The 144,179-nt window shown below is 41.8% G+C and overlaps 1 protein-coding gene across 1 annotated transcript; it reads right to left on the bottom strand.

Moving 5' to 3' along the window:
* Positions 1-59,370: 59,370 nt before the first annotated feature.
* LOC114310169 (uncharacterized) lies at positions 59,371-93,383 on the bottom strand. Its single transcript, XM_082887490.1, has 3 exons — positions 92,617-93,383; positions 60,672-60,737; positions 59,371-60,515 (listed from the first exon to the last, which is right to left on the bottom strand). Exons 1-3 carry the CDS (start codon positions 93,055-93,057, stop codon positions 59,691-59,693), a joined length of 1,332 nt encoding a protein of 443 aa, XP_082743616.1. The 5' UTR covers positions 93,058-93,383; the 3' UTR covers positions 59,371-59,690.
* Positions 93,384-144,179: the final 50,796 nt, after the last annotated feature.

Here is a 144,179-nt window from a genome sequence, read left to right as displayed (position 1 = left end):
AATTAAGACAAGAAGTATAGTTATTTTGATGTTTTTTATGAATTAAGACAAGAGAGCAATGACAACAAAGAACCTTGACGCAGAAAAGATAAGAGTCTCCACATAGGAAGTAAAAAAAAACTCCACGTAGAGAAGAAATCTTAGCTGTTGTTTTATATGAATAAAAATAAGTGAGAAAAAATGAGAAAATAAACAGTAATAAACAAATTGAGACACAAATAAAAATGTGACAAAATATAAATTGAAGTAATGTTTCACCTCTACAGTTCCTTCTACCCTGGAAAATATAAATTGACAAAAACAAGAGGGCTGATTTTTATAGGAAAATGTCACTTATAGGAAAATATAAATTGTCTTTTGACTCCCACAACTTCCTTCACTAAGTGTCCGCCTGAACAAATTCAAATAACTAACACAAAAATAAAAGCAGGTTAATTTACAAAAATCAAATCAACACTGAAATATTATCAAAACAAAGAAGAACAAACATGGAAAAAGAAAATTTTACATTTACCGTGCACAAGAGCATGATGTTAATCATAATAAATAATGGAAAAAGCAGAACACAGGAGCTCCATAGACAGTTATGTCCAAACAAACCAACATTCTTTGTGTGTTGTAAGCTTTTTTCTTAAAAAGCTAAAAAATCCAAAACATAAGGTTTATTTTAACTCATATTTTAATTAAAAAATGAATAATGATTGTTGAATTACAATTGCTGATTACTTAAATAAAGTTATTGCCTCACAAGTAATTGTAATTGAATGTTTTAAAATTCATATAATTATTTTAGAAGTAAAATTCGATATATGTATATTGTTGATATTTTAATATTTATTGTTTTATTGAAGCAAGTATATGGCAACTGTTGCAATTATCTTTTACTGGAGGGGGGAACATAATTCGGGATCCCGATGAAGGTGTGTCATATGATGCTGAGCCGAAAGAGATATATGGGGTGCAACTTGGCACCATGCTTAGCAATTTGGAGGAGATGTTTATGTCCAAGGTGGCAAGTTACGGGGAAACTGTCCGATTGATCTTCAAATGTAGATATCCTTATCGCCAGTGGCAAGCAACTAGCAAATACAAGATATTACCGATCAATGGCGATGAGGCGTTGAACATCGTATTAAGTATCGATGGAAGTTTCCAACCACCAAATTGTTTGGAAGTGTACATTGATAAAGAGGTTGTACATAATGTCCCGTATATGACACAGATGGATTCTCATCCGTTCACTACATTGCTGACACATGGGATTGACACAACAGCGTTTCAGTCTCCTATGTATGAATCAGATGAATGTTATGCAGTGAGCTACACACAACAGACATTTGAGGGCCGTGGTGTAGAATCAAGTTCACGTGGTGGATATGAGACTGAATTTCACAATAACACAGAAGATGTGCCCACCTACAGCCATCATACCACTCCAGTTGAAGTTGCTGGCAATATGGCTGAAACGGTGAATTATGTGCAGTTTGCTGACAGTGACATGTACGGTCCTGATGTCGCCGTAGAGAATGATGAGAATGAAATGTGCGATGAAGAAAATTTATTAGGCGGATCAGATGATGATGATGAAGAAGATGATGCCGACGCTCCCGTTGACCTTGACAATGCCCCCACTCCACCTAGACCTGAAATCCCTTTCTATGAAAACATTCATATGGGTGGTGATTTTGACATTAATAACCACGATGTTGTTCCCCGTAACCGAATCTGAAACGCTAAAAATCCAGAGTTGGACAAAGGGATGGTTTTCGTTGATAAGAAGCAACTCGTACATGCTGTGAAATTGTACCATGCAACAAATAATCGAGAGTATAAAGTCGTAAACTCCAAGCGAGACGTTTGGGTGTGTGCTTGCAAGCACGATTGCAGATGGTGGTTGCGTGCATCTCTCAGTAGGAAACATGGTCTTTTTGAAATAAAGCAGTATAGGGGTCCTCACCAATGTTTATACCCACGAATGAACAGGGACCACACTAATATTAGCTCCAGTTACATTGCTTTTCATCTTTTGGGACAAGTTGCGGTGAGTATACAAAATAAATGTTTACATATATATACATATTTTTTTGTTTATAGTGTTCACACCAAAATAATCTGACTCATATGTATTGTTGTATGCAGAATGAACCTGATATGCCAATTAAGAATGTCATCGAAGATATCAAAAAGACCATGAACTATAGTATATCATACAAGAAGGCGTGGCATGCAAGGGCAAAGGCAATTAGAATGGTATTCAGGGGTTGGGATGAATCATATAGGCTGTTGCCTAAATTCATGCATGCATTACAAACATCTAATCCTAGCACCATCGTGCAATGGAAGCATAGATATACCGGAGGTACAACCATTATGCCCGTCTTCCACTTTGTTTTCTGGTCTTTCAAACCCGTCATTGATGGATTCAGATATTGTAGGCCTGTTATAACCATAGATGGTACATTCTTATACAGGAAATGCACTGGTGTGTTGCTTGTAACAATGATTGTCACTGCCAATGGCAAAGTATTACCGCTTGCATTTGCTGTTATCGATAGGGAGAGTTTGAAGTCTTGGTCGTTCTTCATTTCAAATATCAAGGAACATATTGTCATAGACCGACAGGGAGTGACTTTGATATCTGATCGAGCTGAGAGCATTTTAGCTGTTGTGAGGCGGCATTGGCTGAATCCCTCGCTCCAATTTGTTGGATATCATTGGCACTGCCTTCGACATGTTTGTAGTAACTTTAACACTAGGTTCAAAAATACGGAACTGAAACAACTTCTATGGAAAGCAGGGAGTGCTCATCAACGACAAAAGTGTAATAGTTACTTAGAACAGATACAGGCTATTAACCAAGATGCCATTGATTAGGTTCACAAGATGAATCCTGTAGAGTGGGCCCTTGCGTATGATGGTGGATATCGGTGGGGGGTATTGACTAGAAATGATGCAGAGTGCTTCAATAGCGTCTTGAAAGGTGCAAGGAACTTACCTATCTCAGCTATAGTTGAATTTACATTTCGGCGGCTCGTAAAATATTTTGACGAGATAGGAGCCCAAGCTGAAATAGATGTACGAAATGAGTTCCAATACCCTAGAGAGATGCAAAAAACTATTGAGGATGGCATCGCAAGAGGAAATACTTTCAAGTTGATATCACATGGTAGGTTAGTTTGTAATGTAAACTAAATTGTTCTTATTATGTTGTGAAGTTAAGTACACCTAAAGACATGAACTTGATTAGTTTGTATCAATATTGTCTGATAGGCCCCGCCGCATATTTGAGGTGCAAACATTTTTTTGCCATGGATGAGGTTGCAATACACAAATTGTGCGGATGAATCAACCCACGTGCAGTTGTGGGAAATATGAGATAAGACACTATCCATGTTCCCATATGCTCGCTGTGATGTCTGAATGCGGTGACAATCCATTCGAGTACATTGATCTAGTATATAGGCTTCCTGTATACATGAGGGTTTGGGAAACTAAATTCTATCCAATACCGCATCAAGATTATTGGGATGATCCGCAGTGGACCTTAATGCCTAATGTACTTCGTTTGCGACAAGTAAAACGGGGTTGTACATCTATGTCTCGTATTCCGAATGAGATGGATATATCAGATAGGCATTTGACCGCTCGTTGCAGTGAGTGCCAACAGACAGGTCATGATAGACGAACATGTCTGGTGCGACTTGGTCGATGAAGACTATGTAATAGTTACATGTTGTAATAGATCATTTTTTAATTCTTTATTTGTAATAAATCATTTAATTCTTTATTTTTTAATTCTTTATTTGTAAACGGGGTTGTACATTTAAATAGATCATTTTTTATTTGTAATAGATCATTTCTAATTTTTAATTCTTTATATATTGTAATTGTTTGATTTCCTTGAAAAAATTTACAACTAACATACTAAACAAATAAATTAAACTAAATATGTATGCAAAAACATTTAGCTATACCATATAGGCCTAAGTTTTTTATTGTCTACTTGATTGAAAATGTCTATTACAAAATTTTAGTGAAAATCACATAGTCCTTCTACCATTTAAAAATTTATTATTTATGAATAAATTTAATATTTTCGAATGCTGCAAGCATTTTTTACATTTACAATTTACGAATCAGATCTAGGTAATTTACAAATTTTATACTTTATTGGAACTTTTACCATTACAAAATCAATAATTAAGTTTTGTCAAATATGCCATAAATGTAATTAGCAACCTATTATTGAAAAAAAAATTCCCATTCAATTTTTTCGCAAATATTTATGTAGGAAAACTATCTACATGTTACTGGTCATTATTAAGATTATGTAATTGAGACCCTAAAATTATTTTGTAAAAGATTTCTATATTAGTTATAGCATAGATAACGATATGTTCTGTTGAATTGCTTATCATATTTAATGGCATATAAATTGATAATTTTAGATTTTAGTGAATTGCTTCCATGTTAGTGGCACACAAATTGATAATTTTAAAATAATCGACCACATTTGGTTTTCAATCTCCATCAGGTATGGAATAATTAGAGTTTAATTGTTATAGTTAAATTACATGCTCACCAATAAAGATTTTTGAAATAAAAATTAATTACATTTTAGTGAATTGCTTCCATATATGGTGTCACACAAATATAAATTTGTAAATATGAGCAAACTTTTCTTTTACAAATCGTAATTTATTGAATAATTACAGTTTTCCTGTTATGATTAAATGAGACTTTTATTGTTATGATCTAGTATTTCACTTGTACAGGCTTCATGGCACATCTACCTGATGAGGTCCCACTTTTTAGTCATCCACATCGAGCTGACAGTATATGGGAGGATCCGGTATACAATAACGTTTGTTGGACTTTACGCTTACAATGAAAATACCCTGCATTTTGTTTTATATTATGTGATTATGTTACAATTTAAACTAGTCATTCTATTATGCAGGACGACGCACGCACCGTGTTGACATGCCGGCGGGGAGATTCCGGCCTGTGGGAGCATCCATTGGACCATAGAGTCTTGCAGTGTATACTACGTGCGGGATTCTATGGTGTCTATCGTATAGGCCATATTAGACTGGACCACCCACTCATCACTGCTCTCGTCGAGAGGTGGCGTACAGAGACTCATGCATTTTATTTCCTGATCGGGGAGGCCACCGTCACATTGCAGGACGTATCTGTCCTATATGGTCTACGGATTGATGGGCGAGCAGTTACTGGAGTTAACCTATCATTGACGAGGGAGCAATGGATAGCCCTATGTGCTGAGCTATTGGGAGTAGCACCTACACCTGCAGACTTACAGGCAGGTAGATTGAGGGTGAGGTGGCTGGCCGAGCAGTTTGGTCCTCTTCCAGATCAGGCTCCAGATGAGTTAGTACAGCAGCATGCCCGAGCATATATTTTGTGGCTTATTGGGGGGGTATTTCTCTCTAATAAATCACAGAACCTGCTGAAGCTGATGTACTTGCCACTATTGAGAGACATTGACGCGATCGACCATTACAGTTGGGGTGGCGCGGCTTTGGCATGCCTGTATAGGATGCTATGTCGAGCAGCTCAGGTGGGTGCGAAAGAGATCGGAGGACCCCTTGTCTTGCTACAGGTTTGTAAGAATTTTATTACATGTCAATTCATATTGTATGGCATATATCAGTATTGTAATTGCGTTCAAACTATTATAGATTTGGCCGTGGGAGAGATTGATTCGCATTGCCCCGTCTAGGCGGCAAGTGGTTACTCCTGGTGAGCTTCCCATCGGCCAGGGAGACATGCAGTTGCCAGCCGGACCTCGAGGTAGCCGGTGGAGGGTTGACATGGGCCACGAGGTCGTATCAACCCACGTAGTCGTCGTGTATAGAGACCAGCTTGACCGGATGATAGAGGGCGAGGTATGAAATTTAAATACCTAAATTTTAGTTGTCTTATTCTTTGTATATGTTCATGAGTGATTTTTAATATACTTGTCGTTATTGTAGTTTATCTGACAGCCTGTAGACGTCCCCAAACGTCCCGAAAAAAATCCTGTTTTGTTCATTGGGCTCACTACAGTTCGGACTCAAATGTCACGGTTCTGAATCTAATCTCGCAAAGTGCAATGCAAGATCGATAAATTACTAAAGAGTCCAAATCCGGCAAATCGTTTTGAAAATTTGATTTTAGAAAGAAGTGCCAAACATGGATTGCTTCATCAGATACGGAGTCACCACCTAAATATTTTATTTTGGGGGAATTTAGGAAACCCTGACTCGTGCCTAAGGCCATGTGTCCGTCATCACCAAAGTTGTCTCGTCTCGGGAACTTGGGTACGATTGGGGAAGGTCATTTCATGAGCACCCCCGCTCGCCCGATCAAAGATCAGCCACTACTAAGCATGATATCTTATTTTTGAAAACACATGTGCTCTTATTCCGGTTATTAACCTAGAATTACTATGTGATGCGCACAACATACAAGTATAGACTAGATTGCCTAAGTTGGAACAAAGCATCGCATATCCGTTTGTTTTGAAAATGGATTGAAGTTTGCTACTCACAAGTAGGCTAAAACACGAGTTTCGACGAATTATTCCAATTCAAGCAACCCAACCTTCACCCAGAGGCATTCAGGTAGTTATATCACATAAGCACATAGCCTCATGGTAAGCATGCTATCATGGAAGTCACTCACACGCATGCAAGGATGCTAAAGCATAAACACTTACCAAGTACTCCGAGCCAAAGAAACAAGCTTATTAGAAAACATGCATGAATCCTAACTATGCTGAGATACCTAATGCAACATATGCAAGAATACAACTAAGATAGGCTTGGCTATTCTAAGATGGCATATGAGATGCTACAAGTAACATGTATTCAACTTGGAATTGAAATACGATGCAATTAGTATGATGCGCCGAACCCGGTACATGCAAAACAAATGAATGGATGCAAACATACGAGCATAAGGATGCTAATTAAAACGTGCCCTAAAACTAACCATCATAAGCTGGTAAATAAAGGGGAGAAAGACGTGGGGTGGGAAGACAAGCATCACACACACGCACACTTATTACAACATTGCCTTCTCTCGGAGGGTCCGAATGAATAAGACACAACCAACTAGCTAATTTAAGCTAATTAAACTAATTATTACACAACCCAGATGAATAACGAATTACAGCTAAATATTACACAACATTAATTAATTAACAAATTAAACTAAGGAACCAAATAAATTAGCATGCAAGCTACATGAAATGGACTGCCTCAGCTCTGTTCTGAATGATAAGGATGCATGCATGCTCGAGTCGCCTTGTCGGGAAATCCATCGCGATGTCTCAACTCGCCTTTTTTTGCAATTGAACTCAGAAACTTGCACAAAGCTCCAAGGAGATTAAACTCCACCCTGGGAATCTGTGGGAAGGCTGCCGACCAGCTATGGGCAAGGGAGACCTCTTGCTGACCACCCTTGGTGGTGAAGACTAGAAAAAGTGGTCGGGCTGCCAGAAAACCTGGTCGGCCGACCAGTTCATTCTCCTGGTTTCTGCTTTTTCTGCAACAAAGGCAAGAGAGGGAGAAAGCAAAGTATTTTCAACATATGTGTGCCCGACCACTCTCCCCGTCATTGCATAAGCTCTAGGGAGTGTAGTCCTCGATTCTCGGGCCATCAATCACGTATCCCGATGCATGATGGCTGAGGAGTCGAATTGCACGACTCGATGTGAAATAAATGCACATGTAAACACCTAAAGCCAACAACTTTATCATGGATAGTCAAGAGTGTTGGTGACTAAGAATCAAGGCACGTTTCGTCACTTTGAGTACGAAACATCCCTCGTTTTCCGTGTTTGGACTAAACCCTACTTCAAACACAATGCAACAAACAATGTATGGACAAATGCAACTCTAGCATGCGATCTAAATGCAATGCAACTAAGTGATGCGAAGATGCACGGAATGATATGCAAGCACGCAAATGGCATACACAATGCTATGAACTAATCAATGGCATACTCAACGCACATGGATTATATGGCATGCATACACAATACACTAACATACGCAATGTTATGAACGAGGCATATGCAATGCAATGATCAAACATGCGATAACATGGACTATAGGGCATACACAATGCAAGATGGATGGGCCTCGGCCACACCCAAATCAGTGGCCAATATGATGAAAATGAGGCAACAAGGTACATGCAAACATGCACAAATGTCAGGGACCAAACCTAAGGAACAAAGTGCAACTCTACCAAAGCATGACAAGGATGAAATATGGCATACAATGACACATGTTCTAGCTCTGAAATGACATACAAGATAGTCTCGAATCATGCAAACAACTCACCCGATGCATGTTGGATGGCACAATTACCGAAACTAGTAAAGTGCATTACACTAGAGGTATGCGAAGCGATGCCCAAATGACCAAACCAACCCCAAACAGTCCCTATGAAGACCCAAAACAGTGGCAAAATGGACTAAAATGATGTCTTGCAATGCACAAAAATGAAGCTCATGCAATAGCCCAAAAATGAGGCATACAAGCACAACTCTCAAATGCATTTAAAGAGTGGAAAACATGGGAATATGGCACAAGTATAAGCTCTGAAATAACATGTTCAATGATGCCAAAATATGAAAACAACTCAAGTTAAGCATGCAAGAGGCTTCAAAACTCGAAGCTAGGCAAGGGTATTACACTACAAGCATGCATGGCAAGCATCATTCGACCATGGGACCTCAAAAAAGAGCTAAGGCAGCCCAAATTATGAATAAAATCAGTTTAAAGTATGGCCAAAATATGCTCGAATCAATGGCCAAAACAACATGCAATGTAAGCTAGTGAGCATGGTTTACACTACAAGCATGTGAAGCATTCAAGAGGCCACTAAACCAGCAAAAGTCGGAGACATGACATGCCAAATAAAGCCCAAAAACCCACTGAAACATGATCAATGCATGCAAGAATGACATGCTCCTTTGATAGGCTATAAGAGGGGTTATTCTGCACATGCAAGAGACACATCCAAGGTGACAAAACCAACTCTAGATAGAGCCTAGCCAAGCCCTAAAAGTCACTGAAAATGGCTTGAAACAAGGCTTGGAGGTGTGCAAATGAAGGCTCCTTTGTAAGGCCAAAAATGCTAGTGAATAAGACAAGGAGGGAGAGGGTCACCCCTCTCTGATTTTGGCTCTCAAAAACACATGTTAACCACTGAAAATCCGCTGGATTTTAGTGGTTAAAAGGGCAAGCAAAGGTCAACACAAAGGCCTAAGGGCATGGCTCAAAACAAGGCAAAATGAGGCATGCAGGGGGGGTAGATGACCCCCAACAACAAAATGACCTTAAACAAACATCAAAAACAAAGGCCTAAGGGCATGGCTCAAAACAAGGCAAAATGAGGCCTGCAAGGGGGGGGGGGTAGATGACCCCCAATAACAAAATGACCTTAAACAAACATCAAAAGGACCTCAAAACAAGACTTTTTTTAGTTGACAACAAAGCTCAAATATGCATGCAAATAAGGCTAAGAGATGGATCAAAATAAAGCTTAAAAGAGGAAAAAAGTGTGTTACCCTTGAAGCTCAGCAAGACAGCAACTTCTAGACCCAAAACCCAACTCCTTAACCTCTGAAAATGGCCTCCAAGAAGCTCCAAGCAATGGTGGAAGGGTTAGGCTATGAGGTGGTGTGCAAAGGTGCAAGAAACACACACTTTTTTGGTCCAAAATAGAGAGATATAGAGAGAGATTTATATGTTTTGCCTTAAGCAAATCTAAACCTTTACAAAGGAGGGGGAGGCCCTCCTTTATAGCCAAAAAGGACCAAAGCTTCTCAAAGAAGCTAAAAACCAAGGTTGAAGATCCTCCATACACGTGTATAGAGGATCCAGCCTGTGCCTTCCAGCTGGCACAGCTGGCAACAACTCAAAAAAACAAAACTGGGAGAGGCAGGCCGACCAGTTTAGGTGGTCGGCCGACCAGTTCAAAAGGGTCAACTCAATGAAAGGTGGTCGGTAGCCTCATTTGATGGTCTCCACATTGAATGCAAGCTAGTGGTATGGTGGGAGACCAGCAAATGTGGCTCAAAAACGAAGGAGACCAACTTCCTGACAAGAAAACCGGCTGGCCGGGAAAAGTGGTCTCCAAGGAGAAAAGGTGGTCTCCCACCCTTGTACCACCTCCCAAAGAATGAAAACAAGGTCCATGCCAAAAATGAACCAAGACGAATGCAAAACGAGGGTTCGGGAGTCAAAACGTGCAGCCGGGTGCCCCGAAAATAGGCTGTTAAGCAACGAAAGTGGCGTGCGGCCAGAAAGGTGGTCTCTCGGGCCACAGTGTCCCTCTAGAGAGAGGAAGCAAGGTGCGTGCCAAAAACCGTGCCAGACGGAGAAAGTTAAGCGGTCCCGAACCGAGGCGCACGGCCGACAGCTTCGAAAACCGGAAAGTGGTCTCCAAACGGGAAAAGTGGCCTACGACCACGAAAAGTAGTCTACGATCACTGAGAGATGATCTATGAGACCTCTCCCTCCCTTCTGGAAGAGAAAACAAGACCTGGTTCGCAAACCGAGGCAAAGCACAAAAGGGTCCCGAGGTCCGGGGGTAAGGCTCTCAGCCGAAACTCCAAAACCACAGAACAAGCACAACATACACCATCACCAAGCGCTCAATCGATGACGTTTGAGTCTTAAGGTCAGTCAAAAATGGGGTGTATACAGTTGCCTCTCTTTGACAGAACTCGAAAGTCATAAGTGACGGGAGTGAATGTCAAAGCCCAGAGACGACCCATTTTTTACAAGGCCGAAGACTTAGACAAACATGCAAGATAAACAAAGAGATGTGCCCCCAGGCTGGGGCAAAATGCAAAGGGGTATGCACAAAGCCGAACATAACTTATGATCATGCAAAGCACGCTGTAATGAAGCAAATATACACAATAAATGCAACAGTTTAAGCGAATGTTATGCAAAGCAAGTAAACACTAGCCAAACCACATCTCATGCAGAAAGGATGTAAGAAAATTATACAATTCTCACTGCGTCTCACGCGAAGAAGGCTAAAAGCGACTATCGAGAACACCCGGAGTCTCAAACGAAACAACTCTCAACGTATCAAACGCAAAAGGAGAAAGCGAACAAATGGACACCGGAATGCATCTGAGTGCTCAAAACTGAAGACGTTCTAACGCACCGCATGCGAGAGGAGAAAAGGTATGAATGAACACCGGAACTCATCTGAGTGTTTGAAACCGAAGATGTCCTAACGCACCGTATGCGAGAGGAGAAAAGGCATAAATGAACACCGGAACTCATCCGAGTGTTCAAAGCCAAAGATGTCCTAACGCACCACATGCGAGGGGAGAAAAGGTATGAATGAACACCGGAACTCATCCGAGTGTTCGAAACTGAAGATGTCCTAACGCACCGCATGCGAGAGGAGAAAAGGCATGCATAAACACCGGAACTCATCCGAGTGTTCGAAACCAAAGATGTCCTAACGCACCGCATGCGAGGGGAGAAAAGGTATGAATGAACACCGGAACTCATCCAAGTGTTCGAAACCGAAGACGTCCTAACGCACCGCATGCGAGAGGAGAAAAGGTACGTTCAAACTGAACCGGAACTTCTCTTGAATGAACCGTACATACAATATCGTGCCTGTAAAAGAAAGGAACTCAACAGGTACAATAAGTTAGCAACATATGTTCAGAGCTCTATCAAACGCGAACACGTATGGTGCCAATGGCAAAGTGTATAATGATGCAAGTGAAACGTGCGCGACGATGCATGCGAAGCATGGAGGCATGATAATACCAATGAAATGTGCACAACAATGCAAGTCGTGTGCATAAAAACGCAAGATAAGTACAACTTCAAAGGCATGCTTGAAACAAAATATTAAATAAAGAAGTACAAGCTTCGAAGAGAGTAACTCAAACGCGACCTCCGATTTACCTCTCGGAGGGGTCGCAACGTATTCAAAAAGGATGCACCTTGCTCTTGGCGAGTAACGACGAGCCATACGTCGAAAACTTGAATTGAAGTTCCGGCGGGGGCATTTCTCGCCGAAAAGTGCACTTTTCTTGTACTTTCTCGAGAGCCGAGGACTCCAATCATCACCAAAATTCAGAGGGAGAACAAATGGACCTGGGAGATCACCCAGGAGGATGGCTGACCACCTAGCAATGCCACCGACCAGTTTTTGCCCAGGGGGTGGTCGGCCTGCCATAAAATCTGGTCGGCCGACCACTTTGCTAAATCTGGGGCAGTTTTGTCTTTTCATGCTTGGATCTTTAAGTACACACATCCCAAACACTGTTGTTCACAACTCCAAGTCTGAAATCAGTCCCTCTTCCTTCCTAGACCATTTTCTCCCTCAAATCTGCGTTTTATATGCATTGTCCAATGCCCCACGCAAAGTTGTTTCGCGAAAACTTTCAGTTCTCTTCACTTTGAACTGGTTAAAATTTGATTTCGGAGCTTCTTTCTCCGTTTTCACCGCTTGAGGTAAGTTTGTCTCGAAATTTGGAACATTTTCTCGGGAGTTGACTTTTGTTGACTTTTTCATTTCCCGAGAGTTGACTTTTGTTGACTTTTTCCAATTTTGGCTCATTTTGCTCATTTTTACAGATTTCTTCAAATGGCGGGTCATTTTCATCATGGTGGGGGTCTTTCAGGTGCCGGGGATGAGCCAGACATCATGTCACTGCCTCCGAGAGTTCGGCCTTTCGATCCAGAGAGGTATCGTCCTCAGGAGCACGTCCTACCTCCAACCACTTTCTATCACTTCACTGACTTTGATCAACGAGCACCCGTGGATCTGCTACTACGGGAGCCAGAGTCTCATCTCTCTCATCAGACACGAGAGGTACGTACTTCACTTTTACATTTTCTGCGATGTATTCTGCATTTCCTGCACATTCCATGCTTTCTCTATGTATTTTTTATCTGCTCGTTCTAAACATATTCAACACACCATACTTCCACTTATTCGGCACGCAGCTCACAACACAGTATTTTGTTAAGTTAGCGCACAGCTTGTTCTGAACACACGGTTCATTCTTATCACACAGTATCTGATTTGATTTGCACACAGCTCATACTGAACACGCAGTCCATATGTTTACTTTATTTCTGAACACATAGTTCATCTACTTCATTCCCGAACATGCAGTTCAATCTGCTTCATTTGCACGCAGCTCATACATTTTATTTTAAACTGAATACATCTGTTCATTCTGAATGCAAGTATCTTCCCGTATGCGGAGCTCCTAGATACCGTTCGCGATATCATGGAAGATGCAAGATTTGGACCCTTCTGCGCGGGGCTATCACGTTACCCGGCAAGCAGGACCTTGATGGGGGCACTTGTGGAGAGATGGTGGGACACCACTAACTCGTTTCACTTTTTGGTTACCGGGGATATGACGATGACCCCGTTTGACTTTGCCATGCTGACTGGCCTCGATGCGGCCGGCCGACCGGTCCCCTATGACGCAGATATGGACGAGTGGGAGGTGGCTTGGATTCATCTGCTGGGAGCCTGCCCGCCGATTGACAGATCTTCGAGTAGAGTCAGGTTCACCTAGTTTCCCGTGCAGTACAGGGGGACTATGCTCGAGACTCTCGAGGAGATAGAGTAGTACGCTTGAGGGTTTTTGATGTTCCTCCTTGGGACCACTTTGTTCTCCGACAGGGGGAACATAGTTGGACTATATCTGCTCAGTGCTTTAGTGGACCTATCACAGGTCAGCCAGTATGACTAGGGTGGCGCTGGCCTCGCTACCCTTTACTGTTACATGAGTGCGACCTCTCGCAGGCAGGGGAACATAGTTGGTGGCTACTGGAGAGCCTGGGAGGTACTTTTTGCCCTCTTGATTTACATTCCTGCTTTTCATTAGTTGTACACTGCACACGGCACACCTTACATTCGGTATTCTACATTCTGCACTTAGCATTCTGTATTCTCCATTCTGTATCATATTATGCATTCAGCATTCTGTATTCTCTGTACATTCTGTATTCTGATGGCTATTGCCCTGTTTTTCACAGTTATGGGTTTACGCGTACTTTCCGACGCTAGCCCCGGAGCTCGAGGTGGAGGTGCCTCTTGTGATTCCTTACTTTCACGTATTTGAGGGCCGGTGCCGGCCGAGGGCTCAGGAGACTCTGCCCTACCTGCGACAGTTCTTTGATACGGTGCGGGCGACCGAGGTAATTCAGAACTCTCAGTTCTTCATGTTTTCAGCTTTGATTTATATTGCATATTTACGATATCTAATCAGCTCATGCCCTGGTTATCTGCAGATCACTTGGCAGCCCTGGGCGCCCTCAGGAGGAGATATCCGTTTCCGATTCCCTGTGGGGTGGGCCTCTTCTCTATACAGGACTTTATTTGAGGGGCCGGTTGGCATGGCCTGGTTTCTAGGGGATCACTTCATGCGTCAGATGATGGGCGTCCCTGATCAGAGTATCCCCTCAGCACCTCCAGAGGATATGCGGTCCACTGAGGGACTCACTCCCGAGGAGGTCGACGTCGCTATGTTGGGTACTGATGCGATTATGCACATGGAGGAGGGGGAGTACGTGACTTACTGCCATACGTACCTGATGCCCCCACTGACAGGTATCTGTACTCCTGCAAGGAGGGCTACTGGTGCATGATCGTCAGCTCGAACCCAGGCTGCAGATATGCCTTCGACTAGCAGGGCCGGTACATCGAGAGGTGAGGCTGGACAGATTCCCCTGATTCCCCCGACTTATCAGCATACTGGATGGCCAGATCTTCCGACCGAGCTGACAGGTTAGTGGTATGGGACATTCTACCCGATTCCATTGGAGCCCCCATTGCCTGATCACCAATACGTCAGAGACCCTGACTCGCCACCGGTATGCTTTACAGTTTTGATTTATCACTCAGATATTTGGACATTTATTCATTCACTAATAACTTGCACTCGCATCTGCAGCCTCCCAGTGGGTATACTTAGGGGTTGCTCGGGTTGGTGGCCTCACTCGAGGGCATGGTCCTGCGGAGAGAGACGCAGCTGTTCATCGCCGGTGTTTCGGTACTTTTCAATTTTCTTGCATTTATCATACTTCTAATGACATGCTGAATTTGACCATTTCACTGCATTGGTTGACTGTATGTGTAGAGCACATCTAACACACACCACATTCATACACCGTATCTGCATACACCCACTCTATGTAGCTTTCTCGTCTCTGCATCTGGTATACATATTGGCTAATGTATTCAAATTGCCCTCTTTTTCAGATGCCACCGCTACAGGCTTGGCCATCTCGGCCTTCTCGAGGAGCTGGGAGAGGGGATTCGACTCGCAGTCGAGGCAGGCTTAGAGCACCTATCAGAGATGATCCGGAGTCCAGCGAGGAGGAGGAGTCTGCACATCCTCAATCAGAGACATCTGCGGGCAGAGAGGATGACTCTGGATCCGGTTCTGAGGGCGGAGGTGATGCCGAGGAGGATTCTGAGGGCGGCAACTCCGATTCGGATGGTGATGGTACAGAGGTTGCTCAGCCGAAGAGGACGAAGAGGGCCTCTCAGTCTAGCGCTTGATAGCACTGATGCAGATGTTCCTGCTTTATTTTCTTTTATTACTAGTAGTTGTAGCATATTAGCTTTTAGGCAGTTTTATTTTCTTTAAAACTTTGTACCCTTGTTGTAAAATGTTGTAACAAAAGGATCATGATGGAATGAAACAGCTTTTTGTTCAAAAAGTGTTGTATTTTGTTTTCTTAGCATCGCATTGCATCATTTTGCACAAAAATGAGATTGAATGGAAATGGAGCATTGTACATTGCCAAGTCAGGTAGTGAACCGACACAACAAACTAAACAACTTAACTTACTAAGAAACAACAAAACCTTAGCAAGTTTACAACTCGATAAGCAAAACACGACAATGTTGATTAAACAAAGAGTAACAACTCGATGCACAAAACTCGACAACTCGATAAGCAAACTTAACAACTCGATAAACAAACTTAACAACAACTCGATAAACAAACTTAACAACAACTCGATAAATAAAGAACAACTCGATGAGCAAATGCATTTCGGACAAACCAAGTGATGGAATGCATCCAAAACAGAGGTAAACACGGACCTTCAACACTCCCAACACATGGAAAGGCTAGGAGCTTTCTTCTAGAGGCTAGGAAAAGGCCAAAACCCAATTTTCCTCCATGGCCGACCACCAGAGAAGGCTGGCCGACCAGCTTTCTGCCTTGGAGACCAATGAGGTGGTCGGCCGACTAGAAAAACTGGCTAGCCGACCAGAAAAACTGGCTGGCCGACCAGAAAAAGTGGTTGGTCGACCACTTGGCCCGGCGACCTCCAGATTTTTGACACATGTCCTCAAAACAGTGCCTTATCCTCTATAAAAGTTCCAGCTTCGTGGTTCTTTCATTCCATCTCAGTTTTGCATCAAAATGGAGGCATTTCTCATCCAAAATCTCACAGCTTGGATTGCTACCTTAGACGGCTCGAAAAAGTTAAACTTTCGGGGCTTCGGCATAAATGCACTATTCACGCTGAGTCGCACTCCGCTACATCTTCCGTTCCTCCATGCCGCGGCAAAGTTTTGGAATCCGGCAACACATGTCTTTAGCTTTGGCGGGCAAGAGGTATGTCCTACCTTCGAAGATTTCCAAGCTTTGATGGAATCCGAACGCGATGAAGAAATCTTGCCCTAGCTTCGCTTCGGCCACGCTCAAGCCTTAAGGCAAATGTGTAGGCTCACTATGCACGACGCTCGATCTTTGATTTGTGACAGAATGTTGGATATTCCGAGCCTGATTCACCGCTTTTCTGATGCTGGTGACCGCGGTGATCACCACTAGCAAGGTTTTCGGCGACATGCCCTTTGCTTGTGCATGCTATCTCACTTTTGCTTGCCCCAGGCTTTAGCGGGTCTAGCATTCGTCTGATCGAAGTTGCTCAAGGCTTGAAAGATGGAAAGAGCTGTATTGCCATGACATTGGCCGAGACATTGATGGGCTTGGATGCTTTCTATCGCCGAGAGACGACCAGATTCGCCGGGAGTCCACTACTGCTGCAAGTAATGTTTCCCACCCTATCTCGCATGTGTGTTGCTCACATCACTCGGCCCTCAGGCTCGGTTTTTCCCACAAAACCCGTTTCTCACTTTTCCCTCAACATACACCTCTTTATTCTTTAATCACTCATTTTTCATCCGTCCCCAGGTGTGGTTAACGGACAAATTGCAGGTTGTGGACTCTTGCCCAGCATACTCAGCTCACGGCTACTTCTTCCGACGTCGCCTAGTCGATGCCCTTGATGAGGGATGGTGGTTTGATTGGATGTGTAATTTGTCCGCAGACCGCATTGCTTGGCGCTATCCTTGGCTCAATCTATCGGCAATGAGCTATAGCATGTCCCAGAAGCCTGGGATCCAGTTGATTGGCCCGATACACTGCGTGTTCTACTTTCCTTTTCGGTTCCAGCGCCAGTTTGACCATGATCAGATTTGCCCGGTAGAAGGGATAGAGTACCCAGCTACATTTCCGATCCGAGACGCGCAGCCTGCTCGGTATGCCACAGCATGGAGGACGAGAGAGCTCCTGGCCCCCGCTCCCACTTTCAGCTACACTTTATCTGACGAGTGCATAGATTGGCTCAATGAAGAGGCACATGTTAGGCCCAGCTTGGCATCAGAGGCTTTGACCAGCTCTGGGAGGGGGTGCAGGAACACCTGACTTATCTATGTCCCTGATTTATTTGCTTTAATCAGAACTTTCAAGTTTTCTTTATGAATGTAAAGAAAAGCAACTTCAATTTGTATGCAAGAGCAGGAGAACTCTGTATTGAAATTGATAAAATTGAAGGTTGTGGGTACTGAAAATTTTCCGTTTGGTCCAAAAATGGTCTAAGTTGTAAAAAGACTAATTTGAGCAAAATCAACTTTTATTAAAACTTTTCAAAACCATTTTCGATATGGATCAGAACTGGACATGCCTGAGATCTGTCACTAAGATGCACAACCCTGGATCCCAGCAACAAGAAAGTTGCCCCTAGTCTGAATAGCACTGCACCGGAGATCACAACCGAGCTTTTGAATACGGAATAAACAAAGATGACCAAGATGATCAAATGGACAAAGTTGATAGGGGAAAAGTTTATGGCTGGACTTCAGGATGAAGTTGCCTACGTATCCCAAAGAAGGGAATCAAGCCTTACGTAGTTCGGCTCAGGTTCACTCATGTATTAACTCTCACCTTTTACGCTCTAACTTTTGCTAAGGCCGCCCTTTGCGGGTTTTCAACCTTGCGAGCTCAATTTTATAATTTCAAATTTTCTGTACTCTAACTTTTGCCTAGGTCGCCCTTTCGGGTTTTCGGCCTAGCAAGCCTGTCAGGGGTAATATTTCTTCAACTTGTCCGTGTTAATCGGTTGGGAGAACTCTAGGCCATCTAGGTCCATCAGAACGACAGCTCCACCCGACCAGATAGACTTGATGATGTAGGGACCGGTCCAATTGGGTCTGAACTTTCCCCTAGGGTCATGGATGGGAGCTCGATTGTCTTTGAGCACCAAATATCCTTCTTTTAAATTCTGGGACTTAACCTTCTTGTTGAAAGCCCTGGCAATTCATTGTTGATAACCTTGAGCATGGTACAGTGCTTTCAATCTTCTTTCATCAAAGAGCATGAGTTCTTCAAATCTGCTCTGCTGCCAATCTGATTCGGCTATCTGACACTAAATCAGCATTCTCAATGACGGAACCTCAATTTCAATAGGTAGAACGGCCTCCATCCCATAAACTAATGAATACGAAGTCGCCCCAGTAGAAGTTCTAATTGAAGTCCGGTAGCCCCACAGAGCAAATGGCAGCTTATCTGGCCAGTCCTGATAGGTTTCCACCATTTTCTGTAAAATACGCTTGGTGTTCTTATTAGCGGCCTCGACTTCTCCATTAGTCTGCGGCCAATATGTGGATGACTTATGAAAAGCCACATTGTATTTCTCCAACAAGTCAATCACTTCCTTCTTGAAGTGGGAACCATTATCTGAGATAATCTCGTTCGATACCCCATAACGACAGATGATGATGTTCCTGATAAACTTCGCAACGTGCGACGCCTTCAACACCGCATAAGATTGGGCCTCAACTCACTTTGTGAAATAGTCTATCGCGACCAGAATAAACTCATGCCCATTGGACCCCTTCGGAGTGACAGCCCTGATCACATTGATTCCCCAAACTGAAAATGGCCATGGCGAAGTCATATTGTACAACTTCAACGGCGGGATGTTCATGCGATTTGCATGGATCTGACATTTGTGGCATCGCTGAACAAAGCCGATACAATCCTCCTCCATGGTGGACCAGTAGTAACCCTATCTGAGGATCTTTCGTGCCAGCATTACCCCATTCACATGCGCTCCGCACTCTCCTCCATGGATGGCCTCCATTAGGCGCTTCGACTCTTCAGCCTCAGCACACAGCTTATGCATTCCCAGATGACCTCTCTTATACAGTTTTCCTCCACAGATGATGAATTGCGCAGCCATTCTTCGGATTTCCCTCTTGTCTTTGGCATTTGCCCCTAGTGGATACACTTCTTTCTCCAAAAAGTTCCAGACATCTGTAGACACCCCATTTTTGACCACCCTTAAGACTTGGGCACTACTGATGGTTTACTTGGTGGTGAAAGGTGTGCAGGGCAAAAGTTCGATTTCTTCGGCAAGAGGAGAGTCAAATCCTAACCTCACACCCCATTTTGGACCAAAGCTATTTTGAATGGTTTTTAGACCTTAAAACCCTCTCTTTCAAAACCTTTTTGAAAATGGGTTCCTACGATGTCCCGACGCTCGTATTTTGTTAAATGTCTCGCTTTTTGGTAAACCGAGCAAGGATAGAGTGGAAATGAATGAAGGAGAGATGAAATCTTTGAAAAATATTTCAAAACACCTTGTTTAGGGGTTTGGAGTTGAAGAAAATGGGAAAGGAGAGAAGAGAACTAGTTTGGGAGAAGTTCAGCATGACTCCGGGTAGGATCAAAACTGCGCGGCTTCACCAAAAGAGGGATATCTCTTAGCACAGTTGGATTTTTGATGCAAGGCTACCACCATTGGAAAGCTTACTTCCGGAGCTTCAATTTTCACACACGAATGACCTGCAAAGGCATCCAGATAAAGGAGTTAGGCTTTCTTCAAGTCAGGGACTAAGGTTAATTTTTGATGCTGGCCGCTATGGAAGTGTGCTGGCCATTAATGGCCAATGCCAGCCCCATGCTGGCCAAAAATGGTAGGGTGTCAGCCAACAATGATAAGGTGCCGGCCATTGATGCCAGAAAGCAGATTTCAATAGATATTTTATCTCCAGCTGGCACAGCTGTCTTGGCTGAGATATTTTCGACCAAACCTTTGCTTTTGCTATATATGAGGCCACATATCATATATTCAAGGGGGTTAGAATACTTAGAACTTCTTGAGCAAGTTTTGAGAGCCTCTCTCTCTACACCTCTCTCCACATTCCTCTCTCTCAAGAACTCTTGAGCATTTGTGCTAGAAGGCTTGCATACAACCATCTTCAACCTATCAACCCTTGAGAAGAGTTGATCACCATTGGCTTGAGGTCCCTTGGAACTTACTTTTGGGCTGTTCAAAGGTTGTTTGACTCAGATTTGGGGCTGTTTTGCTTCTGTCCTTCAAGGTTCTTCAAGGGTAAGCACTTGCTCTTTTGAAGCTTTGTTTTGCATGCTTGTTTTACTACCATTTCAAACTGTTTTTGGCTTGGTTTTGAACTGAAGAAAGGTCTTATTTTCAGTCCTAAAATTCTTGGTTTAAGCCTTGTTTGGCTAGGGGGTTGTCTCTCCCTTTTGTTCCTTAGCTTGTTTAGCTTTCGAGCCATCTTTCAAGGCCTTTCAAAACAAATTTTCATGGCCTTTTGACCACTGAAATCCAGAGGATATTTAGTGGTAAAAACCCTATTTTGAGGCTGAAAATAGGAGGGGGTGGTCCCCCCTCCTCTTGTCTTGTTTACTTGCATATTTGGCCTTCTAAAGGACCATCCCTCTATGTATCTTTGAGGCTTGGTTCAGGCCCCTTTTTTATGACTTTTAGGGCCTGCCATAAGTCTGTCCGTGGCTGGTTTGGTCACTTTTTGCATGCATCTAGTATGTGTAGTGTTACTCCATTCATAGCTTATCAAAGTAGCATATGTGCTTAGCTTGTGTTGAGTCCATTTCAATAGGTTTTTGGTGATTTTTTACCATTCCATGAATCTGTTTTGGGTTGGTTTTGTCACTCCATGCTTGCATGATGCACTTGTAGTGTAAATCCCCTAAACTAGCTTCATATGCTTCATGCTTTGCCATGTCATGCTAGCTTGTTTGGTTTACATTTCAGCATGTATTTGGTCATCATTTGGCATGTCATGTCCCTATCCATAGTTGGTTTGATCATCCTTTGCATGCTCCATATAGGTGTAGAACAAATCTTGTTTACTAGCCTCTTGTGCATGATGCTTTGACTCATCATCCTAGCATATTTTGGCTTTGCTCTAACATGATTTTATGCTTATTTTGGGCTGCTCTAGGACTATTTTGGGCTGCCATGGCCATATCACTCATGCTTTGTATAGCTATAGCGTAAATACTTAGGCTAGACTTGGGTTTTGAGGCCCCTACCACGCCATACATGTGATGTTTGCATGCCTTGCCCTCATTCCACATGCTATTTCAGTCCATGAAATGTTATCATACACTTGCATTTGACATGCTTTGAATACTTTGTAGAGCTTGTGCTTTATGCCTCAAGAATGGATCATTGTGCATACCATTAAGCCTAAGCCTTTGGCTCATCATTTCAGTGCATTTTTGGTCTTGTTATACCATAATGTAACTCTATTTTATGTTGTCCAAGTCATGCCATGATTGGTTCCAATAGGTGTAGTGCATTGCCTCTTGATGATTCATGATAGAGTTCTAGGCTTTACTTGTTGTATTTGTGCATTCATTTTCATATTGATTTGCACAAGTCAGATCTTTGGCCATCATGCATCGGGATGCGTGATTGATGGTCGTGGATTCGACTAGGCCTCTCCCTTGATGTTTTGAGGTGATATGGGGTGGAATAATGCATATATGCCCTTGGAAGACCCTCCATTTTCTTTATTTTGTGCTTTGTTGCAGCTTGGTGTCACAGCACACCAGTGGCCGGCAGTGCACCATTGATGGCCGGCAGGAACTCATCCTTGGTTGGCAGTATTCCCTCTCTGGCCGGCAGTGCTCCTCCATGGCCGGCAGTGCTCCTCCATGGCCGGCAGGCCACTGGTGTATCCCTCCAGCAATGTTTTGGTAAGTTCCATCAATAAGCACTGGAAGACACCTTGCCAGCAAAGCCTCTAGAGAGCAACCGGAAGGCGTTTCGAGGCGAGGAACCGAAGCGAGCATGCATACCCTCCTCTTCTTCAAATAGAGTTGGAGCAATTCTCTTTTACTACTTACTAGTTAGTTAGCATTTGTTATTTCTAATAATTAATTTGTTAATTAATTAAGTTGTGTAATAATTAGTTGTAGTTAGTTATTCATAGGGTTTTGTAATAGTTAATTAGTTAGAGTAGTTGATTATTTATTCGGACTGTATTATTTATTCGGACCCTCCGAGCGAAGGCACAATTGTAATAAGTGTGCGTGTGTATGATGTATGTCTTCCAACCCGACGTCTTTCTCCCTTTTATTTACCAACTTATGATGGTTAGATTAGGGCATGTTTCAATTAGCATACTTATGCTTGCATGTTTGCATTCATTCATCTGTCTTGCATGCACCGGGCTCGGCACATCATACTAACTGCATTGTATTTCAATTTCAAAGTTGAATACGTGTTAGCTGTAGCATCATCATATGCCATCTTAGAATAGTCGAGCCTATTGTAGTTGCATTTTTGCATGTATTACATTAGGCATTTCTGTATAAGTTAGGATCATGCATGGATTTCTAACATAACTTCTGTTTTGGCTTAGAGTACTCAGTAAGTATTTATGCTTTAACATGCTTGCATGTGTGTGAGTGACTGCCATGATAGCATGCTTACCATGAGGCTACCTGCTTATGTGATATAACTGCCTAAATGCCTGTGGGTGAAGGTTGGGTTGTTTAGTTTGGAACAATTCATCAATTGTGAGTTTTAAGCCCACTTAAGAGTGGCAAATCATCATGTTTTCTAAGCCCACCTGAGGGTGGCAAATCTACATTTTAGCCTACTTACGAGTAGCAAACCGTCTTTTGAAACAAACATGAAATGTTTTGTTCCAATTCAGGCGATCCAGTCTATACTTGTATGTTGTGCGCATCACGTAGTAAATCTAGGTTAATAACCAGATTAAGGGCACATAATGTTTTCAAAACTCGATATCATGGTTTGTAAAGGCCGTTCTTTGATCGGGCGAGCGGGGGTGCTCACGAAGTGACCTTCCCCAATCGTACCCAAGTTCCCGAACCGAGGCAACTTTGGTGATGACAGACACGTGGCTTTAGGCAACGAGTCAAGGTTTCCTAAATTTCCCAAAATAAAATATTTAGGTGGTGACTCTGTATCTGGCAAAACAGTCCATGTTTGGCACTTCTTTCAAAACATCTGTTTTCCAAAACGATTTGCCAGACTTGGACTCTTTGGTGGTTTATCAATCTTTCATTGCACTTTGCAAGATCAGATTATGAACCGTGACATCTGAGTCCAAACTATAGTGAGCCTAAATGAACAAAACGGGATTTCCTCCCTGGACGTTCGGGAACGTCTACAGTTTCTGGCGACTCTGCTGGGGATTTAGAGAACTTGACTCGAACTCATGATATCTTGTTTTGCTCACACTTATGTGTTTCTTTGCATTGCATGTGCATTGGTGCACCTAGGACACCGTGTTTGCCGTATGCTATTCCTGAATGGTTTGCCGGAGGCTCGCTTCGAGAAGCGTGCCATAGGCTGACCGGTTGCGGGCTCTGCCATGACGGGAACACAAACCCCGATTTTCACCGGGGCACCCTTTGTGACCATTCAACCTAGTGCATATTCGGAATCCATAGTGACCATTCCAAAGCTAAGACAGGTTGCTTACCCGATTATAAGTTGTTTCAAATCGCTGCGTGCGTAGTGAAACCCTAGCTCCTGACAAAATAGGACAGGAAAACCTTACCCCAACATAGGGGTGTTTTGGCTCTCATTTGCTTGCTATGTGCTCTTATAGTGTGTCTCTACAGGAATGCATGTAACAATTTGCAAGTCTGGGTATCAATCCTGCGGGCATCAGTATTTGGGAATCAGTTTTACCTGAGGGTATCAGTTTACAGGTGGACTTTTGGGCAAAATTTGGTAGAGAGCACGGCCATTTAGCTACGCTCATATCTGTTTTGGAAAAAATGGGCTGAGATGCTGCTTGTTTTCTCTTTTGCTAGGTAGTCCTGGAATCATAGCTTCTGAAGGCTCCAATATCCCCCGGGTACATTGGACTAGTGCTGGTAGACTTTGCCCAGTCAGAGACTCAGTTCAGAGCAACCAGTGTTTTCCTTCGCTGAGGCAAGGCAGAGAAGGGCCAGTCAAGGCTCACCAGTTCATCTGATCTGTCAATCACCAATCACATCATCAGCAGACCGTGATGGCACAGGGTTCGGAAGAATTTGTAGCCGTGATAGCAGCGCTAAATCAGGGAACTACCATGCAGGCTGAGACCAGTATTGAAACGCAGTGCCTATCTGGGGCTTCTGTCTCACATCCAGCTTTGGGACCCCAGCCGAACTTTGACCCACTTCCGCCAGCTGAAGATTTGCAGGGTCCAGATCCTCGAGAAGGGTTGGCTCAAGCCCGAGTTTTTAGACCCCTAGTGAAGCCTAATGAGAGGCTTTATCCCCTTGATGCTAGTAACCTCGATCCGACCGCGGTGAAAATCGCAAACCTTGAGAAGCAATTCAAAAGGCACAGGGCCTTAACTTCATTCCCGACATTGAGGATAGGTACACCGAGGCTGCCGTACGGCTCCCAGACAGATTCCAAATGCCACAGATTGACCGTTTCGACGGGTCTGGAGATCCTATGATACATATTCGGCTTTTCTTAGATATCCTGAAGCCGATGGGTCTGACTAAGCCACAGAAACTCACTCTGTATGGAAGAACCCTGTCGGGTGTAGCAGCCACTTGGTACGCTAGGTTGGAGGATAAAGTGAAGCAAAACTGGGAAGAATTGGCTGAGGCCTTTGTCGATCAGTATTCTTACAACACCCAAGTTGAAATGACTATGCAAGAGCTTGAAACAACCCGCCAGAACCCAACAGAGCCTTTTGCGAAATTTGTTGCAAGGTGGAGAGCAAAGGCAGCACAGATGACAGATCGCCCTTCTAAGAGGGATCAAGTGCAGATAGTGGTGCGAAACCTTGAGCATGATATGTTACAAAAGTTGATAGTCGCTCCACTATTCACTTTCAAAAGTTTGCATGAACTGGGGGCTCAGGTCGAGAATGCGTTCAACAGTGGGATCATTCCCAGAACAAGTGAACTGACAAGGAGAGCGATTTCAGGGAGTACCAATGCTGGTAGTAGCGTTATTCCCAAACCCACCGACATCAATACAGTTGCCACATCCGACCCTTTTGCTAATCTAAGCCTACAAACCGCCGGCCCGGCCCGAGCTCAGGGCAGAACTTTCACTCCCCTCTATATGAGCTTGACTAGCGCACTAAAAGTCTTGATGGAAAAAGGGTATCTCAAACCCTTCGATCCTCAACCTCTACCTGACCCACTCCCAGCCAGACATAACCCCTCAAAGTACTGTGTGTACCATCAGCAGCGCGGTCATGGCACCGACCGTTGCTACCGTCTTTGTCGTGAGATCCAGAATCTCATTAACAACCGGACGATAGCTCCGCCTTCAGACCCCAATGACCATGTACCTCATCCACATCTCAATCTAATCCACACACTGGCCATCCCTTACGACCCCAACGTATACATCACCCCAGTCCATCTACCCAAGCCTAATGTGTTTATCCCAGAGAGCCTGGACTTATGCATGATGGGTGCATTTGAACCCCAATCATCTCAAACCCACGAACCCACTACTTCTAAGCTGATAAAAATGATTGAAGATCTTCAGAGAACTGTGGCAGATCTGGCCTTTGGGGTTTTGGCCCCATCATCGACCACATCACATACCAGGGAGTTCATATCTAAAGGCTCCCCAACCTTGGGACGGGCGGCATTTGAAGAAGGCCAATCCCTTGGCAAAGTGGAAGCCAGTGGAAAGAACAAGGTAGGGGTAGACATGGATCCTCATGAACACCTTCTGTGGGCTGTTGAGGCTTTAAAAGCCGAAGGGTTGGACAAACAACAAGTGATTGTAGTCGTTACAAAGGCTGTGGATGACACTTTCGCCACTCAAGTTGGGGGCAATTTGAATCAAGGGGCAAGCTGGGAGAAGAGCCGTTGTGCCAGGAATGTTCCTTTCAGCTCTAATCCCGTGCTCGGAAGAGATCAGCAAACCCAGTCAGCGCCTCTCAATCCCTTTGCTGGTGTATCTAGCAAATCTCCACAAACCTCAAAACACCCACCTCGAGGCCAGAGGGTGTTTACACCACTGTATATGTCTCTATCAGTGGCCTTGAGGGTCCTGATTAGAAAGGGGGATCTGAAACCCCTAGAGCCGCGGCCACTGCCAGATAAACTTCCTCCCTCCCATGATCCGGCCAAATACTAAGCCTTTCATCAGCAAGTCGGCTATGGCACTGATAGTTGTTACCGTCTTCGCCACGAAATACAAGATCTGATTGACAATAAGGTCATCGTCGCACCAGGCTCTGCAAAGTCTATCGACACTAGGTTAGTGAACTTGGGGGATAATGTGATTATGTGATCGGGGGAAGAACCACCTGCGGGCGGCGCTCAGTTTACTCCAGGTGTGGCGTTTGGCACGCACTATTTTAAGCATTTGTGAATGCTAGCTTTTGTGTTTCCTGACTTAGGTATTGGGTCGGTCTTGTTGTTTCGTATAGAGTCAGTCTTTTTATGCTGAGTCAGTCGGGTCTGTCTTGTTGTATCGAGTCAGTCCTATTTTGTTGGAGTCGGGTGATTTCGGGGGTGTTACCTCGGACATCACTTGCTCGTTTTGTGTTTGTCTTTTGCACTCTTTCTTTTGAGTCTGTTTCTTCCTTGGAGCCAGTTGTGCCAACAGATTTGAATGAAACAGCAGTGATTTTCACACTCTTATGTTTGCTTCAGCCTTACGCCGAGTTGTGCCAGAAGTTTGGAAGAAGCGGCAGTGCATTTCACCTGCTCTCTTGTGCCTTGAAGTCATTGCATGGACCTAAGTTCTCCAAAACTTTTTGAACATTGTGATGAAACCGAAGAGGGAGGAATTCCTCAGGTTTTGCAAAATTTGATCAATTGAGAGAAAGAGAAGCATGCTAAGCCCTTAATGAATGAAATCATGTTTGTTAATGTGAGTACTGAGAAGGATCCTAGCTTGATACAGATTGGTTCCGCACTGTCTTCAGTACGAGCGATTTGTCACTTTCTTGAAAAATTTTCAAAAAATGTTTTGCGCGATCCTGCGAAGACCTATGTGGAATCGCTCTTGAGATTGTGCAGCTTAGGATCGCTCTCAGCCTCGAGACTCAACCCCTTGCTTTCGAACCTTGAACTTAGATTCAGAATGTTCAACGGTCAACCACCATGTAAGGCCTGTGTGGCCGAATCAGAAGCAGCCCTCAAACTAGGGGCAGAGAAGTCAGATCAAGAAGATCAGATGTCGTCAAAAGGAGCTTGCAAAGCTAGATCCGAAGCACCCCTCGAACTAGGGGCAAAAGATGCCAGATTGTGCTCGAAGAGCCGAAGATGGATCATTCCACAAATCAATGAAGATCGGCAAGAATGCCAAACCCCAGAAGGGAGGAAAGAAGAAGGTATTGCTGAAGGATAACCGAGTTCCTATCCACAACACTAGGGGCAAATTCAGCCCCCATTGGATGGATTCCTGCGTCATCAGTGAACAGCAGCCATTCTTCTAGATTCAGATGACTTCAGGATCTCAGAACCATTTGACATGGACAAAGCTACACTTTTACCCTTGAGAGGCTCGCTGGGCTAAAAACTCGAAAGGGCGACCCAAGCAAAAGTTAGAGCAAGGAAAAGAACAGAAAAGAAGAAAAATGAAAAGAAAAAGAACAAAAAAAAAAAGAAAAAAACAAAAGTGAAAAAGAAATGAAAATTTTCGAAAAAAGACGAAAAAAAAGGAAAAAAAGAAAAAGAAAATAGAAAAGAAATGAAAAGAAAAGAAAAAACATAGCTCGCAAGGTTAAAAACCCAGAAGGGCGGCCTTGGCAAAAGTTAGAACGCAAAAGGAGAGGTTAATATCCGAGTGTACCTTAACCCCGAACTACGTAAGGCTTGATTCCCGGGTTTGGGATATGTAGGCAACTTCATTCTGAAGTCCAGCCATAAACACTTCAAATTAGACTATGTCCATGTGATGGTCCTGGTCATCTTTGTCTTCTCTAGATCAAAGAATTTGGTTGTAATTGTCACTGTGAGGACTGGTTGCCACGTGCTGTGGCGCTATTCAAACTAGGGGCAACTTTCCGTTACCGTGTAGTGCTGCGATGCTATTCAGACTAGGAGCAACTTTCCGTTTCCATGCAGTGTCCTTCAGACAAGGGGCAATTTTCCTTCGGATCCGAGGATGCGCATCTCAAGCGTAGGTTCCGTGCTCATTGAGCATTGGCCATTTGCAAAAATAGTTTTTGAGAATTTTTATTGAGGTTGACTAATTTTCTCGAAAAATTATTCCATTTTTCCAAAACCGGACCATTCCTTGGACCCAAAAAAAGAAAATTTTCAGTGCTCATAGCCTAACTTGGATGATTTCAAATCAAAAAGTTGAACAAGCATGTCAATCTAACTCTCATTTTGATCAAAATTGTTTTAGTAGAAAACCAAAACAAAAAATGGTCAAAATGATGAACTAGGGGCACAGTTGAGTCAGGTGTTCTGTCTTTTCCCCATTGTTAACATACTTGCTAGAAAAGGCACTCTACTTGCTAGAAAGGGCACTCTACTTGCCAGAAAGGGCACAACTGAAGCAAACAGCAAAGGGCCGAAAGTTCTCTCATCCTCCAAGCAGCGAGGTATCAAGCTAAGTGCGAAGCACGAACTGGAATGGAGCAAGATATTCCACTCCTCTGTTTGGACACATCTGATTACATCCAAACTCCTCCCGCGGAACATCGTCAACCGATGTCAGCTGCAGATTTGCTACACACCTAGTTGTAGCACAACCCCACTGTGAGAAAGTTCACTGTTGTGAGCAGAAGAAAGAGAATCTAGCAGAATGCTAGGGGCATGAGCCTGCAACTTCCTGTTCATCCATCAACCACCTAGGGGAGGGATGAAAAATGAGAGATTGAAGAATAGAGAGATGTGCGATGAGAGAAAAAAATGAGAAAAGGGCTTTTTCAGAAAAATAGAGATTGAGTGCTAGAGTGATGTGAGAATCACAAATGAGAAAGGGTGGGGAACAATACCCGGAGAACTGGCTCCTCGTGATCTGAGAGGTCCCTCGTCTTTGGAACACGTCTGAGTGTCGTGTCCGTTGTTTTGTTTGTCTCGATTCTTGTTGAGAGTCGTTTCGAGTGTTTCTCGATGTGTTTAGGTTGTTCACCTTTTGTTTTCCTTTGTTGAGTCGTGGTGTGCTGTGTTCAGTCGTAGGCTCAATAGCCGGTCAAAAAACTCATCTCTTAATTTCAAAAAATAAATCGTTTTGTGCTCAGAGTGCTGCGCCATTCTCCACATTTGTGCAAAACACGGTTTGTTCTTTCATAAACCGCAAGGTTCAACCCAGGTCATGTGAGAACAGTAGAACAAGGACCTATCTGAAGCTATATAGGTTCCGGACTGCAAAGCAAAAGAAAAGAAGGAAAATTTGGAGCATCTTAGTGTGTTTCAACTCCAGCAAATTCCGAGACTGCATTCCAAGTGCATCTCGTCAAGCCTGGCCTTTCTCTGGAGTATGAGCATATCTCGACCCCAAGTTTAAGCCTGACAAGTCAGAATGGCAATTAAAGCAGCAGCAGCAGATGTTATCTCTCGCCAATATGAACAGGGTGTGCCCTTTTTGAGCTGAGTGTGTTGCAAAGTCCCCTGAGAGGTAAATCGGAGGCACCAAAGTACACATTTGATGCCACCTCACTTGAATGGAATGTGCATTTTCATACACTTCTGTTGCATGCATGCCGTGCATCATTATGATTCATGCATAGAATATGCTTTGAATGTTGCATAGAATGTGCTTGCTTTCAAGTTTGCATAGAACATGCATGTCTTTTGCACAGAAAATGCCCCCCATGCTTGCATAAAAAATGCTCGTATCTCTTGCATAGAAATTGCATTCTTCCTCATTTGCATAGAGAATGCATTCTTCCTCACTTGCATAGAAAATGCATTTTATCGCACTGTCTTGTGCACTTACACTTTGTATCTCACTAGCACTGTCATGTGCATCTTGTGGTTGTATCTCACTCACACTATCTTGTGCATTGCATATCACTCGCGCTGTTTAGCGTATCGCACTGTTTAGTGCATTTCAAATCACTCGCGCTGTTTGGCGTATTGCACTGTTTTGTGCATTGCAAATCACTCGCGCTGTTTGGCGTATTGCACTGTTTTGTGCATTGCAAATCACTCGCGCTGTTTAGCGTATCGCACTGCTTAGTGCATTCCAAATCATTCGTGCTATTTTGCGCATCGCACTGTTTTGTGCAGTTTATTATTCGTGCTATTTTGCGCACCTCAATTGCACTGTTTTGTGCAATTTACATTCGCGCTATTTTACGCATCGCACTGTTTTGTACAGTTTACACTCGCGCTTTCTTGCGCATCGCACTATTTTGTGAAGTTTACACTCGCGGTTTCTTGCGCATCACACTGTTTTGTGCAGTTTACACTCGCGCTTTCTTGCGCATCACACTATTTTGTGCAGTTACACTCGCGCTCTTGCGCATCGCACTGTTTTGTGCATTTCATTACGTGCTCTCATCTTGCATAGAAAATGTTTGTAGCACTTGTTAGTGCATTACTCATGCTTTCTTGCGCACTTTACCTGCACTTGTTAGTGCGTTGCTCGCGCTTTCTTGTGTACTTTACCTGCACTTGTTTGTGCATTGCATCGCGCTATCTTACGCACTTTACCTGTACTTGTTAGTGCATTGCATCGCACTGTTTTGTGCATTTAATCCGCATCGCACTGTTTTGTGCATTTAATCCGCATCGCACTATCTTGTGCACATGTATAGCACTGTTTTGTGCATTCACTCTTGCATCACACTGTTAGCACTGTCTTGTGCATTTTAACCTGCATCTCATTGTTTTGTACATCTTCTTAGCACTGTTTTGTGCATTCACTCTCCACTCGCACTGTCTTGTGCACTCCTCTGGTCTGGGAGACCTTAAATCCTCTGGTCTAGGAGACCTTAAATCTTACATCTCTACTTTGCACTATCTTGTGCACTCTCCGGTCTAGGAGACCTTAAATCCTCTAAAGGTGCAATTCCTTTGGTGTTTGTCGTGCCCGAACGACTTTCGGTGGTCTGGTATAGCCACCTGCCTGTGTTTGCGGTGAGTTCTTAGGAGATCAACTGAGACGGTGGAAACTAGAGTTCAAATGGCTCGTGCCTAGAACACAAAGGTTCAGGATTTCCGAGACTAAAGTCTGGTTTAAATACCTAAGGGTATATCCTCGGCTTGAAATCTATGTGGCAGCCCCATAGATTGAGATAACATGTATATGCGCCTCAATTCTGGATACTGAACCAACCTAGTCTGTCACCCTGTTAAAGAATAGGGAAAGCTGCGACCATAGCCAGGAAGAAAAGTACTACCTGCAATTCAATCGAGAAGAAGGGGAAGGCCCCCAGCAGCATGAGGTAGGTCATTGCCAATTGCCCCTGTAAGGTACCTTCACTTCCCAGCTATTACATTGCATTTTTACATTGCATTGCATTGCATAAATCTTGAATTTTCAAACCGGCTTCGCGTAGCATATAAGTCCAATTTTCAAACCGGCTTCGCGCAGCATATAATTCCAATTTTCAAACCGACTTCGCGTAGCGTGTAAGTCCAATTATCAAATCGGCTTCACGTAGTGTATAAGTCCAATTATCAAAATCTTCCTGCATAACATTTTGCATCCTGCCCCTGAACTACGCTGGTTTGATTCCTTGCAAAGGATACGTAGGCAGCCTGTGGGCGTAACCATTTATTTATCCGTATTTTTGTTTGTTTGTCCAAGTCTTCGGCCTTGTCAAAAATGGGTCGTCTCTTGGCTTTGACATTCACCCACTTCATTTTATGACTTCCGAGTTCTGTCAAAGAGGGGCAACTGTAGACACCCCATTTTTGACCGTCCTTAAGACCTGGGCACTACTGATGGTTTACTTGGTGGTGAAAGGTGTGTAAAGCAAAAGTTCAATTTCTTCGGCAAAAGGAGAGTCAAATCCTAACCTCACACCCCATTTTGGACCAAAGCTATTTTGAATGGTTTTTAGACCTTAAAACCCTCTCTTTCAAAACCTTTTTCAAAATAGGTTCCTACGATGTCCCGACGCTCGCATTTTGTTAAATGTCGCACCTTTTGGTAAACCGAGCAAGGACAGAGTGGAAATGAATGAAGGAGAGATGAAATCTATGAAAAATCTTTCAAAACACCTTGTTTAGGGGTTTGGAGTTGATGAAAATGGGAAAGGAGAGAAGAGAACTAGTTTGGGAGAAGTTCGGCATGACTCCGGGTAGGATCAAAACTGCGCGGCTTCACTAAAAGAGGGATATCTCTTAGCACAGTTGGAGTTTTGATGCAAGGCTACTATCATTGGAAAGCTTACTTCCTGAGCTTCAATTTTCACACAAGAATGACCTAAAAAGGCATCCAGATGAAGGAGTTAGGCTTTCTTCAAGTCGGGGACTAAGGTTAATTTTTTATGCTGGCCTCTATGGAAGTGTACCGGCCATTAATGACCAATGCCAGCCCCATGCTGGCCAAAAATGGTAGGGTGCCGGCCAGCAATGATAAGGTGCCAGCCATTGATGCCAGAAAGCAAATTTCAGCAGATATTTTATCTCCAGCTGGCACAGTTGTCTTGGCTGAGATATTTTCGACCAAACCTTTGCTTTTTGCTATATATGAGGCCATATATCATATATTCAAGGGGGTTAGAATACTTAGAACTTCTTGAGCAAGTTTTGAGAGCCGCTCTCTCTACACCTCTCTCTCCACATTCCTCTCTCTCAAGAACTCTTGAGCATTTGTGCTAGAAGGCTTGCATACAACCATCTTCAACCTATCAACCCTTGAGAAGAGTTGATCACCATTGGCTTGAGGTCCCTTGGAACTTACTTTTGGGCTGATCGAAGGTTGTTTGGCTCAGATTTGGGGCTGTTTTGCTGCTATCCTTCAAGGTTCTTCAAGGGTAAGCACTTGCTCTTTTGAAGCTTTGTTTTGCATGCTTGTTTTACTACCATTTCAAACTATTTTTGGCTTGGTTTTGAACTGAAGAAAGGTCTTATTTTCAGTCATAAAAGTCTGGGTTTAAGCATTGTTTGGCTAGGGGGTTGTCTCTCCCTTTTGTTCCTTAGCTTGTTTAGCTTTTGAGCCATCTTTCAAGGCCTTTCAAAACAACTTTTCATGGCCTTTTGACCACTGAAAACCTATTTTGAGGCTCAAAATAGGAGGGGGTGGTCCCCCCCTCCTCTTGTCTTGTTTACCTGCATATTTGGCCTTCCAAAGGACCATCCCTCTATGTATCTTTGAGGCTTGGTTCAGGCCCTTTTTTGTGACTTTTAGGGCCTACCATAAGTTTGTCCCTGGCTGGTTTGGTCACTTTTTGCATGCATCTAGTATGTGTAGTGTAACTCCATTCATAGCTCATCAAAGTAGCATCTGTGCTTAGCTTGTGTTGAGTCCATTTCAGTAGGTTTTTGGTGATGTTTTATCATTCCATGAATCTGTTTTGGGTTGGTTTTGTCACTCCATGCTTGCATGATGCACTTGTAGTGTAAATCCCCTAAACTAGCTTCATATGCTTCATGCTTTGCCATGTCATGCTAGCTTGTTTGGTTTACATTTCAGCATGTATTTGGTCATTATTTGGCATGTCATGACCCTATCCATAGTTGGTTTGATAATCCTTTGCATGCTCTATATAGGTGTAGAACAAATCTTGTTTACTAGCCTCTTGTGCCTGATGCTTTGACTCATCATCCTAGCATATTTTGGCTTTGCTCTAACATGGTTTTATGCTTATTTTGGGCTACTCTAGGACTATTTTGGGCTGCCATGGCCATATCACTCATGCTTTGTATAGCTATAGCGTAAATGCTTAGTCTAGTCTTGGGTTTTGAGGCCCCTACCATGCCATACATGTGATGTTTGCATGCCTTGCCCTCATTCCACCTGCTATTTCAATCCATGAAATGTTATCATACACTTGCATTTGACATGCTTTGAATACTTTGTAGAGCTTGTGCTTTATGCCTTAAGAATGGATCATTGTGCATACCATTAAGCCTAAGCCTTTGGCTCATCATTTCAGTGCATTTTTGGTCTTGTTATACCATAATGTAACTCTGTTTTATGTTGTCCAAGTCATGCCATGATTGGTTCCAATAGGTATAGTGCATTGCCTCTTTTGTAGCCTTGCATGTCCCATGTTTTGGCATTGTATGCTAGCTTGTTTTGGCTTACTCCCGTACACATTTTAGTCTCATATTAACATGTACTAGGACTGTTTTAGGTCCCCTTGGCCCTTCGGGGCTTACCTTGTATGGTCGTGGCTTAAGTCCCTTTGCTTACCTTGAGCTTTGAGCATCGTGGCATGCTATGCTTGCATGGTTGAGTTGATTTGGCATCAATTTGCATGAGATTTCAGAGCTTACCTCATTGCCATATATCCATGTTTGTCGCTCCTTAAGTGTGCTTAAGAGTTGTCCTCTTTGTGCCTTAATACTTGGGCCATTTGGCATACATGTTTGTCTTGCCATTTCATGCTTTTCATGCCATCAATTCATCACTAATGGCTACTGATTTGGACCTATTTGAGAGTTGTCCATCTTTGGTGTAAGCCCATCTTACCATGTTGCCGCATGCTTGTTTCATCTTGTATGTTGTTGCATATTTGTCCACCTTTACACGCCTTGCATGTTTGCATATCCATGTTGCATTTTGCCATGTTGTCCAAGGTTGTTGCCTCACATAATGCTTATATGCTTGTTGCATGCTTGAGTTAGTTACATGCTTGCACACTTAAGTCTCATTGCATGTTTGCCATGCTTATGTGTTGCATCGTTGTCTGGATTAAGTGTTAATCCGAGCACGAGAAACGAGGGGCGTTTCATACTCCGAGTGATGGAACGTGTCTCAATTCTCGGTCACCGAACCTCTTGATGATTTATGATAGAATTCTAGGCTTTACTTGTTGTATTTGTGCATTCATTTTCATATTGATTTGCACAAGTTAGATATTTGGCCATCATGCATCGGGATGCGTGATTGATGGTCGTGGATCCGACTAGGCCTCTCCCTTGATGTTTTGAGGTGATATGGGGTGGAATAATGCATACATGCCCTTGGAAGACCCTCCATTTTCTTTATTTTGTGCTTTGTTGTAGCTTGGTGTCACAGCACACCAGTGGCCGACAGTGCACCATTGATGGCCGGCAGGCACTCATCCTTGGCCGGCAGTATTCCCTCTCTGGCCGGCAGGTGGCCGGCAGTGCTCCTCCATGGCCGGTAGGCCACTGGTGTATCCCTCCAGCAGTGTTTTGGTAAGTTCTATCAATAAGCACTGGAAGACACCTTGCCAGCAAAGCCTCTAGAGAGCAACCGGAAGGCGTTTCGAGGCGAGGAACCGAAGCGAGCATGCATACCCTCCACTTCTTCAAATAGAGCTGGAGCAATTCTCTTTTACTACTTACTAGTTAGTTAGCATTTGTTATTTCTAATAATTAATTTGTTAATTAATTAAGTTGTGTAATAATTAGTTGTAGCTAGTTATTCATAGGGTTTTGTAATATTTAATTAGCTAGAGTAGTTGATTATTTATTCGGACTGTATTATTTATTCGGACCCTTCGAGCGAGGGCACAATTGTAATAAGTGTGCGTGTGTGTGATGTATGTCTTCCAACCCTATGTCTTCCAACCCCACGTCTTTCTCCCTTTTATTTACCAGCTTATGATGGTTAGATTAGGGCATGTTTCAATTAGCATACTTATGCTTGCATGTTTGCATTCATTCATCTGTCTTGCATGCACCGGGCTCTGCGCATCATACTAACTGCATTGTATTTCAATTCCAAAGTTGAATACGTGTTAGCTGTAGCATCATCATATGCCATCTTAGAATAGCCGAGCCTATTGTAATTGCATTTTAGCATGTATTGCATTAGGCATTTCTGTATAAGTTAGGATCATGCATGGATTTCTAACATAGCTTCTGTTTTGGCTTGGAGTACTCGGTAAGTATTTACGCTTTAACATCCTTGCATGTGTGTGAGTGACTGCCATGATAGCATGCTTACCATGAGGCTACCTGCTTATGTGATATAACTGCCAGAATGCCTGTGGGTGAAGGTTGGGTTATTTGGATTGGAACAATTCATCAATTGTGAGTTTTAAGCCCACTTGAGAGTGGCAAATCATCATGCTTTCTAAGCCCACCTGAGGGTGGCAAATCCACATTTTAGCCTACTTGCGAGTAGCAAACCGTCTTTCGAAACAAACATGAAATGTTTTGTTCCAATTTAGACGATCCAGTCTATACTTGTATGATGTGCGCATCACGTAGTAAATCTAGGCTAATAACCGGATTAAGGGCACATAATGTTTTCAAAACTCGATATCATGGTTAGTAGAGGCCGATCTTTGATCGGGCGAGCGGGGGTGCTCACGAAGTGACCTTCCCCAATCGTACCCAAGTTCTCGAGCCGAGACAACTTTGGTGATGACGGACACGTGGCCTTAGGCAACGAGTCAAGGTTTCCTAAATTTCCCAAAATAAAATATTTAGGTGGCGACTCTATATCTGGCAAAGCAGTCCATGTTTGGCACTTCTTTCAAAACATCTATTTTTCAAAACGATTTGCCAGACTTGGACTCTTTGGTGATTTATCAATCTTGCATTGCACTTTGCGAGATTAGATTAAGAACCGTGACATCTGAGTCCGAACTGTAGTGAGCCCAAATGAACAAAACGGGGTTCCCTCCCGGGACATTCGGAGACGTCTACAACATCGTAATACCAGGGGTTCTTATCTTGAATCTCTTCTATGGCAGCAATCGACTCGTAGGCTAGTGCAATCTTCTGGTCAATAATGATCGGACTCATCCGGATTCCAAAAGGGATGTCTATCGTGGAAGATAGAGTTGCTAGTGAATCTGCGAACCTGTTGTTTTCTCTTAGTAGATGAGCGAAGTTCAGCTTCTCAAGCCGAGGAATCAGCAGGTCCGAGGTCTGGTGGTACATTATCATCTTTTCTTCTTTGACTTTCCAATCTCCCTTAGCTTGGGATACAACAAGGTTCGAGTCCCCGATGACGTCCAACCATTTTGCCCCTAGTTCTAGGGCTGCTTCTAAACCAGCAATGCATGCTTCATACTCTGCTTCGTTGTTCGAGACTTTGAACTGGAGCTTAAAGGCTAGAGGGATACGGGAATTGTCGGGTGCTATCAACAACACCCCTATCCTATACCCATATTGGTTTGATGCTCCGTCAAAGTACATCGTCCAAGTTTCATCTTTGACATGCAGAATGGCCTCGTCTGGGAATAAGTACTCAACTGCTTCATCCCCTTCCACTGGATGATCGGCTAGGAACTCCGCTACCGCTCTTCCCTTCACTAACTTGCGAGTCACATACTTCAAATCGAATTTGGAAAGCAGAAGCAACCAACGAGCTAGCCTACCTGTAAGTGCCGATTTCTCGAAGAGATATTTGATGAGATCTAATCTTGAAACCAACATTACGGAGTGAGCTAACAGGTAGTGCCGCAGTTTCCTGGTAGCCCATACTAAGGCCAAACAAGCTTTTTCGAGTGGAGTGTAGCGGGTCTCGTAATCCAACATCTTCTTGCTCAGATAGTAGATAGCTTTCTCCACTTTATCCTCTGATTCCTGTGTAAGCATGCAACCCATCGTAGTTTCAGTCACTTAAAGGTACAAAATCAACGATTTTTCCGACTCAGGCGGTGACAACACGGGTGGGTTCTGTAAGTATTCCTTGATCTGTTCAAAAGCAGCTTGGCATCGGCCGTCCCATTGGAACTTCTTTCCTTTCTTCAGGAGACCAAAAAGTGATTCACAAGTCAAGGTTAATTTTGAGATAAACCGTCTTATGAATTGCACTTTACCCAGAAAGCCTCTCACCTCCTTTTCAGTCCTTGGTGGTGGTATTTCTAAGATAGCCTTGATTTTGGAAGGTCGACCTCCATACCTCTCTGTGTAATCAAGAACCCCAGCATTTTCCCTGCTGTAACACCAAACGTACACTTCTGAGGATTCAGTCGCAACCGAAATTCTCTGATCCTTTGAAAAAACTTTTGTAAGGCGGTGTAGTGGCCATCTCTTTCTCTAGACTTGACAATCATGTCGTCCACGTACACCCCAACCTCTTTATGGATCATGTCATGCAATATTGTGGTTGCGGCCCGTTGATATGTAGCTCCAGCGTTCTTCAACCCACATGGCATCACCCTATAGCAGTAAGTCCCCCATGGAGTAGTGAAAGCAGTCTTCTCCCGGTCTTCAGGTGCCATCACTATCTAATTGTAGCCTGAGAATCTATCCATGAACGAAAGCAAAGCATGCCCCGCTGTGACGTCTACTAACTCGTCGATATGTGACAAAGGAAAACATCCTTCAGACTGGCTCTATTCAAATCCCTGTAATCCACGCATACCCAGATCCTACCATCCTTCTTCGGCACCGGAACGATGTTGGCCAACCAAGTTGGGTACTCAGATACCAGCAGGAACCCTGCGTCAATTTGCTTGGTGACCTCTTCCTTAATTTTGAGAGCCCAGTCCGGGCGAATCCATCTGAGTTTCTGTTTAACAGGATGAGCCTCTGGGTCAAGAGGGATCCGGTGCTATACAATCTCAGGATCAATTCCAGGCATGTCTTCGTAGGACCACGCGAAAACATCTTTGAAATCTTTTAATAAAACGACTAAGCGCTCGCGCTCCTCCGAAGACAACGTGGACCCGATCTGGACCAGCCGCAGGTCCTCCTCAGTACCCACATTAACTGTAGTGATTTCATCAACCAAGGGTTTAACAAATCTCTCCTGCTCTTGATCAATTAGACGTTGTAAAACCGGAGGAATTTCTTCCTCGTCGTTTTCATCAAAATTTTGAAAGTTCTGATTAATGCAATAAATCAAAGGCACAGAAAAATACTTAGAAACCACAGCCATTCCATTCTCATTAAGCACATCCAAATCGTCTGATTCCTTTATTACAACAGACTTAAAAGAGAAAAAAAAAAGACAACCTAGACAGGACTGTGGTATCCGAGTTATCACCCCCAGGATTACCGAACTTAGACTCAGACGAGCTGGAACCTGATTCCGACTCCACAGACTCGGTGGAATCAGATTTCGGCTCACTACCTGACCCGGTGCTGCTTGATCAAAATCCCTCCTCGTACTGCCAGATGAGAGAGGGTGCGATGGATGCATCCAAAATGCTTGACGGTGGGCTCGCAGCCGTTTCATTCCCAATCATGGACAGCGAGAAGTTATCCCCCAAGCACTTCTGTACGATCGGAGGATCTGAGAGTAGACAAGCCAGCGCTACCCCCATTTCAATTTCGGCGTTCTCAGAATCCACTTTCTTGCACTGCTCAACCTCAGTGATGGGTCTGTCTACTCTTCGGCAACATCATCCCCGGATAACTGGAGATCAAAGAAGATCTCAAACCCCGGTAGGCGCCTCCCCTCGGCATTCATCCATGGCTCTGGGAAACCAGAAAATGGAAAGTCCTCCCCCTCCCGCACGAAGCGTCCGTTTAGGTTATCCTGGATGGGTCGATGCATCAACTCAAAAGGCTTCCCCCCCTTCTTCGCTCCGGCTCTCCCAGTCATCTCTTTACCTTTCCTCACCCAATCCTCTTTGGTGGGCAGATAACCCAAGCCAAAAATATGTGGGTTGTGCGGCACTTCGGCCGATACTGCAATGCCCTTCTGGCCACTCTTCCCTAATCCCATCCCGGGGATGTGTTGGAGCTTGTTCATGAGGTACACTGATTGTGCGCTGACACATAACCCCTCATCAACAGCTAAGATGCTCTGTACGACTCGGGCCTCAGCCAGAGTAAATCCGGATAGGAACACATCCTCCATGCCGTGCTCGATTTTCAAAACTGGTGTAGACACTTCCGGCGGTGGATAGATTGACGAATTCCTGAAAACAATGGCCACCCCCTTCCCGTGGGGGTATTTCAATATCTAGTGCAAGGTGGAAGAGACTGCCTTTACCTGGTGCAACCATGGTCGCCCCAGGAGTAGATTAAAGGTTGCGGGAACGTCCAAGACATGAACGTCAATCTCGTGTTGTCCTGGACCAACCTGGGTTTGAATTTTCACAGTCCCCATCACCTCTCTGCTTTTGTTACCATATGCCCTTATCACCTGGGCTGTTGGCACAAAGTCCATGGGCTTCAACCCGATTGCATACACCGTCCTTGACGGGCAGACGTTAATGGCGGATCCCGTGTCAACAAGAACCACCGGTATCCATTTGCTTCTACATTCCACAGAGATGTAGAGTGGTTTGTTATGATTCGCGCCCTCAGGCGGCAGTTCCTTGTCGGAGAAGGTTAACATTGGGGAAGCCCCTCCCGGAAAAACCAATCCCACTAGCTATTCAGGTGTGGTGTCTATTGAGAGTTTGGCCTTGTCAATTGCCAATAAGACAGCTTGTCTATGAACACGTGAAGCCATAAGCAGTCCCCAGATGGAGATATCTGCTTGTATCTTTTTCAGCTGTTTCAGCACAGCCTCTTCTTCAAGTAGCTTCTCTTTCTGCTTCTCCGACTCCTTGTCCTTTCTGGACGCCTCTGGTTGATCTAGGTGCGGGGGCTTGAAATACCGCCCACTCCTAGTCATATGGTCAACTTCGCCAATATACCAGGTATCGTCTGGTTGATTGCTCCCCCAATCCTTATCTGTGTGGGCAAGACATAGATCATCGTCCTCCCACCACATTCCATCGGCAGCCGACAGACACCTGTCCGGCTCCGTTGTAACTATCCCTATACTCGCAGTACCTTTCTTCCAGGTGCTCGCAGTACGCTCTATCTTTGTGCACATAGCAGGTTTAATCCCCACAGGGGCCTTGGCTTTTCTGGCTCTCTCAAAGTTTTCGATTCTTTCTTGTTCCAACTGCGTCAGTACAGTTCGCTGTTCAACATTCCCTGTATTCAAAATACCTAAATCCTGAGCGAACTTCTTGGCACCGGCGCTCTCTGGTGATATATTCTGATCCCTGGCCCTTCCGACCACAATTGATGTCCTTGCCCCTGACGGGCCCTTTTCCAGCTGAGATTCTTCAACAATATCTGGTTGGTCGTCAAGCCACCCTGTGACCTCTGCTGACTCCTCAAAATCGAACCAATTGATTGTCATGTCCCCCGGATCTTGTTCGTTAAAAATCTGAAGGTCAGCAATGTCCCCTTCCAGAACTGCTAAGTCATCTATCCTCTGATCAAGTCCATTCCCCCGTAGTACACAAATTTCTGCCCCCACCGGCAATTCCACATTTGGCCTAACCTGACCTGTTGACGCAATGTAGCCACTCGGATTATAAACCTCCTCAGCAAAACTCCCTAATTCCTTAGTCCTTGAATCCACTGTACCATTTTCCCCTGAAATCATCCTTATTCTGTCTTTGACAGCCACCACCATTGGTTCGGGTTGGGTTCGGGAGATGTCCAACATGCACAAGTCAGTGCTATCAAGAAGGAACACCTTCGGCTTGGGTAGGTGAGATGGGGTGATATATGTGCTGGGGTCGTATGACATGACCCTAGTCTAGATAAAGTTGATGCGTTTGGGAGGTGGAGCTTGGTTGTGTGGTAGGAGAGGGTTAGTTGTGACATTGGGTTTCTCTAGAGGCACAATCACCCTATTATCAACGAGATCTTGAATCTCATGATGTAATCGGAAGCATTGGTCGGTGTCATGACCGTGCTGTTGGTGAAAGGCACAGTATTTGGCTGGATTATGGGAGGGGGGAAGTGGATTCGGCAATGGCCGCGGCTCCAGGGGCTTCAAGTGCCCTTTCTTGATTAAAACCCCTAGAGCTTAGGACAGGGGCATATATAATGGGGTGAAGGTTCTTTGGCCTCGAGGTTGGTATTTGGTTGTTTGTGGGTTGCTACCGGACGCACCGGTGAATGGTGTAGCCACAAGGGCTCTTGGGGGAGTGGTGGTGACCATGCTTACTTCTGAAGCTCTGGCAGTTGCGGCATTGCTTGTGCCTGTATTGGTGTTGTGGTTGAAGGTTCTCCTAGGTTGCTCTCTGTCTCGGTCAATCAGACCCTGTTTCATAGCATCCTCAATTTGTACCCCCATCTCATGTAAATCTAAAAAGGTGGGAAAGGGGAGAATAATCATTTTCTGCATAAAAGGTGGGAAATGGGAGAATAATCATTTTCTGCATAAGCTTGGGTTAGAGATTGGGCACAATCATCCGAATCTGATCTTTGTCAATGGGCCTGGTGGTCATCATTGAGGCCTTGGCCCTCCACCGGGTTACGAAGTCAGAAAAACTCTCCTTAGGCTCTTGCCCAGTCGTCTCGAGATCACGGGTTGTGATCTCGATCTGTGTATTATAGGAGTACTGAGCGACAAAAGCCTCGGCCATCTCATCCCAATTCCTTTTAACATCGTCTTCCAATTTTGCGTCCTAGATGGCCGCCACACCCGACAGGGTCCGGCCGAATAAAGAAAGCTTCTGTAGTCTGGTGAGACCCATCGGCCTTAATATGTCTAAAGACAGCCGTAAGTGCACCATGGGATCCCCGGACCCGTCAAAGCGGTCAATATGTAGCATCTTAAATCTGTCCGGCAGCATCACGGCTGCGTCGGTATACCCATCCTCGATGTCCGGGATGGACTTCACACCTTGAGATTCCTTGAACAGTTTTTCAAGCCTGCTCACTTTTAATGCCGTGGGGTCCACCTCGAATTCGAAGGGAGAATCTGGCTGATTGATAGGAGTGGGTGCCTTGGATAGTTGAGGTAGAATCGGGGGCGGAGCCGGCCCTATTGGGATGTCTGTATCCTCTTGGACATTCTGGACATTCGTCGTCTCCCCGGGTATTGGAACTCTTGGTGGGGGAGGAGCTTGGTGTGAAGTTGATGCTCCGGCTTGCTGCTGTAGCCGGGTAATTAGCTCTGCTTGTTGGGCCATGACGACGGCCTACTGTTTGGCAAATTCTGCTTGACAAACAGCGTCCTCCTGTATGGTTCTCATGCTCTCCTGGAGCTGACGCATCATTTCTTTCATTCCTGCGATACTGCCCTGATCTATCTGAACTACCGGTATGTCTATCTCTAGAGTAGCCTCAGGAATCCCAACCTGACTGTTCAAAGATCACTGATCTGGCAATCTCGGTACCGATACACTGCGTCTTCTCGACCTCCACCTGACAACCGGGGGTAAGGAATACAACACTGGTTGTCCATCTACTAGATCCTCAGATCGATGGAGTTGACGACCTCTAGTCCAGAGTGCTTGGAAAATATCTGCTTGGTCGGAAGCAATTGTGCTAAACTACCTAGCAAAAAGATAAATAAAGCATAATAAGGAAATAAACAACTAGAAAAATGGACAGCATAACGGCTTCAATAAACACAACACACAGTCGGCATGACAACACACAGTTGGCACGTGTAAGCTGAATATACTGTTCTCAAATACTGGTCATTGTTTCCCAAATCACTGCCCCAAACCTGAGTCTGATACCCGCGGATATACTGATTCTCAAAACACTGGTGCCCGCAGGCCTGATGCCCAAACTTGCAAACTGATACACGTATTCCTGTAGAGACACACTCTAAAAGCACATAGCAAACAAGTGAGAGCCAAAACACCCATATGTTGGGGTAGGGTTTCCCTGTCCTATTTTGTCAGGAGCTAGGGTTTCACTATGCACACAGCAGTTTCACACAACCTACAATCGGGTAAGCAACCTGTCCTAGCTTGGAATGGTTACTACGGATTCCGAATATGCACTAGGTCAAATGGTCAAAAAGGGTGCCCCGGTAAAAATCGGGGTTTGTGTTCCCATCGTGGCAGAGCCCGTAACCGGTCAGCCATATGGCACGCTTCTCAAAGTGAGCCTCTGGCAAACCGTTCAGGAATAGCAGATGGCAAACACGGTGTTCTAGGTGCACCAATGCAAATGCAATGCAAAGAAACACATAAATGTAGTCAAAACAAGATATCATGAGTACGAGTCAAGTTCTCCAAACTCCCCAGCAGAGTCGCCAGAAATTGTAGACGTCCCCGAACGTCCAGAAAAAAAATCCCGTTTTGTTCATTGGGCTCACTACAATTCGGACTCAAATGTCACGGTTCTAAATCTAATCTCGCAAAGTGCAATGCAAGGTCGATAAATCACCAAAGAGTCCAAATCTGGCAAATCGTTTTGAAAAACTGATTTTAGAAAGAAGTGCCAAACATGGACTGCTTCGCCAGATACAGAGTCGCCACCTAAATATTTTATTTTGGGAGAATTTAGGAAACCTTGACTCATGCCTAAGGCCACGTGTCCGTCATCACCAAAGTTGCCTCAGCTTGGGAACTTGGGTACGATTGGGGAAGGTCATTTCATGAGCACCCCCGCTAGCCCGATCAAAGATCGGCCACTACTAAGCATGATATCTTATTTTTGAAAACACACGTGCTCTTATTCTGGTTATTAACCTAGAATTACTATGTGATGCGCACAGCATACAAGTATAGACTAGATTGCCTAAGTTGGAACAAAGCATCGCATATCCGTTTGTTTTGAAAATGGATTGAAGTTTGCTACTTGGAAGTAGGCTAAAACACGGGTTTCGACGAATTATTTCAATTCAAGCAACCCAACCTTCACCCACAGGCATTCAGGCAGTTATATCACATAAGCACATAGCCTCATGGTAAGCATGCTATCATGGCAGTCACTCACACGCATGCAAGGATGCTAAAGCATAAACACTTACCGAGTACTCCGAGCCAAAGAAAGAAGCTTATTAGAAAACATGCATGAATCCTAACCATGCTAAGATGCCTAATGCAACACATGTAAGAATGCAACTAAGATAGGCTCGGCTATTCTAAGATTGCATATGAGATGCTACAGGTAACATGTATTCAACTTGGAATTGAAATACGATGCAATTAGTATGATACGCCGAGCCCGGTGCATGCAAAACAGATGAATGGATGCAAACATACGAGCATAAGGATGCTAATTAAAACGTGCCCTAAAACTAACCATTATAAGCTGGTAAATGAATGGGAGAAAGATGTCGGGTTGGAAGACATGCATCACACACACGCACACTTATTACAACATTGCCCTCTCTCGGAAGGTCCGAATGAATAATACACAACCAACTAGCTAATCTAAGCTAATTAAACTAATTGTTACACAACCCAGATAAATAACGAATTACAGCTAAATATTACACAACATTAATTAATTAACAAATTAAACTAAGGAAGCAAATAAATTAGCATGCAAGCTACATGAAATGGACTGCATCAGCTCTGTTCCGAATGATAAGGATGCATGCATGCTCGAGTCGCCTTGTTGGGAAATCCATCGCGATGTTTCAACTCACCTTTGTTTGCAATTGAACTCAGAAACTTGCACAAAGCTCCAAGGAGATGAAACTCCACCCTGGGAATCTGTAAGAAGGCTGCCGACCAGCTATGGGCAAGGGAGACATCCTGCCGACCACCCTTGGTGGTGAAGACCAGAAAAGGTGGTCGGCCTGCCAGAAAACCTGGTCGGCCGACCAGTTCATTCTCCTGGTTTCTGCTTTTTCTGCAACAAAGGCAAGAGAGGGAGAAAGCAAAGTATTTTCAACATATGTGTGCCCGACCACTCTCCCTATCATTGCATAAGCTCTAGGGAGTGTAGTCCTCGATCCTCAGGCCATCAATCACGCATCCCGATGCATGATGCCTGAGGAGTCGAATTGCACGACTCGATGTGAAATGAATGCACATGTAAACACCTAAAGCCAACAACTCTATCATGGATAGTCAAGAGTGTTGGTGACTAAGAATCGAGGCACGTTTCGTCACTTTGAGTACGAAACGTCCCTCGTTTCCCATGTTTGGACTAAACCCTACTTCAAATACAATGCAACAAATAATGTATGGACAAATGCAACTGTAGCATGCGATCTAAATGCAATGCAACTAAGTGATGCGAAGATGCACGGAATGATATGCAAGCATGCAAATGGCATACACAATGCTATGAACTAATCAATGGCATACTCAATGTACATGGATTATATGGCATGCATACACAATGCACTAACATACGCAACGTTATGAACGAGGCATACGCAATGCAATGATCAAACATGCGATAACATGGACTATAGGGCCTACACAATCCAAGATGGATGGGCCTCGGCCACACTCAAATCAGTGGCCAATATGATGAAAATGAGGCAACAAGGTACATGCAAACATGCACAAATGCCAGGGACCAAACCTAAGGAACAAAGTGCAACTCTACCAAAGCATGACAAGGATGAAATATGGCATACAATGACACATGTTCCAGCTCTGAAATGACATGCAAGATGGTCTCGAATCATGCAAACAACTCACCCGATGCATGTCGGATGGCACAATTACCGAAACTAGTGAAGTGCATTACACTAGAGGTATGCAAAGTGATGCCCAAATGACCAAACCAACCCCAAACAATCCCTATGCAGACCCAAAATAGTGGCAAAATGGACTAAAATGACGTCTTGCAATGCACAAAAATAAAGCTCATGCAATAGCCCAAAAATGAGGCACACAAGCACAACTCTCAAACGCATTTAAAGAGTGGAAAATATGGGAATATGGCACAAGTATAAGCTCTAAAATAACAAGTTTAATGATGCCAAAACATGAAAACAACTCAAGTTAAGCATGCAAGAGGCTTCAAAACTCGAAGCTAGGCAAGAGTATTACACTACAAGCATGAATGCAAGCATCATTCGACCAGGGGACCTCAAAATAGAGCTAAGGCATCCCAAATCATGAATAAAATCAGTTTGAAGTATGGCCAAAATATGCTAGAATCAATGGCCAAAACAACATGCAATGTAAGCTAGTGAGCATGGTTTACACTACAAGCATGTGAAGCATTCAAGAGGCCACTAAACCAGCAAAAGTCAGAGACATGACATGCCAAATAAAGCCCAAAAACCCACTGAAACATGATCAATGCATGCAAGAATGACATGCTCCTTTGATAGGCTATAAGAGGGGTTATTCTGCACATGCAAGAGACACACCCAAGGTGACAAAACCAACTCTGGATAGAGCCTAGGAAGGCCCTAAAAGTCACTGAAAAGGGCCTGAAACAAGGCTTGGAGGTGTGCAAATGAAGGCTCCTTTGTAAGGCCAAAAATGCTAGTGAACAAGACAAGGAGGGAGAGGGTCACCCCTCTCTGATTTTGGCTCTCAAAAACACATGTTAAACACTGAAAATCCACTGGATTTTAGTGGTTAAAAGGATAAGCAAAGGTCAACACAAAGGCCTTAGGGCATGGCTCAAAACAAGGCAAAATGAGGCATGCAAGGGGGGGTAGATGACCCCCAACAACAAAATGACCTTAAACAAACATCAAAAGGACCTCAAAACAAGACTTTTTTTAGTTGACAACAAAGCTCAAATATGCATGCAAATAAGGCTAAGAGATGGATCAAAATAAAGCTTAAAAGAGGAAAAAAGTGTGTTGCCCTTGAAGCTCAGTAAGACAGCAACTTCTAGACCCAAAACCCAACTCCTTAACCTCTGAAAATGGCCTCCAAGAAGCTCCAAGCAATGGTGGAAGGGTTAGGCTATGAGGTGGTGTGCAAAGGTGCAAGAAACACACACTTTTTTGATCCAAAATAGAGAGATATAGAGGGAGATATATATGTTTTGCCTTAAGCAAATCTGAACCTTTACAAAGGAGGGAGAGGCCCTCCTTTATAGCCAAAAGGGACCAAAGCTTCTCAAAGAAGCTAAAAACCAAGGTTGAAGATCCTCCATACACGTGTATGGAGGATCCAGTCTGTGCCTTCCAGCTGGCACAACTGGCAACAACTCACAGAGACAAGACTGGGGGTGGCAGGCTGACCAGTTCAGGTGGTCGGCCAACCACTTTCCCTGGTCGGCCGACCAGTTCAAAAGGTTCAACTCAATGAAAGGTGGTCGGCAGCCCCATTTGATGGTCCCCACAATGAATGCAAACTAGTGGTATGGTGGGAGACCAGCAAATGTGGCTCAAAAACCAAGGAGACCAGTTTCCTGACAAGAAAATCGGCTGGCCGGGAGAAGTGGTCTCCAAGGAGGTCTCCCACCCTTGTACCACCTCCCAAACAATGAAAACATGGTCCATGCCAAAAATGAACCAAGACGGATGCAAAACGAGGGTTCAGGGGTCAAAATGCGCAGTCGGGTGCCCCGAAAATAGGCTGTTAAACAACGAAAGTGGCATGAGGCCACAAAGGTGGTCTCCCGGGCCACAGTGTCCCTCTAGAGAGAGGAAGCAAGGTGTGCGCCAAAAATCGTGCCAGACAGAGAAAGTTAAGCAGTCCCGAACCAAGGCGCACGGCCAACGGCTTTGAAAATCAAAAACTGGTCTCCAAACAGGAAAAGTGGTCTACGACCACTGAGAGATGGTCTACGAGACCTCTCCCTCCCTTCGGGAAGAGAAAACAAGACCCGATTTGCAAACCGAGGCAAAGCACAAAAGGGTCCCGAGGTTCAAGGGTAAGGCTCTCAGCCGAAACTTCGAAACGTCAGAACGAGCACAACATGCACCATCACCGAGCGCTCAATTGATGACGTCTGAGTCTTAAGGTCGGTCAAAAATGGGGTGTTTACACAGCCTTATGCTGGGGTCCTCAATACGCTCCCAGACTATTGCCGACTAGGTGAGGAGATATGGATGACGAGAGTGCCACTCATTTGTTTTGACGTGGTTGAGTGGAATCTCCCTGATCGTGTCCTCCGACAGTTTGGTCGGGTCCAATCTGTGCTAGATCGGTGCGACACCAAGTGGCAGTTACATGCGACTGATAGACGTGGCCGAGCCGGCTCTGACTGGAGTCTATTTCATATGCGATATATACAGCTGTGGGATGCCCGTCACGAAAGTATTGTACAGGCTGACTGGAGCGATGACGTGCTCCCTTCTTCCGACCCTTACATGTTGTGGTATCGGCGACATACACACCTACTAGTCGGTAATCTGAGCCACCTGTCTGAGTCTAGATATCAGGGAGTTGGGCCTTCTCTCGAGACATTGGTGAGTATCATAGTATGTGTCAGATAATTGTTAAGATCATAATTGATTTACTTTCAGTCAACTATAGCCTAATACGTCTGAATTTTTGTTCAGGTGGTTCGAGCTGGGAGGTCATATCACTTGGCTGAGGACGCCCTTTTCAGACGTGATGGACAGCATGCCTTGTAGGTCGTTGCAGAGATCCGAGAGTTATTGTACGAGGGGATCCAGCATGTCCATCAGGTAGATCGTCTGCATTTTGGCCACTACGGTGTACATAGTGCAGCAGCTGCTCCAGACACATCAGTCCCGTCCACGTCAATGCCTTCCACTTTAGCGCCAGACACAGCAGGTCCTTGGACTTCAGTCACCCCACCGCATGGTACTCCATACATTTCTCCAGATTTCTTACACGTACATCCTACCCAACATGCTGACCCTGATTGGACACCGCCCCGATACATGCATGACGTTGTTACCCCACCCACCCAGTTACCACCTGCTTTTGTGGGGACTAGTTCGACCGCGACCATGAGTACACATGATGTAGTTCTCATTGACATCTCCCACATTGAGGATGAGGCCCATATTGAGCCCCCCCAGAGCGCGAGAGAGAGGCCGAGGATATGGTCGTGGCGGACGTCGCGGCCGAGGTCGGGGTGCTGGCAGAGGCAGAGGTCGAGGTCAAGGTCCAGCTGCAGATCGTGATACAGTTGCACCAGATGAGGGAGGTTCACAGCTCACAGCAGTATCCGATCTTCGACCAGAGACAAGATCAGGGGCAGCACATGCAGGAGATGGGGGCTCACACTCACAGGCTCCACAGGCAGTTAGTGGAGGGCCATATGCAAGGGAGCGAGTGCCACTGGATACGCATTTACGATTGGGGGAGCCAGATATTCAGAGAGTCTACCGCAAGAGACCGAGGAGGGAGGTCCACGGTCAAGGTTGTGGGACTGGAGGCAGGTTAGGGCATTAGCAGATGTCATATCGAGTGTATTTGTTATAGTTTTTGTAAATCAAACTTGTACAAATGATGTAAATGTGTCATACTTATTTATTCGAAAATATAATTTCACAATTTTTTATTCTTACTTATTTTGATGATCTCCAAAATCTCTTTCACATCTCTATGTCTCTCTCATTCTCCGTAGTCTCTGCATTTTTTCAATTTCAAAAGCCCTAATATATACATATATATATACATACACAGAATATACAGAGAAAAGCTAGACTCAGAGAGAGAGAGAAAGAGATTAACTTCATTTGAGAGAGATTAATCTTCATTTGAACAAATGACATTGGAAGCGCTCATGTGCTAAACAAACAACAAGGCAGTGTCACACCCCAAACCCGCCCCTAAAAGTTTGGGCATGACCCGTTCGAAAATGAACACTTAACCTGTTGTAAATAACATACGAGGCCTCATCGGAAGCATAAAGTAAGAAAATAACTATACATAAAAATTCCATTGAGCTACATCTACATGCCAGGATCTCTTATACATCACATTCATCATGAAAAATAGATAAAGCTCCAAACCATGTTTTGTAGCATCGGTGATAAACAAACATACGTATAGACCCAACCCCATCATTGGGTTTATACAAAAATCATTGAAGTTCTACGTCTTCAACCTTAAATGGGTAATCAAAATTAAGCTAACATTTCAATAGACTTTACAAAAATAAATGGCTTCGTGCAGTGCCTGAACCCACGAAGGTTGACAAAAGAAAACGGGTGTCATGACTAGGACTGACCACCTGGTTGGTTACCTACAGAAACAGACATTAAACAGAGTGAGCCAAGCTCAGTGAATAGTAATACATGAATAAAACGATGCTTAACTTGAAACATAACACATAGCAATGCGTATAAAGATGTAGAGTTCACATAGTTAGTCTGATTCTGTGCTGAGTACATAACGACCTTAGGTTCAATCTTGCAACGTAAACATGGTGGCTATAAGCCCTTGAAACATGGTGGCACGAGGCCCTTGAAACATGGTGGCTATAAGCCCTTGAAACATGGTGGCACGAGGCCCTTGAAACTTGTGGCATAAAGCCCTTGTAACATATGGCACTAAGGCCCTTGAAACATGTGGCATAAAGCCCTTGTAACATATGGCACTAAGACCCTTGGAATATATGGCATGAAAGCCCTTGAAAAGTTGGCATGAAGCCCTTGATACAAAGAACTTGTAACATCTTTGAACTTGTAACATACATAAACTTGTAACATACACAAGCTTGTAACAGACTTAAACTTGTAACATATACTTGAAACATACCTGAACATACTTGAACTTGTAACATACTGGAAACATGCCTGAAACATGCTTGAACATCATTCATTAATTCAAACGGAACATATCATAACTAAAGCATTTCTTGTTGTATCATGTCATTATCGTACGCTTAACAATGAGAGACTAATTCACATTCTCATGAGGGTCACACAATGATGCTAAACTTTGCACTTATATCGTAGATTCTGGATAACTTCCAATTCATAAGCAACATAGCAAAATAACTTCAATTCATCTGGATACACATAGCTACTCTTATATTTACTCAAAATCCATTCTTCAAGAATGAACATAAATTCTTTTTGGTAAATGACTTACTTGACGTGCTCTATTAATCAATAGCATACACCTTGTTTAATCATTCTTTTATGTTAACATAGTTGCCTTGCCTTGTAATTAACAGAGTCCTAATGGTAACCGTTACATCATTCCCATGAGTTGACATAATTAACGTAAAGTTAACAGGACATTCCTGATAATTAGTAACGAAAAGTAAGTACATTTTCATTAGATTATAGATGACTTTATTGGTTTCACAATTTCACAACTCGACCCTTGGCCTGAGGGGTTCACACATTCACAATAGCCTTTGGGTTTCATAGATTTACAACTTATCACATCGGCCTTCAGCCTTTTGGATTCACAAGTTCACAAGTTTGGCCCTTGGCCTCATAACTTCATAAGTCACAAGTCGGCCCTTGGCCACATAGGTTTGATCTTCACGAGTTCTTTTGATGTTTTCATAATTTCATAATGTTTCTCACATAACATACATAACTTCACAAACTCTTTTGAAGTTTCCATAATGTCACAATGTTTCTCACATAGCATACATAACATTTATGTCAACATAATTCTTACGACGAAGATTTAACATCAATAACGATAAACGGTTAAAGGTACATCAAAGTACTACTACTCACAGCGTTCAGGTGCTTGATCCGTCCCTGTAGCTGACCCTACACAATTCACATAATTCAAACATAATTCATCATAGTACAACACCAATCAATTCACTATGAGTCAACACAACATAATCCAACAAAGTCAATATCACTTAGTTCATCAACACCATTTGTAATTTAACATAATTCAAAATAAATCCTTGAATCCCATTTCAACATTCCAAAACCAAGTTCATATCATTCATACCATTAATAGATTATTTCCCCAATTTTCCCTTCACATGATGGCATGAATTCCAATATTCATAACAAAGTTCATTCGCAAATTTTAAACATAATTTTCAAACATTTCCAAATTCTAATTAAACTTGAAGACATATAATTCAATACCTCAATTTCATTATTCTACTTTCAATTTGGGCCAAAACATTGGGTATCATCATTAATCAACCTAGGGTTTCAAGAAAAATGAGGATTTTTAACAAAAAAATTCACACTTCTTAAATCACCACTTTTAATTCCAATTTTCCCAATGATTCTACATCTAGGATTCACAATTCATCATTTTAACCCACCAATTTAACTTCCAACATCTCAAACTCTAAATCCCCAAATCTCATAATATGCCCTAGATGATAAAAATGAAGATTTTTACATTAATATACTGAAGTCACCATAAATCTATCCATAGATGTAAGTATTGAGGAGATCTAGAAAACTTCAAACGGGTATAACTCTCCCATCGGGACTTCGTTCTAGGTCGTTCTTGTGTCCAAATCGAAGCCCCGGAAATAAGCTTTCCAATGGTTCTAACCTCACATTCAAATTCAAAGTGTGGAAAAAGAAAAGGACAAATGAATGACGGCTGATCGTAGGTTAATTATTCGAATTAAATTCGTTGGTCCAATCTTACTTTACCATCATACCACCACCTCAAACAGTACCCCAAAATAAGGTAAGAACATTCCAAATACACTATTAAGAATGTCAAAAATGAGCCCATGCTCGAGCGGAGGGTAAAAAATTCCAAGCCGATACAATAAAGGTCGCCATAACTCAGCAGATAAGTTTTTAATTCCGATAGATATAGTTGAATTAAAACACATTAACCCCTAATTAAATAAGGATGACTTTCTATACACATTTTGGGGTCATTACAGGCAGTGTTTGCTTAGATTTGATGAGCAAAATAAAAATGAAAAGGAAAACAGAAAGAAAAGGATAAGAATTGATAGGATTTTAAGTTATATTTATGTTTCATTTGTTTGGAAAGAAACCAATGATTGAAAATAAAAATAGTAGGAAGTGAATTGAAAAAAAAAAGAAAAATAAATGAATAGATGAAAAATTTTATACAAAAATTATTTAGGAAAAAAATATAAACATTGCATAATGGATAGTTGTGGGAAGAAATATGAGTAAAAAGGAAACAAAATAAATTTGTGAGAAAAAATAAAGTTTCATATATATTTTGTAAAAAATTGTTAGCTTATCTAACAAACTAGTTCTATTATTTTATAGGACTCTTATCTATCTAAACAAACACATAATTTTTTTTTCCCTTTTCTTTCACGTTTCTGTATGATTGCATTCACTTTCTTTTTTCATGTATTTTCTATTATAACCAAACAAAATGTAGAATTATATATATTTTTTTCTTTTCTTAAATCTCCTAAGCAAATGGCAGAGAATTTATTTTCATAAATCATCTAAGCAAATCGCAGAGAATTTCTTTTCTTTTTTCATGAATTTTTTTTCATGTATTTATGAAATCACTACATTTATAAGTACACATGTTAAGATTCGTTACGAATTTCTCTTCCAATTGATAACTCATGTATAAGCATTGCAAAGCCATTATACTGAATGAAAACGTTTGGTCATACATGCTTGTTTAGTTCATTCAGTATCATCATTATATTACACATCAATAATGCATGAAATCATAAAAGTCTAGTTCAAGTAGCGTTCGTGAAAATAACAATAACGGAGAGAAAGCAAAGGTATTTGTTATTTGTAGAATTACAAAAACTATTAAAAAACAATTGAAATATCTCCTTTCATTGATAAGTCGTGGGTAAGCATTACAAATCCATTACAAGATAAATGGTTTGGTCATTCATCCAAACAATTTCATTCATTATCATCATCATCTGACATCTCAATATCAAATTCATACATAACATCCATGCTCCAGGCGAAGTACTGGTGTGCATTATCCATTAACCCATCTTCGGCACGCTCATTTGCGGTCTTCGTTAGTGAGGACCTTTGCAAACGTTGGGCCATGCGATTAACTTCGTCGCGGATACGATGCAATGCCTTTGCAACAACTGTGGAGTGTCAGTTGGCATACGCATGGCTAACCGGCGAGGAATTTTAACATTAACTTCATGACATAGCTTAACGAGAACGCTTGCTCGAGTTATGCGAAATTCCCACTCAGCTCTCATGGTATTGACGGTGGCATGTGAGTAATGCAAATTTGGATTTAATGGGTATTGAAATTCATCTCCATCTGCAACCCAATAGCGACCCATTGCTGAATATAGATCAACCACCGCATATCTCATGATGATATCGCTCGAAATAGCTATAAAACTTTTGTTGTGGTATGATGCGATATTTATACCACATATACACATGGTAGCTGTATGTATGAAATTATTGTAAACAACTGTGCATCAGAGTTGTCACGTCAACTTTTATGACCTGAACAACTATGCATCAACTTTATAGGAGTTGTCACTTCGACTTTTATTTACTACTCACTGCATATCTGAAGGTTTTAAGCAAAGTTCAAATCCGCTTATGACCTGAAATTTAATTTAATTTTTCTGCTTCAAATATAATTCAATTTATTTTGCCTTGACAATATATTTAATTTTACTTTTTACCTTACATATTTCATTTAATTTAATTGGAGAAATTTGACCAATTTAATTTGAAGTTAATTATGTGTTAATTTAAGTCAATTTTGTTCTTGTCTGCATACTAGGCTAGGTTTTATCTGTAACACTTTCAAGTTCTGTACATTGAAAAACCCATTCATTCTAACTCTACTACAAATTAATCTTCAATACATTCTAATTGTATAATATTTTATCTTCAACGTTTATGAATCTATTTGGGGCTGCATAGGGTAGCTTTTTAAACACAATGGGTCTAATTGTTTTGTTATTTTGTTCTGACAACCCCTCATCCCATTATGAATTGCAGAATTCACATGGGCACAGTAGGTATGGTACGATATTAAATTGTAGCTCGGCGCAGTGATACGCCCAACATTTCTCAGTGATGCAGTGCAGTGACTTGAACAGACGTAATAATTTGTATGCTTTGTTTTTTCCTCAGATGCTATGTGACTTTGTGCAGCGATGCAGTGATGCATGTGATGCATGTGACTTTGTGCAGTGATGCAGTGATGCATGTGACTTTGTGCAGTGATGCAATGATGCATGTGACTTTCTGACTTTGTAAATTATATATTTTGTGACTTTTTTCCTCACATTACGTGATGCATGTGACTTTGTGCAGCGCAACTTAGATGCTTTGTTTTTTCCTCACATTTCAGAATTCATTTAAGTCACATTAATACGACCACATGGCAATAGTGTTGATAAACAATTATATAAAGGACTGAAAGAGTGAAGTGTAATTTCCCGAATAAAAAAAGAAGCAGAAAATGCAAAGAGGAGAAAAAGGGATGACTACGAAGTTCATTAAGTGAAAATAAGATAAAATATAGGCTGTAGTGCCAATCTTATTTACATATCAGGTGACACTTTTATTATATTGGTGAAAAAATCAACGATAGTTTTGTAGGTCAAAGTGAGTTGGACGGTTGTGTATTTACTTGCACTCTGTTTCATAGTTGTTTATGAACAATATTACTTTAAAACAAAGAAAATTAAAGCCGCTGTTTCATTTTATGATTTCATTTATAATTTTTTAAAAACACCAATTTGTACTTAAATCGTCAATTCGAAGTGACTACTTACTGTATTAAAAAAGTAAGCATGAAAAAATAGTTTCATGTGGTGATGTGACAACTAACTGCATTACTGATTAATTTGACAACTCACTGCTCGAATATGAAGGGATTGCGTTGTGAAAAGAACGGCCTACAATTATGATTTTATCTGACAACCACGTCTGTGACTACATCACAGGTACACAAAGTCACGGGTACTCAGGATTGCATGAAATGAATAAGATAAAATAATATCACGGGTATCACTTCTTCCATAGTGCCCCAACTCAATTATCGTCACCAGATCATCTGTAGTTAACCCCCAGTATAATGTCTATAAATCGCGCTACCTCCAGTATGATGTTTGTTCAAGTCATAACAATAGTAATATATTTACAATTACTATTATTATTAATTTTTTTATTTTATGAACAATGTCTTCAGGAGGTGCAGGAAGTTCACGCAGGCAAAGAAATCCGAAAGTGTGGCTGCTACCTCCATTTACTTATGACTACAAGAGCGAAAAGTACTCGAGTCCGAAGGATTATTATGCTGGTATCCGAGTAGAATGGGCATTCAGGGTAACGGAGCAAGAAGGATTGTTTAATGATCTACGTAACTTTGGGGCACCGGTACCTCATCGTCGTTCATTGACCATGGCTAGACGAAATGTGAGTGACTATGAAAAAGGAGTTAGCAGAATTAAGAAGGAGAACAACAGAATGTTGATGCGGAAGATGTCGACATTTCATGCTTCAGCTAGCCACCGAAATGGCAGAAGCAAGCAACAGAGATTTGACAGTAATTGAGCAAAATAATGTCTTAAACAATGAAAAATATCTCTCTGACTACTACATGTCAAATGAGGAATGAGAAATCAAACATTTTTATCTTTCATATATGTTTGTATGTTGTGTCGTATCTTCATTACTAGAGTGTAAGACAATGTTGTTGTTCATCTAACTTACGGATGTATTTCAAGTATTTGTTATATGAACCTGAAGTTTATGAAATAACTACATTTATAAGTACACATCTATTAGTTCATGACTTTTTTTACTGAATTGCAATGAGTTAATGAATGTTCTGGATTAATGAATGGATTAATGTATGTTGAATTATGTGAATACTTAAGTTTTTTTTTTTTTTTTTTTCAAACATGATATACAACTCCATTTTTTGTACCCACTTTATAGACTCAGTGATGTGTGAAGAAGATGATTGGTTGATAATCAGATAATATTTAATTATCAACCAATCCTCTTCTTGACATATCAGTAGACTTATAAAAATTTTGATGTTGTACTTTATTTAGTTTTTTTAATTTTGTTTATGAAATTTTGAAGTATTTCAAAAAAATATTTACATGTTAGATGTTTATGAAGACATTTGAAAAAACTTAAACTTATTTTAAAAATTTGTGTTAATAATTTTTTTTATGATTTTTATGAGAGTATTACTAGGAGTGTCATGAAAATTTAATATCAAAGAGAGAGAGACAGAGAGAGAAAACAAAATTAAGGTTTGTGCTTTCAAATTTGTAGACACTAGGAGTGTCATGAAAATTTACCCCCACCAATTATCCCACAAAATGAAATTAAAATAGAAATATAATATCATGAATACAAGTAAACACAAAATCACAACAATGCTGCATTGCATAACAACAATATATTGTACGAGTTCACATTAGAAACATACAAAACTTAATGCACCATCTATTCCAATAGAACATGGAAAATGATAGGGAGAGGAAAACAAATGCATTTTGACAGATAAAACAGAATTTGTTAGCTGGAGAAACAATCTCAAAGCCAAGTGATTGGTCCAATTAGGAGACTAATAAAGTTACGACAGACGAACTACCGCCTTCAACAGCACAGAAAACAGAACAGGTAGCTCAGTCAAAAGCTTCCGTTAACTGGGCCTCCTCAAATACTGATCTTCTACGTAAAGAATTTCAATCTCTATCAGGAAAGACGAAAGAGTCGCCTTTCAATTCCTGGAAGTCCAGTCAAAATGATGACTCTGGTAAGGAATGGGGGGTTGACAGAAAACTAAACTTGGGGGCTGGACAAACAAGCTCAAAGCCAAGTGGTTGATCCAGTTGGGGGACTAATAAAGTTCAAACAAACGAACTACCGCCTTCAACAACACATAAAACAGAATAGGTAGCTCGGTGAAAAGCTTCCCTTAACTGGGGCTCGTCAAATAGTGATCATCTACGTAAAGAATTTCAATCTCCATCAGGAAAGAAGAAAGAGTCGCCTTCCAATTCCTAGAAGTCCAGTCAAAATGATGACTCTGGTAAGGAATGGGGGGTTGACAGAAAACTAAACTTGGGGGCTGGACAAACAAGCTCAAAGCCAAGTGGTTGGTCCAGTTGCGGGACTAAGTAAGGTAAATATTGTGCAAATAAACATATTATTTGCAACAGTACAATATTGCCCTCACAAATAAACATATTATTTGAGACGGTAATGTTGCCATCTCAAAAAGTACATCTTTACCACGTAATTTACACCGTCACAAAAAACTCCATAGCGAAAGACGCATTTTCTAGTAGTGTACCCACCCACATCCTAACACTTAACATAGAATTGTAACCCTTTTTGATTGATCATGTGCCTTTTCAAATGCATAAACATACATAAAATAGAAAGGGTCAGCCTATATTTTGTTAATGCAAAACAGGACAATAAAGAAACAAAAAAGAAAGAACAGTCTACATGGTAAAATTTTGGTAGTACCTATCAAATATAAGGTGATCCAAATCCACACCAAGAGCCAAAGAGCACAAGATCCTGCCTACATAGACATATTGACGTGCTTGTAATGAATTGATACCAACATGCTTGTAGTAACATAGCATCAAACAAGCTAGCTGTTTGTAGACCTTTCACTGCACATCACAACAGGCCCATGCCTGCTGTCTGTCCCTCTAGCTCCAGAGAATCACTGAGGCACTCCTCTGTGAACCTAGATATTGCATGCTTCTCCTCTAGTGTCTTTATCTTCTTATGAAGTTCTGCAATCTCTTTATGTACTTTGCTGCTAGTGAGCTGCATAGAAGCTATCCTCTCCCGGAGCTTATCAATCTCCCTATCTTGTTCGGAATCGATGACCTCTTTAGAATCTAACAGTGCACGTTGCTCTCCAATCTCTTCATCCAATTTGGCAAGGGTGAGGTTTGTAGAAACGTTAGCTTGGAGACCAAAGTGAGAACGCACCACTCTCGTCAAACGACCAAAGGCAAATTGAATTTCAAAGCTAGCATAGTGGCCAAGCATGAAGCAGTGAAACCAACTCAATAGTAGATTTGTAGTAATGTCCTTGACCTTGGTACTCAACATGCAGTTTACAGCATCACATACTGTCATTATGTATAACATCTTTGCCTTTGGACTCAAATTGGACATGCCACTGAAGTCCCCATATTTCCCAAACAAGGTTCCTAAGATGGGTGCCAAGTTCTCAAGGATCATATAGTCATCGACCTTGATAAGCTTTGATGTGGAATTCCAATTTTCCCAAGGCATTGTGACTTGATTTTTTGAAACAAGTATTTTCATAATCTCAGTAGAGGCCTTGTCTAAATACAAGGAATCTTTTGGATTGTCACTACTATCACCTTGGCTGTCCCTCCTATAGGTATCAAAAGCACCTTGTACTTCCTTCTTCTCGTCCCCATTGAATGAATCTAAAAATTGTTTTAATGTCAGTGAAGTTGGCTCCTGAAAAGTACCAAAGCACAAAATCATGACAATAACTTTTTGAAGCAATTAAGCTTTGCTAGAAGCTTAAGTTAAAGAATTCATAATGGAATTAAATCTAAAAAAATAGCTCCTGTACACAATGTACTTTCACTAGAACACTAAGGCAGATTTTACCTCAACTTGCTCTGCAGCTCTATTGCTCTCTTGCTCTGACCACTCTTCCTCTAGAATATGAATGATCTAACAGGCAACAATAACTTAAGTTAGAACAACTGATCACCGTATAAGTTAAGTAAAGAGAGGACAAATAATAAAATATGGGATCAAATCACTAAAATTGATTACTTTTCTACATTTCCATAATTGATTCTTTTCTAGAAGTCCCAGTTTTTACTTCATTGAAAAGCCACTAGAAAGTGTCAAAAACATTTTATTTAATGTAGAAGTTTCCATAGGAATTCCAGTGTATTTGTATAGATCCAGAAACGTAAAGAACAAAAAGAAAAAAATAAAAAAAATCTGTGTTTGATAACGTTTAAATTTTCAGTTTATATTTACAAAAATTTTATAAACTGATTTTTGTTTATTTTTTGTTTATTTTTAAAAAAACATAAACTACAAACGCGTTTGGTAATTGAAAAAATGTTTAAAAAAAATTTAAAATATAAAAAAGAGTGAGAAATGGCAAGTGGTGGCAAGTGACAGCAGAAGACGGTGGTGACGGTGGGTGGTGGTGGTGGTGGGTGGGTGGATGACGGTGGCGGTGGTGGTGGCGGGTGGTGGTGGTAGGTGGGTGGCGGGTGGTGGTGGTGGGTGGATGGGTGAATGTGGCGGGTGGTGGGTGGTAGCGAGTGGGTGGGGGTGGTGGTGGTGGTGGTGGTGGTGGTGGTGGTGATGGCGGCGGCGGGTGGTGGTCGTAGGTGGGTGGCGGATGGCGGGTGGTGGCGGGTGGGTGGTGGGTGGTGACGGTGGCTGGGTGGGTGGCGGGTGGGTGGTGGTGGTGGTGGGTGGCTGGTGGTGATGGGTGGCAGGTGGTGGATGGTGATGGCAGGTGGGTGGTGAGTGGTGGTGACAAGTAGGTGGCGGGTGGTGGTGGCGGGCGGTGGATGGTAGTAGCGGGTGGATGGCAGGTGGATGGTGAGTGGTGGTGGTGGCGGTTGTGGTGGCAAGGGGTGGGTGGTGGTGGCTAGTGGGTGACAGGTGAGTGGTGGCTGGTGGGTGGTGAGTGGTGGTGGCAGGTGGTGGTGGGGGGTGGCTGATGGGTGGTGAGTGGTGGTGGCAGGTGGTGGTGGGGGGTGGTGGCGGAAGACGGTGGTAGAAAATAGTGGCGGGTGGTGACTAGTGTTGGGTGATTAAAAAAAAAAAAATTCAAAACTCAAAACGGAAACACATTTTTTGTGTTTTCATTTTTTAGCCAAATTTATAAACTGAGACCACTGATTTATAAATCAAAAATTTTATCAAACAAGTTTTTATTTGAATTTTTAAAATTTTTGTAAATATAAACAAAAACCTGAAAACGTAAGTGTTACCAAACGGCACCTTGTAATCTAAACTAGAAAGTATTTTGTGCTACAGAGATAATTTTTTCATCAATTATTAGTTTGGGTTTAGGCAAAACAGATTTTCCTCTAAAAACCAAAAAATGTCTCAAAACATTATAAATGGAAAATTCATTCACTACTATCTTGTTTAACCACCCAGTTTATGGTTGATGTAATTGCACCATTCTAAAACATGGCTGATGTAGGACAGCTCTGCGACAACTTTAAAGCTGAATTTCCAAATATTGCCGCTTCTTTGAATTTACTTTTCCTTGTGCTTCTTCTACTCTAGATCATTGGCTAGACGGCATTTTAACAACTTTTTACATTAATTGTAAATACAAATATACACCCTCAGACTGAGAGATCTCCCGTTACATTTCCATACATCATTGATGTGGCAGTCAACAATGACAGATCTCCTATTACGTTTCCATAGTGGAAGTCAAGAATGCACACTATGGAACCTTAGCAACCAGACATGACTGCATCAAGACAACAGTAGGAAAACCACACCCTCAATTAACTAAATTAATGAGCTAAATCGTAACTTGACTATAAACCCAACGAATTAAGTCTCCAATGTCTTCTAAAACTTAAGTGCCATAGGCCAGTTGTCATTATTAACCCTAAAAACATATATTAAGAACCCAAGGTAAATATACAATTCTTTAAACTATATAAATAACATGATTCACAATCTATAAAATTAGTCAAGAATTTTACTAAATAAAGCATGCTTTTAAATGATAAGCATATATTTGGTGTGCTATTATCATCAACCAAAGTGTATAATTTTGGAGTGGTACTAAATCTACATCACATGCAGCTGTACCCATAACCTTTCCCACTTACATAGACAAGCCCCACTATGCCAGAGGGCTATGAATATGGCCGTTCAAGCAATGGATATAGCCACTCCACATTCTGATAAAATTTTAATCTGTTTTAGAAAACTAATCACTATTCCAATTTTAGTAGAGTAAGGTAAAAGGAGAAAGCAATTTGCATTGGCATTATCCATTAATTAAGAGAGTTTAAAGCTGCATGTAATTGACGTTGAAATTCAACAAGGATTATCCACAAATTCATGAGCCACAAAATCCAAAGTAAAATTTAAAAGAAACTCTTGAAATCAACTGAAGCATTTGGGTTTGAATTAAAATGATGTGAAAAAATGTGACAACTGTTCTTTCTTGAGATAGTTTTAAAACAAAAAGAAGTTCGATTTTAAAATAAAATATTTCTTTTGATTTTAAAAGTTCCTTTCAATTTATGCTTTTTCTTTTTTATTTTTTAGGGGCCTTTCAATTTGTGCTTTTGAATAATCACACCATGATTAGTTGACTGACATGTACTTTCAGACAATTATAAACCATGACTTCATTTTTCAGATAAAGCAGATAAAATAAAACAGCTAGGGTCTATATCCACAGCCTTGTTTACTGTATACACAACCCTCTCGCCTATGGTTGGATCATTCCGTTTAAGAAGAAAGACTGCGAATACAACCATTTAAGCTATGTATAAAAAAGCTCCCAATGGAATTTTCTTCTACAGTTGAATCAACATAAAGTAAGAAAAATTAAAAATAATTTGTGAACAAGTGATGATTTGATGAATTCAACTTTGTGTTGAAATGAAAGGTCAAACTTAGAATCCCAGCGAAATACTATAGAAGATTTTACCAAGAAGTCCCGGGAACGAATATTTTACACCAATCAGTCTTACATAAAAAAATAATAAAAATATTAGTAGAGCAATAAGTCCCACATGTTAAAAGCAGACAGTGATGCCCCTCAGAGCAACACACGCTTAACAAAGCTGTCAGGGCTCTCTAATTTGTTTACAAACACTTAAAACTAAAACAAATTTTTCTATTCAAATCCGTTTTCTTTAAAATTTACAATTTTTTGAATCTACTCATTGAGATCTATTAAACAAGTTCCATATTGATTATGAAAAATTGTCCCAGAAAAAATTGTAGTGTGTCAATTTTGAGACCAAGAAACTATGACAAATCTCAGATTATGTGGAACTTTTTCTAATTGAGTTTAAAAATGTCTTGAGCTATTTTCTTAGTTTTGCAAACAAGAAAATGCAACTTCTCAATTTTGAACTTGAAGAACTGAAGCATGTCTCAGTTTTGAACTGAAAAAACTGAGACATTTTTGACTTTCTTTTTCACAAAATTTTACATTCAATATGGATCTTGTTTGATTGATCTCAACAAGTAGATTTCAAAAAGATAAAACTATTAGACATTGCTATGGGGAACTGAACTGAACAGGGATTGAGCTATCTGGTTAGTACTGCAGATGCACCATTGCAAGCAGATTTAACGACAAAAACACAACAGATAACCAGCTTTGCTAGGATATGTGTCAAGAATGTTGCACCCAATCAATTAAATGCTTACTTTGATATTTACTAGGAGAAGGACACATTACTAAAATTGAAGTTTAGTACCAATAGAAACCATTGGTGTGTAACAAATGCAAAATATTTTGACATAATACGAGCAAATGTTCTAAAGTAGCAGGCAAGTATGGAGACTATTGAGTCCTATTACTGAAACAGATAAAATAAAGCAGAAATTTTCAGGAGTAGAAATTATTATGATGGAACAAGGGGAAGAGGGAAAACCTCTAAAACAGCTCACAGGAAAAGAGATCAAATAGAATGAGGCCACATGGCCCACATCTATTGCACGGCTACACAGGTATAATAGATTTTGGAAGCCTAAAGTGAAGTCTATGGAACCAACGACCATCAATAAGCCTTTTGGTCCAACAAGTGTCTATGGTAGGCTTTAGGAGCAGATGGTATGTTAGTACATTCTGGATTTGTCGCAGTTTTGGGCTCTAATATGGATCCATGGATCTTGTTGTGGGTCAAGTTATTAAGAGATTGTTTGGGATGACCTAAATAAGTGTATTTTTTGTCTTTTTACGAAAAGATGTGCAGAAAAATAAAGAGATGATGTGATGAAAAAAAGATAAAAAGATAAAGTGTGTACTTATTTAGGATAGCCAAACTTTGCCTAAGTTAGACATTATCTATGAAGCATGGACACTCCAAAATTGGTGCCGTGGCGGTATCCGACACGAGGACACGCCAGATGGTGTGCCCCTTTAATTTAATGAATTTTTTTTTTTTGTAGGGGACGCGGCGGGGACACGACATGAGACACAGCGAGGCTCACTTTTTCTTTTTCTTTTTTTTTTCTTTTCCCCCTCCCTTCTTTTGCCTCTCTTATTTAGTGCTTTTGTGAAAAATATTGTTGGATGTTGAATGTTTTCCACTTTCTCGTCTTAATTCTTGTTATCATTTATTATGACTTTTTTGTGAATGGATGATCTATTAATTCGTTTAAATATAGTAGTTATATTTATTAAATTAATGTCACTATATTAGTGTTTGTTAATTTTGATTTAGGATGAATGTAATATGAATCTACATACTACATAAAAATATATATTTTTTTTTAAAATTCGCCGTGTCTCCCGCCTTGTACGTGTCCCCATTTTTTGGAAATTGCCGTGTCCCATGTCTGTGTCCATATCCGTGTCCATGTCTATGTCTATGTCTATGTCCGTGCTTCATAGGACATTATCTATGGGTTTTATTATATTTAAAATAGTCTTTGTGGTCAAAAGGGACAAATTTTTTCTATTTTGAATTCATTATCATAGTCATAGTTGTCAAATCGGGATTTGTATCGTGAATCGAAATGACTTCATACCGAATCGTAAATCGAATCGAATCGAATCGAATCGAATCGTGAATCATAAAGATTCAGTCACTTTTTTTAAATTACTAAAAAGCATATGTCTACATATTTAAATGTTAAATATATCTTATGAATATGAAATATTTAGACTTAAATCAATGAAAATATTATTTTGAATGATAATCACGTAAATTTGATAGGTAGAAGTTAACAAAAGTTTCTATGGTAGATCACCTCACCATCTTATCTTTCTTTTTTTTTAGATATTTTTTAATATTTTTTATCAACCATTCTTAATAAAGATAATAACCAAATAGACAAACTATCAATTTCTAAAGTAACAATAATTAACAATGATATTCAGTGTGTTTGGTTTGGGTTTTTTAGATTAAGTTTTTTGAAAATTGAGTTTTTTGATTTTCGTATTTTTTTGTTTTTAGTGAATATTTTTAAAATTTTAAACATTTTTTTTTTTACTTTTTTAGATGCACCTTAGTTAGATGTATCTAAAAAGTAAAAAATTTGTGAAAAAATATTTAAAAAAATTAATAAATACATAAAAATACAAAAAAATGTACTAAATTCTTGAATTTTTTTTTTTTTTTGTATTTTTGGTATTTAGTGAATTTTTAAAAGATTTTTTTTATAATTTTTTTACTTTTTAGGTGTATTTATGTTAGGTGTCTAAAAAGTAAAAAAATTGCTTAAAATATTAAAAAAATTCAATAAAAACAAAAAAACACGAAAAATAAGAAGTAGAATTTTCTGAAAAATGAAAACAAGCAAGCTGAATGATATTTCGACAATAAGAATTCATACTTTTCTATGTAATACTGAGCAAATAATAAAAAATAATTATTTAGAATATTTTATTTTAAAGCCTAAAATATTTTAAAAGGTATAATCTAAGTAGCACGGACACAGACACGGGACACGACACGGATACGCGGACACGCAATTTTTCAAAAAATGAGGGACACGACACGTTGGAGACACGTTTAATATATATAATTTTATTTATATATTATATGTAAAATTAAAAAATATATACTATTTGTATTTATTTTTATTTATTTATTTTATTTATTATATGCAAAATTAAAAAATATATACTAATTTTATTTATTATATGTAAAATTAAAAAATAAATATATTATTTGTATTTATTTATATTATTTAAGACCAAAAGAAAGGTTAGGGGTTGTATTATTTATTTATTTATATTATTTATTATTAGTATATAATTTATTATTAGTTTATAAATATATATATATATATATATATGTATATATATTGTTAGTATATAACGTATATAGCTATCGATGGTTGAGTCGAAAATTTTAGCGAGAGAGAGAGAGAGAGAGAGAGAGAGCAGAGAGGGTCAAACGATGCGCAGAGAGGGAGACGAGGTCGATGGTCGATCGATGGTCAAACGAGGGTCAAACGAGGGTCAAACGAGGGCGATCGATGGTCGATCGAGGCGCAGAGAGGGAGACGAGGAAGACGAGAAAGACGAACAGGTTAGGGTTTCTTCTCTCTGTCCTTAATCTGTCTCTCTCTTCCCTCAACCTATCTCCCTCTCTCTCTTTTCCCTCGATCTGTCTCTGTCTCTGGCTCTCTCTCTTTCTCCTCTCCAACAGTTCTAGGGCTTCTTCGATCCACCCACCTACGTGTCTGAATCGTGTCCTCGTGTGTCCAACCTCGTGTCCGACTCTGAAAAATTCTGAAAAAAGGGGGACACGCAGGGGAGAGTGTCGGACACGTGTCAACAGCGTGTCGTACGCGTGTCCGTGTCCGACACTAATACGCAAGCCTCAGGGACGTGTCCGTGCTTCATAGGGTATAATAAACCTCACATGTAATATTCAATTATATTCAATTTAACAAAATAGAAATAGATAATTCATAGTGTTACTTTAATCTTAAAACATCTTTAGAAAATATATTATGATTTTTTTAAAGAGAAAAAAAAAATGAGAAGAAAGATTAAAACAACAATGATAGAGACCACTAATTTTGGAGCTCTAAAAATACCACTAATGACATGGCACTCAATAAAAAAAGAAAAAAAATACAACACCAAGGCCAAAACATCAAATCATTCATGGTGGGACCCATTGCCACATCATTAGTGGTAGCGCTAATTAGTGCTCTCACTCATTTTTCAGATTAAAAATATGTTAGGTTAGACTAAATCTGATTAAATCTCCTATTAAAAACTCTATGATCACTAAAATAACAACAAATCATGTATATATGTCGGTTATTTTGGTTTTAAATGTTATTAGAAGTTGTATTATGTCATTTTCACTAAAAAGATAGAGAAAAAAAAGAGTCGAAAATATGTCGGACACAATAATTTCCAAAATTGCATGAATCGTAAAATCGTGAATCGATTGCGAATTGTGCGATTCACTAGAGATTTAATTCCAAAATAGATTCACCTCCAAAATAGATTCACCTATAGATTCGTATCGATTTTACAAAAATTGTGAATCGAATTGGGAATCGAATCGCGAATCGTAAGATTTTGATAACAGAAGTCACAGTGTAAATGTGATTACAAGTTATAGTAATATTGGTGTAAAATATTTGTAGTTACCAAATATTTTTAATTTCTAAATTGGAGTCATAATCCTTTAAAAGTAGAAGAGTCTTATAGCCTATAATCACGTGCTACGTTACACAGACTCGGGTGTGGGTATTGGGTGCGAGTGCGAGTGCGGGTGCGAGTGCATATCTAGGAGTGGGACCAAGGTTTTAAAAAGCGGCCGCAACCGTTATGTAATGCCGTTACGTAACGATTGTGGTGGTTACCGCCACCCGTTACGGCCGCTTTTGCAGTGTGATTGAGATTCACAGGTGTGTCGGCCGTAGCGGTCGTAACGGCCTGTTATGCACCATTACGTAACGGTTCCGAACTGCTTCTTTCAAAAAAACACAAAAAAAAAAGCTAAAAATGGAGAAAGAGGGATAGAGAGAAGAGGGAAGATAAAGAGAGGAGATGGAGGAGCAAGAGATAAAGAGAGAGAAGAGGGAAGATGAAAAACATGTTATTAACTTGTTGAAGCTATAAGACCTATACTATTCTATTTAACTGCTATCACTCAACCATTTTATTTGTGTGTATCTATCTATATATTGTTTGAAAATAATAATAATAAGTGTGGTCATTATCTATTTGGCTTAGTTAAAATATGTATATATATATTTAGGTTCTTATTTATTCTCTTACTTTTGTCGTTGTTTATCTTATATATAGTTAGTGATTGATTTTTTGTATAATATAAAATCATTAATTATTAAAATAAAATGTAAAAAACTCAGTTTATAGTGATTTAAAAATATGAAATATATTGGATCATACTTCAGAATTTACAAAAATTGATCAATATTTATTTTAAACCCAATAAATATGATCATGGAAAAAAAATATGCGTATCGGTAAGTTTTTTTCCAAATTGGGTGAAAAATAAAAAAAATTCATGGTTTCAGTTACCGCAACCGTTACGCTACGGCCTTTACACCCCGTAACCGCAACTGCCACCATTACGGTGGCCGCAACCGCTTTTCAGAACCTTGGGTCGGACACTTCAAAATTAAAAATTGAGGATATGTAGATATGGATCCAAATTTGAATGCGGGTACGAGGATACGTTAAATAATTATTTTTAAAATATATTTATTATATGAAAATGAGTTAAAAAAAGTTAAGGAATAACAAATTTATTAAAAAAAATAACAAATAAAAATTATTGTAGGCATAAAAAAGTTATATTATTTATGATATATTATATTATACAATATTTTTTTTTGTTGAATGATAATATGTAATATGAATAATAGTATATATTATTATATTAATATAATTTATATTATATAATCCAAATCTAATTTAAAAGAAGGAAACAGAGAACAAAGAGGAGAAAACAAACAGGAGAGAGAGAGAGAGAGAGAGAGAAGAATGCAGACTGAGATCGAGAAAGAGAACAGAGAGAAGATAGAAGAGAGAGAGAGAGAGAGACCGAGACCAAAGGGGAATCGAAGCCCTAGGATCATTTTCTGGGTGGAATCGACTTCACGATGATCTCCTTCGATTCGGTCAAGCTCGGGTCTAGGGTTAGCGTTTCGATCTTGCTTCGCCACTTGACTTGCTTCGCAAGGTTGAGTTTCAGCCCTCTCTCTCTCTCTCTCTCTCTATCCATCTCTAAGTTTCAGCCATATCTATTTGTATCTAGCCGTATCCCGGCCGTATTCCGCACCTGTACCCATGTCGTGTCGTGCCAACACGGATACCTCTCACAAGACAGAGAGTCCGTGTAACGTAGATTACGTGTAATCTCATTGATTCAACAAAGTTGATATTTTACCGTTTCAAGGGCAAAGTGTTCTTCTTTGCATACATACTCAAGTTACTATTCCCAGTTACTGTTCACAGCCTCCTTTTCAGCCCCTAAACCTTAGCCAATCAAGTTAAAATAGTCCCCAGCTCCACTCCCAACGCTTTCGCCATTTAATGCATGCTTGAACCTTTGATTCCAAAGCTGCACAGAGAAATCTAACCTAGTTGTTTGCAGAGAATTTCACCTTCTTCCTTCTTGCAAACACTTGAATTCTTCTTCTACTTCATGTAACCCTAAATTCTAGAATCTAATCCAACCCTAAACTCACCATAACAGCAAGTTTCCTAAAGTTGTCCTTCATCATAGAACCACGACAATTAGAAATAGTAAGTGAAATTGTACATAACTCAGCAGATGTACTCAAAGATACAGAAACAAAAAAATGCCAAAAAAAATATATATATATATATATATATATGTCCTGGTTGCAGAAGAAATTATATCAGTTGTAAGCACTAATAGTAATATGATACAGTGAAAGCCCGGTAAAAAAGTATTATTAAAATTTTGGAGTCCACACAGCTAAATGTAACGAATATTTTTTTTTTTTTTTTGGGTAACTTAAAATTTTATTCCACAAGGAAACACAATAACTAAAGTAACAAGGGCATACCCCTGCACTCTTGAAAAATGTTAGGGATTTGATTGTGGGAACTTCATTATGTCAGGATAATAGTATTGCAAAAGCTGCCTAGGGTCACTGAAACAGAGATAGAGATATCTCCCAACTTTGAGATGGAAAGAAATGGGAAGAGAAAGTTCAAAAAAAGGGGAAAGGCCAAGGGGAAATGAGAAACCCTGCAAAGGGATTGTAACCAAAGAACCCCAGATGCACAAATTATCAAAGTTGCTGCTTAGAATATTAGGGGTTTAACTGACCCTGTAAACCAAACATTAAGTCAAGAATCTTCTGAAACCAAATCTAACAGAGAAAAGATTAAGCAAGATAATCTGGAAAGCACATCTAATAATTATTTTACAGATTGCAAGGTTAAAATATTGATAAAGAAAATATTGAATCGATATGGATATGCTCGGATGATAAGTAAGAGGACCATGTAAACACTTAAACGCCGCCATGTTACATGATACATGGGCACAATGGTGTGAAGGAAAGAAAAGCTTTACAAAATCATCTAACCCGATGAAATAAAACCACAAATGATGATCACTCGATTCTCATGGGATATTTTAATGTAGTCGGCGGTGCTCATGAAGAAAAGGAAGGCATTGGTATTACTATAGTGCAACTGAAACATTGAATAAATACTTGAGGGAACTTGGGATGTTTGAGATGAATGCTAGAGGATTTTGGCTGACTTAGAATGACAAAATGGAGGGATTGGACCCCATTTAAAGCAAATTGGACACAGTACTCATTAATGACAAAAGGAAACAATTTTTTTTCGGAACCAAACCTAAATTTTTGCCACCAAATGTTCAGAGCACTGTCCAGTTGCCCTAACTATCAAGTTGGATTATAAGAATACAAGGGAATTGTCTAAGGAAATCAAGGTGTCAAGATTCTGATGGCAATTATATGATCAAAATAAGGATGACAGAGATGATTAAAACAAAATTTGAAGCATATCACCTTCAACGAAGTAGAAGCAGCATATTACAAAGGGAGGGAAAAAAAAAAATTGTGGGAACAGAGCCAAGAACAAAATATCTTAGACCCAAGAGAGAATACTTTTGAAGAAAATAAAGCAATAAAAAAAAAACCAATTGGTTACTTCCAAAACCTACTAGGAAGTAGGAACAAATAATCATTACGCTGTAATTCCGAACAAAGACTAGGAGATGTGATGAAGCAGAAACTTCAAAGGAGCAGAAAGAAGATTTACAAAAGCCTGTTACTCCCGGAGAGATTTAGAAAATAAATAAATAAATGACAACAATATTTTCAATCAAAAGGGACAAAACACCTGTTATAGTTTCAACAGAACTGGGCGCTTGTAGTTGATGAATTTACAAAAACAGTATAAATTTTCTTCAAAAACAGGAAGAATATTAAAGGAATGGAATTCTACAGCAGTAGTGCTGATCCACGAAGTCAAAAATCCAGTTCAATGAAAATTTTCAAACCTATGTCTTGCTGCAAAACCATAGCCAAGATCATTACGGACATAATGAAGTCAACACTTCACATCACTGGTGCCCAGCAATCTATTTTCAAAAAGGGACAAAATTTACAGAAAACATTTTCTCATAAGGAAATTAGATAAAAATTACCTCAAGGAATCTCCACCTGAAAACAATGGAGTAAAGGTAGGTATAGTGAAACCATATGACTCAGTGAAACCAAGACTTCTCCTTGATCTTAAGTGCTGGAGTTCCCATAAAATGTTTGCTTGGCGGTAAAGAGTGAATTTTCAGAGTAAGATATTCCATTGTTTAAAATGGTGCAATACAAAGGCATTTTTAAGGGAGAAAGGGGATCAAACAAGATAACACCGTGTCCCTATACCACTTCTTACTGGTTATGAAAGCATTCACAGATTTTCTAGATTAGCATATTTAACATAAAGAAAGAATTAGAGTTCAATTTTCATCACAAATGCCAAGAGACGGATTTTACCTAGTTTCACACACATTTTCCCTTTCCCTTTCTAAATCTCTTCCAAAATCACCCATCCAAACACAATGTTAAGGAAATTTTGACGCTTCAGCCCACAAATTATATGCATCATCCATTCCATGTGATGTGTATGAAGTAAAGAAAAATGAAGATAAACAGATAAATCAAACAATATGATTTATAAATTTTAATTTGATGTGTAAAACTGAATGCAGACGTACCTCAGATACGGTGCAATGACAATGAGCAACATAGTGGCAATCTTTACAGTAATAAGTTGGGTGGGCCAGCACTCTTCTTTCTTCTCAAGCGTCACGGTAAAACTCTGCATCATCATCTTCATCAGGATAGTCTTTAATTGGAGAACGGTTGAGAGTGAGGGTATGGACATGATTGAAGTACTTGAGTGTAGGTGGTAATATTGAAATACAATGGATATGGAGATCGAAGTGGCACAGCACACAACGGAAGAAAGGGGTAAGGCAGAAATGCCTACAAGTAGTGCATAAATATCATAATTTGGCTTGTTAAACAAAGCAAGAGGGTGTGGGTGAATTTTAGACATCATGGTTTTGGGCTTTGACAAAGCCCATCTAACATCCATGTACCATTGACACTGGGAACATTCGTAGATACAACCAGATGAATGACGTAAACAAGCCTCGCATTTACCATACCGATTGTCACACCCCAAATCCGGGCATGACCGGCCGTGGCCCACAGGGACTTAGCCCAAGGCGCACGTAAGCCTAAACACGAATCCAATCACATTGAACAACTGAACAATAGTCCAATAATAAATAACCAAAACTCAATCCAGACATGCCACAATTATAAACGGCAAAATCAACCGTAATCAAAAGCCATCCAAACTTATGGGATATAAACAACCCACATATCAAAAATAATCCTAAATGAACTTCGATAAGAATAAATATAAATATGCACAAACTTGACATAATACTCTAAACTAAAGGAATGCCCTAGAGGTCCATGCAATTGAGTCACCGCTACGCCATGAGTCCACTCTAAGTCCTTCTAACACCTGGAAATGGTAAACAACTAAGTCAGCTGATAGCTCAGTGAGTAGCAACATGGATAGTAAATACAATTTTGAAAACAGGGTTCAATTCCAAAATAAGATATATATCACAGAAACTAGATTGGCATACAGTTTGATAAATACAATATGTTTCAAAAAGAAGGTTCCACAGTTCAACACTTAAAATACTCATGTCTCGCAAGAACATGATAAACGACATTTTCCACTTAAAACAGATTATAACATGAACACCAATAATTTTCGGGGTACCAATAAAAACAAATAATCTGCCACACGTTTCTCAGGCTATAAGTCCCGTTGGATCCAATACCGAACTAAGAGTCATCCTCATGGTGGCACCTGGGCCTTTTCTCAAAGACGATCCGATTGAAGGTCACTTAGTTGTTTTTAAAGGTCTTTTCCTTACAATCGTTGAGCACTAGAGTCATCACGGCCCAACCCGGATCTGTTCCCTAGTGGCCAGAGTCACCACACACAGTGGAATAATTTCCCTGGACTAAATACACACATGGTCCCAATAATCAATACACATCAGTTTTCGTAAAACATGGTGGTTCATCATTATAAACATGAGACCAAAACAAATAGTTTACAGTATGCCAAGTTCACACATGTCTCAGAAATAATTTGATTCAATTGATAATATAATAATTTATCAAAACAGTTTAGTCTTGAAACAACAATTTAATTTTCCAACAGTTCAGGGTAGGAGAACATTTATAAAAATACGTAGCATGAAACTACTCACCTGAAAACGAAATAATATAACCCTCAAATAGAGTGTAAAAGTCCAATTAGTGCCCTGAACCAAGTATAAAAAAATTACACGTCACTACTAATTTAAAAATACTAAAGGATATGAACTAAGTAACCTCAACTAAAGCGCACTAACACGGCTCAACCCAACTCACCGTTACTCTTAAATATTACCTAAGTTCATGTTCTTCAAGGTTTAAAATCACCCAAGACATGGGTTCCGGTCAAAACTTAATTAATTGTGACTTTAAGATAAAACAGAATTTCAAACAAGCCTTCCCAACCTATTCGCTAACTTTGAAAATTACAAAACCCGCTCCACGCTATTCGAAAAATTCCAATAACCTCCAGATATGATCTATTATATCCTAAGTTTCAAACCCAATTGGTTTCACTTGATTTTCTTATCAAAATAATTATCTACAATTTATTATATCCAAACAGGTTGTTTTCTGCAGCACTTTAAAGAAATTGACGGTTCTCTTAATATACAAGAGCAATCAATGCAAGGCCAAAAACGTACGAAACTAGACTCGTAACCGGTTCTAATGACACTAATTTGATAATTTTTGGATTTATACCCAAAGAGAACAACACTCCCGAATTTACTTTTTCGGACTGGTTTCCTGGACAGATTTGAATACCTCAATTTATATGGATTTTGACTCCCAAAAATTATGAAAAAAATCAGAAATGCAATTCAATATGTAATTGATCTACTGTAAAAATTTCAGATTAAAATTCATCCGTTTGATATGGTTTCTTGATTTTTAAAGTTTACGATTCTGTGCAGAATTTTTGAACTAAGAATTACACTCATTCTTTATACATAAATTTAGCTCCTCATATTTCTTAACAGTGTATACATATATTTACAAAATACATAAACCTACCACCTCTCCATGAATGAATAAAATAATTATAGAATAAGGATGAAGAACAAAGAAAGAAGAGAACAAAACCTAGGAGGACTAACCTTTGATGATCACACACAACACAACACACCCAAAAGTTCTCCTTCTTGGCTACAACAATAATCTTGATGATTGAAAAACCCCTCTCTTTCCTTCATAAACCCACGGCTGCTAGGCTGCTAGTGTTGTGGAAAACAATTATAACAAGAGTTAGGGTTTGTGTTTATTTTATTTTATACTAGTGGTGGGCACACTTAGGTCAAATAGATAGATAAATATACAAAATACATATATAAGTTACATGCAACTCAAATGGTAAGAGCCTAACTTATTAATTTTATGGTCTAGAGTTCAAATCACACCCTCTTCTCTATTTTTTTTTTTTAATAATAAATCTTGCTTCTAAATCAATGACTTTCACCATAAATTTATTTTAGGTTTTAAAATTAATTAAAAGACCCTCCAAATATTTAATTTGCACCTTAGAATTCACCACCAAAATATTTGAGATTGTAATATTATTATTTAATTATTTACTTAATTTTTATATTTGGGTTCTCACATATGGTAGCGGAGGGTGAGAGTGTGCATTGGGTGAAACATGTGCTTCATTTCGTGGGGAAAATTAGCACATGATTCGTGCAATAAAACCTTGTATTCGGCGCAAAAGCAAATCGAATCCCCCAAAGGAATCTCACACGCATAGCAACAAATTTCAAATTTCTGTTTGTTATCACATAAAATCAACGGATGGTGTACGGGGAGCAAATATCCCGGCAAGCTCGTATTCCTTTCTTCCAAGCTCCTGTCTATCCGATCGATCTGCGAGCACAACAGCGGTGAGCTACCCGGCGGTGTGGCCAGAAAACCCTCCGACAATCAAGTTAGCACACACCTTAGGATAGGGAGAGAGGAGTGTTTGAGTGTAAGAATTTCCTTACAAAAAATGTTCATCTACAGCAAAGGGGGCGCAGACTCGCTTATATACCTTCTACGCCCCAAATCCACTCCCATCCGTCTCTCGACACGTGGTGCTGCTATCCTATTTGTCAGCACAAATCTTGCTGGGCACTACCTAACCCAACTGCCCTCCCATTCTCCTGGGAGCTCGGCAGCCGGTCAGTACCATCTCGGCCATCGTCTGCCATGCTGCGCTTCTTGCCCAAGTACTCCAACAGCTAAGCTCAGATGGGGACCGGACTCGGCGGTATTTCGGCAAAGCCGAGCTCGGGACAACTCACGCTTGTCTGCGGTCGACCTATCTGCCGAGCAGACAGGTACCCCGGCTTCATAACCACGGATCCTCGCAGCTTGTTCAATCCACGCGCTGCCTTAACCGAGCAGCTTCCTTCATGGCCGGGCGCACAACTTGGCCCAACGCCTGTCCGGCCCAAATCTATCCGGCACAACTCTGTCCAGCCCAAATCTGTCCGGCATAACTCTGTCCGGTCCAAATCTGTCCGACATAACTCTGTCCGGCCCAAATCTGTCCGGCACAACTCCATATCATTAATCTCCCTCTCAATTGCCCCTTAATTCCGTCCGCAAAAGCGTAACTGGGATTACATATTCCGAACGGGATAACACTTCCTTGGTCCTCAAGATACGAAACGGCGACCGGGCTAGTTGGCTCCTGTCTGCGAAATTTGTTCGCTCCTACTCCTCGGTTGACGTTCTCTTCTTCAAAAATTTCCCGGTTGTCTCCTCGACTCTTCAACCTGTCCTTTCAGTTCTGACGTCATCATAAATGGGAACACGTGGCAGGCTTCCATTGGACCTCGAGCAGCCAACCCAGCCATCTGCCAGAATTTGAATTCTTGGCGGTTTCTCCCTCTATACATACAAGCCCCCTCTTCCTCATTTCGCTCCTACTGCCTCTCTGCAATCCGACGCTTCAGAGCTCAAGCACCTTTCTCCAAGCCTCGTCTGCCATTCTTCGTGCTCGAAGGAATAGTCCTTGCCCTTCACTGGTAAGTCCTTCAACTCCTCTTTTGTTTCTATCTTCTTAAATATTTCACACATTAGGGTACTAAAACATAGTTCTTAGGACGTAGGCCATAGAAGTCGTCCCAAACCTCCCACTGTTCATGGTGTTCTTCATTTTCGCTGATGAACTTCGAAGAACTGGGGCAGACCGGGCTCCAGGTCTTCGTTTGATCCAAAAAACCATCTCGACCGAGCAAATAACCTGTTAGATATAACCATAGCAAGAACCGGGATAACAAAGGTCTTGGCTGCTCAACCGGGCTAAAATCTGGTCTGCTTGGGCGGCCGAGCTCCTTGTCAGCCTCTACGACCGATGTGGTTTGGCACTCTAGACGACCGAGCTAAAGTCAAGCTCGCTTTGCGCGACCGCGCTCCCTCTTACACTTGCCCTCCTTTTCCTGCAGAGTCCAAGGGGACCACTGTCCAATCCTGAGGCTCCCAAAGACCAATCGGCCATAAATCACCTGACAGTGCCAAACCAAAGCCGAGCTAATTTAGCCGGTCGTAAATGGGAAAATTCCGTTTCCTCGTAGATATTCCGGCTGCCCTAGCTGCGTTCAGGGAAGAGTACGGCATCCCGGCCGACGTCCACCTTGAGCTCGCAAAAGAAGAGACCACGCCTTGGGGCAGAACAGAACAATGCCCCTTCACCGTGTTGTCCATCGTCGAAGGAGGCTTCCGCTTCCCACTCAACCCACTTATCACCGAGTTCCTCCGCCGCACCGGGCTGGCACCCACACAAGTGTCCACCAACACTTACCGAATTATCAACGGCGTCCATGAACTGAACAACCGGCTAGGCACCAACTTAGGTCTAGCCGAGATATTAAGGCAATACACGATGGGTCACACCGATGACGATCTAGACTATTATTTGAAAATCAGACCGGGCAAGGAGAAAATTGTAACTGGCACCCCGGATAAAGACTTGCACGATGACGATTTTTTCTGGGTGTCGGACAATTACAAAACAGCCGAGGTACCGGGCTGGTTTATAAGCAAGAACTTCGGTTCCTCATGTAAGCCGCTCAAACTTGCTCGGTCAGCCTACCTTCTTTATTCTGCAATTAACTAGTTTTCTTGTTTCTTTTGAAGCAATCCAAGCCTTGCAAGCCAACTACCAATTTCCCAACGTAGAGGCAATTCGGATCGTGCTCCGCCATCGCCATCGAGATTGCAACAAGCTGCTCGGTTACACTCCAACCTACAGATACTCTGCTCCCCGCCGGAGTAAAGTTACAGACTTTCTCCGTGCTCCATCACCCCCTCCAGATCCAACTTTGCCAGACGTTCCACTAATTCGGTTGACAGAAGAGCAAGAGATGGCCAAACGAAGCCAAATCAAAAACCTGCTCACCGCAACGTCTGCCGAGATACCGAGCGTCGTCACCCGCTCTCCAGCCGCCGATCAGTCAAGGGGCGCCGTGGTCGCCCTAGCTTCTCAAGCTGCCTGGGAGTCAAGCCAAGCAACACGCCGGGCTGGAAAAAGAGCTCGCGCGGACCCGTCTACCGAGCTGATTACCGAACTATCCACCGAGCAACCTTCCATCACAGCTGACCCAACGCCGGCATGGAGACCGCAGCTCAAGCACCGGGGAAAGGAGATCCCGGCAACGGCTTCCATCAAGGGAGACAAAGAACATCTTCTTGCCTTTGATCTCTCCAAAGCCCTTCTCCTGCCGAGCGACGTGGTTGGCAGCGACCACGTTCCTGACACCCGGCTGGTGAAATCAGCTGTGAAGTCTATGACCAGGGTAAAAGTCTCAACCTTTTACTCCAATTTTCAATAGTGTTTGCACGGTTTCTTCTTCTTCTCTGATCAAGTTTCCTTTTTGCAGGCCATCCAAAAACAACACTTAGTCATGGAGCGCATCCACCGACTTCGGCAAAAGGTAGCCGACACTGATAGCCAAGTCCAAAGCCTCCAAGCCGAGCTTGGCCGGGCAAAAGCATCTCTCCAAATCGCCAATGCTGACAACAACAGGTTGCATGGTCAACTTGACGAGGCCGAGAAGAAGCGCGATGAGCTCTAGGCCGAGCTGGACGCTCTAAAAAAGTCGAGGAAGAAGGACTGCCGAGAAGGAAACAACGCCGGCTTCCTAGAAGCCGAGGGAAGCTACAAGAAGCAGGTCTTCGCTACCCAAGACATCTACTTCAAAGCGGGTTAGAAGTCTGCCTGCGAGCATCTTGGTCAGGGTCCTGATACTGACGTCTTTGCCACCCCGCCACTTGCTTCCCTGCCGGCCTACCTCGTGCCATATGCCAATGACGTCTTCAGTGCGTTGCAGGCTGAGGCCGAGGAAGGGCTTGAAGAGGAAGAGGCCGGGGAAGATACTGACGGAGAGGAGCAACCAGAACAGGAGTAGCCCGGCCGAACTGAGCCCGGTGTTGAAGACCGATCTCCAGCAGTGAACTTGGAGACAACTCCGGATGATGAATTCACCAATCTCTCCCCCTTAGCTTAGTTTTTTCTTTTTTCTATTGCTCTTTTTTTTTGCTTTGCAAATGTAACCGGGCTCTTTGCCCCTCCTTTTGTATTAACTTTCTATCAATGAAAAGCTTTAATTGCATCAAGTGTTTGCACAGTTTTCTCGAACTCTATCTTCAGCAAAACATCTCGGTTTAAATCACGAAGTTGCAAAAATCACCAACTAGCTTGACCGGAGTTAACATCTCGGTAGATTTAGTAAAATTGAGGAACTTCTTCAACCGGAATAAACATCTCGGTGGGAACAACAAAGTTGAACAAATCACTAATTCTTTCAACCGGACTAAACCATCATGGTTGAGCATGCCTGAACTGAACCAAACATCTTGTATAACCGGAATACACCATCTCGGTTTTAATTCTGATAGAATTGAACAAACCATCAACTCCTTCAACCGGAGTAGGGCATCTCGGTTGGAATCTCTGAGTTGAACAAACCATCAACTTCTTCAACCGGAGTAACTCATCTCGGTTGGAATCTTTGAGTTGAACAAACCATTAACTCCTTCAACCGGAGTAACTCATCTCGGTTGGAATGCCTGAGTCGAACAAACCCTCAACTCCTTCAACCGGAGTAACTCATCTCGGTTGGAATGCCTGAGTCGAGCAAAACATCAACTCTTTCAACCGGAGTAAATTATCTCGGTTGAGAATACCTAAGTTGAACAAAACATCAACTCTTTCAACCGGAGTAAATTATCTCGGTTGAGAATACCTAAGTTGAACAAAACATCAACTCTTTCAACCGGAGTAAATCATCTCGGTTGAGAATCTCAAGTATTCAAAGCAATCAATCAAAATGCTAAGGAAAAGAAGGCACCTCTATATATTGACAAAAAGAATTACATTCTGAAGTGTAAGGCAAAAAATTCCTTTGCATAAAAAGAAAACAAAAGCTAGAAATAGTACAGTTTGAGGTTGGTCGCATTCCATGGCTGGGGTATTCCTTTACCATTGAGATCCTCCAAGTGGTATGCCCCCTTGCCCGCCAGACCGGTTATCTTGTAGGGTCCTTCCCAATTTGCCCCTAGTTTGCCTTCACCTGGCACTAGGGTGTTGCCCATAACTTTCCTCAAAACCCAATCACCTACTTTGAACGGTCTGGGGTGCACCATTTTATTGTACTTCCTTGAGAGCTCTTATTGGTAGGCAGCGATGTGGATGAGAGCCTTTTCCCGGTGCTCTTCCACCAAATCAATTTCCAGAGCAATGGCCTCGGCGTTTAGCTCGGGTTCAAAACTTTCACTTCTGAGAGTGGGCATACCTACTTCCAAAGGTATGACCGCCTCCATGCCATAAGCCAAAGCGAATGGAGTTTTCCCGGTAGAACGCCGAGGGGTAGTTCGGTATGCCCAAAGGACGCTGGGAAGTTCCTCGGCCCACTTTCCCTTGGCCTTCTCAAGTCTCTTCTTCAGTCCGTCAAGAATAGTCTTGTTTGACGCCTCGGCTTGACCGTTGGGCTGTGGGTAAGCCGGAGTGGAGTTGTAGAATTCAATTTTCAAATCTTCACAAAACCCTCTGAATAGGCGACCGTCAAACTGGGTGCCATTGTCAGAGATCAGAATTTTAGGGACGCTGAACCGTGTTACCACATTCTGCCAGACAAACCGCTTCATGTCTTTCTCCTTGATTGTTACCAAAGGCTCGGCTTCAACCCACTTGGTGAAGTAGTCTGTTGCCGCGATGAAGAACTTGCGGTTGCCTGGTGCTGTTGGGAGCGACCCCACTATGTCTAATCCCCACATTGCAAAAGGCCAAGGACTGGTTAGGGGAAGAAGTTCTCTGGCCGGCTGATGAATTTGGTGCGCAAACTTCTGGCACTTCTCGCACTTGCGAACATATTTCTGGGTGTCGGCTTGCATGCACGGCCACCAATAGCCTTGCGAAATAGCGCGGTAGGCCAAGGACCTGCCCCCTATGTGACTGCCACAGATGCCTTTGTGAATTTCGTACAAGAAGGCCTCCACGCTACTTGGGTGCACGCACTTCAGATAAGGACCGGTGAAGGACTTTTTATACAACACTCCAGATGGAGAGAGCCAAAACCGCTCTGATTTCACCCGGACTTTGTGCGCTTCTTTCTTCTCGGCTGGCAGAATCCGATCTCTGAGAAACAGGGCTATAAGGTCCATCTAGGAAGGACCTAGCGCGGCGCAGAATACATCCGTCTCTCCGGCTTCCTCTATGCTCGGCCGTGGAAGAAATTCAATTAACAGGGGGTTAGGAGATGCCCAATCAACCATTGAGGTGAGGCCGGCCAGCTCATCAGCTCGGTTGTTCTCTTCTCGGCCAATTTGTTGAACTCTGATTGCCTGAAATTGCTTGATGTGCTCCCTGACCAAAGCTTGGTACTATGCCATTCTATCGTCCTTTGCTTCATAAATCCCAGCGACTTGGTTAACCACAAGCTGGGAATCACTGTACACCATTAGCTCGGAAGCCTTCATCTGAAGGGCGCTTTTGAGTTCGGCCAAAAGTGCCTCGTACTCAGCCTCGTTGTTGGATGCTGGGAAGCCAAAGGTGATAGAATGTTCAATAGTTAGGCCATCCGGCGAGATAAGAACGATACCTAGCCCGGCACCGTGGCGGTTCGATGCTCCATCAACGAAAAGTTTCCATATCTCCCCCACAAAGAGCTTCTAACATTGTGAAGGGTCCTGAGAATTACGAAGGTTGATGGGGTCACGACTGCTCGGCCGTTCGGATTCGAGTTCTGTGTTGATTGTTTCCAATTCAGCCACCCTTGATGATTCGACACCGGACTCAGCAAGTTGATCTGCAATGCTCAAGTCCGTAGGTGAATCACCAGGTTGCGGTATTATGCCGGCCGCAGGTTCTGAGCTGTGTGGTTTCATTTCTTCCCCCCTTGGTGATGCGGGACCAGACAGAGCAGGTTGGTCGGTGATACTCAACTCCGTCATCGCATTACCGGGTGGTAAAAGCGTACAAACTGAGGGTGCTTCAATGGTGCGCGCAAACTCGGCGTCGCTACCTCCACCAACTGGTTGTATCTCGGATGGTCTTGCATGCACCTCATCATCTGCCACGGTAATATCGACCGGGCATACCGGATGAGTTCCAGGTGAGAATTCGGCGACGAAGTCGGCCAAAGTCTGGGCTTTGATGGCAGTGCACGGCTGGAACTTCACATCAAACTGTCCCAACTCGACCGCCCACTTAAGAATCCGGCCGGAGAAGTCTACTCGCTCGAATAAAGCTTTGAGGGGGAACTCGGTCAAGACGATGACGGTATGTGCATGGAAATAGTGCGCCAACTTTCTTGAAACCATCATTAATGCCAAAGCAAGCTTCTCCAATGGCAAGTATCTCGACTCTACCGGTAGCAAAGTCTTGCTGACATAGAAGATGGGGAGGTGCTTGATTCCTTCAGCCCGGACAAGCACTGCACTGACTGCATGCTGTGATACAGCTAAATAAAGATAGATTTCTTCTCCAGGCTCCGGTGTGACCAACAGTGGCGCTGAAGACAGATACTCCTTGAGCTCGGCCAAGGCTCGGTCACACTCTTCATCCCAGGAGAACTTTGATTTTAAGGACTGAAAGAAAGGGCGCAGCGATCTGATGACCAACTTATAAATCGATTAAGCGCGGCGGCCATTCCGGCCAGATGCTGCACGTCTTTTGCCGAGCTAGGCTGTTTTAACTCTTGCACGACTTGGATTTGTGTAGGGTCTGCTTCGATACCTCGGTTCGTGACTAAGAATCCCAAAAATTTCCCAGATCCCACGCCGAAGGCACACTTAGACGCATTCAGACGCAGCTTGTGCTTTTCGAGAATGGCGAACATCTCTGCCAAGTCGGACAAATGATCTGCCTGATGCCGGCTTTTAACCACCATATCATCAATGTAAGCTTCCATCGTCCGGCCCAGCAAAGGCGCGAACATCTTGGTCACCATCATCTGAAAAGTTGCCCCGGCGTTCTTCAAACCAAAAGGCATGACTCGGTAGCAGAAGAGTCCCCTTGGTGTAGTAAATGAGGTGATTTCTTGGTCGGGGCCATGGATGGCAATCTGATGATAGCCACGGTAGGCATCCAAGAAACTGAGCCTGTTATGTCTAGTCGTCAAATCCACAAGCTGGTCAATTCTAGGCAAAGAAAAGCTATCTTTTGGACAAGCTCAGTTGACGGTCTTGTAATCAACGCAAACCCGCCACTTCCTATTCTTCTTCGGTACCACCACTGTATTTGAGATCCACCGAGGATAGTGCACTTCTTGAATTGCTCGTGCCTCTAGCAAATTCTTGACTTCCTTCGCAACTACCTCGGCGTGATGCAGCGCCGATCTCCTTGTTCGTTGAATGATTTGCTTGGCTCCGGGGAAGACATTGAGATGATGGCAAATAAAGCTAGGATCGAGGCCGGGCATGTCATAAGGCGACCATGCAAAAACTTCGATGTTGGCCATCAAAAACTCAACCATCTCGGTTCTTTCCGCGGCTATAAGGCTTGAGCCGAGCAAGAAGAACTTGTCCGGCTGCTCTGTATCGATTCGCACCTCCACCAATTCCTCGATAGCTTTGTCCACGGCCTTGGTGCCCACATCATCCAAGACACCCTGGTCCTCCGGTCCCTCAATCATTTGAACAAATCCTTTGGCAGCCCGGCTCTCGTTGACTGCCACGAAGCACTGTTTTGACATGACCTGATCGCTCCAAATCTCCTCGATTGCCCCCATAGCCGAGGGGAATCTCATTACTTGGTGAAAAGTCGATGCCACGGCTTGCATGGCGTGAAGCCACCCCCTTCCAAGGATCAAATTGTAAGTAGATGGCACCTGTAACACCCAGAACACCACTTGTTTGACCACGGATCCCGCTTTGACCGGCAGGATAATCTTTCCCAAAGGCCACTCCGGTTGTGAGTTGAAACCAACCAATGGCGAAGTCGCCGGGGCCAAATCCGTATCTCGGAGCTTGAGCTGTTTGAAAGCGTCGTAGTACATGATCTCGACCGAGCTTCCCTGATCGATCAAGATCCGTTTGACTTCAAAATCTTTGACGCGGAGTGTAACTACTAAGGCGTCATTGTGCGGTGTCTGAATGCGCTCCAAGTCCCGTGAGGAGAAACTGATCACATCTGTCGCTTCTGTCTTCCCTCTCTTGAGCGCAGGTTGAACTGATAAAACTTCCCTCATGTGCTCAGCCTTCTTGATCATACCATGGAGCTCGCAAACGCGCGCCAGTTCTACTATGCTGTGGATGACATTCACAACCCCTTGAGGAGGTGCATCCCGGTCATCCGGTCCCCGCGGATCAAGCGGAACTTGATTTGCCTTAACGCCCCCATCAATGTAAAGATCCAGGTGCCCGGCCGCGACTAGCTCTTCCAGGTGTTGCCTCAATGGAAAACAATCCTCAGTCCGGTGGCCTCGCTCCCGATGAAACATGCAACGATACCGCGGATTGTAGCCCTTTTGTCCATCGCCCAACTTAGCAGGAAACCGGACATACTCCTCGTCTCGGATTTCACTAAGTATGCGATAGATCAGAATCTTGAAGACCGTGGTTATGCTAGTCCTTGCCTTCAACCTTCTGTTTGCATCCGCTACGTCATCTCGGGGGTAGTCATCCCGGTCATTCCGACGTCCTCTACCCTGGTTTTTGCGATTCGAGCCACGGTCCGATTCCTCTGCTCGGTCACTTGAGCGGGTGGACTCTTGCCCAACTGCGTGCACTTTGCCTGCTGTCTTCTTGTCTGTTGCTACCGGAGTTGCCTTCACGGTAGATGCTGACGCATCATCCTCGACTCGGATGTGCTCATTAATGCGCTGCATGAGCTGATCCATGGACGTCGGTTGGTGCATGGTAAGCGAGTCCCGCAGTCTATATCCGACCGGGAGACCACGCTTGTATTGAGTGATTGCAAGGTTGACCAGGCAGTCTAAGATCTCGTTGAAGGTCTCCCAATACCTAGAGTTGTATGCCTTCAATGTGTCGCTCGGTTCCATCTTGACACTCAGTAGATGATCGACTTTCTTTGGTGTTTTTATGTTGGTTTTGAAGCGCGTGACAAAGGCTTTGGCCAGCTGATGCCACCTCTCAATACTCCCCTCCGGCAGCCTTTCAAACCACTTCAAGCCTAGTTCGCCCAAACTTGACGGAAAGATGAGGCACATAAGAGCGTCATTCCGCCTATGTCCGGCCATGACCTGTCAGAAATGACTTATATGCATGTAGGGATCGGTTTTCCCGTCGTAAAGCATGAACTTTGGCTGGTGAAAGCCTGTCGGAAGCGGTGTAGTTTCTATTTCCAGGGAGAAAGGGGTGGCACTCAACCTGGCCAAATTTGAATCCACTAGGAGTGGCGCTGCTTGGCGGGGTGGAGGCATTCCAACCTCCTCGCTGGCGTGAACCCCGTAGGATAGCCGCTGGAACGCCGGTATCCTCTGAGCTTCGCGCTGGCGAGCCCGCTCCTTTAAGACCGCCCGCAAATCCTCTGAATGAGCGGAGTAAGAGTACCTCGACGTCGTCACCGGACGCGAGGGCCGGTAGGTGCTGTCTTGCGCGCTAGACTTCTCTGCATGCATGTCGGAATCACCAACCTGGTAACTTCTGGTAATAGAAATGGACGGAGTGCATCGCTGACTCTGACCGCCTGAACGGCGAGATGAGGTGCGCACACTGTGGTCACCTACTCCAGCTACACCTTTCCCTTTGACATGCCGCTTGAGCTCCTCTATCTCCGCCGCCATTTGCCGGATGACAGCGTTTTGGTCCCTCAACTTGTGTTCCAGACGTCGGGCATGTGATTCTCTCCGCCGCCGATGACCGTCCGGACTTCGTGAATGACCATAACTTCTTCCGCGCTTATCCCGCGTGTCTCTTGACTGTCCTCCGGTGGGTGTCTCCAAGTCCACCATTGGATGGATGGCGGGAGGTCCTTCTCTCCTTCGGGTGAACTCCGGGGTGGCTCCGTCTATGGCAGACAACGAAAACTCATCGTTGTTCGCCATGGACGGCGATTAGACGAGCCTGGAAGACAAGGTTTTGTCTGTCAAACTTCCCACAGACGGCGCCAATTGTACGGGGAGCAAATATTTCAGCAAGCCCGTATTCCTTTCTTCCAAGCTTCTGTCTGTCCGATCGATCTGCGAGCACAACAGCGGTGAGCTACCCGGCGGTGTGGCCGGAAAACCCTCCGACAATCAAGTTAGCACACACCTTAGGATAGGGAGAGAGAAGTGTTTGAGTGTAAGAATTTCCTTACAAAAAATGTTCATCTACAGCAAGGGGGGCGCAGACTCGCTTATATACCTTCTGCGCCCCAAATCCACTCTCATCCGTCTCTCGACACGTGGTGCTGCTATCCCATCTGTCAGCACAAATCTTGCTGGGCACCACCTAACCCAACTGCCCTCCCATTCTCCTGGGAGCTCGGCAGCCGGTCAGTACCATCTCGGCCATCGTCTGCCATGCTGCGCTTCTTGCCCAAGTACTCCAACAGCTAAGCTCAAATGGGGACTGGACTCGGCAGCATCTCGGCAAAGCCAAGCTCGGGACAACTCACGCTTGTCTGCGGTCGACCTATCTGCCGAGCAGACAGGTACCCCGGCTTCATAACCACGAATCCTCGCAGCTTGTTCAATCCACGCGCTGCCTTAACCGAGCAGCTTCCTTCACGGCCGGGCCACACAACTTGGCCCAACGCTTGTCCGGCCCAAATCTATCCGGCACAACTCTGTCAGGTCCAAATCTATCCGGCACAACTCTGTCCGGCCCAAATCTATCCAGCACAACTCTGTCCGGCATAACTCTGTCCGGTCCAAATCTGTCCGGCGTAACTCTGTCCGGCCCAAATCTGTCCGACACAACTCCATATCATTAATCTCCCTCTCAGATGGGGATGGCTAAATCGTCGAATCTGACCGAATTCATTGTTTTCAGTAGGGTTAGGGTTGAGAGAAGCACAAGCTATGTCAAGGTAAAATTCACAGTCGGAACAATGATAGATAAAGCTGTCTTTATACTGGCAACAAGCCCCACAAGTGTATCCGAAAAAGCAAGGTTTCTGAGGAAGGAGGATGAGAGGATGAGAGGGGTGAAGAGAGTGATCGATCTTTCTCGGCAATTGAGCACATGTTTTGTGCAGTGAACCCTTGCACTCGAGGCATACATAGACCACAAAACGCTCATCATCAAAAGGTTGAGAGCAACTACTGCAATTATATGTATTGTTACACTTATTCTTGTTGAGATCACATGAAATTAGGGGATGGGGTGAGTGGGTTGGAGCTGAATCTGAGATTGGACGGTTTTGGTGGTGGGGGTTAGAGAAGTGTAGACAACGTAAAGGGTAAAGGAACAGTAGAAACATGTGTATGCAGACATGTTAACAGAGTGGGAGCCACAAGCATTGCAAAGAGAGTGTGGATGAATGTGGTCGGAGAGGAAGAGAGAGTGGTGAGGGTGGAAGGGGTGGTGGTGAAGAGATTGTTGGATTGTTGAAGTGCATGATTTGTGGATGGTAAAGAGGCAGCCTATTGAACAATAATAGATGGGATCGTCAGGGATGTCCTGGTTGCACATTCGGCAGTCACGCTTCCATTTCTCTCTCTCTCTCTCTGGTCGTAAGAATTACAGGTGTGGTTTGGCACCAACACACGAGGAGTAATTGGGTCATTCTCTTTACACACCACTTTCCCTCTCAAGCCAAATCATTAATTAATTTATTTTTTATTACAATTTTAATTTTATGTGAAATGACTATAAAGGACAAGTTATGATACACCCTATTTGTGTATTTACCATAAAGGACAAGAATCAATATAATATAAATCATCAATTTCAAACGTGTTCCTTACGTATCTTCTCTGTCAAGAATCTAAAAACTCTAAAACCAAAATCAAAAGCCCTTCAACAAATAATCAAAAATATAATATTATTGAAGATTTTGATTGGATTCAATGAATGATGCATCTGACAATTCTCATTCGGAACAATGGAGCAATGAAAAGGTTATTCTTTTTTGTTGTTTTCATCTTCGTTTTCGTTTATGAGTGGTAAATCGTTGTTCGATTAACCAGAGGTGAATGATATATCATTGTTCGACAAACTACAATCGAACAAATTACATCTGTTCAATAGACTACAATCGAACAACTTATATCTGTTCAACAGACTACAATCGAACAACTTACATCTGTCCAACAGATTACAATAGAACAAGTGCAATTTGTTCAGATTACTACGGTCGAACTTTTTCATTTAATTCAACTTTGTACTGCTGAACAGTTATAATTTTTTTTTTTTTCAGAACAGTGTAGAGCAACACCACCGACGACATCTTGATGATTGTTTTCAACAATGGTGTTCACCGGTGTGAATAGAGAATGGAGGGGGAGATGAATATCATGGGTGTGGGGTGTGTGGCTGTGTGGGGGCAAAGATGGAACTTTGTGTGTATATTGTTGTGGGTGAGTGTGTGAGTAAGGGTAAATATATAAATTTGTGGTGTGTGATGAGAAAAATATTTATTTTTACAAATTATTTTTGATGTGCTTTTAGAAGTGGTTTGTCTTGAGAGAGAAAGTGGTGTGTAAATAGAGCCTCCCGAAGTAATTCTATTTTCACAAAAACAATTTTCCTTTTTTCCAGTAATACCCTTATACTCTGTGCCTTCCATCGTCACCATGTCTGTCACTCCCAACTTATTACCTTTTATCCTAAACCTCCACAATTAACATTGAAAGTGAGTGGTTCGTGGTGGGCGACTTATAAAGCCGTATGATTCATGGTAGAAGGTTGTCGCAAGTAAATAGAAAAAGAGGTGACGGGAGGGGAGTTTTTATTTGCACACACATTTTATTCTGTGCATATATTTAATGATACTTATTTTTATTATAATTTTATCCCTAAGTGAAATTATTATTATGGACAATAATTCAAATAAGGGTAAATTACATTGACACCTCCTGAGGTTTATGTTTATTACAGTTCCCTTCACTTTTTAGAAATTATGTCTCCTCCCTGAGATTTAAAGTTTCATTACAGATTTCCCCACTCAGCAATTTAATTTTTTTAAATACCAATTTTACCCTCACTAGGTAAATTACGTTGACACTCCTCACATTTTAGAATTACAATCCCCTCCTTAAGGTTTAAAGTAGCATTACCAATTGCCCCATCGGTTAATATTAGTTGAAAAAAAAATTCATTGAAAAAAAAATTTGTTTGTCAAATTTTTAAATTTCTGTTTAAAAACTAACGTAAGCTCATTTTTTGAATTTACGTTTTTTCTTCAAATTTGCAAACTGAGACAGCCATTTATAAAACAAAAAAATTATCAAACAAATTTTTATGACAATTTTTTTATTTTTTATAAATATAAATTGAAAATTGAAAACAAAATGGTTACCAAACAGGTTTTAGATGGTAAAAATGTCATAAAATTAACAAATAATTAAATAAGTTACCAACATAAGAAATGACTTATCAAAAGATTCTTAGGCTATGTATGGTTTGATTTTTAGAAAAAAAAATTTAAAAAATTAAAAATTAATTTGGTTAAGAAATAAAAAATAAAAATTAATTATCATTTTTATATAATTTTTATCTTTCGAGTGGTTAGAAATAATTTTTTACAAATTAAATTGAAACAACCATATGTATGTATGTAACCTACCCAAAAGTTAAAATGATAATTATTTTTTACCTTTAAATGATAATTGTTTTTTATTTTTTATTTCGTAACCAAATTAATTTTTAATTTTTTTAAAAAATATTCTAAAAATCAAACCATACATAACCTAAGAATCTTTTAATAAGTCATTTCTACTTTAATAACTTATTTAATTATTTGTTAATTTTAAGACATTTTTACCATCTGAGACTTGTTTGGTAACCATTTCGTTTTCAGTTTTCAATTTATATTTACAAGAATTTTAAAAACTGTCATAAAAACTTGTTTAATAATTTTTTTGGTTTATAAATGGCTGTTTTAATTTGTAAATTTGAGGAAAAAACATAAATTCAAAAAATGAGTTTATGTTGGTTTTTAAACAAAAATTTAAAAATTTTACTAACAAAATTTTTTTTCAATTTTTTTTTTCAATTAATTTTTTTTCCAACTAATACTAACTGAGGGGGTAATTGGTAATGCTACTTTAAACCTTGGGGAGGGGATTGTAATTTCTAAAATGTGAAGGGTGTCAATGTAATTTACCCAATGAGGGCAAAATTGCTATTTAAAAAAAATTAAATTGTTGAATGAGGGAATCTGTAATGAAACTTTAAACCTCAGGGGGAGATGTAATTTCTAAAAGGTGAGGGAAGGAACTGTAATAAACATAAACCTCTGGGGATGTCAGTGTAATTTACCCTTCAAATAAACACAACTTCTCATTGCACATCCACATCCGGACTCACGTTGAAGCTGTTGAAGCTCCACAAGTCCATTGTAGCTACTCCATTCTTCCATACTCAGTTTTCTAAACCTCCACATTCTATCATCATCATTTCAAACCCTTCATTGTTCGCTTCCATTCATTAGTTTATACATACTAAACACTCTCATTCTTGATTCTTAGCTTTTAATTAGTTTACACACTAAATCTCATCCTCATTCATCATTGTAATAGAAGATTTCCCTTTTGAAAATTCAGATTTTCAGAGACAGATAAATGTTTATAAGAAAGATAGCCAAGGAAAGGTGAGTTTTGCTATGTAAAAGTCGTTTTTTTATTTCTAGTGTCATTCGAAAAACCAGGGCCGAAATATATCAATTTATTCGATAGTCTACTACCAAAATAATTATTTTATTTCGGAAGTTGTCGTCCAATATAATTTAAAGGTTTCGACATTCAACTTTCGATCAGGTAAAAATAATTCGGACAACTACATTCGAACAGTAGCATTTTTTCGACATTGTACTTTTGAATGAAATAAATTTTTTTTTTCATTTTATATTCTAAATTCGTAAATTGCATACTAAATTTGCAGTTTCAAATTGCAAATTTGTCTTTATAATGCCATTTCAAATTTGTAATGTTATATAAAACTTGCAGGAATATGTCTCAACTCAAGGAAGTCAGGTTTGCGCGAATAGTGTGTTGGATTACACTACTCAATTCATAACTGGACAGGTTCACTCTACGAAATTATAATGATTGTGTTTTGAATTGCTCAACAAATGTAAATGTTTGATAATATTTATTTGACTTTGTAGGTATTCAAAAGTAAGGATGAAATGCTCAACTGGATACGTGAAGTTGGAAAGAGAAATGGTTTGGTCATTACAATCAAAACATCAGACTATGGTGGAGGGAAAAAAAGATCCAGGATGTATCTTGCTTGTGAGAGGAGTAGCCAATATAGAGCAACAAAGAAGTTAAAACATGATGAAAGCATTCACAGATTTTCTAGATTTGCATATTTAACATAAAGAAAGAATTAGAGTTCAATTTTCATCACAAATGCTAAGAGACGGATTTCACCTAGTTTCACATACATTTCCTTTTCCCTTTTGAAATTTCTTCCAAAATCCCCTAACCAAACACAGTGGTAAGGAAATTTTGACCCTTTAGTCCACCAAATTATATGTATGATACATTCCATGTGATGATAAATAGATAAATCAGACAATATGATTTATAAATTTTAATTTGATGTGCAAAACTGAATGCAGATGTACCTCAGATACGGTGCAATGACAATGAGCAACATAGTGGCAATCTTTACAATAATAAGTTGGGTGGGCCAGCACTCTTCTTTCTTCGCAAGTGTCACAGTAAAACTCTGCATCATCATCTTCATCATGATAGTCTTTAATTGGAGAACGGTTGAGAGTGAGGGTATGGACATGATTGAAGTACTTGAGTGTAGGTGGTAATATTGAAATACAATGGATATGGAGATCGAAATGGCACAGCACACAACGGAAGAAAGGGGTAACGCAGAATTGGCGACAAGTAGTGCACAGTATATCATAATTTGGCTTGTTAAACAAAGCAAGAGGGTGTGGGTGAATTTTAGACGTCATGGTTTTGGGCTTTGACAGAGCACATCTAACATCCATGTACCCGATGAACATTCGTAGAAACAACCCGATGAATGACGTAAACAAGCCTCGCATTTACCATACCGATGGTAGCAGAGGGTGAGAGTGTTCATTGGGTGAAACATGTGCTTCATTTCGTGGGGTAAATCAGCACATGATTCGTGCAATAAAACCTTGCATTCGGCGCAAAAACAAATCAAATCCCCAAAGGAATCTCACACGCATAGCAACAAATTTCAAATTTCTGTTTGTTATCACATAAAATCAATGGATGGGAATGGCTAAATCGGCGAATCTGACCAAATTCATTGTTTTCAGCAGGGTTAGGGCTGAGAGAAGCACAAGCTATGTCAAGGTAAAATTCATAGTCGGAACAATGATAGATAAAGCTGTCTTTATACTGGCTACAAGCCCCGCAAGTGTATCCGAAAAGGTTGATCGAAACATGTTTATGTAGACATGTCAACAGAGTGGGAGCCACAAGCATTGCAAAGAGAGTGGGGATGAATGTGGTCGGAGTGGAAGAGAAAGTGGTGAGGGTGGAAGGAGTGGTACTGAAGAGATTGTTGGATTGTAGAAGAGCATGATTTGTGGATGGCAAAGGGGCAGCCTATTGGACAATAATAGATGGGATCGTCAGGGATGTCCTGGTTGCACATTCGGCAGTCACGCTCACAACTACTGGCTTCCAACATATGCTTGTGGCTGAAATGTTTAATCCTCTTCTCCTCTGTCGCCATCTCTCTCTCTCTCTCTCTCTCTGGACGTAACAAGTACAGAGGTGGTTTGGCACTAACACACGAGAGTAATTTCGGCTGTGTTGGCTGTGAATTTCAAATTATGATTCCATCCTTATATTTGAATGTTATGTTGGATTTAAGTTTTTAAATTATGATTTGAAATTAATTTTAGCCTAGGTTTGGTATTCTTTAAAAAAGTTAAAAAGTCACTATTTTATTTAAGTCACATTATTCTATTTAAGTCATATCATTTCTCTATCACATCACTTCAAACCAACCCATATTTTATATATTTGTCACCTGTTATTTGGGAAAAATATATATACATATATATATATATATATATTTGTTTTTGATATTTTTTAAATATAAAATTATTTTTTAAAACCAAAATGACAAATTATTTTTTTAATTGATTTTTAAAAATAGTTTAGTTATGAGTTTTGAATAGAATTTTCAACAAAGCTTTGAGTTGTGTGTTTGATTATGAGTTATAAGTTTTTAAATTAAGTTTTGAAAACTCTTTTTAAAACTCATAGCCAGGCAATTTTTCTCATTTCATATGCCACATCAAAAACTCAAAACTCAATTCAAAACTATTTTTCAAAACTCATAACCAAACAAATTTTCTCTTTCCAAATCATAATTTCAAAACTCATAAACTCAAAATATAACTATATTCTCAAATCATAATTCTAAAACTCTACCAAACGCTATCTTCTATTTTCACAAAACAAATTGCCCTTTTTCCAATAACACCTTTACTCTTAGCCTTCCATCACCACCATGATCGTCACTCCCAACTCATTACCTTCGATCTTAGACCTCTACATTTAATATTAAAAGTGAGTGGTTCATGGCGGAAGGTTGTCGGAAGCAAATAGGGAAAGAGGTGATGATAGGGGATGACGGAGGAAAGAGATGGCATTGGTGATGAGGATGGTTATGGTGTTTTAGAGTAAGGGTTTAGTAGAAGAAGATAAGGGTACTATTGTATTTCTATTTTAGGATAAAATTCTAGTAAGGAAAAAATTCATTAAGTATGTGAATTGTTGAGAATTAATATGTAGAAATAGAATAACCCAAAGGGAGGAAAGAAACAGTTGCTTTTGTTCCTGTTTGCACACCATCATTTCCTTTGCCAAACACTATTATTAAGTTCACACCATAAAAACAATTTTGATTTTTGCTCGAACTTTTTTTTTTATTTTAAGAACTAAAAAAACATACAATATATTAAAAGAAAATAAGAGAGTACAAGAACGGCAAAGAAAAAAAAAACTGTAGTAATAATACAAACTATAAAAAAGCCACAAAAAAACAATTGTAATTTGAGAAGACTAGATCTACTCGCAGACGTGGTCTGGGGTTCCAACCTAAAAGATAAAAGGTCTGCCGCAAGTATACAACCACTGTCGCCGCCGTCATCGATGACGTCGTCCACCGCCATTGCTGCTCAAACTCCACCACTATCGTCGCTGCACCAGAAGGCTGAAGCTCAATAACCCCACAACAATACATCCTAGAAGGGTAGATCTACACTTAGAAGGAAGAAGGAGATCGCCGAAACATAGCTGGAAATCTACTTGGTAGAGTTTTTTTTTTTTTTTTTCTTTTGAACACTTAAAAAATGATGTTTTGTGAGGATATCATAGCATTTGTGGGCCCTGGTCTTGGAGTAACCGGTTGCCTACCAGATTTAACCAAACTCATAGGAAGGGACCCATTACAAGAGCACACAATAGACCTCACCCACATGTTACAACAAGAGGCAAAGTTATTTGCGCCCCTCCAAGATTTGAGCCTTGCTTTTCCGTGTGGAAGGTAGGTGCATTATCCACTTGGCCACACCCCTAGTGGTTACCTGGTAGAGTTGATTGGTAATAATTTACGACAAATTTCACTTTACCGATGCGTAGTTTGGATTATTCGTCTTTCATTTGGAAAGAATCACAGTACTATGTGATTTGTGGATTAAAATGTATGGTCAGGCTCATTAATGATTTAATAAAAAACACTAAAATACCCATGTTATCTCCACTTGAGAGAGCATTTAAGTTTGGTAGACTCATTTTGGAATAATTTTGATGATATGAACCGTTCACTTTTTAGAACTCGTTGAGTAGAATATTCATGCAAAAAATAAAAAATGATTGGACATCGGTAGTTATATGCTTGAATCATATTTATTTAAAAAAAACAGATGACAAATATAATTTTAAGAATAGCCATCCATTTTTTGTAATGCAAATTTGATACATTTATGGTGTATGGTGTGTAAATTGAAGCTCCCTTTTTAACACATTTATAGTCTCAAATGAAATTACTAAAATTGCCAAGAATGAATTGTTATTGGCGTTAAAATAATAATAATAATAATAATAATAATAAAAATATTGTACATGCCTCTTTTCCACATGAGTGAAATTTTATTCACACAATTAAAAAATGTATGAAAATGACATTTCATTTTAATGGTTGTTCAATTGGAGTGGATCATAAAGCAAAATAAAAGATTTCACACAGTCAAAAAAAACAATGCAACAATACTTTCTTTGTATAAAAAAGAGTCCAAATCCTCTGTAGTGATATATTGTAATGCACTACAAAATGACGTTGTTTTAGTCCCCTTTTTTTCTCTTTCTTTTCTGTTTTTTCCCCTTTCTTTTCGCATCACACACCCAACCTAGCCAAAATGAAGCATGGTTGAAGTTAGAGTGTGATGTCCTAAAAATTGAGAATATTAGGGGATATAATAACAAAGAAATACAAGTTTTACTAAGGTTTCACATCCAAAGATAAATAATATATTACAGACAACGTTGCCCTAATCTATAAATTACAAGTAAACAAGAGATAGGAATTATGACATCAGTCCACACCTACCGCAACTTCCCAAGCTCTTCCACAAAATCTTCCTCTTAGATGAATTCTTCAGAAACTAGTATTGAATGCTAGAGCAATAAAAGTAGTGAGCTGCGAAGCCCAATAAGAACACCCACAACCCTACTTTCTATATTCCCTTGAAAAATACGAACAAGTATAGCTACCATAAGAGATAAAATAATAGTTATGAATAACTATACAGTAACAAACATAAATAACATTTCAACAAGTAGGTGTGACAGTTAGACAGCAACAATATAAGTTAATAGTTAGCTGAAAAGTAAAACTCAAGGCCACCAAAGTCCCCTAAAGAGAACTATCCTCCAAAGATTGTATATCACGCAGCGCCATCAGTGGGCCTCAAAAAGGGCGCCCAAAAGAAAAATGTTTTATCAACCTAAGTCTAACCTTATCTCTACAAAGCAAAAAGGTTTTATCCTTCTAAATGTCCCAATCTAGACCCAATCTTATCTCTCTAAAGCAAACCATCGCATAGAGTATGAATATGCCCATTCCATCATAGGATTAAACTCTACAATCATTTACGCAAGACTTAACTCAAAGGAAGCACGTCCCACCACCAATTTCATTACCTAAAAAACAATTCGTTTAAGTTTCGAAAGTGTTCAAATGAACGCGAACCCTTTTACTACCCTTTTAAGTTTTTTCATTTTCATTAGGTTTATTATGAAGCCTGGTTAGCAATGAAAGGTAATTAACGATCCAAGACACAAGTCAACTAGCACATGAGTAAATAGAATTATCAAGGAGGTACTAATGATATCATAATAGCAAACAAATAGTAGACAAGTCATAGTTACAATACACCTAAAGAATACACAATTATATAAATATTCCCAAAATTTTAGTAGTGACTGGTTTTAAAGAAATATATGAAATACATACCAAATGAAGTCCAGTGATCACAATATTTTTATTGAAGGTAGCTCCATAAGCTAGGAAGATAACTCTAAGCTAAAAACCATTTTAAGAAAAAGAAATAATTGTTCTAAGAAAATTAAACAAAATCTGTTGCATCTTAGGAAAAATATCTTTTCTCTTAAACTACTCGACCATTTTTGCCTAAATAAATTTTATATGAAAGCTCGACGCATGGGGACATAAAACTCAACGCATGTGGATTTTTCTACAACTATATAAAAATGTGAAAAGTGAACTGTTTTTCAAAAACTTTATGTCAAGAACTTTGAAAATCTGTTTGGGTTATCAAAACACTTATTAAAGCTCTACCAAAAATCACACATTCTCTACATACATCAAATAACACACTATTGAAACAGATCTTGAGTAAAGTCGTCGCAAATAGAGGCAATTTCTAAGGACGGGTCAGGCCCATGGGTTTCAAAATATCTGAAAACAAGCGGATATGCACCATAGGGTCCCCTGATCCATGAAATTGATCAGCATGTGGCATCTTGAATCTCTTTTGCAACTTGACAGTTGCTTCTATATACCCATCTTCAAAATCAGGAATCGAATTGATCCCCTGGGATTTCTTGAACGATTTTTCTAACTTGGCTATTTTCAGCATAGCCAGATCAAAATCGATGATATCAAGTGGGAAAAGCCCTTCAACTGGATGCACCAAAGCTCTAACAACGGGAGCTTGGACTAGTTCTTCTAGTTAGCCAAAACTTGGAAAATTCTCGATTGGTGAAGGTGGGTCTAGATCTGGATGATTAACTAGCAATGGATGGGCAGTAGTTGCCCAGCTGGTTGTTGCATCCCAACAATGGCATCGCTCTGGGCGACTATTGTATGATTAATAGTATCTATGGATCGCTGAAGATTAGCAATCATTTCCACGAGATTTGGTGGATTCTGAGCCATTGCAAAGTCTAAAGAATGGACAAATGGAGTATTGAGCAAAGGGAATCTTAGGGGTGACTGATGCAAATTTTAAACCAACTGTGTTTGTCTAACTCTTCTTCGGGATACTAATGGAAGTGACACTAACATTGGTTGACCTTAAACTAGATCTGTAATTTTGTAGAACTTACCAGGACGAGTCCACAAGGTTTTAGGGGTGTCAGAGTTTTTCGAAGCTATGATGAACTAACTACCTAGCAAAAGAAAAACAAACAAAGAAAAGAAAGCATACATCAAACACAAATTCGGCAGCATTTCGGCTTACAACACATATATCAGATATGACTGTTGTGTATCAGATATAAATCTAGCAGCATTTTGGCTTAATCATTACATTTATACTACTAACCACTATATACCCCATTGAAGTGTTCTTAACCCAACCACTGATGTATCTAAACCATTGATGTAACGCCCCCAAAATTACAATAATCCAACTCCAAACACTCGTACAATGTGATATAAATAAAATAAGAAGCTTTCATTCATCAGAGTTAATATAAAAAGATGACACATGCGATTCATAAATCGTTCATCCTGAATCTAGAGCATGTGTTACAAGACGAAATAAGAATGGAAGCGAAACAGGTATTCATATGCCCTAATGACTTACATCTTTCCAAGACCGTGCTTGGTTACAACAAAATGAGTTATAAGCTTAATACAGAGAAAGTCCTAGGCTTGTACAAAAGACAAATACAAAGTAAATAGAAGTGAACCCTCAACTCCACAATCCTCCCAAGCTAAGTCCTTAGTAGAGGCATATCACCAGTACCTGAAAAATATTTTTTCCAAGTAGGGTGAGCCAAAGCCCAGTAGAAACAATCTAGCACAATATATGAATCTTAACAAAGATATGAGTATAATATGCATGTACAATACCCATGATAAAATCATTTGTATTCTTACAAGATCATAATATGCTAAGTTTTATATTTCAAGCCATTTTATCTTAATTCATTTCATGACAATTCATTTCACCTCAATCCATGAGTCAAGTCTATTGTTATCCAGACAACAACTGAGGTTACAACTCAGTGGTTCTCTAACCAATACAATTAGTATACAAACACTTTAAATTTGCCATTTTATGCAAATTTTGTTCGTAGAAATCGACACCCATGTATATGCGCGATTTTCGGGACTTTCACCCTAGACACACAGGCCAACTTAACTCAATAGAGTCCATCCCCTTTTTTCTCCCAAACATGGAGTACATCTCATTTCTCCTCCCAAATATCATACATATACAATGTATTAAAACATAGTCATATTCAATGACAACAATTAAGAGATAAGTTTCAATTCACCTAATCCTCATGTAATTTCTACAACAATCATAGCTATCCTCCACCAATAGCCCAAACAGATATTTCTAAACAGATATATAATCTCCAAAATAGATAAACTATTCAAATTTCCATAGGTGAGAGATAACAAGTATCCAACTCCACTCTTTATATAAACATCTATCCAATTTCACATTTCCCATATCAATTCCATTATTTATACAAAATGATTATTTGAAATATTTTAGGACAAAACTCCATTTTCTTCCAAATCCAATTCACGTGTCAAAATCAATAATTTTAACAGAATACATCCTCATATCTACACCCATAACCATTTTCAATACCATCATTTGAAAACCTCTCTTTAGATTTTAAACCAAAACCCTAGGTTTGTCTAAAATTCTCCAATCCCAACATTATTTACGCAATCAACAAATAACTAAGTTAAAAGTCATAGGAGAGTATAGAAATTTTCTACCTCAAAGTTAGAAGGCGAGCAAAGCAAGGAGAAAGCTTCAAAGACGCCAAAACTGACTTTTGCTCGGATCAAAATGGAGCTCTTGAGATGATGTACCTTTTTCCCAAGGACACTAGGGTAGAGAAACCAACGAATCTAGTTGAAAATGTAGAGAGAAGGTGAGTTCCAGAGAGAGAAGCTCAAGATCTAGGGTTTTAAAATGTTTTAGAGAGAGAAAGAGATGAAAAAGTGATGTAAAAAGTGGCTATTGCGAACTTATAAACGCACAGTCCGTTCGAGCGCAAGAGTTAACACTCGAGCGTCAGACACAATAAGTTGTTCTGCTCGAGCACAAGAAGTGACACTCGAGCGCAGAATGCGCACTTCCAGTAGTTTTGCAGACAATAGACCAATGCTTGAACTCAAGAAGTGTCGCTCAAGCTGAACCATCTCGAGCGTAGAATACACTCTTTCAGTAGTTTTGTAGACCTACAAAAGTACTGAGAGTTCACAAAGCCTACTCGGGCGAAAGAAGTACCGCTCGAGCGAAGGAGCAAAATTCTGGGCAACAAGAGTTCGGAAAACTAAGCAACCAACCTGACCCAAACGTAACCACAACAATCCAATAGCCAAATTTAAAGAGATATAATGGAAGCAAGATGTGAACAACAATATGAAATTATGAAACCCGAATCCGGGATACGACAAAGGTCGGGTCAAAACTGGAATCACTATAATTGATATGAGATAACGAACCCTTATATCTGATCCTCATACACAACACATAGCAATTAAGGCGAACAAAATATCCCTATGGGGGCTTGGGTGTCCTAGTTTTGAAGATGAACTAGGGATTCACTATTTACTCTAGTGGCATCACTGCATCTTAGATATGAGAGAGCATCTTATCCTAATTATGAAAGTTGTTAGAGCTGAATATATGTACTAGGTCAATCTGGTCAAAAAAGGTACCTTAGCAAGACACTTGATATACCTACCATACCCAACACCTATAAGTGAAGGGAGGATCAAGTAGTAAATTGTTGATCCAAGTCCAAGGCTTGTATTCCCACCATAACAAAGCCCATGATGCTGGTCGTTTGCACACCAAAATATTCTAATTAGAACCAAATAATAACTACTACTCCGTAGAATAGCAGTCAGGACCAGGTGTCGATCCTCAAGGACTAATCGAGTTGTGTTGATACAAAAATAATAATTAAAGTAATTTAAAAAGATAGATTTGGAAAATAATAAAGCTAAACTAAAACATAAAAATAAAGAAAAGAAAATAAAATAAAAAATATCTCAGGATTTTGAATCCACCACTAACCTTATAATCAAAAGTTATTGTATTAATTTTCAGAAAATCATTAATTTGGATAAAATGATGTAAGTTGATCAGAAATACATTGTCAAAAGGATTTGTATATTAAAATCAGAACGGCACGAATCATCTTCACTTAGCATGAATCGTTACCACTAAACTAAATTAAACAATAGTTGACACACGACTTGCTAGATATGACTCGTCTAATAATTTTAATATACAAGCAGTGAAAATAATTGTATAACATGATTTGAATAAAACATTTATAGCACAAATAATCTTAAAAGTTATACAATTTATCCAAATTAAATTGAAACTAAAAATACTAAATACAATAAACCCTAATTACTTAGTCAAAATTTCATCTTTATCCTAAGAAAAACAAATATTAATTCAACATAATTATAGACATAATATAGGCAAACTACTCCCCTACTTTCCCTTTCTTTTTTCCTCTATTTGGCCGAAGCCTTCTCTTTCTTTCCTTGGCTTCATTGGCCGAAGCCTCTGCTTCGCTGGGCTCCCCAGCTTTGCTTCATCTCCTTTGCTTTTATAAGCAAAATCCTGCAATAACAAACAAAATTAATAATAATATAATATTAATAGATATCATATAATATATATATATATATACATGTTGGTTGAGTGGGGAGGTCGGCACTGCCGACTTCAATAGCTTTTCTTTTCTTTTCTTTTTCTTTTTTTTTTTCTATCTAATTTATTAATATAATATAATATATAAAATATTTAAAATGTATTATTTATACTAATATTTATACAAATATTCAAAATATATAAAAACACACAAAAATATATAAAATTATAAAATAGTAAAACTAAATAGACTAATAAAATGTAATTTAGAGGGGAAAATATGTAACATTTATGCTCCAATCACACCCCCAACTTACATTTTGCTAGTTTTCGAGCAAAACAAATTAAAAAGAAAATATAATAAGATCTATCTAAGTCATTTTCGTAGGGAACACCATTGTATTTAGCATATATAACTAGCATTTGAACTCCTAGATTACCCCTAATGGACGAATTGTAGTTTCGTGAGAGTTTACAGAGAATATACCCACAAATTTCAGAATTTTTTTTAAATAATTTTTTTTAAAAAAATAATGAGAAAATATTCACATAGATAATTGTTAATTTTAATATATTAGCGCAAGGATTGTCAGAGTTTAGAATACGAGCAATTAGTAAAAATAATTTATCTATCTCAATTTTCAATGTGTTTGTAAATTATAACCGACAAAAATATTATTTAATCTCAAAATCGAATAAGACTCTAGTTCTATCAGAAGCATGCTTTGACTCAAATCTCTCCAGTTTGCTCTCAACAAATGAAGCATCCTGAAATGGCTCAGCTCACCAGTGTGTATGTGAGAAAAAACTTATATTTAACAAAATGAAAATCTCTCACATTTAGCAATGAAAAACATCATATAAAAAATAATATATAGTCTCATGATAGGAAAGCCAAAAACATGGAATTATGCCAATTTTTCATTTGAAAAATCATACTAATCCCTAGATCAAATAGGACTTTATTTTCGGTTGTAATGTTGGGTCAAAGGGAATTATTTACAGAATTGGGTGTAGGGTGAAAAACAGGTGTCCAAGAAATGAGTCAAACAAATGCAGCATATGGAGAAACTGCTTCACTAACCCACTCGTTTTAACTCTATTTTTTTACATGTGATTTGCAACTGCATGAAATACTCTCCATGTTATCGATTGTTTGTTTGTTTGTTTTTTTTTTTTTTAAACAATCTCCATATTCTATTCACAAGATAGCTTCCTCCCCAAAAAATAGATAAAATTCATTCTTGAGACATCGGAGGAAATTGCTAAATGAAATAAAAGCTTTTTTTTTTTTTTTTTGGTGTATAAGCTCAATGGTTTAACTCATGATAGTTGAAATAAGAATTATTTTTATTTTTATTTATTTTTAAATAAGGCTCAAATAAAGAAAGATGTCCTAAAATCATTTCTCAAAATATAGTATGATCCATATGTTAGAGCATCTTCAATGGAGCTGCTATACAACTTGCCAAAGCTAGAATTTAATAGGAATGGCAAACAGAGGGTCTCCAACGGCCTGCTATCCTACTTGCCAAAGATAGTAGATGTTATATTTGTTCTCAAATTTGGCAAATGGAATAGCAGCTACCAAACTTGCCAGATAAGCAACTATCAACAGAAATTCAACACCAAATTCAGTTTAAAAAACAGAAACAAAAATTTGGCACCAAATTTAGTTAAAAAAAAAACAGAATTGAAACAGTAGGAAACCCAATTTTCAGAATCAAACCCAAATTCGGTTTCTCCAAAATTTTAATTTTTTTTAATCATTTATCACTAAATCAGTCAATCCAAATCAGATGGTATGCATTCACAATAAACCACCAAATAAACCAAAAATCAAAATAAAATAGATGAACAAAAATTGATGGATGGAAAAAAATTAAACCAAAAATCAAAATAAATAATTAAGAAAAATTGAAAAAAAAAATTGTGTTCTTTGAAGAACCTTCTGGAGATGCTTGAGTTCTTTGAAGATCCAGTTTGAATCCATCGCCATATTTGAGTTTCAAAAATCACGATCACCTCAGATCCACATCAACAACCAAAAAAATTAAGAAAAAAAATCAAAGCATATATATATGAGTATGTATATAGATGGAGATCGTACCAGAGACAGAGAGTAGACAGATCGGAGGTAAAGACTTGGAGACAGATCGGAGATCGTACCAGAGATAGAGAGAGAGATAGAGAGAGAGAGAATAGAGAGATCGGTGAAGACCTGAGCTCAAGGACAGAGACACTCAGATACAGACAGAGAGACACGTTTGGATGATGGAGGAGAGTGAGAGAGTAAGAGAGTGAGAGTGAAAACAGCTTCATAGGTAGAGAGAGAGAGAGAGAGACGCTTTGATCATAGAGGAGGAGAAGGGACTGGTTTAAGGAGAGGGAAGACAGAGAGAGGGAGAGTGAAAACAGAGAGAGGGGGAAGACAGAGTGAGAGTGGGGTTTCAATCATAGAGGAGGGGAAAGGATAGTGGTTTGAGGAGAGGAAGACAGAATGAGAGTGAGAGGAAGATGGTGGACATCAGAGTGAGAGGAAGAGGGTGCATATCAACCATTCATGCTTGGAGCACGTGGACGGTGGAGATGCTCTCATTGTGTATAGAAAGACCCGTTGGGTTCTGTTTGTTATTAAAATATATATATATATATATATATATTTTTTTACAACAGCTATCTTCAAACGGCTATTTTTCCAAGCGGTAATATTTAAATTTCTATAAATTGAAACCCTCCATGTCAATTTTTTTCACACAAACATTTGGATTTAATTTTTCTTTTCTCCTCTCTTCTCTGAATTTGATTTCACAGCAAACCTCTTAAATTATTTTTTTTTTTAGTTTTTTCATCCAATCACTATGGAAGGTTCATCAAAAACAAAGAGAGGAAAATCATTCACCATTGAAGAAGATATGATAATTTGTAAATCTTGGTGTCACATTTCAGAAGACCCAATTGTTGGCAATTCGCAATTGTATGCTCACTTTTGAGGGAGAATTTACAAAAATTATTGCTTGCTTCAGAATGATCAGTCCAGAACACAAGTGTCTATTCAATCTCGATGGGGTATAATCTTAAAATGTTGTAACAAATTTCGGGAGTGTTTAGCGCAAGTCGAAAATCTTCACCCAAGTGGGATTTCTCAAGTTGATATAGTAAGTTTTCATTTTCAGTTATTATGTTTAGTTTCTTATTCTGGTATCGTATAAAAATTAACTAATTAAATAATGTTTCAATTTTTTTAAACAGATGCTTCAAGCAAAACTGTTATACCATTAAGATGAAAACAAACATTTTGCTTTCGAACATTGTTGGCCAATCTTGCAAGACAATATCAGGTGGCAAGATGTAGCTCCTACGAATAAGGTAAAGTCAAGGATGCATGCACCGTTTACCCCTAATTCAGCCCCCGATTCCCCTATGGATAACTGCATTTCTCTTGAAGACGACAATAGTCCAAGTGTTGATGAGGGCAGTGTCTCTGCAAGGGGTAAAAGGCCTATGGGTAGGAAAGCTGCAAAAGAATTATTTCGAAGAAATCAAGTTGTTGAAACTGAAATCCAAAAAATGAGCATACAATTGGAGACATTTAACCAACAACTTAATGAGAAAGAAAAGAAAAAAGAAGAAAGAGAAGAAAACAAGATTCAAGCACTGTAGGAGATGAAAGAACTTGAGATAAAAAAACATGACTTTGAGATGAAAAAGGAAGGACACATAATAATGACTACGGGCATTTCTCATTTGGACCCTCAGATGAAAGCGTATTGCACAATGTGAAAAAGTAAGATTTTCGACAAGTGGTCCTCAAATGTGAGCAGCCCAAATAATATTTTGTACTTCACAATGTAATGAAATTTTTCAATAAAGTATAATGCAAAAAAATAAATATATTGTTTCAAATGAAGGCAATAAAAAGACAATAAATGAAGATAATTTTATTAGAATAAAAAGACATTAACTGACATTAAATGACATTAATTGTCATTAAAAAGATAATATACAAATTTAATCAAACTCTCTAGCTCGGGACCACAAGTGTTCAATTAAATCATTACGAATTGCATTATGGGAAACCCGCGTTGCTCTCCAGGAAACCCGCGTTGTTCTCCCTCTTCCAATAATCTAGCGACATCTGCTTCATTTGGGGATCTTAAGTAAACGGCTTCATAGGTAGCAACAATTGATCTGGTAAAAAACTTCACGGCGGCAATTGCAGTACTTTCACCGATTCTAATGTACTCCTTGTAGACACCCCATTTTTGACCGACCTTAAGACTCAGACGTCACCGATTGAGCGCTTGGTGATGTTGCATATCGTGCTCGTTCAGAGGTTTCGGAGTCTTGGCCGCGAGCTTTGCCTCCGGACTTTCGGACTCTTTCATGCTTTGCCTCGGTTTGCGAACCAGGCTTTGTTTTCTCTGTTTCTTTACCGAAGGGAGGGAGAGGTCTCGTAGATCATCTCTCAGTGGCCGTAGGATACGTTTTGTGGTCGTAGGCCATTTTGCCGGTTTGGAGTCCGGTTTCCGGTTTTTCGGAGCCGTTGGCCGTGTGCCTCGGTTCGGGACCGCTTAACCATCTCCGTTTGCTCCGGTTTCCGGCGTGCATCCTATTTTCTCCCTTTTGAGGGACACTGTGGTCCGAGAGACCAACTTCGTGGTCGAACACCACTCCCGGTGCCCAACGGTCAGTTTTCGGGGCCCCGGACTGCGCGTTTCGGCCCCCGAACCTTCGTTTTGCATCGGTTTGGGCTCATTTTTGGTGGAGACCTTATTTTCACTGTTAGAAAGCTTGTAGGAGGGTGGGAGGCCAGCAATTTTGCTGAAAAGCCAACTTCTTTTTGGTCAAAAGTGGTTCAGCATGAATCCGGGAAGGAGAAAAATCTGCGCGGCTTCACCGAAACGGGCGTAACTCTTTTCACAAGAGGAATTAAGATATGAGGCCACCACCATTGGAAAGCTTACTTCCGGGGCTTCATTTTTCACTCAAGAATCTCCCAATTCCAAGTCCGGGGGGGAGAGATGTGGTTGGTTGAAGTCCGCTTGGACCGAATCTGCGCGGCTTCACGGAAAAGGGCATAACTTTTTTTACAAGAGGAATTTTAATGCAAGGTTTGCACCATTGGAAAGCTAACTTCTGGGGATTCATCCTAGGGGGTGGCGGGCCACTTTTTTCCCTTTGACCTAGCCGGCCGGCCACTTTTTCTGGCCGGCCGGCCACTTACCTGGTGGATGACTTTTTTTCCCCTTTTAAACTGGCCGGCCATTTTTGCCCCTGTGAGTGCATTCCAGCCATGTATTTTTTTTTTACACTTCACCCATGTCCGAGGGTTTGGCATTTTTTGGAGGGAAACTTGATCCATTTTCTCCCCACTTTTTCCCCCCTTTTTTCCCCCATTCTTGCCTATTTAACAGAGGCTCCAGCTGCTGGTTTAGGGTTGAAAAATTTCCCTAAGAGCCTCTTGCATTATATCCCTCCATCTCTCTCATTTCCTTCAAAAAACCTTCAAACCCTACACCATTTTACACTACACCACCAAGCCTCACACCACCACTTCCATTTCCAGCAGCTTGGAGGTCTTCTTAGAGGCTAGGAGGCAGCAAATTTGGTCCAAGAAGTTGCTAAAGGTTGGTCTACAAGGGTGAGTACCATTTCCTCCTTTTTTGAGCTCATTTTTGCACCATTCCTCTAGCCATCTTGCTTACGGTTTTAGGCTCCGACCTTAACTGAAACTAGGTCTATTTTGAGCTATTCTACATGTTTGGTGAAGGGCTCAACCCTCTTTGAGAATCCTATCTCACACTTGTTTCAATATCTCTTTGTATGTCAATATTCTTGCATGCTTCACTAGCCTATCATTTTTCTATTTTTGGACCATGATCAGAACTGAAAGTGGCCTTATTTTGACCTTCTTAACATGTTTTATTAAGGGTCTTTGCTTGTTTGGTGAATGCTTTGTATACCTCGTGTTATAGTCACTTTTGAGCCTCATTTTGCATTGCATTTCTAGCATGTTTGTATACTGATTTTGGGGCTTCCATAAACTGTAAATGTGCATATTTTTGGTCCCTCTTCAGTGTTGTAGAAGGGAATTTTTCAGTTTGGGCTTTGCATCTACCACTTGCTTCTTTGTCCATTTTTCGGTCCAATTCTTGCATAAGAGCTTAGCCATACCTATGTTCGTTTTTGGGGTTTTTACAGTTCTGTAAAATGTAATATTTTGGGCCCCTCTTCAATGTTGTTGAAGGGCCCTAACCTGTTTGGGGTCAGCAGCTGTGAGTTGCTTCATAACCTCATATTTAGGGCCATTTTTGCATACTAGTTTTGCCCTATTTATGTTTTCTGTTTGGCCATGCTTTGAACTGGAAAAATGCTTATTTTGGGGCTGCCTTGTTACTGTCTATTCATTGCATGTCCATATTGTGCATGCTTGGTATAGCTATAGGCCATTTCGGGTGCCAAAATTCATGTTTCGGGGCTATTCCATGCATCGGGTGTACTTTCGCCTCATTTCGGGGCTGTTTTCCCCCACATTTCAGTGCTGAAATTCCATTATCATATTTGCATATCATTTTCCATGCTATTGCGTTGCGTATGCCATTGCCTCGGTTTGCGTGCCTGTGTGCACGCATTTCGAGGCACTTCATTTTCATCCATCGGCCTCTTATGTGAGTGCGGCTGAGGCTCTCTCATGTTAGTATAAGTCCATGTTGCATTCTATATGCCATTTTTAGCCATATTGCATTGTGTATGCCGTTGCCTCGGTTTGCGTGCCTGTGTGCACGCATTTCGAGGCACTTCATTTTCATCCATCGGCCTCTTATGTGAGTGCGGCTGAGGCTCTCTCATGTTAGTATAAGTCCATGTTGCATTCTATATGCCATTTTTAGCCATATTGCATTGCGTATGCCATTGCCTCGGTTTGCGTGCCCGTGTGCACGCATGTCGAGGCACTTCATTTTCATCCATCGGCCTCTTATGTGAGTGCGGCTGAGGCTCTCTCATGTTAGTATAAGTCCATGTTGCATTCTATGTGCCATTTTTAGCCATATTGCATTGCGTATGCCATTGCCTCGGTTTGCGTGCCCGTGTGCACGCATTTCGAGGCACTTCATTTTGATCCATCGGCCTCTTATGTGAGTGCGGCAGAGGCTCTCTCATGTTAGTATAAGTCCATGTTGCATTCTATATGCCATTTTAGCCATATTGCATTGTGTATGCCATTGCCTCGGTTTGCGTGCCTCTGTGCACGCATTTCGAGGCACTTCATTTTCATCCATCGGCCTCTTATGTGAGTGTGGCTGAGGCTCTCTCATGTTAGTGTAAGCCCATATCAGATTTCCATCTCATTTGCATTGCGTATGTCATTTTCTCGGTTTGCGTGCCCGTGTGCATGCATTTCGAGGCATCTCATTTCCATAACATTGTGTATGTTAGGATTGTTTCTTAGTTGCATCTCATGCATATTGCATCGTGTTCGGGATAGGAGTTAGCCTGGGCACGGGAAACGAGGTGCGTTCTGTACTCTGAGTGACGGAACGTGTCTCAATTCCAAGTCACCGACACTCCGGATCATCCATGATGGAGCTAGGTCTTGTTGTGTTTTCATGTGCATTCATCCCATATTAAATTGTGCAATTCGACTCCTCGGCCATCATGCATCGGTATGCGTGATTGGTGGCACGAGGATCGAGGCATGCATATATCTGTGAAAATACATTGCTATGCCCCTTTCCTGCTCTCTGTTGCAGCAAATGAAGAATCAGCAAACTTCCGGAGTTTGGCGCGCTTCCCAAGAAAAATCACAAAACAGAGGCTAATTGGGGCATCCCAGTGGATTTCCGCGCAAGGCCGCCCAGACATGCATCATTCATCAGAAGCAAGGCAGTCCCTGGCTTGCACGCCAGTTTTACAGCTTTCTTAGTTAATTTGATTAATTAATTAGGAATTTGTATATTATTCGGACTGTAATATTTGGACTGTACTATTCTTTTATTCGGGACTGTATTATTTATTCGGACCCTCTGCGCGAGGGCACAACTGTAATAAGTGTGCGTGAGTGTGATGTATGTCTTCCAACCCCACGTCTTTCTTCCCTTTTTTTTACCCGCTTATGATGGTTAGATTAGGGCATATTTTAATTAGCATACAGTATGACAGCATGTTTGCATCATTCATCTGTTTTTCATGCACCGGGCTCGGCGCATCATACTAACTGCATTGTATTTCAATTTCAAAGTTGAATACGTGTTAGCTGTAGCATTCCATATGCCATGTTTAGAGTAGCCGAGCCTGCTATAGTTGCATTTTTGCATGTGTTGCATTAGGCATTTCTGTAGACTTAGGATTCATGCATGATTTCTAATGAGTTTCTTTTTTGGCTTGGAGTACTCGGTGAGTTTTATGCTTTAGCATCCTTGCATGCGTGTGAGTGACTGCCATGAATAGCATGCTTACCATGAGGCTAATTGCTTATATGATATAACTGCCTGAATGCCTGTGGGTGAAGGTTGGGTTGTTTGGATTGGGACAATTCATCAAATATTTGTTTTAAGCCCACTAGATAGTGGCAAAACCATCTTTTCTAAGCCCACCCGAGGGTGGCAAAATCTGCATTTTAAGCCTACTTGCGAGTAGCAAACCATCTTTCAAAAACAAACATGAAATGTTTTGTTCCAATTCAGGCGACCCAGTCTATACTTGTATACTGTGCGCATCACATAGTAACCTAGGCTAATAACCGGAATAAGAACACACAATGTTTTCAAAAATAGATATCATGGTTAGTAGAGGCCGATCTTTGATCGGGCGAGCGGGGGTGCTCACGAAGTGACCTTCCCCAATCGTACCCAAGTTCCCGAGCCGAGGCAACTTTGGTGATGACGGACACGTGGCCTTTGGCACCGAGTCAGGGTTTCCTAAATTTCCCATTAAAAAAAACATTTAGGTGGCGACTCTGTATCTGGCAAAGCAGTCCATGTTTGGCACTTCTTTCAAAAAAATCTGTTTTTCTCAAAACGATTTGCCGGATTTGGACTCTTTGGTTCAGACTTAGAACCGTGACACAAATCGAGTCCGAGCTGTAGCGAGGTCCCCCGCGGGCTGGTTACAGTTTCTGGCGACTCTGCTGGGGATTTAGAGAACTTGACTCGAACTCATGATATCTGGTTTTGACTACACTTGTGTGTTTCTTTGCATTGCATTTGCATTGGTGCGCCTAGGACACCGTGTTTGCCATCTGCTATTCCTGAACGGTTTGCCGGAGGCTTGTCTTGTCAAGGCATGACCATAAGGCTGACCGGTTGTGGGCTCTGCCAGTATGGGAACACAAACCCCGGTTTTACCGGGGCACCCTCTTTGACCATTCGACCTAGTGCATATTCGGATCCATAGTGACCATTCCAAACTAGGACAGGTTGCTTACCCGATCATAGGTTGTTTGAAACCACTGCGTGCGTAGTGAAACCCTAGCTCCTGACAGAATAGGACAGGGAAACCCTACCCCAACATAGGGGTGTTTTGGCTCTCACTTGTCTGCTATGTTCTTTAGAGTGCGTCTCTACAAGAATGCATGTATCAGTTTGCAAGTCTGGGCATCAGGCCTGCGGGCATTACCATCAGTATCTGGGAATCAGTTTTACCTGAGGGTATCAGTTTGCAGGGGCGAAAATTTGGGCAGAATTCAGTAGAGAGCACACTCATTCAACTACGCTCAAATCTGTTCTAGGAAATCAGGCTGAGATGCTGCATGTTTTCCCTTTTGCCAGGTAGTCTTGGAACCATAGCTTCAGAAGGCTCCGATATCCCCCGGGTACTTCGGATCCGTGTTGATAGACTTTGTCAGGTCGGAAATTCAGTTCAAGGGCAAATCAGTGTTTCTTCGCTGAGGTAAGGCAAAGGAGGGCCAGATAAGGTTCACTTTGTTCATCTGATCCGACAGTCACCAGTCACATCATCAGCAGACTCGTGATGACGCAAAATTCGGAAGAAATTATGGTTATGGCCGCCGCATCAGACCAAGGAATCACATTGCGGGGTGATACCGATGTTGGAGTGCCACACCCACCCAGGTCACTTGCCGCACATCCGATCTGGGAACCCCAGTTATTTCAAACCCGTGAACCCACTACTTCTGAGCTAAAGAGAATGATCGAAGACCTTCAAAGAACTGTGACAGATCTAGCTTCTGGGACATTGGCTCCATCATCGACCACAGCACATGCCAGGAGTTTCACGACCAAAAGCTCCCCAATCTTGGGACGGGTTGCATTTGAAGAAGGCCGATCCCTTGACCAAGTGGGGGGAAGTGGTGAAAACAAGATAGGGACGGACATGGATCCCCATGAACATCTTCTGTTGGCTGTTGAGGCTTTGAAAGCCGAGGGACTGAACAAAGAGCAAGTGCTCGCGGTTGTTGCAAAAACTGTGGATGACACTTTTGCCACTCAGAATGAGAGCATTTTGAATCAAGGGGCAAGCCGGGAGAAGGGACGTTGTATCAGAAACGTTCCTTTCAGTTATAATCCTGCGCTCGGAAGAGATCAACAAACCAGGCCAGCACCTGCCAATCCCTTTACTGGTGCGTCCAGCAAAAATCCACAAACCTCGAAGTATCTACCCCGAGGTCAGAGAGTCTTCCATGCTCTCTATATGCCTTTGTCCAAAGCTCTCCAAATTCTTGTTGGACAAGGCCATCTCAAACCCCTTGAGCCTCGGCCTCTCCCGAACCTTCTTCCGGCTATGCATGATGCTACCCAGCACTGCGCTTTCCATCAACAAATCGGTCATAACACCGACAGTTGCGTCCGTCTCCGCCACGAGATACAAAATTTGATTGACAACGGGGTCATCCCCGCACCAGATCCTGCAAAGTCTATCGGCACTTGATAAGTGAACTTGTGGGGGGATAATGTGATGTGATCGAGGGATGAACCACCTGCGGGCGGTGTTCAGTTTATTTTAGATATGGAGTATGGCACGTACTGTTTTGAGCATTGGTGAATGCTGGTTTTTGTACATGCCGACTTAGGTATTGAGTCAGTCTTGTTGTTTTGTTTTTGAGTCTGTCTTTTTGTTTTGAGTCAGTCTCTTTTTGTTTTGGGTCTATCTTGTTGTATCGAGTCAGTCCTGTTGTATAGGAGTCGGGTGATTCCGGGGGGTGTTACCTCGGGCATCACCATTTTGTTTTGTGTCTGTCTTTTTCGTTTTGTTTTGAGTCTGTTTCTGCCAAGGAGCCAGTAACACCAAAAGATTTGAATGAAACAACAGTAATTTTTGCACTTCTGTGTTCGCTTCTGCCGTGTGCTAGTTGTGACGGAATCTGAATGAAATGGAAGTGCATTCCACCTGCTCTCTTGTGCCCCAGAATCATTGCATCGACCTAAGTTTTCCAAAACTTTTTGAACACTGCAGTGAAAACGAAGAGGAAGGAATTCCTCGGGATTTGCAAAACTTTGGTCATTTGACAGAAAGAGAGGCGTGCTAAGCCCTTAATGAATGAAATCATGCTTGTTAGCGTGAGTACTGAGAAGGACCCTAGCTTGATCCAGACTGGTTTCACACTATCTTCAGCACGAGTGATTTGTCGCTTTCTTAAAAACTTTCAAAAACAAAATGTTTTGCGCGGTCCTGCGAAGACTTGTGTGGAATCACTCTTGAGATTGTGCAGCCTAGGATCGCTCTCAGCCTCGAGACTCAACCCCTTCGCTTCCAAACCTTGAAACTTGAATTCAGAAGGTTCAACGGTCAACTATGATGTGAGGCCTGTGTGGCCAGATTCAAAGCAGCCCTCGAACAAGAGGCAAGGAAATCGGGTCAAGAAGATCAGGTCTTATCAGGAGAAACTTACGAAGCTAGAACAGCAGCCATTCTCCTGGATTCCGATGACTTCGGGATCTCAAAATCATTTGGCATGGACTTGTCACACTTTTACCCTTTGAGAGGCTCGCTGGGCCGAAAACCCGGAAGGGCGATCCAGGCAAAAGTTAGAGCATGAAAAGAAGAAAAAAAGAACAAAAGAACAAAAAAGAAAGATGCAAAGAAAAGAGCAAAAAAAAAAGAAAATCAAAAAAGAGAAATGAAAAAGAATGAAAAGATACAAAAATTGAAAAAAGAAGAACAAAGCTCGCAAGGTCAAAAACCCGCAACGGGCGCCTTGGCAAAAGTTAGAGCCTAAAAAGGAGAGGTTAATACCCGAGTGTACCTTAACCCCGAACTACGTAAGGCATGATTCCCATCTTTGGGATACGTAGGCAACTTCATTCTGAAGTCCAGCCGTAAAACAATTCGATTGTGTCCATGCGATGGTTCTGGTCATCTTTGTCTTCTCTGTATCTGAGGATTTGGTTGTGTTCGTCACTCTGAGGACTGCCTACAATGCGCTGCGGTGCCATCCAAACAAGGGGCAACTTTCCATTGCCATTCAATGCACCGCGGTGCTGTTCAAACAAGGGGCAACTTTCCGTTGCCATGCAGTTCCCCTCAAGCAAGGGGCAATTTTCCTTCGAATCTGAAGTTGTGCATCTCAAGAGCGGGTTCCGTGCTCGTTGAGCAGTGGCCGTTTGCAAAAATAGTTTTTGAGAATTTTTAATGAAGTTGACTAATCTTCTCGAAAAGTATTCCATTTTCAAAACTGGACCATTTCTTGGACCCAAAAGATGAAAATTTTCAGTGCTCATGGCCTGACTTGCATGATTTTAAATCAGAAATTTGAACAAGCATGTTAATCTAACTCTCATTTTGGTCAAATTTTTTTTTTGGAGAAAACTAAAACAAAAAATGGTCAAAATGATGAACTAGGGGCACAGTTGAGTCAGGCTTCCTGTCTTTCCCATTGTCCACATACTTGCCAAGAAGGGCACTCTACCTGCCAGAATAGGGCACAACTGAAGTTAACAGCAAAATGGCTGAAAGCTCTCACATCCTCCAAGCAACGAGGTATCACGCCAAGTGCGAAGCACGAACTAGAATGGGGCAAGATATTCCACTCCATCATCTGGACAGATCTTATCACGTCCAAACTCCCCAGCAAAGCATCATCAACTGATGTTAGTTGCAGATTTGCTACACACCCAGTTATAGTGCAATCTTTCCGTGGGAGGAATTCACTAGCTGTGAGTGGAAGAAAGAGAATCTAGCAGAATGCTAGGGGCACGAGCCCACAATTTGCTGTTTATCCATCAACCACCCAGGGGAGGGATGAAAAATGAGAGATTGAAGAATAGAGAGATGTGTGATGAGAGGAAAAGTGAGAAGAGGGCTTTTTCAGAAAAACAGAGCTTGAGGGCCAAGTGATGTGAGAACCACAAATGAGAAAGGGTGGGAAACACTACCCGGTGAAACAGGCTCCCTGTGCACGTCTGAATGTCGTGTCTTTTTGTTTTATCTCGATTCTTGTTTTAAGTCATTTCGAGTGTTACTCGATATGTTTAGGTTGTTTGCCTTTTGTTTTTCGTTGTTGAGTCGTAGTGCGTTGTGTTCAGTTGTAGGCTCAATACCCGGTCGAGAACTCATTTATCAATTTCAAAATAAAATCGTTTTGCGCTCCGAGTGCCGTGCCGTTCTCCACATCTGTGCAAAACAAGATTCGTTCTTTCATAAAATCGCAGGATTCAACCCAGGTCATGTGAGAACAGTAGAACCATGACCTATCTGAAGCTATATATGGTTCCGGACTGCAAAGCAAAAGCAAAAGAGAAAATGTCGGGTATCTGAGTTTGTTTCAACTTCTACAGGTTCCGTTTTGCGTCCTGTCTTTTCAGATCAGATTGTCTGTTCAGAATGAGCTGTGTGCCGAATAAACCAAATACTGTGTTATGAGCTGCGTGTTCAGAATGAGCAGTGTGCTGATATGAGTTGTGTGTTCAAAGTGAACAGATTACTTTGTTGACTGTTCCACTGTCTCAAGCCAGAATAGCGATCAGAAGTGCTCTCCCCGAGTACCATTCCCCGTCAGAGTTATCTTGGCTTTTGTTTGTAATGAGGGAAAGTTGTGAATATGATCAGAAAGAAAAGCGGCATCCATGGCTTTTACATGTAGAGATTACCCTTTGTTAGCAAGAAATCATTTTACCATTCTTCCACTCGCGTGAGACGCATTCGAATTTCGTATCCACCTTTTCTCCTTTCACGTGAAACGTATTAGGATGTGACGTTTACCTGGTTAAAACCTTCCCTCTCTCCGTATGAAATACGTTGAGATATGCCTGTTGGTTACACCATTGTTATTCTCCCTGGTTAAAACCTTCCCTCTCTCCGTATGAAATACGTTGAGATATGCCTGTTGGTTACACCATTGTTATTCTCCCTGGTTAAAACCTTCCCTCTCTCCGTATGAAATACGTTGAGATATGCCTGTTGGTTACACCATTGTTATTCTCCCCGGTTAAAACCTTCCCTCTCTCCGTATGAAATACGTTGAGATATGCCTGTTGGTTACACCATTGTTATTCTCCCTGGTTAAAACCTTCCCTCTCTCCATATGAAATACGTTGAGATATGCCTGTTGGTTACACCATTGTTATTCTCTCCGGTTAAAACCTTCCCTCTCTCCGTATGAAATACGTTGAGATACGCCTATTGGTTACACCATTGTCATTCTCCCTGGTTAAAACCTTCCCTCTCTCCGTATGAAATACGTTGAGATACGCCTGTTGGCTACACCATTGTTTTTTCTTCCCGGTTAAAACCTTCTCCCTCTCCGTATGACATGCGGTTAGGTATGCCCGCTGGTTACACCACCTTCGCACCTTTCACGTGAAACGTGTTAGGATTTCGTGTTCATTTTCCTGCAGTCGCGTGGATCGCGTTTGAATATTATAGTTCCATCTTTCCGCCTTTCGCGTGAGACGCGTTAGGTCGCTGATTCACTGGGTTAGAAACATTAGGACGCGTGAAGCGCAAGCCCGAGCGGTTTCGGACATCTTCTCACGATTTCAGCGTAGTTTAAGTGTCCCATTCCTCACACGATTTCAGCGCGTTTGGAATTTATCCTAGGTTGCGTTGTGTACGCACCTGGGTTGTTGTTTTGAGGCCTCCTCTCACAATTTCAGCGTGGTTTGAGTGTCCCGTTCCTTACGTGATTTCAGCGTGTTTGGAACTTATCTTAGGTTGCGTAGAACACGCTCCTGATTGATTTTCTTTATTTTGCCTCTACTCACGAATCTAGCGTGGTTGGAATATGTCGCCCTTTGTATCTGTTGTACTCTCCGTTGCATCGCATCTATTATCTATTGCATCACATCTGTTACATCCATTGCATCGTATCTGTTTTATTATCTGGTCTAGGAGACCTTAAATCCCCTGGTCTAAGGAGACCTTAAATCCTGCATCATCATTCACGCTGTTTTGTGCATCGTACTTGCATTTCTTCACACTATCTTGTGCACTCCCGGTCTAGGAGACCTTAAATCCTCTAAAGGTGCAATTCCTTTGGTGTTTGTCGTGCCCGAACGACTTCCGGTGGTCTGGTATAGCCACCTGCCTGTGTTTGCGGTGAGTTCCTAGGAGACCAACTGAGACGGTGGAAACTAGAGTTCGAATGGCTTATGCCTAGAACGCAAAGGTTCGGGATTTCCGAGACTAAAGTCTGGTTTAAATACCCTGGGGTTTATCCTCGGCTTGAAATCTGTATGGTAGCTCCATAGATTGAGATAGCATCTGTATGCACCTCAATTCTGGATACTGATCCAACCTAGTCTGTCACCCTGTTGGAGAATAGGGAAAGCTGCAACCATAGTCAGGGAGAAAAGTAGTACCTGTGGTTCAACTGAGAAGAAGCGGGAGACCCCCAGCAGCATGAGGTAAGTCATTGCCAATGCCCCTGTGAGGCACCTTCATTTCCTAGCTATTACATTGCATTTCAAGTTATTACATTACAGTGCATTGCATGAATCCCCAATTGTCAAACCGGCTTCGCGTAGCGTATAAGTCCAATCTTCAAACCGGCTTCGCGTAGCGTATAAGTCCAATTATCAAACCGGCTTCGTGTAGCGTATAAGTCCAATTTTCAAACCGGCTTCGCGTAGCGTATAAGTCCAATTATCAAAATCTTCCTGCACATCATTGTGCATCTTGCCCCCTGCCTGCGGGCATGCCTGCGGGCACATCTTTGTTATCTTGCCTGTTTGTCTAAGTCTTCGGCCATGTCAAAAATGGGTCATCTCTGGGCTTTGACATTCACTCCCGTCACGTGTGACTTTCGAGTTCTGTCAAAGAGGGGCAACTGTAGACAACCCATTTTTGACCGACCTTAAGACTCAGACGTCACCGATTGAGCGCTTGGTGATGTTGCATATCGTGCTCGTTCAAAGGTTTCGGAGTCTTGGCCGCGAGCTTTGCCTCCGGACTTCTGGACTCTTTCATGCTTTGCCTCGGTTTGCGAACCAGGCTTTGTTTTCTCTGTTTCTTTACCGAAGGGAAGGAGAGGTCTCGTAGATCATCTCTCAGTGGCCGTAGGATACGTTTTGTGGTCGTAGGCCATTTTGCCCGTTTGGAGTCCGGTTTCCGATTTTTCGGAGCCGTTGGCCGTGTGCCTCGGTTCGGGACCGCTTAACCATCTCCGTTTGCTCCGGTTTCCGGCGTGCATCCTATTTTCTCCCTTTTGAAGAACACTGTGGTCCGAGAGACCAACTTCGTGGTCGAACACCACTCCCGGTGCCCAACGGTCAGTTTTCGGGGCCCCGGACTGCGCGTTTCGGCCCCCGAACCTTCGTTTTGCATCGGTTTGGGCTCATTTTTGGTGGAGACCTTATTTTCACTGTTAGAAAGCTTGTAGGAGGGTGGGAGGCCAGCAATTTTGCTGAAAAGCCAACTTCTTTTTGGTCAAAAGTGGTTCAGCATGAATCCGAGAAGGAGAAAAATCTGCGCGGCTTCACCGAAACGGGCGTAACTCTTTTCACAAGAGGAATTAAGATATGAGGCCACCACCATTGGAAAGCTTACTTCCGGGGCTTCATTTTTCACTCAAGAATCTCCCAATTCCAAGTCCGGGGGGGGAGAGATGTGGTTGGTTGAAGTCCGCTTGGACCGAATCTGCGCGGCTTCACGGAAAAGGGCATAACTTTTTCTACAAGAGGAATTTTAATGCAAGGTTTGCACCATTGGAAAGCTAACTTCTGGGGATTCATCCTAGGGGGTGGCGGGTCACTTTTTTCCCTTTGACCTAGCCGGCCGGCCACTTTTTCTGGCCGGCCGGCCACTTACCTGGTGGATGACTTTTTTTCCCCTTTTAAACTGGCCGGCCATTTTTGCCCCTGTGAGTGCATTCCAGCCATGTATTTTTTTTTTACACTTCACCCATGTCCGAGGGTTTGGCATTTTTTGGAGGGAAACTTGATCCATTTTCTCCCCACTTTTTCCCCCCTTTTTTCCCCCATTCTTGCCTATTTAACAGAGGCTCCAGCTGCTGGTTTAGGGTTGAAAAATTTCCCTAAGAGCCTCTTGCATTATATCCCTCCATCTCTCTCATTTCTTTCAAAAAACCTTCAAACCCTACACCATTTTACACTACACCACCAAGCCTCACACCACCACTTCCATTTCCAGCAGCTTGGAGGTCTTCTTAGAGGCTAGGAGGCAGCAAATTTGGTCCAAGAAGTTGCTAAAGGTTGGTCTACAAGGGTGAGTACCATTTCCTCCTTTTTTGAGCTCATTTTTGCACCATTCCTCTAGCCATCTTGCTTACGGTTTTAGGCTCCGACCTTAACTGAAACTAGGTCTATTTTGAGCTATTCTACATGTTTGGTGAAGGGCTCAACCCTCTTTGAGAATCCTATCTCACACTTGTTTCAATATCTCTTTGTATGTCAATATTCTTGCATGCTTCACTAGCCTATCATTTTTCTATTTTTGGACCATGATCAGAACTGAAAGTGGCCTTATTTTAACCTTCTTAACATGTTTTATTAAGGGTCTTTGCTTGTTTGGTGAATGCTTTGTATACCTCGTGTTATAGTCACTTTTGAGCCTCATTTTGCATTGCATTTCTAGCATGTTTGTATACTGATTTTGGGGCTTCTATAAACTGTAAATGTGCATATTTTTGGTCCCTCTTTAGTGTTGTAGAAGGGAATTTTTCAGTTTGGGCTTTGCATCTACCACTTGCTTCTTTGTCCATTTTTCGGTCCAATTCTTGCATAAGAGCTTAGCCATACCTATGTTCGTTTTTGGGGTTTTTACAGTTCTGTAAAATGTAATATTTTGGGCCCCTCTTCAATGTTGTTGAAGGGCCCTAACCTGTTTGGGGTCAGCAGCTGTGAGTTGCTTCATAACCTCATATTTAGGGCCATTTTTGCATACTAGTTTTGCCCTATTTATGTTTTCTGTTTGGCCATGCTTTGAACTGGAAAAATGCTTATTTTGGGGCTGCCTTGCTACTGTCTATTCATTGCATGTCCATATTGTGCATGCTTGGTATAGCTATAGGCCATTTCGGGTGCCAAAATTCATGTTTCGGGGCTATTCCATGCATCGGGTGTACTTTCGCCTCATTTCGGGGCTGTTTTCCCCCACATTTCAGTGCGGAAATTCCATTAGCATGTTTGCATATCATTTTCCATGCTATTGCGTTGCGTATGCCATTGTCTCGGTTTGCGTGCCTGTGTGCACGCATTTCGAGGCACTTCATTTTCATCCATCGGCCTCTTATGTGAGTGCGGCTGAGGCTCTCTCATGTTAGTATAAGTCCATGTTGCATTCTATATGCCATTTTTAGCCATATTGCATTGTGTATGCCATTGCCTCGGTTTGCATGCCTGTGTGCACGCATTTCGAGGCACTTCATTTTCATCCATCGGCCTCTTATGTGAGTGCGGCTAAGGCTCTCTCATGTTAGTATAAGTCCATGTTGCATTCTATATGCCATTTTAGCCATATTGCATTGTGTATGCCATTTCCTCGGTTTGCGTGCCTTTGTGCACGCATTTTGAGGCACTTCATTTTCATCCATCGGCCTCTTATGTGAGTGTGGCTGAGGCTCTCTCATGTTAGTGTAAGCCCATATCAGATTTTCATGTCATTTGCATTGCGTATGTCATTTTCTCGGTTTGCGTGTCCGTGTGCATGCATTTCGAGGCATCTCATTTCCATAACATTGTGTATGTTAGGATTGTTTCTTAGTTGCATCTCATGCATATCATGCATATTGCATCGTGTTCGGGATAGGAGTTAGCCTGGGCACGGAAAACGAGGTGCGTTCCGTACTCCGAGTGACGGAACGTGTCTCAATTCCAAGTCACCGACACTCCGGATCATCCATGATGGAGCTAGGTCTTGTTGTGTTTTCATGTGCATTCATCCCATATTAAATTGTGCAATTCGACTCCTCGGCCATCATGCATCGGTATGCGTGATTGGTGGCACGAGGATCGAGGCATGCATATATCTGTGAAAATACATTGCTATGCCCCTTTCCTGCTCTCTGTTGCAGCAAATGAAGAATCAGCAAACTTCCGGAGTTTGGCGCGCTTCCCAAGAAAAATCACAAAACAGAGGCTAATTGGGGCATCCCAGTGGATTTCCGCGCAAGGCAGCCCAGACATGCATCATTCATCAGAAGCAAGGCAGTCCCTGGCTTGCACGCCAGTTTTACAGCTTTCTTAGTTAATTTGATTAATTAATTAGGAATTTGTATATTATTCGGACTGTAATATTTGGACTGTACTATTCTTTTATTCGGGACTGTATTATTTATTCGGACCCTCTGCGCGAGGGCACAACTGTAATAAGTGTGCGTGAGTGTGATGTATGTCTTCCAACCCCACGTCTTTCTTCCCTTTTTTTTACCCGCTTATGATGGTTAGATTAGGGCATATTTTAATTAGCATACAGTATGACAGCATGTTTGCATCATTCATCTGTTTTTCATGCACCGGGCTAGGCGCATCATACTAACTGCATTGTATTTCAATTTCAAAGTTGAATACGTGTTAGCTGTAGCATTCCATATGCCATGTTTAGAGTAGCCGAGCCTGCTATAGTTGCATTTTTGCATGTGTTGCATTAGGCATTTCTGTAGACTTAGGATTCATGCATGATTTCTAATGAGTTTCTTTTTTGGCTTGGAGTACTCGGTGAGTTTTATGCTTTAGCATCCTTGCATGCGCGTGAGTGACTGCCATGAATAGCATGCTTACCATGAGGCTAATTGCTTATATGATATAACTGCCTGAATGCCTGTGGGTGAAGGTTGGGTTGTTTGGATTGGGACAATTCATCAAATATTTGTTTTAAGCCCACTAGATAGTGGCAAAACCATCTTTTCTAAGCCCACCCGAGGGTGGCAAAATCTGCATTTTAAGCCTACTTGCGAGTAGCAAACCATCTTTCAAAAACAAACATGAAATGTTTTGTTCCAATTCAGGCGACCCAGTCTATACTTGTATACTGTGCGCATCACATAGTAACCTAGGCTAATAACCGGAATAAGAACACACAATGTTTTCAAAAATAGATATCATGGTTAGTAGAGGCCGATCTTTGATCGGGCGAGCGGGGGTGCTCACGAAGTGACCTTCCCCAATCGTACCCAAGTTCCCGAGCCGAGGCAACTTTGGTGATGACGGACACGTGGCCTTTGGCACCGAGTCAGGGTTTCCTAAATTTCCCATTAAAAAAAACATTTAGGTGGCGACTCTGTATCTGGCAAAGCAGTCCATGTTTGGCACTTCTTTCAAAAAAATCTATTTTTCTCAAAACGATTTGCCGGATTTGGACTCTTTGGTTCAGACTTAGAACCGTGACACAAATCGAGTCCGAGCTGTAGCGAGGTCCCCCGCGGGCTGGTTGCACTCCTCTACAATATCAGCAGGCATGCCGTACTGCAGGATCCAAAGTGCTGTAGTCATCTTCTGTACATCGGATAATCCAGGAGCACCAGTGGCATCACGGGTTTGGATGAAGTACTTATTCACTTGTTGAATATCATGTAAGATACTAACAAACAATGATCGCTGTAGACAAGTCCGCGGGGGGACCTCGCTACAGTTCGGACTCGATTTGTGTCACGGTTCTTAATCTGAACCAAAGAGTCCAAATCCGGCAAATCGTTTTGAGAAAACAGATTTTGAAAGAAGTGCCAAACATGGACTGCTTTGCCAGATACAGAGTCGCCACCTAAATATTTTATTTTGGGAAATTTAGGAAACCCTGACTCGTTGCCTAAGGCCACGTGTCCGTCATCACCAAAGTTGCCTCGGCTCGGGAACTTGGGTACGATTGGGGAAGGTCACTTCGTGAGCACCCCCGCTCGCCCGATCAAAGATTGGCCTCTACTAACCATGATATCAAGTTTTGAAAACATTGTGTGTTCTTTATTCCGATTTTTTAGCCTAGGTTTACTATGTGATGCGCACAGCATACAAGTATAGACTGGGTCGCCTGAATTGGAGCAAAACATTTCATGTTTGTTTATTTATTTGAAAATGGTTTGATGGTGCTACCCGCAAGTAGGCTAAGACGTGGATTTGCCACCCTCAGGTGGGCTTTAGAAAACATGATTTTGCCACTATCTAGTGGGCTTAAAACACATATTTGATGAATTGTTCCAATTCAAATAACCCAACCTTCACCCACAGGCATTCAAGCAGTTTATATCACATAAGCACATAGCCTCATGGTAAGCATGCTATCATGGCATTCACTCACACGCATGCAAGGATGCTAAAGCGTAAAACTTACCGAGTACTCCAAGCCAAAACAGAAGCTAGGTTAGAAATCCATGCATGATCCTAACTATACAGAAATGTCTAATGCAACACATGCACAAATTCAACTATAGCAGGCTCGGCTATTCTAAAAATGGCATATGAAATGCTACAGCTAACATGTATTCAACTTGAAATTGAAAATACAATGCAGTTAGTATGATGCGCCGAGCCCGGTGCATGCAAAACAGATGAATGAATGCAAACATGCTATCATACTGTATGCTAATTGAAATATGCCCTAATCTAACCATCATAAGCTGGTAAATAAAAGGGAGAAAGGCGTGGGGTTGGAAGACATACACGCACACTTATTACAATATTGCCCTCGCGCGGAGGGTCCGAATAAATAATACACAGTCCCGAATGAATATTACAGTCCAAATATGTACAAAACCCTAATTAATTAACAAATTAAATTAGGAAAGCAATAAATTGGCATGCAAGCCAGGGACTGCCTCAACTTTGCTCCGGATGATGGATGATGCATGCTTGAGTTGCCTTGTGCGGAAATCCACTGTGATGCCCCAATTAGCCTCTGTTTGCAATTATTCTTGGGATGCGTGCCAAGCTTCGGAAGGCTGTTGATTTCTGATTTGCTGCAACAGAGAGCAACAAAGGGGCATGGCAAAGTATTTTCACATATGTATGCGTGACTACTCTTCAGGGAGTGTAGTCCTCGATCCTCGTGTGTAGACACCCCATTTTTGACCGCCCTTAAGACTTGGGCGCTACTGATGGTTTGCTCGATGATGAAAGGTGTGCAGGGCAAAGGTTCAATTTCTTCAGCAATGAGGGGGTCAAATCCCAACTTCACACCCCATTTTGGACCAAAGCTATTTTGAATTGTTTTTAGACCTTAAAACCCTCTCTTTCAAAACATTTTTGAAATAAAGTTTCTACAATGTTCCGAGGCTCACATTTTGTCAAATGATGCGCTTTTCGATAAACCGAGCAAGGACAAAGTGGAAATTAATGAAAGAGAGATGAAATCTTAAAAAAAAAATCTTTCAAAACACCTTACTTAGGGGTTTGAAGTTGAAGAAGAGAGGAAAGGAGAGGAGAAAACTAGTTTGGGAGAAGTTCGGCATGAATCCGGGTAGAAGCGAGTCGAGCAGCCCTCGCTGAATCGGGCTTATCTATCTGTACACTTAGAGTCTAGCTATGGGGCCACCACTGTCGGAAAGCTTACTTCCGGGGCTTCATTTTGCACTCAAGAATCTCTTAAATCCAAGTCCGGGTGGGGGAGATATGATCAGCTGAAGTTGGGCATCATCCCGGTTGGATCGAATCAGCGCGGCTTCACCAAAATGGGCATAACTTTTTCCACAGGAGGAATTTTAATGCAAGGTTTGCGCCATAGGAAAGCTAACTTCTGGGGCTTCAATCTGGACATCCACTGACACTTTTTGACCTCATCAGCCACCCATCGGCACTCTATTTATCCGACCGGCCAGTATAAATTGCAGGTCGGCAATATATTGTGCCGACCGGCCATTTATTTTGCCGATGACCTCCTTTCATGGCCGATATGCCCTTTTTTCATCCCTCAAACATGGTGCATACCATCTGTGCCAGCTGGGATGCACAGACCCTACTCCCCGTGCATATGTGTGGCTATTTTGCACCTTTGACCACCTTTTGACCCCTCTTTTTGCACCCTTTGCTCAAGGCTTCTTGAGGAAGCCTTGACCCCTTATCTTGGCTTCCTTAAGAAGCTTACCAGCTGTCCTAGCTTCTGTGAGAAGCCTTGGCCCTCTTGCCGCCCCCTTGACCCTTTTGTATAGCTTCTTTGAGAAGCTTTATGCCATTTCCTTGCTCTATAAAAGAAAGCCTCCTTCTCCATTGTTTTGGTTCAGCAAAAATCAGACCTAATACATACATATAACATATATATCACCCTCTCTCTCTACATTTGGGTGTGTTAGAGTGTTCAAAGACCCTTGTTCTTGGCCCATTACACTACACCTCCAAGCCCCACCCTTCCATCCTTCATTCCAGCAGCTTGGAGGTCTTCTCAGAGGCTAGGAGGCAGCTTTTCTTGGTCCAAGAGGTAGCAAAGGATTGGTCTTCAAGGGTGAGTTGATTTCTCCCTCTTTCTAGCTCATTTTTGCAAGTTCTCTTAGCCCCTTTTGCTTGCTGTTTTGAGCTCCGACCATAACTGGAAATATCATTTTTTTGACCTCATTTTTCTGTTTCATTGAGGGTCTTACCCTGTTTGGGACCCCCATCTTGCACTTGCTTCATTACCTCTTTGTATGCCATAATCTTGCATAGTATTTTTGGCCTATGTATGATCTGTTTTGGAGCATGATGTAAACTGTAGAAAGGCTTATTTTGAGTCCTTATTCAACATTGAAGAAGGGCTCATCACTGTTTGGGACCTCCATGTGCCACTTATCATTATACCCCTCTTTGGTCCCCTTTTTTGCATGATTTATTAGCCTATTGTGTCTCTGTTTTTGGACTTTGGTCAGAACTGAAAATGGCCCTATTTTGACCCCCTATTCATGTTTCATTAAGGGTCTATGGCTGTTTGAGACACCCTTTGTATACTTTATGTTGTAGCTCTTTTTTGGCCCTACCTTGCATGGCATTTTGAGCATACTTGTATATTGTTTTGGGGGTTTCCATAAACTGTAAGTAGTCATATTTTTGGTCCCTCTTCAGTGTTGTAGAGGAGTCTTTTTCTGTTTGGGCTTTTTATCTACCACTTGCTTCATTGCCTCCCTTGCGGAGCCATTTTTGTATGATAATTTAGTCCCACTTGTGCTTACTGTTTGGCCATGATGTGAACTGTAAAAATGCTTATTTTTGGGCTGCCTTGCTTCTGTATTTTCATTCCATGTACCAATTATGCATGCTTTGTATAGCTGTAAGCCATTTCATGTACCTAGTTTTGCATTTCGGGAGAAATTCCATGCATCGGGTGTCATTTCGCCTTGTTTCGGGGCTGTTTTGCCCCTCATTCTGCCACTGATTTTCACATTTTTGCATATCATATTCCATGTCTTTGCCATGTCTCATTAGAGTGGCATTTCGGTGCCTGAGGGTCGGTCCTCGGTTTGCGTGCATACGTGCACGCATTTCGAGTGTCTCATTTTCATCTCATGGCCACTGATTTGAGTGCGGCTGAGGTCCACTCACATTGGTATAAGTCCATCTTGCATTGTGTATGCCATGTTTCAATGCGTTGTGCATGTTATGTTGTTAGCATTGTGTATGCCATGTAGTTGCATTGCATGTTTGTATGTTCGCTTGCATGCTTAGGTCGCATGTGCATTGTTGTGCATTGCCTCGCCTCTTGAGCAATCATGATTGAGGTTGGGTCCCTTGTATGTTTTGTGTGCATTGCATTTGACATTGAAATGTATACTTGACTCTTTGGCCATCATGCATCGAAATGCGTGATTGGTGGCCCGAGGGTCAAGGGCCATGCTCCATTGAGTCCATTACATGATAGGGAGTGTGTCCATGCATACATTTGCCTAAAAATTCCATGCCATACACTGCTTGCCCTCTGTTGCTGTCAAAACTGTCTTCTGCAGGAAGTTTCTGCCGACCGGCATCATTCAGTGCCGGCCGGCACCATTCAGTGCCGGCCGGCAATCCTTCACGGGCCGAGGGCTTCATTAACTGCCGGTGGAAATTATGTATTGCCGGTGGGCATTTCCTCCAGCCGATGATATTCTTTAGTGTGCAAGGGACCTGTCCCGGAACTTTGGCATTTTTCAGAGAAGCAAGGTAGTAAAAACAGAGGCAGCAATGGTATGGTGCGGACTTTTCGGGCGAGACGGGTTCGAGCATGCATCATTTGCGCATCCCGAGGCAGGGGCCGTGGCCACTTCTCTTCTTGCATTTATTCTGATAATTAATTAGAAATTCTGTAATAATTTATTTGTTTATTATTCGGACTGTAATATTTATTCGGACCCTCCGAGTGAGGGCAATTGTGTAATAAGTGTGCGTGAGTGTGTGTATGTCTTCCAACCCCACGTCTTTCTTCCCTTTTATTTACCAGCTTATGATGGTTAGTATTAGGACATGTTTAATTTAGCATACCTTATGCTATGCATGCGTGCATCCATACATTTGTCTTACATGCATCGGGCTCGGCACATCATGCTAACTGCACCTGTATTTCAATTCCAAAGTTGAGCACTTGTTAATTGCAGCATTTCACATGCCATGCTTAGGTTAGCCGAGCCTACTCTAAATACATCCTGTATGTGTTGCATTAGACACTTAAACATGGACTTGGATCATGCATTGATTGCTAACATGTTTTTGTTTTGGCTCGGAGTACTAGGTAAGCATTTATGCTTTAGCATACCGCATGCGTGTGAGTGTTGCCATAATAGCATGATTACCATGAGGCTAGATGCTTATATGATATAAACTGCTTGAATGCCTGTGGGTGAAGGTTAGATTGTTTGAGTTGGAACAACTCGTTGAAATTCGTGCTTTAGCCTACTTACGAGTAGCAAATTCCAAAGTGTTTTTCAAGACAAACGGATATGCAATGCTTATTTCCAAATTAGGCAATCTAGTCTATACTTGTTTGCCGTGCGCATAACATAGTAACTCTAGGCTAATAACCGGAATAAGAACACATAACGTTTTCAAAAATGGATATCACGGTTAGTAGAGGCCGATCTTCGGATCGGGCGAGAGGGGGTGCTCATAGCTGACCGTTCCCAATCGTACCCTAGCTCCCGAGCCGAGACAACTCCAGTGATGACGGACATATGGCCTTCGGCACCGAGTCAGGGTTTCCTAAATTCTCCCATAAAAAATATTTAGGTGGCGACTCTGTATCTGGCAAAGCAGTCCATGTTTGGTACTTCTTTTCAAAAATCTGTTTCTCAAAACGATTTGCCAGATTTGGACTCTTTGGTTCAGATTAAGAACCGTGACACAAATCGAGTCTGGCCCACACAGGCGCGTCTACAGTTTCTGGCAACTCTGCTGGGGATTTAGAGAGCTTGACTCGAACTCGTGATATCCTATTTTGATTCCATTTATGTGTCTCTTTGCATTGCATGTGCATTGGTGCGCCTAGGAACACAGTGTTTGCCATCTGCCATTCCTGAACGGTTTGCTGGAGGCTTGTCTTGTCAAGGCATGGCCATAAGGCTGACCGGTTATGGGCTCTGACAGTATGGGAACACAAACCCCGGTTTTACCGGGGCACCCTTTTCGACCATTCGACCTAGTGCATATTCGGATCCATAGTGACCATTCCAAGTTAGGACACGTTGCTTACCCAATTATAGGTTGTTTGAAATCGCTGTGTGCGTAGTGAAACCCTAGTTCCTGAAAAAATAGGACAGGCAAACCCTACCCCAACATAGGGGTGTTTTGGCTCTCTCTTACTTGCTATGTGCTTTTAGAGTGTATCTCTACAGGAACGCATATACCAGTTTGCAAGTCTGGGTATCGGACCTGTGGGCATCAGCATCAGTGTTTGTGGAATCAATTTTACCCGAGGGTATCAGTTTACGGGCAGATATTTGGGAAACAGCGATCAGTATTGAGTACATTCATCCTAGTATGCTCAAATCCGTTCGAGTGAAATTGTGCTGAGATGCTGTCTGTTTTCTCTCGTACTAGGGTAGTCCTGGAACTATAGCTTTAGAAGGCTCCACTATCCCCGAGGTATGTTGGATTTGTGCTGATAGACTTTGTTAGGTCAGAAATTCAATTCAAAGGGCAACCAGTGTTCTTTCGCTGAGGCAAGGCAAGGCTAGTGGGGGCTCACCGGTCCATCTAATCCGTCAGTCGACAGTCACATCACCTTTGTTCAGACTCAGCAGACCATGATGGCCCAGGGTTCAGAAGAATTTGTGGCCGTGATAGCAGCGTTAAATCAGGGAACTACTATGCAGGCTGAGACCAGTATTGAAATGCAGCGTCCATTTGGGGCATCTGCCTCACATCCAGCTTTGGGACCCCAGCCAAACTTTGACCCACTTCTGCCAGTTGAAGATTTGCAGTGTCCGAATCCTCGAGAAAGGTTGACTCAAGCTTAGGTGCTCAGACCCCCGGTACAGCCTAATGAGAGGCTTTATTCCCTTGATGTTAATGAGCTCAATCCGACTGCAGTGAAAATTGCAAACCTTGAAAAGCACTTCAAAAAGGCACAGGGCCTTAATTCCATTCCCGACATTAAGGATGGGCACACTGAGTTTGCCGTCCGGCTCCCAGACAGATTCAAAATGCCATATATTGACCGTTTCGACGGGTCTGGAGATCCAATGGTACATATCCGACTTTTCTTGGATGTCCTAAAGCCGATGGGTCTGACTAAGCCACAGAAACTCTCTCTGTATGGAAGAACCCTGTCAGGTATAGCAGCCACTTGGTATGCCAAGTTGGAAGATAAAGTGAAGCAAGACTGGGAAGAATTGGCTGAGGCCTTTGTTGATCAGTATTCCTACAATACCCAAGTTGAAATGACCATGCAAGAGCTTGAAACAACCCGCCAAAACCCAACAGAGTCTTTTGTGGAATTTGTAGCAAGGTGGAGGGCAAAGGCAGCACAGATGACAGATCGCCCTTCTGAGAGGGATCAAGTGCAAATGATGGTGTGAAACCTCGAGCATGATATGTTGCAAAAGTTAATAGTCGCTCCACTATTTACTTTCAAAAGTTTGCATGAACTGGGGGTTCAGGTCGAGAATGCGTTCAACAGCGGGATCATTCCCAGAACAAGTGAACCGACAAGGAGGGCGATTGCAGGGAGTACCAATGCTGGTAGTAGCGTCATTCCCAAACCCACCGAGATCAATGCAGTCGCCACAGCCAACCCTTTTGCCAAACCAAGCCTACAAACAGCCGGCCCAGCCCGAGCTCAGGACAGAACTTTCACTCCCCTCTATATGAGCCTGACTAGCGCACTAAAAGCCTTGATGGAAAGAGGGCATCTCAAACCCCTCGATCCTCAACCTCTGCCTGACCCACTTCCAGCCAGACATAATCCCTCCAAGTACTGTATGTACCATCAGCAGCGCGGTCATGGCACTGACCGTTGCTACCGCCTCCGTCATGAGGTCCAAAATCTCATCGACAACCGGACGATAGCTCTACCTTCAGCCCCCGATGACCAAGTACCTCATCCACATCTCAATCTAATCCACACACTAGCCGTCCCTTACGACCCCAGTGTATATATCACCCCGGCCCATCTACCCAAGCCTGAGGTATTTATCCCAGAGAGCCTGGACTTATGCATGATGGGTGCATCTGAACCCCAATTATCTCAAACCCATGAACCCACTACTTCTGAGCTGATGAAGATGATCGAAGATCTTCAGAGAACTGTGGCAGATCTGGCCTTTGGAGTTTTGGCCCCGTCATCAACCGCATCACATACCAGGGAGTTCATGTCAAAAGGCTCCTCAGGATGGGCTGCATTTGAAGAAGGCCAATCCCTTGGCAAAGTGGAGGCAAGTGGTAAGAACAAGGTAGGGGCAGGCATTGGTCCCCATGAACACCTTCAGTGGGATATTGAGGCTTTGAAAGCCGAAGGGCTGAACAAACAGCAAGTACTCGCAGTTGTTGCAAAAATTGTAGATGACACTTTCGCCACTCAGAATGAGAGCAGTCTGAATCAAGGGGCAATCCGGGAGAAGGGCCTCTGTACCAGGAATGTTCCTTTCAGCTCTAAACCCTTGCTCGGAAGAGATCAGCAAACCCAGTCAGCGCCTACCAATCCCTTTGCTGGTGCATCCAGCAAAACTCCACAAACCTCAAAATACCCACCTCGAGGCCAGAGGGTGTTCGCACCACTGTACATGTCTTTATCAGCGGCCTTGAGGGTCCTGATTAGAGAGGGGGATCTGAAACCCCTGGAGCCGCGACCACTGCCAGATAGACTTCTTTCCTCCCATGATCCGACCAAGTATTGTGCCTTTCATCAGCAAGTCGGCCATGTCACTGATGGTTGTTTCCGTCTTCGCCACGAAATACAAGATCTGATTGACAATAAGGTCATCGTCGCACCAACTCAACAAAGTCTATCGCCATTGGATCAGTGAACCTGGGGGATAATGCGGTGCGATCGGGGGATGAACCACCTGCGGGCGGCGCTCAGTTTACTTCAGATGTGGCGTTTGACACGCACAGTTTTGAGCAATGTGCGAACACTAGTTTTTGTACTTTCTGACTTGGGTATTGGGTCAGTTTTGTTGTTTTGTATATGGTCAGTCTTTTTGTACTAAGTCGGTCAGGTCTGTCTTGTTGTATCGAGTCAGTCCTATTTTGTTAGAGTCAGGTGATTCCGGGGGTGTTACCTCGGGCATCACTATTTTGTTTTGTGTTTGCCTTTTCGCTTTCTTTTGAGTCTGTTTTTGCCATGGAGCCAGTTACACCAACAGTTATGAATGAAACAGCAATGGTTCTTCATGCTTTTGTGCTTACTTCTACCTTGTGTCAGTTGTACCAAAAAGTCGAATGAAACGACAGTGCATTTCACCTGCTTCTCTGTGTTTTTAAGTCATTGCGTTGACCTAAGTTTTTCAAAGCTGTTTTTGAACATTGCGATGAAAACGAAGAGGAAGGAATTCCTCGAGTTTTGCAAAAATTTGATCAATTGAGAGAAAGAGAGGCATGCTAAGCCCTTAATGAATGAAATCATGCTTGTTAGTGTGAGTACTGGGAAGGATCCTGGCTTGATCCAGATTGGTTCTACATTGTCTTCTGGGCGAGTGACTAGTCGCTCTCTTAAAAGATTTAAAAAAATGTTTTGCGCGATCCTGCGAAGACCTGTGTGGAATCGCTCTTGAGATTGTGCAGCCTAGGATCGCTCTCAGCCTAGAGACTCGACCTCTCATTTTCAAACCTTGAACTTGGATTCGGAAGGTTCAACGATCAACCAAAATGTGAGGCCTGTGTGGCCTGATTTGAAGCAGCCCATGAATTAGGGGCAGGGAAGTCAGATCAAGAAGATCAGATGTCATCAAAAGAAGCTTGCAAAACTAGATCAGAAGCACCCCTCGGACTAGGGGCAAAAGATGCCAGATTGTGCTCGAAGAGCCGAAGATGGATCATTCCACAAATCAATGAAGATCGGCAAGAATGCCAAATCCCAGAAGGAGGAAAGAATAAAGTATTGCTGAAGAAAAACTGAGTTCCGATCCACGACACTAGGGGCAAATTCAGCCTCCACGGGATGGACTCCTGCATCGTCAGGGAACAGCAACCACTCTCTTGGATTCAGACGGATTCGAGATCTCAGAACCATTTGACATGGACCAAGCTACACTTTTACCCTTGAGAGGCTCGCTGGGCCAAAAACCCTGAAGGGCGACCCAGGCAAAAGTTAGAGCAAGAAAAAGGAAAAAGAAAAGAAAAGAAAGAAAAAGAGAAAAATACAAAAATAAAAAAAAAAAAAAAAGAAAAGAAGAAAAAGATAAAGAACAAAAGAAATGAAAAAGAATTAAAGAATAGAGCTCGCAAGGTTGAAAACCCGGAAGGGCGGCCTTGGCAAAAGTTAGAGCGCAAAAGGAGAGGTTAAATACCCGAGTGTACCTTAATCCCGAACTACGTAAGGCTTGATTCCCATCTTTGGGATACGTAGGCAACTTCATTCCGAAGTCCAGCCGTAAAACACTCCAAAATCAACTGTGTCCATGTAATGGTTTTGATCATCTTTGCCTTCTCTGTATCCGAGAGTTCGGTTGTCATCGTTACTCTGAGGACTGATTGCAATGCGCTGCGATGCTATCCAAACAAGGGGCAACTTTCCGTTGCCATACAGTGTGCTGCGGTGCCATTCAAACAAGGGACAACTTTCCGTTGCCGTGCAGCTCTTTTCAAGCAAGGGGCAATTTTCCTTCGAATCTGAAGTTGCGCATCTCAAGAGTAGGTTCCGTGCTTGTTGAGCATTGGCCGTTTGCAAAAATAATTTTTGAGAATTTTTATTGAGGTTGACTGATCTCTCGAAAATTATTCCATCTTTTCCAAAACTGGACCATTTCTTGGACCCAAAAAGGGAAAATTTTCAGTGCTCATAACCTAATTTGCATGATTTTCAAATCAAACATTGAACAAGTATGTTAATCTGACTCTCATATTGGTCAAAATTGTTTCAGTAGAAAGCAAAAATAAAAAATGGTCAAAATAATGAACTAGGGGCACAGTTGAGTCAGGCTTCCTGTCTTTCTCCCGTTTTCAATGCATCTGCCAGAAAGGGCACTCTACCTGCCAGAAAAGGGCACCTCTGAAGCTGACCGCAAAAGGGTGGAAGGCTCTCACATCCTCCACGCAACGAGGTATCAAACCAAGTGCGAAGCGTAAATTGGAATGGATTAGGATATTCCACTCCTTTATCTGGACAGATCTGATCACGTCCAAACTCCCCAGCAGAGCATCGTCAACCGATGTCAGCTGCGGATCTGCTACTCATCCAGTTGTAGCACAGCCCCTCTCTGGGAGAAACTCACTGTTGTGAACAAGAAGAAGAATCCAGCGGAATGCTAGGGGCAAGAGCCCACAACTTTCTACTTATCCATCAACCACCCAGGGAAGGGATTTAAAATGAGAGATTGAAGAATAGAGAGATGTGTGCTGAGAGAAAAAGTGAGAAAAAGGAATTTTTCAGAAAAACGGAGCCTGAGGGCCGAGCGATGTGAGAATCACAAATGAGAAAGGGTGGGAAACAATACCCGGGGAAACAGGCTCCATGTGCACATTTGAGTCTTGTGTTTTATTTTGTCTGTCTCGATTCTTGTTTTGAGTCGCTTCGAGTGTTACTCGATGTGTTTAGGTTGTTTACCTTTGTTTTTCCCTTGTCGAGTCGTTTTGGCTGTGGTCAGTCGTCGGCTCAATACCCGGTTATGAACTCATTTCTCAATTTCCAAAAAAATCATCTTGTGCTCAGAGTGCTGTGCCATTCTCCACATTTGTGCACAACAGTATTTGTTCTTTCATAAAACTGCAGGGTCCACCCCCGATAAGTGTGAACAGTAGAACAAGGACCTATCTGAAGCTATGTAGGTTCCAAACTGCAAAGCAAAAGAAAAAAAGGAAAATTTGGAGCATCTTAGGGTGTTCCAGCTTTGGCAAGATCCGAGACTGCATTTCAGGTGCACCTTCCCAGACCTCGCCATTTCTCTGGAGTATGAGTGTATCTCGACCCCAAGTGTAAGTTTGCTTCAAGTCAGAATGGCAATTAAAGCAGCAACAGATGTTATCTCTTGCCAACATAAACAGGGTGTGCCCTTTTTGAGCTGAGTGTGTTACAAAGTCCTCCGAAAGGTAAATCGGAGGCACCAGAGTACATGTTTGATGCCCTTCCATTGCATAGAATGTGCACTTTCATATACACTTCTGTGACATGCGTGTCGCGTATCGTTATGATTCATGCATAGAATATGCTTGCTTTCGATTCTGCATAGAATTTGCTTTCAATATTGCATAGAATATGCTCCTGTTTCTTGCATAGAAAATGCTCGTATCTTTTGCATAGAAAATGCACTCTTCCATACTTGCATAGAAAATGCACCTCATTTGCATAGAACATGCATTCACTCGTACTATCTTGTGCACTTACACTTTGTATCTCACTAGCACTGTCTTGTGCATCTTGTGGTTGTATCTCACTCGCACTATTTTGTGCATTGCATATCAATCGCGCTGTTTAGCGTATCGCACTGTTTAGTGCATTCAAATCAATCGCGCTGTTTAGCGTATCGCACTGTTTAGTGCATTTCAAATCAATCGCGCTGTTTAGCGTATCGCACTGTTTAGTGCATTTCAAATCACTCGCGCTGTTTAGCGTATCGCACTGTTCAGTGCATTTCAAATCAATTGCGCTGTTTAGCGTATCGCACTATCTTGTGCATTTCAAAATCAATCGCGCTGTTTAGCGTATCGCACTGTCTTGTGCATTTCAAATCAATCGCGCTGTTTAGCGTATCGCACTGTCTTGTGCATTTCAAAATCACTCGCGCTGTTTAGCGTATCGCACTGTTTAGTGCACTTCAAATCACTCACGCTATTTTGCGTATCGCATTGTTTTGTGCAGCTACATTCGCGCTATTTTGCGCACCTCAATCGCACTGTTTTGTGCAGTTTATCATTCCGCTATTTTGCGCATTGCACTGTTTTGTGCAGTTTACATTCGTGCTATTTTGCGCATCGCACTGTTTTGTGCAGTTTACATTTCGTGCTATTTTACGCACCTCAATCGCACTTTCTTGTGCATTTCAAATCACTCGCACTATCTTGTGCATTTCAAATCACTCGCACTTTCTTGTGCATTTCAAATCACTCGCACTGTCTTGTGCATTTCAAATCACTCGCACTTTCTTGCGCATCGCACTATTTTGTGCAGTTTAATCACTCGTGCTGTTTAGCGTATCGCACTGTCTTGTGCATTTCAAATAACTCGTGCTTTCTTGCGCATCGCACTATTTTGTGCAGTTTATCACTCGCGCTCTCTTGCGCATCGCACTATCTTGTGCATTTCATTACATGCTCTCTCTTATCTTGCATAGAAAATGCTTATAGCATTTGTCAGTTCATTGCGTCGCACTGTTTTGTGCACCTTACTTGCATTTTGCATGCATCCTATCGCGCTATCTTGCGCACCTCACTTGTACTTATTAGTACATTGCATTGTTTTGAATACAAACCGGCTTCGCGTAGCGTATAAGTCCAATTGTCAAAGTCTTCTTTCATATCATTTGCATCCTGCCCCTGAACTATGCTGGTTTGATTCCTTGCAAAGAGATACGTAAGTAGCCTGTGGGCACAACCATTTATTTATAGGTATTTTGTTTGTTTGTCCAAGTCTTCGGCCTTGTCAAAAATGGGTCATCTCTGGGCTTTGACATTCACTCCCGTCATTGTTATGACTTTCGAGTTCTGTCAAAGAGGGGCAACTGTAGACACCCCATTTTTGACCGCCCTTAAGACTTGGGCGCTACTGATGGTTTGCTCGATGATGAAAGGTGTGCAGGGCAAAGGTTCAATTTCTTCGGCAATGAGAGGGTCAAATCCCAACTTCACACCCCATTTTGGACCAAAGCTATTTTGAATGGTTTTTAGACCTTAAAACCCTCTCTTTCAAAACATTTTTGAAATAAAGTTTCTACAATGTTCCGAGGCTCACATTTTGTCAAATGATGCGCTTTTCAATAAACCGAGCAAGGACAAAGTGGAAATTAATGAAAGAGAGATGAAATCTTAAAAAAAAAATCTTTCAAAACACCTTACTTAGGGGTTTGAAGTTGAAGAAGAGAGGAAAGGAGAGGAGAAAACTAGTTTGGGAGAAGTTCGGCATGAATCCGGGTAGAAGCGAGTCGAGCAGCCCTCGCTGAATCGGGCTTATCTATCTGTACACTTGGATTCTAGCTATGGGGCCACCACCGTCGGAAAGCTTACTTCCGGGGCTTCATTTTGCACTCAAGAATCTCTTAAAGCCAAGTGCGGGTGGGGGAGATATGATCAGCTGAAGTTGGGCATCATCCCGGTTGGATCGAATCAGCGCGGCTTCACCAAAATGGGCATAACTTTTTCCACAGGAGGAATTTTAATGCAAGGTTTGCGCCATTGGAAAGATAACTTCCGGGGCTTCAATCTAGACATCCATCGGCACTTTTTGACCTCATCAGCCACCCATCGGCACTCTATTTATCCGACCGGCCAGTATAAATTGCAGGTTGGCAATATATTGTGCCGACCGGCCATTTATTTTGCCGATGACCTCCTTTCATGGCCGATATGCCCCTTTTTCATCCCTTAAACATGGTGCATGCCAGCTGTGCCAGCTGGGATGCACAGACCCTACTCCCCGTGCATATATTTGGCTATTTTGCACCTTTGACCACCTTTTGACCCCTCTTTTTGCACCCTTTGCTCAAGGCTTCTTGAGGAAGCCTTGACCCCTTATCTTGGCTTCCTTAAGAAGCTTACCAGCTGTCCTAGCTTCTGTGAGAAGCCTTGGTCCTCTTGCCCCCCCTTGACCCTTTTGTATAGCTTCTTTGAGAAGCTTTATGCCATTTCCTTGCTCTATCAAAGAAAGCCTCCTTCTCCATTGTTTTGGTTCAGAAAAAATCAGATCTAATACATACATATAACATATATATCACCCTCTCTCTCTATATCCCCCTCTCTCTCTACATTTGGGTGTGTTAGAGTGTTCAAAGACCCTTGTTCTTGGCCCATTACACTACACCTCCAAGCCCCACCCTTCCATCCTTCATTCCAGCAGCTTGGAGGTCTTCTCAGAGGCTAGGAGGCAGCTTTTCTTGGTCCAAGAGGTAGCAAAGGATTGGTCTTCAAGGGTGAGTTGATTTCTCCCTCTTTCTAGCTCATTTTTGCAAGTTTTCTTAGCCCCTTTTGCTTGCTGTTTTGAGCTCCGACCATAACTGGAAATATCATTTTTTTGACCTCATTTTTCTGTTTCATTAAGGGTCTTACCCTGTTTGGGACCTCCATCTTGCACTTGCTTCATTACCTCTTTGTATGCCATAATCTTGCATAGTATTTTTGGCCTATGTATGATCTGTTTTGGAGCATGATGTAAACTGTAGAAAGGCTTATTTTGAATCCTTATTCAACATTGAAGAAGGGCTCATCACTGTTTGGGACCTCCATGTGCCACTTATCATTATACCCCTCTTTGGTCCCCTTTTTTGCATGATTTATTAGCCTATTGTGTCTCTGTTTTTGGACTTTGTTCAGAACTGAAAATGGCCCTATTTTGACCCCCTATTCATATTTCATTAAGGGTCTATGGCTGTTTGAGACACCCTTTGTATACTTTATGTTGTAGCTCTTTTTTGGCCCTACCTTGCATGGCATTTTGAGCATACTTGTATATTGTTTTGGGGGTTGCCATAAACTGTAAGTAGTCATATTTTTGGTCCCTCTTCAGTGTTGTAGAGGAGTCTTTTTCTGTTTTGGCTTTTCATCTACCACTTGCTTCATTGCCTCCCTTGCGGAGCCATTTTTGTATGATAATTTAGTCCCACTTGTGCTTACTGTTTGGCCATGCTGTGAACTATAATAATGCTTATTTTTGGGCTTCCTCGCTTCTTTATTTTCATTCCATGTACCAATTATGCATGCTTTGTATAGCTGTAAGCCATTTCATGTACCTAGTTTTGCATTTCGGGAGAAATTCCATGCATCGGGTGTCATTTCGCCTTGTTTCGGGGCTGTTTTGCCCCTCATTCTACCACTGATTTTCACGTGTTTGCATATCATATTCCATGTCTTTGCCATGTCTCATTAGAGTGGCATTTCGGTGCCTGAGGGTCGGTCCTCGGTTTGCGTGCATACGTGCACGCATTTTGAGTGTCTCATTTTCATCTCATGGCCACTGATTTGAGTGCGGCTGAGGTCCACTCACATTGGTATAAGTCCATCTTGCATTGTGTATGCCATGTTTCAATGCGTTGTGCATGTTATGTTGTTAGCATTGTGTGTGCCATGTAGTTGCATTGCATGTTTGTATGTTCGCTTGCATGCTTAGGTCGCATGTGCATTGTTGTGCATTGCCTCGCCTCTTGAGCAATCATGATTGAGGTTGGGTCCCTTGTATGTTTTGTGTGCATTGCATTTGACATTGAAACGTATACTTGACTCTTTGGCCATCATGCATCGAAATGCGTGATTGGTGGCCCGAGGGTCGAGGGCCATGCTCCCTTGAGTCCATTACATGATAGGGAGTGTGTCCATGCATACATTTGCCTAAAAATTCCATGCCATACACTGCTTGCCCTCTGTTGCTGTCAAAACTGTCTTCTGCAGGAAGTTTCTGCTGACCGGCATCATTCAGTGCCGGCCGGCAATCCTTCACGGGCCGAGGGCTTCATTAACTGCCAGTGGAAATTATATATTGCCGGTGGGCATTTCCTCCAGCCGATGATATTCTTTAGTGTGCAAGGGACCTGTCCCGGAACTTTGGCATTTTTCTGAGAAGCAAGGCAGTAAAAACAGAGGCAGCAATGGTATGGTGCGGACTTTCCGGGCGAGACGGGTTCGTGCATGCATCATTCGCGCATCCTGAGGCAGGGGCCGTGGCCACTTCTCTTCTTGCATTTATTCTGATAATTAATTAGAAATTCTGTAATAATTTATTTGTTTATTATTCGGACTGTAATATTTATTCGGACCCTCCGAGTGAGGGCAATTGTGTAATAAGTGTGCGTGAGTGTGTGTATGTCTTCCAACCCCACGTCTTTCTTCCCTTTTATTTACCAGCTTATGATAGTTAGTATTAGGACATGTTTAATTTAGCATACCTTATGCTATGCATGCGTGCATCCATACATTTGTCTTACATGCACCGGGCTCGGCACATCATGCTAACTGCACCTGTATTTCAATTCCAAAGTTGAGCACTTGTTAATTGCAGCATTTCACATGCCATGCTTAGGTTAGCCGAGCCTACTCTAAATACATCCTGTATGTGTTGCATTAGACACTTAAACATGGACTTGGATCATGCATTGATTGCTAACATGTTTTTGTTTTGGCTCGGAGTACTAGGTAAGCATTTATGCTTTAGCATACCGCATGCGTGTGAGTGTTTCCATAATAGCATGATTACCATGAGGCTAGATGCTTATGTGATATAAACTGCTTGAATGCCTATGGGTGAAGGTTAGATTGTTTGAGTTGGAACAACTCGTTGAAATCCGTGCTTTAGCCTACTTACGAGTAGCAAATTCCAAAGTGTTTTTCAAGACAAACGGATATGCAATGCTTATTTCCAAATTAGGCAATCTAATCTATACTTGTTTGCCGTGCGCATAACATAGTAACTCTAGGCTAATAACCGGAATAAGAACACATAACGTTTTCAAAAACGGATATCACGGTTAGTAGAGGCCGATCTTCGGATCGGCTGAGAGGGGGTGCTCATAGCTGACCTTCCCCAATCGTACCCTAGCTCCCGAGCCGAGACAACTCCGGTGATGACGGACATATGGCCTTCGGCACCGAGTTAGGGTTTCCTAAATTCCCCCATAAAAAATATTTAGGTGGCGACTCTGTATCTGGCAAAGCAGTCCATGTTTGGTACTTCTTTTCAAAAATCTGTTTCTCAAAACGATTTGCCAGATTTGGACTCTTTGGTTCAGATTAAGAACCGTGACACAAATCGAGTCCGAACTGTAGCGAGGCCCACACGGGCGCGTCTACATCGTGCCACCAATCACACATCTCGATGCATGATGGCCGAGGAGTCGATTTGCACGACTCAATATGAAATGAATGCACATATGGACACAACAAGGCCTAGACTCCATCATGGATAATCCGAAGTGTCGGCGACCAGGAATTGAGACACGTTCCATCACTCGGAGTATGAAACGTACCTTGTTTCCCGTGCTTGGGCTGATTCCTATCCCAAGCACAATGCAATATGCATGACATGCATGAATGCAACTAATATACAACCTAGCATGCACAATGCTCTGAAATGGTATACACAATGCACGATGTAACATGGCATACACGATGCTCTGACATACAACCTAGCATACGGAATGCTATGAATTGAAATGGCATACACAATGCACAATGGACTTACACCAACATGAGTGGACCTCAGCCACACTCACATCGGTAGCCATTAGATGAAAATGAGACACTCGAGATGCGTGCACGCATGCACGCAAACCAGGGACCGAACCTGAGGCATAGCATGCAACACTAACAAGGCATGGCAAGGCATGAAACATGGTATGCAGACATGCAAATTTCAGTGCTGAAATATGATGCAAAACAGCCCCGAATCATGGCAATATGGCACCCGATGCATGAGACGAACCCCGAAACTCAAAACTAGGCATGCGCAATGACCTATAGCTATACAAAACATGCACTATTTGATCTTGAAGTATGAAGACAGAGTCAAGGAAGTCCCAAAACATGAACTTTCTTAGTTCAAAGCAAGGCGAAAAGGTGCTAGCAAGATGGGCTAAAGTAGCATGCAATTTTGACTAGTAAACAAGGGTTACATGGCATGTATATGAAGCAAGTGAGAACTCATCAAACCAGAAAAAATCAGTGAATAAAATATGCCAAAATATGCCCAAATAACCATGGAAATGCAGCCAACACATGCACAAATGAGGGGCTCCTTTAGACGACATATAAAGGGATTATTAGGTACATACAAGATAGACATGAAGCATCCCAAAATCAACTCTGAAAATCAAATATGATAGTCCCAAAATTCACCAAATTGACCCTATAATGTGACTAGGAAGCATGCAAGATGGGGTCACTTTGAAAGGCCAAGATGGCCATCAAACAAGCCAAGGTGAGAGGGGGTCACCCCTCTCTAATTTGGAGGCTCAAAACAGCATCAAAGCCACTGGAAATCCACTGTATTCCAGTGGCTAGAAGGTCAAATAAGGCATGCAACAAGGACTAGGATGTAAGGCTCAAAATGTGAGGCAACCAAGCATACAAGATAGCATATGACCTCAAAAAAAAAAATGGAACCTTAATAAAACATGAATATTATGTCAAAAAAAGCCTTTTCTCAGTTTATAACAAGTCTCAAAGGTGATCACAAATATGGCTTATCTATCATGCAAAAAATGGCCCTAAAGGGGGGAAAAGAGATAGGGGACAGTAGCTGGCCTCAAATGGCAAGGAGCCCTTCAACAAAGGTGAATAAGGGCTCAAAAAAAGGTACTTTACAGTTTACATCAAGCCACAAAAATAAACACAAGTGAGGCTAACCTATCATGCAAGGAAAAGGCCAAAAGAGGGACAAAGAGGCAAGTGGTAGCTTCTGGCCTCAAACAGAGGAGGGCCCTTCAATAATGTTGAAGAGGGGCTCAAAAAAAGCCACCTTACGGCTTATAACCAAGTCTGAAACAGTTCACAAATAGGCCTAAAATACCATGCAAAAATAGGCCTAAAAGAGAGTTAAAGAGGCAAGTGATAGTAGGAGACCTCAAAAAGCAAAAGGTCCTTAATCAAACATGAAAAGGAGCTCAAAATATGATTATTTACAGTTTGGGTCGGAGCCCAAAAATGCTTTCAAGCAAGGATTAGATATAGAGCAAGATAGGAACAAAAAAGAGGGAAAAGAAGCTTACCCTTGAAGACCAATGGACCAGCAGCTCTTGGTCTGAGAAATGGTGCTCCTAAGCTCTGAAAAACAGCTCCAAGTTGTTGGAATGGATGGTGGTGGGGTGTATACCAAAAATCGGAGCAAACGGAGGTGGTTAAGTGGTCCCGAACCGAGGCACACGACCGTCGGCTCTGAAAAACTAGAAACCGGGCTCCAAACGGGAAAAATGGCCTACGACCAAGAAACGTAGCCTACGGCCACTGAGAGATGATCTACGAGACCTCTTCCTTCCTTTGGGAAGAGAAAACAGAGAAAACGGAGCCTGGTTCGCAAACCGAGGCAAGACACGAAAGAGCCCGGAAGTCCGGAGGCAAGGCTCGCAGCCGAGACTCTGAAACTTCTGAACGAGCACAATATGCACCATCACCGAGCGCTTAATCGGTGACGTCTGAGTCTTAAAGTCAGTCAAAAATGGGGTGTCTACAATCGCCTTATTCGAAAATGTCTTCGGAAGTATTCTTCTGGATAGATAGGATTATTTGCAAAATAATCTCTATAAATTTGTTCATCGCCTTGACCCTCTCACGATTAATGTATCGACGACCACTTGTGGAACCAACACGTCTGGTTTGTTGGTTTAGGCTTAACGTCTGTATTCTTTGTTGTTGCGCTGTGAACAGTTGCATCATGATGATATCATCATTAGATGATGAAGATTCATCAAAATCTCCATTCAATATGGCTTTAGTCAAATTGTTCATTGTAGGTGGATGGGTGAGTGGGTGAATATGAAAATTGTAGAAATCTTCTGGGTGTGTATAGAGAGTTTAGAAGATATGAAAATGATGTGTAGGTGAATATGAAATTTGTACAAAACCTTGTGTTATATTTATAGAGAAATTTGTGGATGGGTGAATGCTCAATGGTTGTTGGGTGGATGGATGAATAATAGGTGGTTGTTGGGTTGGTGGATGAATAATGGATGGTTGTTGGGTGGATAGTTGTTGGTGAATGAATGCTGGGTTAATAATGGATGGTTGTTGGTGGTTGGTTGTTGGTGAATGAATGATGGGTGAATGATGGATGATTGTTGGTGGGTAATTGTTGATTGTTTATTTTTTACGTGCCGTTAAAAAAATTTATTAAATATGTAGTGATATGTTTTTTGGTGGGGTGAATTATATTTAATTTTTTCTTTTTCCAAATTTTTTATTTTTTATATTTTTTATATTTGTCTAGTTGGGAATAATATAAAC

This window comes from Camellia sinensis, chromosome 9, assembly GCF_055761805.1.
Source record: "Camellia sinensis isolate YWXY chromosome 9, ASM5576180v1, whole genome shotgun sequence".
In the NCBI taxonomy this organism is placed as follows: domain Eukaryota; kingdom Viridiplantae; phylum Streptophyta; class Magnoliopsida; order Ericales; family Theaceae; genus Camellia; species Camellia sinensis.
The sequence above is the reverse complement of the archived record's forward strand: the minus strand, read 5'-3'. Positions and strand labels throughout refer to the sequence as shown.

What these genes read in the sequence shown, in the direction of transcription:
- LOC114310169 (XM_082887490.1), bottom strand. Translation starts at nt 93,057, where the DNA reads ATGCGAGGCTTGTTTACGTCATTCATCGGGTTGTTTCTACGAATGTTC. An exon ending in GTCATTGCACCGTATCTGAG is followed by an intron (nt 60,738 to 92,616) that starts GTACATCTGCAT and finishes GTTGCCTGTTAG; the next exon opens with ATCATTCATATTCTAGAGGA. An exon ending in GAGCTGCAGAGCAAGTTGAG is followed by an intron (nt 60,516 to 60,671) that starts GTAAAATCTGCC and finishes GGTACTTTTCAG; the next exon opens with GAGCCAACTTCACTGACATT.